We start from the raw sequence: 144179 nt of genomic DNA on the forward strand, positions 1-144179 counted from the left end.
AAAAGTGATTCTTTAATCCCACTTTAATCCTACTCAGAAGTAAGCAGGGCAAGCTTCAGAAGTAAGGAGGGCAAGCCTCAGACACAACTACGACTGAATCACTCAGCAGCTTCTTCCCAAGTTCTTTCCTCCTCTCCTTGGCAGGGGAAAGCTCTTATCTCTAATCAGAGATAAGAGCTTTTCTCTGCTGAATACTTGGAAAAGAAGCTTTTCTTTAGTGATCAGAGCGGGGAAGCTATTCTCTCCAATCAGCTGCTGGGAGAAGAGGCAGAGCCTGTGGGGAAAGCTAGCAGGTAGATGAGGAACCTCACCAGCCATATCTGGCCCAGAATCTGGAAGTTTCCTCTACCTGCATTTGAGCAATGGCTCTGGAAAAAATCAAATGAGAGGCAGCTCATCCTTCTCTCCACTGAGCTTGAAGCTACCGGAGCATTCACCCTGACAGTAGAGCTGCACCTGATCTCCCCAGCTCTCCAGCCATCTGCAGGGTGACCAGAATTTATCTGCACATGGCAGGTAATCAGACCTGTAAATTCCCCAAGACAACATGCCAGTAATTTGTAACTGGATTTTCCCCCATTTCAGTTTAATGAAAGATGTGTAAGAAGGAGTAACATTCCTTTGCTGGAGAAGCAGCCGTCCATCATTAAAGCTGAAACGTAACAGGAAACGATGTGCTCCACCCTCATCCTTGCCAACAACACACAACGCACATGCTCACCCTTTGGTTTTCTGCATTTGCTAATTAGCATCATAATTAGCCAGGACTCCCCAGATGTCCCTCTCCATTGGTTCGTAGGGCTGGCAATCAGAACCCAGCCGAAGCACTAGGCATGGGACCAAGACTCCTGCTGTTCCAAAGATACGCTACCACCGTCACTTGCTCCGTTGGCATCATTGCCATGGAAGGGGTCTTAGGCAGATTTTGGAACTATATATATATAAGAGAGCAAAGCAGCCAGGGACATTCAAGTACTTACCTAGTGGGGGCTGTGGGCTCTGATTTTGGTGGAGCTGTGATTCCATTCTGGGTGTCGGTTAGAGTCAGCCAGAAGTTGAACTGCAAAGGAGCGATCCAACCTGCTGAACCCACAGCACCTTCAGACTTTGATTGGCACTGGTTCTGTCAGCAGATGCCTCACCATGCCTATCCCTGATGGCAGCCTTGACTATTGATTTATTATTACATTTATATGCTGCCTTTTTTATTTCTCTTCCAAGGAACCCAAGACAGTTTACATGGTCCTCCTCTTCTCCGTATTATCTCCACAACAACCCTGCAGAGTAGATTAGACTGAGAGACAGTGACTGGCCGAAAGTCATCCAGTGAGCTTTATGGCTGAGTGGGGACTAGAACCTGGATCTCTCAAGTCCCAATCCAACACTCTAACCACTATACCACACTGCCCTCCATGACTATAGTCTTTGGAACATAGGAAGCTGCCCAATACCAGGTCAAACTATTTGTCTGTCTAGACCAGGCAGTGGGCAACTTGTGGCTGTCCTTATGTTTTGGCCTACAGCTCATAAGATACATCACCATTAGCGATGCTGGCTAGGGTTGATGATTGTTCTAGGCCAAAATATCTGGAGGACCACAAGTTGCCCACTCCTGTCCTACCCTATAGGTTACACCTGAAGACCTTGGCCTAATTTCATGCATGCAGTCTTCTTGTGATCAGTTCATACCTCTGACAAGAGTGATCTGCCCCTTACCTAGGAGCCTGCTGGGCAGGAAGGAAGAGGGAGAGAGAAGGGTGTTGGAGGAAACAGAGACAGAAAGGGGGTGACCTCTTGCTTTTGGTGCTGGCCCCACACACTGCTGGCTTTGGCCCTGCCGACTCTTTTTCTAGGGGATACTTAACCTCAGAGGAATGGAATCCAGCTATAGGTGATAATACTAGAAGAGATATCCAAGCTCTTTTTAAACTGCAATCCCAAAAATATAGCCCAATAACGTGTTTACTAAAACGGTTAGCCCTTGTGAGAACAGGAGTGGCTATCGTTTACTCTGGGATTTAAAACTAATCTGAATAATTAAGGGTGATCATAATACACACACATTTTGGGTGCTTCCAAACAGACCATTCCTGGTGGTCCCAGTCAAAAGCCATTGTACAGTTCATCCATCTTTCCCTCTGGGCAAGACGTAACACAGAAGAAGCCAGTTGGAAAATATGGGAGGGTTGTCATCTGAACCCACCCAAGCCTGTAAAATTCTGTGAATGAGGCAGGGCATTTGCACATTAAAAGCTTTATCTGGAAGTACCTTCTCTCCTCCTCCTCCTCCTCCTCCTCCTCCTCTTACTCTCTTCTTCTTCTTCTTCTTCTTCTTCTTCTTCTTCTTCTTCTTCTGTACAGCACCTAACACAAAAAATGACATAAATACCTGCCAGATTTGTGCAAGCTTCAGTGGCCAAAAATGTACGTGTTGCTGTGGTGCAGCATTGCCTCTAGAGGGACCCAATGCCCAACCCAATTGTGCAAGGACAGGCAGGCAGTGCAATGCATAAAAGACTCAGAAAGTCGGAGCTTTCGGGTTCTTTTTCACATGGCAGGCAACATTTCAAGCTCCTCTGCTGGAAGCAATTAAGCACATTCCGTTTTTGCAAGGAATGTTGTGGGAATAAAATGGGGCGGGGGCAGAAGGTGGATAAAGCATCTGGAGGAGGGTCTTTAAAAAAAAAAGGCAGGATGCAAATGTAATAGTCATATCTGCCTGCACATGTACATCTGACAGCAACCAATGGGAGGGACTTTTAATTTGTGGCACCCCACCTTCGGAATTCTTTCCCTCTCCCCCACAGTATGACAGGCGGAAACACCCTGTTGGTGTTTCAGTACCTGTGGAAGACATATTTAATTGACCAAAGGTTTGCTGGTCTTAGGGTTTGGAATTGCAGGACTTCTTTCTGTCCAAAATATGCATAGCATTGTGCCATAAGTCCACAATCTAAAATTATTTAACTGCACCACTGGCTGTCCACCTGGCCCAAGCCACTCCATGGAGAGTTAGCTTTAAGATTCCATCAGCTCATTCAAAAACTACCTTTAAGCCTCACATACCACACTTTTTGAAGACCACCCCACCCCCAGAAGCATTCCTTCTGGAATCCAGGGTCATCTGAGGAAAACCTTAGATGCTACCTCTGATGCTTTAGCTTCCTGGCCACTGTTTCTTGCTGAGATGGCAGAATGTCCCTTTGATAAGTGAACCACAGTTCATATTTAATGCAATAAAGTATATAAAATGGAGGGCTTGTCCAAGCAATGTTAGCACCAGCTCTGATGGGCGCTAGCACAAGATAGCTGAAATGCTGAGGTGGGACATTCACAATCTGTGCTGCATTGGGAAGACTAAGTGCAAGTCTCCTTTCATAGGCGAGGAACATCATCACAGAGAGAGGCTTTCAGAGCTTAGGGCAAGGGCAGAATCAGACTAATGTATGCTCCGTATTCTTTGCTACCTATCCCTGTTAAAATAGTATGCAGAAAAGCAGAAGGAGGGGTGAGGAGGAGGAAGAAGTAGATAGGAAGAAGGAGGAAGACAAAGAGGACGAAGGAAGAGTAAGAGGGCAACAGAGGAGGAAGACAAAGAAAAGAGGTTAAAGGAAGAGGAAGAGGAGGAAGAACCAGAAGGGGGAGAGGATGAAGGAGGAGGAGGAGGAAAAGGAGGAAGGAGGAAGGAGGAGGAAGAAGACGAAGAAGGAGAAAGAAGGCAAAGGAGAAGGAGGAAGAGGAAGAGGAAGGAAGAAGACAAAGACAGAGGAGGAGGAGGTTGAAGAAAAACAAGGAAGAAGAGGAAGACAAAGACAGAGGAGGAGGAGGTTGAAGAAAAACAAGGAAGAAGAGGAAGAAAAAGAAGGGGAAGAGAATGGAGGAGGAAAAGAATGAAGACAGAGGAGGAAGAGGACAAAGGAGGAGGAGGAGGAGGAGGAGGAGGAGGAGGAGGAGGAAGGAAGGAAGGAAGGAAGGAAGAGGGGGAAGAGGAGGGAAAAGAACCAGGTAACAACCAGGGCATGGTTCCCTTCAGTTCTGCAGTCTCAGAGTAACCGGCAGTTATTGCACAACTTTATTTCTGTTTAAAGATATTGTTTACCTGTATGGCAATTGATGCAAATATCAACTAAAACTCAGAAAAATAAAAGAAGAGGTGTGCTGGATCCCATCAGGTTATTCTTGAAGTTGGGATTTCCCTGCCCGCTCACCCACCCCAACATGCATCATTTACACTTGCTTACATTGAATTGCATCTACCATTTGGAGGCCCAATTCTCCCAGTTTGGAGAGATCCTTTTGGAGCTTTTCACAATCCCATTTGTTTTAACTGCCCTAAATAATTTGGTTGTATTCATTCTATTAAATATCCCTATGTTGTTGTTGTTGTTATAAGATGACTTAAGTCAAATAAGTCAACAATACTGGGCTAGATGGAACCATGGTCTGACTCGGTGTAAGGCAGCATCTTATGTTCCTAACTTTAAACATCTTAAGCCAACTATGTATGTTTCATTGTCCTGTATTGTCCCTTCCCTCACTCACACCCTAGCCATCATCTTTGTGGCTATCTGCCTTTGGCCCTACTCACTACACAGAAGTCCCACTTTCCTTGTGGGGTCCACCACTGAGGCCTGCCTTGCACTTCATTGTGCAAGGGGGTGGGGGGAGTTTTCCCCAGCATTCTAATATATGAAGACCACCTGACAGCTGCCTTTTAAATTTCCCACAATGCCCCAGAGCAACACAACAGCAATGGCATTGTGGGAAATTTAAGTGTTAACTCCTCGTCACCTGCTACTGACCAGGGTATTGTTGCTGCCTGATAAGCATGCCAGGTGTCACCCATGTAGGAGACCCTCTTCCAGAAAGGACTTTTCTCCTGAGGGCCCCTTCAGAACTAAAGTTAGCTCTGCATCCTTTAGAGATGTGAAGGCCTGTGGGAGGGAGCAGAAACAAATGGGGAGACAGAAACATTTTTTTTATATATAAAAACATCCTGCCCCCTGCAAAATGCCATGGATTTGGGAGAAATTGAGAGGGTTCTGCCCCCCCCACACACACACACACATACTTTCATATCAAGAGCCATCGTCTCCTCAGCAGATAGTGCCCCCTCTTGGTATGCCTCTGTTTGCACCTCTTACCTCAAAACAGAGCCTGGAGACCATTTTATTCTCCATGTGCCTTTAAAACATGGCCATGCTAGCTATAGATGATGGGAGTTGTAGTACGCCTGACACATCTGGAAGGTACCAGGTTGGGGAAGGTTGTTTTAGAGGAGCCACTGTTGGTAGTGCATAATTTCTGTTCCATTTTCCATTCCCGTCTTATTCTCCCAAAATGAGTTTTAGAACAAGCGCATTCTTCCAGCAACAAAAATGCTGGTATACTGTATTGTCTTTTTATGTAAAAGCACCCTGAGTACCGGAAGCACAACAGAAATAAATGCATAATATAATATAATATAATATTTATATAAGTCTAGGGTGACCATATGGAAAGGAGGACAGGGCTCCTGTATCTTTAACAGTTCCTCCAGTGAGGGAGGAAGCAGCAGCCAGGCACCTCTCCACCGGGCCTGGGTCCAGCTCCAGCTGAGAGCCCCCTCCCTCCTGCCACCAACTGTCTCTGGAGAGGCCACCAGTGAGGGAGGAAGCAGCAGCCAGGCACCTCTCCACCGGGCCTGGGTCCAGCTCCAGCTGAGAGCCCCCTCCCTCCTGCTACCAAGTGTCTCTGCAGAGGCCACCAGTGAGGGAGGAAGCAGCAGCCAGGCACCTCTCCACCGGGCCTGGGTCCAGCTCCAGCTGAGAGCCCCCTCCCTCCTGCTGTCACCTGTAACTGCTGAACTTTCCAACTAAGATTGTAGTGCCTGAATTTGCTTTCCTTTTTCCCCTCCTCCTCCTCCCTCCCAATCCCCTGTCCTTTTGTGTCATGTCTTTTAGATTGTAAGCCTGTGGGCAGGGACTGTCAAGAAATACCTTTGTAAGCCGCCATGAGAGCCTTTTTTGGCTGAATGGCGGCATAAAAATCCTTAAATAAATAAATAAATAAATAAACAGTTGCATAGAAAAGGGAATTTCAGCAGGTGTCCTTTGTATATATGGAGAACCTGGTGAAATTCCCCCTTCATCACAATAGTTAAAGCTGCAGGAGCTATACTAGAGTGACCAGGTTTAAAAGAGGGCAGGGCACCTGCAGCTTTAACTGTTGTGATAAAGAGGGAATTTCACCAGGTTCCCCATATATACAAATGACACCTACTGAAATTCCCTTTTCAATACAGCTGTTAAAGATACAGGAGCCCTGTCCTCCTTTTCATATGGTCACCCCATGTAAGTCAGTACTAGGTTCTGACCCACAAACCAGAATTAACCGATTTGCACAGGATTAATTAATGACAGCTGTTTGCAGGTTTCACCCACAAGGATGCTTTGCCTACCTGCTAAAACCCCAGCACATGAAGCAGCTAGGATGGCTGTATCAAAATGCCCCATAGACATTTTCCTGACAATATCTGGGCTTCTTCCCAGCTGAGACTGGGCGAAGGGCCCAGCAAGGAAGAGAAGGAGGAGGCTGTACCATCAAGTGAACATCCATCGCCCTCTACTGGGGGAAAAAAATATCCTGCTCTTCAAAGCACCAAATTGCTAAAATTACCCGAAAGATTCTGTTGCCAAGGAAACCACGCGTTCTGCTCTTTATCGTGTTATGAACATTTACTTTGGCAGTGTTACTCCTCTGCGTCTCCGACTCTGGAGCAGAGCTGAAGGATGCAAAAGGGAGGCGGGGGGGGGATATCAGAAGCAGAGGCGCTGAGCAACGGTGTGGCTCACAGGCTCGAAAAAGCCCATGTGCGCGCAAACACGCATCGACACAAATCCATAGGGCATTCCCGAGGATTGAGGGTGGCTTTTCAAAGAGGGCTTTGCACTTGAGTAGAGAGATCTAAGTACAAAATCAGCATTAGCCGTGAAGGAGTTGCGTGCGTTGTTCTCCACTTTGCTTGGCGAAAAAGGACATGCAGGCGGTGTTCACAAGCCTGTGTGGCAGACACGTTTTGCACTTGGGTGTCACACCTAGAAAAAGATACTGTAGAGTTGTGGGGGGGGCGAGGGCAGAAAAGGGCATCTAAAATGATCAAGGAGGTGGAGCAGCCTCCCCCCAACCCCAATGAGAAAAGGTTATAGATTCAATTATACGGCATCTATTCGAACAGGAGACATGTCAAGTCTGGTCCGGGGAGCAGCAATTTGAGGTTAGCCAAGAACAAGGAGCCATGGACAAAACCAGTAGTCAGGCCCAGGGCTGGGCAGAGGGGGTGCCAATGGGGCCGGTTGGCATGGGCCTATGATTTTGAGGGGGCCTACTCCGAGTCCCCCTGGGCAAAGTTGCTTGATTTTTCTGTTGTTGATGAATTTGCCCAAAGAAAAGCATGTAAAGCATTTCTGAATGTGAAGAAGTGATGTCTTATATACATCTTGAATAAAAGTGCTTGCCATTACCTTTTTTATAAATCATTCTGGTTCATATGTATTTAGAACTGATTAAAAAATACTTAATGAGCAGTTTGAAATGGGGCCTACATTTCCCATCTGGCCTGAGCCTATTACCAGCTTTGCCCGGCCCTGGTCAGGCCCAATGCGTAAGTCAGAGCCAAAGGGCAAGGCAAGAGACAGGAGAAGCAAGGAGCAAGCCAGGAATAAGGACCAAAGCTACAGAAAGGCAGCAGAGCTTAGGAAGACTCAACTGGAGCAGGAAGCTTTCTTATACTCCTTCCTGTCCAGGAAGATCCAATGGCCAGACTGGCAGAGTCAGTCCAGCGCTTGAAGATACTTCATTGATTAGTTGTTGCACTTGCAGTTCAGTGGCTCACCACATGAGGGAGTTGCACACAGATCCCAGAAGCTCCTTTCAGGTTCACAAATTTGAGGTGGCCTTGGTAGACCGCCAAAATTTGTGGTAGTCCTTCATCCAGTCCTTCATCCAGTCCTTCCTGAAGGGCGGGCAGGGGCCTTACTGCTGGTGTCAGGCTGAGCTCTGGAGGCATTTAAAAGCAGGGACTTCACAACTATTGACACCTCTCTCTTTCTCTCTCTCTCACACACACACTGATTCACATGGACATTCGGCTGTGTGGTGGTTCCTGGACATTGTTACATTCCAAAGGCCATGGCCATAAGCACAAGTTTTGAGCATGGTCACATTAAACCATATCTAGTGGGGGTGGGGGGTTGTTCCCTATATATCTGTCTCATTTCATTTCTACTCAGTTGACTAATCCACTGCTTTCTAGCAAATCAGACTCTGCCCTGGGGATTCTGGTAGGAGGGCCAAGGAGTCTTACTTTCTGCACTATTGGGGCTGTGGGAGATGTTCCCTTGATCTTCACTGCAATGCCACCCATGTGACAGTCAGAGAAGGTAATGCAGGTTATCAGCTCACCTGGATCAAGTGATCTGAGGAACCAATCAGGGCCTGGCTGGATACATATAGGACATGGAATAACGGGATGAAGTTACAGGAAGCCAGATTCTGGCTGGACATCAGGAAAAAGTTCCTGACTGTGCAGTACGACAATGGAACCAGTTACCTAGAGAGGTTGTAGGCTCTCCCACATTAGAGGCATTCAAGAGGCAGCTGGACAACCATCTGTCAGGGATGCTTTAAGGTGGATTCCTGCATTGAGCAGGGGGTTGGACTCGAAGGCCTAATGGGCCCCTTCCAACTCTACTATTCTATGATTCTATCTGCTACCCTGGGGTTGTTGTTGTGCTATCCCTATCAACATGAAGGACTGATGTCTTGTTGTGTTTTATTATATTGTTGCTATGCTATTTTGTCTTTGTATGCTGCTCTGGAACCCGCTTTTGTGGGTGAAAGGCAGTCTAGGAATTTTAAAAAATAAAACATGACAAAATGGTTCCTCAGGGCCATATCCAATGGTAGTCCCACTTAGATTGGGCCCATTCACTTCAATTGGCGTATTCTGTGTAAGGGAACCATTGGATAATGCCCTCTGCCAGAGGAATTCATCTTTCCAAAAACAACCTCACCCTGCCTCTTCGCCCACCTATTCCTGAACTGGGCTGTTAGACCATGGGGGGATCCGCACGTCGCTCCCGGAGCGCTTCTATGCAATCCCAGTGCACCCCGAAAACAATAGTCTGACTTCCCTGTAAAAGAAACGAGGAAGAGCCATCCATGCCGACAACGACGACGACGACGACGACGAGAGCTCTCCGCCGGTGAGGAGAGCTCGGCAAAAGAAGGAGGGGTGAAGAGCGGAAGAAGCTCTCCACCCCTCCTTCTTTTGCCGAGCTCTCCTCGCCAGGGGAGAGCTCTCCTCGGCGTCAGCGGCGTCGGCATCGGCGGCATGGACGGCTCTTCCTCGTTTCTTTTACAGGGAAGTCAGACTATCGTTTTCGGGGTGCACTGGGATCGCATAGAAGCGCTCTGGGAGCGACGTGCGGATCCCCCCCATGACATTTACCTCCAGCCTTTGGGCTCCTTGTTTGCCCTTTTTGTAATCTGGCCTTTGACATGTCCTTTGACATAAATGTGACTTTTGTCTCATCCTTGACTACATTATGTGCCTCTGATCATGTGAGCTCCAACATGAACACCCTGGGACGCAGCCAGAAAAAAGGATGTGCAATGAGGCTGGCGAAAGCTGACTTTCCCTTGGCAACCCCCTGAAAAGCCTTTCCTGGTGGGGTGGGGTCAGGGACCCTTCTGAATAAGAAGCTAGGGAGAGGCTTTCTGCAGAAGCCTTTTAGTGGGGCTGTGAAACTGCCTTCTGCCAGCACTATTAACGTCCTTTTCTCCAGATCCAACCCATTACGCTTTCTACTAGAAAACGCTTTTCTTACTTCTTTTAAATTTTAAAAAAATGAACTACAAAAAAAATGCAATAACTGGAAAGTTACAGTAACAAACAATTTTCACACGCTAGCAAGATCAAGGGATTGCATTGTTGTCATTTGCCAACATATTTTAACAGGTAATTATCCATTGATGTTTACATTTCTTTTCAAGTAATGTCATCTCTCCAGAAGGGAGAGTGGGCAACCGATGGACTCTGCCCAGAAAATCCATCATTTACATACAATACGAACGGAAACCATGTTTCTAAAAATAAATCTTGTTTAGTATCACCTCTTATTAATCTACTGCAATGTGTCATGTTCTCCGCGAGAGCAATCTGCCAAACCTATGAGAACCAACCATGAACTATATATCTTGTGGCTGTTTTCCTGTTTTTGGCAATTTCCATTCTGCCTGCTGCTACCAATAATTGGATAAGTTCCTCGTGAAAAGTATTACCTCGGGTGTCTTTGAAGATTAAAAAAAAAGTTAAATTATTCTCAATACAAATATTCTTAGGAGTAATGCTTTTGGGGGGGGGTTAACAGTCTTTGCCTTTTAGATAACCTGTAGGACTTTAGGGTGATCATTTCTGAATTCCACCACCCACCCACCCTCCCACCCCAAAAAAGGACAAAAGATTATGCATTACAAAAAAAAGAGGATAAAAGATCACAGCGATGTGTATACAATGCACATGTGATGTGGATAGATCCCCATATAAAAAGGATTATTATAATTAAGATAGAAAAATACAGTACACCTTGCCATAGTGTGGAAGATTATGACCAGGTGATCTGTGTGCCTTGCTCAATTTGCTGCCCAGGTGTGAATTCTTGATGGGCAACAATTGTTATGGTTGTTCATCTTTGAACTGGAATTAGACAGAACGTTCTTTCAAATAGAGGATGCCTTGAACTAGGGAACTGTCTTCTGTGAAAATGGACACATGGCCACCCTAATGGTTTTCTACTAAAGGACAGGGTATAAAGTAACAAATTAGTGGCATAATAGCCACCTAAATGGCAGTCAACCAATCATTAATTAAGGCCTCCACAACCTTGGTAACCCCCCCCCTTGTTTTTGCAGTTCGAGAGAGGTGGCAAAAAGATTATTAAGTGGCTGGTGAGCTACTTCTGCTTGGTGGGCCACTAGGTTGGTCACTTATGCATCACCCAAAAAAGAGGACAAAAGAAGGTGCTGATCTGCATAAAATTGGTATATGCTAATTTATATGTGTATTTATGCAAACTTAGACATCATCACTATCATTTACATAGAAATACAATACAACACATCATAGTGGGGAATGCTGTGAAAAGATGACCTGTGTCCCTGTTCAACCTGTTGTCCAGGTATGATGGGCAAGTTCACGGCTCCTCCTTCTTCTCCCTTATTACACTTCTTTAGTTTTAAACCACACTTGGATTGGACAGCTCTTTAAATAGAGGGCACCTTCAAATAAAGCACTGTCCTCTGTAAAATAGGACACATGGTCATGTCATGGGTCACATGTCCAAGCTTGCATACAGAGGGAGAGATTTATATCAGAGAAGAGTATTTGGGGAAAAGATTAGTTCATCAAGGTAAGTTTCTCCTTCATAGTGGTCCATTATCTACTCTTAACTGGGAGGTAGGGATACTCTATGTGTTAATGGCTATTATGAGACCATCTTTCGCATAAGTAATTGCTGATAAGAGCCAGGCAAAGTTATTAAGAGCTTGGGAGGAGACTGACTGACTGCTGTTTAGAGGAACTGGGTTTAGTCCTGTCCCGTCTCCTAGGAAGTCAACAGGGCCAGCTCCACCATGATTAGGCAGAGTGAGGCCTGGCTGCTTCAGGCAGCTGCATTGGGTGTCATGAAAGAAAAGGAAATTCTTCATTATTTAATTTATTATGGCTGTATTTTTACTCTCAGGGAGGGACACTTATGGAAGTTTCTGCCTCAAGTGTCAAAAAAGCATGGTGAGTTTTGTGTGCCTTCACTTGGAGTGGGGGTGTTTACTGCGCCATCTCTGGCAGCAAAATGTCTTGGACTGGGCTGGCTCTACTGTATTAGCAGATGGTCAAATATGAGCTCGCTGAGAACAGTAATTGGTAGTGTACGGATCTGGCCTATCAGACGAACGTGCGAGAAACCAGAATGAGTCAGAGAGATTCCGGTGGAGGTATTGTCCCAACTTTTCCACAAACAGATGGAGAGCCTTTCCTGAATTTATGTATAGCAACTGTACACTGGCCACTGATAATTGGCACCCCTTAGATTGTGCTGCCTCCAGGCAGTGACTCATATTGACTATATTAGGGGTGGGCACCTGGTGGACCTCCAGAGGTTTGGAGCCTACAACTCTCATCAGCTCTAGCCAGCACAGCCAATGGTGAGGGATAATGGGAGTCCAAAACATCTGGAGAGCCACAAGCATGTGCCCTCTTTTATAGAGGACAGTCCTTTGTCTGAGGGGCTGCCAGAGGACTGTCCTCTATCCTGTAGGCATCTTGTATTTGTCCTTCCCAAGTCCAGTTTAACGATAAAGAATCCTATGAAAGGAGAACAGGGGCCTTGAAGTTGCTTATCACCAGCACCTGGACAGAAGAATGAGTAAGGTCACGCGAGCAGCTTCCACGCTAGTACCGCTTTATAATGATACTGAAGTGCACTGACAACTGTTGGGGCACATTGACACACACCACACCCCATTTTCAAACCACTTTCATATCTTGTTCTATCCTGCTATGGCGAGTTGTACTCTATTTCTGTTTAATTTGCATTTATACATATGAAGTAGCATGTGTACATTTTCTGCACATTGGTGTCCTCTTTATGGGCAATTGACAAGTGATTGCTCTAGCCATACATTGCTCCCCTTCCCCTGGCTTATTTATTTATTTATTATATTTCTATACCGCCCAATAGCCAAAGCTCTATACCCCCCCCCTCTACCCCTTACGCCTGGAACGCTCTTCCAGAACATTTGAGAACTACAAGTTCAATCGCAGCTTTTAAAGCTCAACTAAAAACCTTTCTTTTTCCTAAAGCTTTTAAAACTTGATGTTGTGCAGACTTTATACTGTTAGTTTTACCCTACCCTGTGCCTGCTTACCCTACCCTGTGCCTGTTTGCATTCTCTTCCCCTCCTTATTGTTTTACTATGATTTTATTAGAATGTAAGCCTATGCGGCAGGGTCTTGCTATTTACTGTTTTACTCTGTACAGCACCATGTACATTGATGGTGCTATATAAATAAATAAATAATAATAATAATAATAATAATAATAATAATAATAATAATACCCTGCAAAAAAGCCAAACCAGCCCTGATATCTCCACAACCTTGCCTCTGATACATTTGTAGCCTATGTGTCCTCCCTCCCTCCCTCTCTAGTACGCTTTGGCCTAAATCTGATTTAACTGCTGTTCCCACTGCTCTTCTGTACCAGAGTTTTTTTACTAGAAAAAACGCTAATTGGTTACAGCAGGGATGAGCACATGGTGTGAGATTCACAAGTAGGATCTCTTTTGATGAGGGAAAGGGCAAGACTCAGCACTTGTGAAATGCGGCCCAACCAAACCCACTATCCCAAATCCGCTCTTTTCATGTGGGAAGTGCCTGCCTTGTGTCACATGAACGTTCCTTCATTGCTTGGGAGGAAATGGTTGGGACGACGAAGAGATGAAACGTGCTAATAAGCACAGGCAGTTAAACGCTCGCTTTGTCCTTCCACACAACATGAACTCATTTAGCCAGCTGTCGTGCTGACCTTCACTCTTACAGCAGGGCTTACAGCCATGAAATAATGTTAAATTAAACATCAGATTGAGAGTCTGTGGCAAATCACAAACTAGGAAGGAGAAAACGGCGACCAGTCCAAAGAAGGGATGACATTTCATTAAAAAAGAAAAGATAAAAGAAGATTAGTTAATGAAGCGATTTACATTTTCTCATAAGGAAAATAAAAAGGTATCTTTCTAAAGAAGAAGGACATACTTTGGCCATGGCTAGACCTGCAGATATCCTAAGGATCACCCCGGGATCATCCCTGTGCATCAACATGACACACAGGGGATCCCAGGAGCAGGGAAGGATGATCCCTCCCTTGCCCCGGGATATCGGCATAGCCTTTAATCCTGCTTTTTTATGGTCTTGGGATGATCCTGAGAATGTGGAACATGTGGGTGGGTGTTACGGGTTGTCCCAGCTCCTCGCGAGTAACTGCGAGGAGCCGGGAGCTGGGCATGGGGCACAGAACTCCTCAGGTAGGGTGACCATATGAAAAGGAGGACAGGGCTCCTGTATCTTTAACAGTAGTATTGAAAAGGGAATTTCAGCAGGTGTCATTTGTATATATGGGGAACCTGGTGAAATTTCCTCTTCATCACACAAGTTAAAGCTGCAGGTGCCCTGCCCTCTTTTAAATCTGGTCACTCTAGTATAGCTCCTGCGGCTTTAACTATTGTGATGAAGAGGGAATTTCACCAGGTTCTCCATATATACCTAAGGTTTATCCCAGGATTGTCCCGGGGTCATCCCTGTTCATGTAAACGACACACAGGATATCCCAGGAGCAGGCAGGGATGACCCCGGGATAAACCTTAGGTCTAGCTAAGGCCTCAATTCCCCAGATAGTTTCACATGTTACCACTCCCAATTTAACCCCTGTCAATGGGTTAGTGAATTGGGAAGGGTGGAGGCATTTTGCCACAACAGCCCTAGCCTACCAAAACTGTGGAGGGCAATCAACTTTTAACAAATGAAGACAGACTGAAGGAGAACTAATTAATGTACAGATGAATCACTAGCTGTACTGCACAGAAGAATGAATATATTTCCTTGAGAGATGTGTGAGCTTACCCAAGAGTCAAGCACAGCTTCTGATTCTATGAGTTCTGTGTCAGCTACAGTAACCTATGCCCATATTCACTCTCAGCAAAAGAAAGGCTTTGATCAAAACGTTCAACGCATTTGACATAACAAGGGTCTCTGCAGAATGCCATTAGCCGTGAAAAAGCAAATGAAGGAAGTTTCAGAGGGACTGGAATTAAGAGGCAGATGCTGCTGCTGCCACAGTCTCAGAGGAAATCATGGTTACTCTTAATTAACAACAAAGAATCACAACCACAAGGACAACTTCAAAACGTGATTCAGAAACGCAACACTTTTCTTCATCTGCCAATCCTGAATCGTGAAGCTCATGAACCCAGCCCGGCACAAAACCAAAAGGAACTCTGTCCTTTGGTCATGTTTCTCATTCTAACAATAAGGGCCTACATTTCTAGCCCAAATTTCAACTAATGAAGAAAGCAAACACAGCAGTATTCAGAAACAATGCAAATGGCATCTTGTAGTCAGGAAAGCTTCCTTTGTGAATGCTGGTGAACATGGCTCTTGCAGCCAATTTACAAGGGAAATTCTAATTGCAGTTTTTTAAAAAATAATTTCTAAAAGTGCTCAAGGTTGCTGTTTTCAATACAAAAATGAAGAGGGAAGCCATGGCAATAAATACTAATTTGTAACAATATGGCTAGAGTGACAACCATGCCAAAATTTCGTTTAGTTTTTATTTAGAGCATCACCAGATGGGAGAAATCATGTTTCCCTACCATCATATACTGTTGCTTTGCTCCCTGATTCACTTCTGCATTGGGGATGAGCTCAGATTACACGAGGGAGTGTGCAGAGACCACGTGGCCAAAGCAGAACAGCAGGAACAGTGCCCTTTATAGCAGAACTTTCCTGCACACAGCAGGAAATCCCAACTTTTCACAAAAAGTTGAGTTTTGTGTGGCTTATTTTAGGACACAAAAACAGGGAAATGGAGCAGGAGACGCATGGCATGATCACTAAATACAGCGAATTGGCTTTATTGCACAATTAAGGCAGGATTTGATTCACAATCAAAGCAGATTATAAGGTGGAAAACTTCTGAGTCCTTTGCATACAATTCATAGTGATTGCACAGTACAACACTGGTGTGATAAAGCTTTATGTCTCTCTCTCAAGACCACCAACTGAATGTGAAATATAATTGTTTTATCATTCTTTGATTTGCCCAAAGGCAATAAATTCCAGGACTTTCCACCTTTCTTTAGAGAAGTGTAAGGTGTGCAAAGATATACAGAAGCACACTTAACACACTTAAGACAGCTGTTAAGTGTGTGAGGTGATCAGGAACAGAGAATGCCATCCCGTTTTTCAGCAGAAGTCAGATTTGCATGGTGTTGATTGGCTGGTCTTTGGGCCAATCGTGAAGCCACATCTCTCTCCCCCATGAGCCCAGCAAAAGCACCACTAGCTGCAATCAACAGGGAAGAAACCAGACCTGAGTTCTATCCAATGCTGGTAAATTATATGGAGGGGATTTTTTTTAAAAAAAGTCTCTGGACAGGATATCAAGAAGTTTACAAGAGCAAAACAAATTGCCAGTGGAGTCATAGCTTCAGCACCTTGGAAAGCTCCTTTAGAGTTCTGGCTGGTTCTGACTGAAATCTGGAATGGATTCACAGCCTCACCCAAATTGGAACCGCCAGTCTCCACTGCAAGTTGCCCAAAGAGGACAAACAACCGACAGGGAAATGTTAAGTTGGAGTAAGCTCACGTTCTCAACTCCTCGGAACTACGCAGATGAAACAAGTTGATGAAACAAGTTGTGATTCCTGCCTCTTTTGACTGTTGCCAAGGCTGCCACTTGGGAATTGGCAGCTGGGTTAAAGAATGTCCCACATTCTTTAACCCAGCTCCCTATCTCTGGTGGCAGGACAGTCAAGAACTTCTCCAGGATCACCAGTTCCAGAATCTATAACTTAGAATGCTGCTCTGGCTTCAGATGGCAAAGGTACCACAAGCAGGTGCAAACTTTTAGGGGCCCTTCAGCCTCATGGTATCAGAGCTGCCAAAAGTGCTAGCGCTGTACAACAAAACTGCCTGTTTAGATGCATGGTGCCTCAACCAATATCTTTGTAGTCTTTGAGCGTGGGTTAGTGTGTTGTGTGAACAGCCCCAAGGGAGTCTAATGGTAGAATAAGAAATTGAGCCCAGCTCTCACCTGTCCTAGTCTGACATTCTAACTAGTACACAACATTGGTTCTCTACCATCTACCCACTTCGGATCTTGGTTCCGCCAGCACTGATGAGATGCCCTCAGAGAAGCCTCTGCCTCTCATCCTGCTCATCTTAATTCTCTTTCAGATTAAGGTATGGAAGGATTCCTAATCTTCTCCATATTCAAAATGGGATTGCCTTACTATTAGGGATGTCATTCAGAATAATGTCTGAATTGCCATAAGGATTATGCTACAATAAAAAGCCTGTTCATCTTTAAATCTCCACATGACCATTCATTATTTTGTTGTTTGACAAATTTAGACTACAATCCTACACAAGTCTGTCTGGGAGTAAGCCCCAGTGAATGCTGTGGGACTTACCGTATTTCTTCGATTCTAAGACGCACTTTTTTCCCCATATAAACATCTCTAAAAACGGGGTGCGTCTTAGAATCGCGGGTCATTTATTATTTCTTAGAGTCAAAGCTTTTTTTCCGTTGGTGGTACTGAAATTAGTGTGCGTCTTACAATCGATGGCGTCTTAGAATCGAAGAAATACGGTAACGTATGAGTAAACATGCATAGGATTGCACTGTCACATGGTGACCCTTCTGGAAAAGCTATTGGTCTCTCACCCAGTGGTCAACCCTTGCAAGTGGCCTTCCAATTCTCTACTCAGGGCCGGCCCTACCATGAAGCAGAGTGAGGCAGCTGTAGCAAATTCTTAGCTAGTCAGTTTATTAATATTGTTTTCCTGCTTGAGATGAGGAAAGATGCTTGTGGGATTTTCTGCCTCATGTGCACAAATAATGTGCTTGCCTATGCACCAGGACTTGGGTGGCTGAGGGGCACCAATTCCAGCTCTGCCTCAAGCAGCAAAACAACTTAGGCCAGCCCTGTCTGCAATATTATGTATTTTGTGACAGAGTGGCTTCTAGGAACCATGTCTTCCGATATGTTTAATTTTACTGCTATATGAACTATAGAAGCCTGTGTGGTTTGAATGTGATAGGGTGCTTCTAGAGTCATATTAATTCTAGCTAAAATTTCCTTCCAGGATGAAAGGGCATCTGAATAATCTCAAGAGAAAGTGGGAGAGCTTTGCATGTGGTAATCCACACTTCCAAAACTATCTGGGTTCAAATAGTATTTTGTTTGTTTGTTGAATAAACCATAACTGGACATTCAACATTGAGGGTGTTATGGATGCCAAAGCAGTAGACCTGATTGTATTGTCTGCATACCTTCTCCTTATGTGATCCAGGCTTTTGCAACCTTTTGGAAAATGCTAATTTTTAAGATTTGATTCTTTTTGCTATAAGAGTTTAACAACAGACCCATGCATGAAGAAAATTAACACTTGTCTTGGAAGTGAGAGGAAATTGCTGGATGAGGGACATCACAGCCTGTCATTTTAAGTTTTTCTGCTGCAGAATTGCTTGTTCCCAGGAGAGCAGAAAATACTATTCTCCATGGAGAATTGGGGAGGGGGGAAGGATTGTGAATTGCCCTTGAGAGAGAAAGCAGGCCACCTGGAATAAACGGAATAATTTTGCATGGCATTTCCCCCCTTATTTTCCTACCTTATCTCTCCTCCACCCCACCCCCTCTTTAGTCACCCTCCCCTCCCCAAAAATAAACCCTTTCCTCTCTTTCTATTTTAGATTATGAGCCTTTGGAATAAGCGATATTTGAATAATAGTATTGCTGATGGTGAGCCCTTGAGACGGGAAGGCTGCAAATCTCAGTGATTAAATATTCCATATGGAGCACTTGGATTCAAGATATATATAAACAGAATAATTTGTTCCCTGCTGCAGAAAGATGGGGACCATAGACAAAATATAAAAACCCCACACACCTTTCTATAATTATGGCAAATTAGCACCGATGTCAGTCTCATGAATATAGAACTGTAAACTGAAATAGATGGAGAATCACATTCAGCCCTGCTTCCTCTATATCTATATCTTTCTCATACGCACACACATGTATTCACAGACCTTCAACAATCATAGACACAGATGGAGGCAGCATGGTAAGGGACTAGCAATAGACTTTCCAACTGTTGCTAAGTGCTCTTTTTCCTATCAAGCGCTAGCCCAAACAGCAGCGAGATATACAAATGGCACTTAAAGTCTTTTTCTTAGTTGTGCCATAATATAGTCTTCCTCTAAAGAAGAAGGGGGCCCTCTTCAATATGAAGTTCCCTGCAAATAGTGCTCGAGTTATTTGGGGGGGGATGACTCCTCATGAAATCCACAAGCCTCCCGTGTTCTGATCTCAACACACATTGGGCCCTTTGTCTATCCAGGCAGCTAAATACACATCCAATCCACATTTTTTATGTAATTCAGTCTTCAACTTCATTGATAACGGAACTTGAACAGCAAGAACTTGATCCTCTGCAAGCAAAAGCAAGCAGAGGATCAAATATTTAACTCTGTAGAGGGAGGTTGAATGGACGCTGAAGCAGATTGAAAAGAAAGAAATGGTATGGATGAGGTGAAAATAAAATGCATGGCCAGGCCTTCCAGACTTCTGCTCAGGATGGCATTTGACCAGAGCAGAGGAAGGCTTACTTCTTACTTACTTCTAGTGAGGAATAAACTGGCCTAAAAACAGGTCTAAACATTCTCTCTAGGAACAACCAATCAATGCATGATCAGTGGTGCAGGTAGGGTTGGATGTTGGGACTAAAATCCAGGGCCCTGCAGTCCAGGGTCCCTCAAATGACCACCCAGAGAGCGGCAGGTGATGAAGGCATCAGAAACAAACTCCATTTTAATTATTAAAAAATTAAAAATTAAACTCAGTGAAAACAGTCATAAAACACATACTATTTAAAAAAAAACACAACAATTAAAAAAGAAAAAACAGCACCCAACCCAAGAAGAGACCAGCTTATATGTCAAAGGAATGCTTGAATAAAAAATGTATTTGAGTGCTGGCGGAAGGGTATCAGAGAGGAAGTTACAGAGCCAGCTGCAGTTTCTGAACAATTTTCAAAAGCAATCCTACATATAGCATGTTACGATAATCCATACTGGATGTAACTAAGACATGAGTGATCATAGCCAGACCAGACATCTCTAGGAATGATCACAGTTGACACATTAGCCTCAGCTGTGCAAACACACTTCTGGGCACTGCTGAAAGCTAGGCATCCAGGTTCAATGAATAGTACAAAAGTACACTCAAACTGCAAGCCCCAAGTCTTCAGGGAGTTGTCCACATAATTTGTTAATAGTACAGCGTACTAGCTCCATTATTAACTAATTAAACCACATTAGCTACATGTGCACCTCTTCACAGGGCATAAGCAATACTATCTCAACAATAGACCTAATAAATATTTTACTGTCCTTTGCTGTGTTGTCTTGACTCCAGTCCTGTGAAGGATGTATTTCTCTTCTTGAGATAGTTTGTCTATTGTATATTGTCTAATGCATAGATAATGGCAGCTGCTGGGTGGGCCTTCTAGCAACTGGTAAAAGAACCATGTATGAGACAAACTATAATTAGGAGGAGTGTTGCCCTGCAAGATATTGAAATGGTGAGATGCTGGAGTAGAACATGTAGCACGGTCTGGCCTGTGGGAGCATAGTGCCACTCACCTGGTTGTGTCATTCTCTTAGTGTACTCTACTCTGTTGCTTACATAGACATACAGACTCCTGCTCTGATTGTGGATGTAGCTTAGTGCTACTTTACTGTTGGCGTAAAATTTGACAGCTTCAGGTTGGATGTCCATCCTACTTAATATTAGCTCTGGTATTTCCACTGCTAGCTTTGCACGGCATAGTTCAAGTCTTGGAACTGTATGCTCAAGTTATGGTGCTAGTTTGGCCTTATCAAGGATGAATCCAATGTGATGACTGCCTTCAAAGTCAGTCACTTTCAAGTAGTCTACAGCAGCTATCACCTTTGTTGAAGAACCAGAGAAGATGCAACTGTGATTGAGACTGAAACCTAGGCCACAGCTAGATCTAAGGTTTATCCTGGGATCATCCAGAGTTCGCCCCTGCCTGAGCACTGGATCCCCTGTGTGTCACCTAGATGAACAGGTTTGAAACCTGGACGATCCAGGGATAAACCTTAGGTCTAGCTATGTCCACAGTCAAACTTTCTGAAGAGTTTCTAAGGAATTTTTCTACACTTCACACTGTGAAGAAATGGCTATATATAACTATTGTTGTCCTGTAATGTCTACTTTGTGTGCCCTCTATGAGGCAATAATGTATCTGAGTAGGTTTGGGGCCTTGTGCTTCTTACTTTCAAGTAGTAGTTGCTCAATGACATTGTGAATCAGGTAAATTCAATTCTCATTGGTTGGAAATTCTAGTAAGGTAGAAAAGAGGAGTTGAGAAATTACATTTATGGTATGACAGCTGGCAGTTGAGTTAGTTAATCTATAGTAGTCAGGGAGAGAGAAGGTCTGCTGGTTGGTGTATGGTATTTTTAAAAGACTAGGAGAAAGCTGAGGAGAAAGTGATTACTAGGCTTAAATAGTAAGCTATTCTTTCTCTGTGGGATAACCATATGTGATGGGTGAAGACCAGGAGTAGGGAGCAGGTGACTGTGTTGTACCAGGAAGCTATCCTAAGATCATTTTGCCAGAAGTTACTCAAGCAGGCAGCAAAACCCCAGATAAACTGTCCAAGTAGCCAGTTGAACAACAGGAAGAGCTTTGGTGTCAGATGAAGACTGTGCCCTGTTTGTGTCTGTATTTGGCTGGGATGGAGGTTTGGGGAAATTGGCCTGAGGTAAAAGAAGTCATTTAAGAGGCTTGTAGCAGCAACATGTCTCTGGAGTCCTTAAGAGTTGTCCCTAACCAGTCTTTTGAAAACCCCAAAGTAAATATTAGTAATCCCTTATGTACACAATATCTCTCTAATAAATTACTTGTTTAATAGTTCATCTTGTCTGTAATGTTGATGCCCATCTCATGCTTAACCCTCTTATACCAGATAGTAGGAGGTTTTAAAGTATTCTAACAAAATTGGTGGCAGCAAGAAAGGGTCATCTTGTGGAATCAAGTTATAGTGGCAGAGAATTCCTTAAGCCAGTAGAAATAAGTATTTGCTATAAATAAGAAACCCCGTAGGTGGGATTGCCTGATGAAGGAGCAGTTTCCACATAGGTGGTGGCATTGCTGGGGAGAGGAAATCCCCCATATCCACTCTTGTCTCTTATCAATGAACAATGGAGTCTCCCAATCCTGAATCACTGAAGAAAGCTTTCTTAATAGGAATTTTCCCTGGATGTTAATAGCAGCTGCAAATCTTATTGATTTTTCATGTGGGGTACCTGTAAGCTGGATGGGTACTTCAATGTCCGAATTTAATCCAAGACTGCGTTCAATTGGTAGTGTGCCATTTCCTAAATCTAGGGCTATCAGTGTGTGTGTGTGTGTGTGTGTGTGTGTGTGTGTGTCTGTGTGTGTCTGTGTGTGTGTGTGTGTGTGTGTGTCCCTCTGGAGAGAAGGTTTTCATTACTGTAGGGCTATTGGAGGCTGTTTTGTAGATCCTCAAGTTGGCTGTGGCTGCCATCTTCTATGTCCTCTTGAATAGGTTGATGGCTTCTTTTGCTGTCAGCACTGATTTTTAATGGCTATCTACATAAATGTTTCTTTCTGTGAACTATCACATATCCTGACCATACTCCTTCCCTTCTTGCTGTGCTGTCATACACAATCCATGGGTGACCACTGAGGATGAAGGACTTTTGCCAAAGACATGAACTCACTTCCATTACTCAGCTACTTTCATGTTGAGGTTGTCATCATTGTACCACAGGAATCTCAAGTAGTAGAACATCTTCTGGATGTCTGCAGTAATTGCTGTGTGTTCTTTTTTTTTCTAACAAATAATCTCTCCTGGGATGTCATTATCTGTACGCTGCCCTGAGATCCTAGTGATATAGGGCAGGATGCAAATGTTTTAAATAAATAAATAAATTAGTTAAGTCCAGCCCAATGAGGAGAACATTATTCAAGGGAACTCCTTAAATCAGATGCTTGAGTCAAAGTTCACTCTAATTTGTCCATGTTTCTGTCGGTAATATACACTAACGGTTGAAAGGTACCAGCTTTCTTCACCCTCTCTGTCAGGTGGAGCTTGTTCTGTATATTCATTCTTTGACATAATTTTTATGAAACTCACAAAGTTAGCCTTCACCTCCAGCTTTCTCTCCAAGGTCCAGTGCAAAATGAAGCAAGATGAGGGTTTGTTCCTGACTGTTAGGAAGCTGACGTCTGGGTGTATGGAATGGGAATGGTTCCACGTAGTTTAAATTTATCTCTGAAAAGTTCTTTATCATTTTCAGGAACTCTTTGTCTTCTACTGAAGGAGCAGGCTGGTTATCATCCTTAACTGTCTGTGTTCCCAAGAATGACTCCTTGCTCCTGCTGTGGTTGATATCCCTGCATGGTTGAGCAGTTCCAACTGGGCACTCTCTCAAGCAAACATTTTCTGCCTATCTACTCACAGCTTGTACATGTTTAGAAGCATTGCATTCGTGTTTGGGCAAGGGCCTGCACACATTAAATTGTCTGTCTGCTTGGATTCTGCAGTCTCTTTGTGTGTTCAGCTATCCTGTCATTGTATGCACAAAAGTAATGCCTCTTCCTAAGGACATTGTAATGCAAGCAGTGAAACTATCCATCTAAGATAATTCCTAAGCTTCCTTTAAGGCTAAAAAGTGGGAGGGCGATGGAAGGATGAGAAAAAAGAGTGGGATGTGAATTTTGTAAAGACTGTTAGAGCTGGGCAGGTAGAGGAGCTAAGAGGAGAAAGGCAGTTGGAGGAGATGCTGAGGAGGCCAAGGAGGGAAGAACAGCTGAGGAGGCGGAGTAACAAGAGAAAGCAGCAGAGGGAAGCGGAGCTGCTGAGAAGAAAGATAAGTGATGAAGACAAAGAGGCAGAGGCAGAAAGCGCAAAGTCTAGCAACAGCAGTCCAAGAAACAGTGAAAGTGACTGTAACTGTCATAATAATTGTTAACACTTTATTTGTAATAAAGGGTGGTTTAGTATTAGAGTTATTTGCATTTGGTCTGTACGGGGTATACTTGTTTAATTAATATTGCTTTTGACTGAATATCTTAAAGCTAAGTAAATATTGAGAGAGAGAGAGAGAGAGAGAGAGAGAGAGAGAGAGAGAGAGAGAGAGACTCCTGAGTGATTTCCAATTTGCCCCTCCACATCCTAATAATAGAACCCAGAGTTATTACACAGACTCCGTACAGATTCAGTTGAACATGTGTAGGTTAGCGGTATGGCCTGCTTCCTTCCCATTCACATTCACTGACCACAGTTTTGTTGTGAAAAAGCTGCTCCTTGATCCCATCACTGTGCAGAGGTTGAGGGCAGAGCTTGCCACCATGATCCTAATCTCTCCTTCTACATGTTGATTCTACCCCTATTCAGAATATGACTATAAGGATATTCATATGAACACCCATCAGGTCTGATGTGGGGAGTGGGGTTATACATGGTGGCACGCCCTCCCACAACACACACACACTGTTGATATGCATGCATTTGAAGCAGCCCTGCACATATAACATGCCTTCTTAAGTGGGGGTATTCTGGGTAATCAGGATCCCCTCTGTAGGGAAATACTGTATGTGCATTGGCTGGTACATACTTTAGGCCCCTTCAGACATTGGCCACATGTGAGGCTGGAGAGGGGGGAGCATGGCCACCAGGTTAGGGTGACCAACTGTCAGGATTTCCCCAGATTTGTCCTGGTTTTTGTTCTTTCCATGGTGTCAGGGGGGATTTTCTATAATTTTCAATAATGTCCTGGAATGACACACCTTCCCCTTTAAGGCTGCCATTAGCATGGCAGGAGGGAATGACATGCTTTCTTGAGGCACATCATTCCCCCACCCCGAGCTCCAATTGTGGTCTTAAAGGGGAAAGTGGGTCATTCGTGGACATTATAGGAAAGGCCCCAATTGGAGTGGATGGTGGTGGTGCAGAATGAAATCCTTTCCCCTCCTCCACTCCAATCGGGTTCTTTAAGGTGGCGGGGGAATAACGTACTTTCTGCAGGACTCAGAAAGCTGCTTCCCCACACACACACTAGGTGTCCTCTTTTTTGGTTTCCCAAATATGGTCACCCTACACCAGGTGCAACCCTGATCCCCCTCCTAATGGGATGTTCATACAAATTCCCCTATTATTTTCCCCAAAAGCAAAATAGGCACTATAAGCACTTTTTATCAGCTTAGGTTGATATATCAACTATGCCCTTATCTGGACAGAGATAGCCTAGCTACAGTGATCCATGCTCTGATAACCTCTCGTTTGGATTACTGCAATGCGTTATACGTGGGGCTGCCTTTGAAAACGGTCCAGAAGCTTCAGCTGGTACAAAACAGGGCAGCCCGTTTACTAACAGGGACTGGCCAGCGAGATCACATTACGCCAGTCCTTTTACAACTTCATTGGCTGCCAGTCCAGGTCCGGGCCTGATTCAAAGTGCTGGTATTGACATTTAAAGCCCTAAACGGTTTGGGGCCAGGTTATTTGAAGGAACGCCTCCTCCTATATGTACCTGCCCAGACCTTAAGATCATCTACAGGGGCCCTTCTCCGTGAGCCCCTGCCAAAGGAAATGAGGGAGGTGGCTACTAGGAGGAGGGCTTTCTCCGCTGTGGCACCCCGGTTGTGGAATGAGCTCCCCAGAGAGGTCCGCCTGGTGCCTACACTGTACTCCTTTCGTCGCCAGCTGAAGACCTTTTTATTCTCTCAGTATATTAACACATAATTTTAACTTAAATTCAAATTTCACTGTTCTAACTCTGTATTTTAATTTTATATCAATTTTGCTGTGTGGTTTTATCCTGGTTGTGCTTTTTATACTGTATTTTGTATTTGTGCTTTTAACCTGTTGGTTGTTCTATTATGGTTTTAATTTTTGTGAACCGCCCAGAGAGCTTTGGCTATTGGGTGGTATAAAAATGTAATAAATAAATAAATAGGTGGTGAAAGTTTACTTTTTTATATATACTGGAGCATCCAAGTTCCAAATAGAAACCGGTTAGTCATTTAGATTGAGGCAGCATGACCAGAGAGACATACAAAGAGCAACCTGTACACACACACGTGTGTGAGAGAGAGTATGTGTGCACGTATAATCTAAACAAAAGATTTATGAGACGCCTGTCTTCACAAAAGTAGCACATGTATAGGGTGACCCTATGAAAAGGAGGACAGGGCTCCTGTATCTTTAACAGTTGCATAGAAAAGGGAATTTCAGCAGGTGTCATTTGTCTATATGGAGAACCTGGTGAAATTCCCTCTTCATCACCACAGTTAAAGGTGCAGGAGCTATACTAGAGCGACCCGATTTAAAAGAGGGCAGGGCACCTGCAGCTTTAACTGTTGTGATGAAGAGGAAATTTCACCAGGTTCTCGTTATATACAAATGACACCTACTGACATTTCTTTTTCAATACAACTGTTAAAGACACAGGAGCCCTGTCCTCCTTTTCATATGGTCACCCGACACATGTACAACAACCTAACACTAATCTCATTTCGCCTGTGCTAATGAACTTGCAACGGAGGGCGCTGCGGAGCAGAGCCTGGTGCTGCCACCGCGTCCCGCTACCCCAACACGTGCATTCCTTAGAACGTCTGAAAGGAGCGAGTAGTGTAGCCAGTACTTTCCCAGGGACAGCTACCAGAAAACATGGAATGTGCGCTGCGCCCGCTAAAAGGAGGCAAGCTGTAGGTGTTGGGCCGGGTGCAAGGCTTGAAACCGTAAGGCCTGCAACCGTCGGCTGGGCGGTGTGTGAGGCAGAGGCCGTTTGAAGGGAGATGTGGCAAGGCTGTCACCGGAGCTCGTTGTGAGGGAAACTGTGTGGAGAGAGAGAGAGAGAGAGGCCGCGGATTGATGCAGCCGCCGCCGCCGCGGTTGTAGAAGAGGCTCCTCCTCGTCGTCGGCGCTGCGTGAGGCCGCGGCGCTGCTCCCGCCAAGCGAAGGAAGGAGGGAGGCGCGAAGCGGGGCTCTTTCCCGCTCTTCCTGACAGGCCGGACTCCCCGGCGCGTCCTCAGGCGGCAGGGGGCGGCGCTGGGCCGGGCCGGCTCCTTCCCTCTCCCCCCCTCTCTCTCTCCCCCCCCCCCCCTCTTTCACCACCTCACTGCGCTTCGGAACATGGCGGCGGCAATAACGGTGGCGAGGCAGTGAGGGAGCCTCAGCGCTCGGCGGCCGGCCGCAGGTGAGCGGGGAAGAGAGGCGGGAAGCTCCGGAGGCCGTGGAGGGGGAAAGCCGGCTAGGCCGGCCCCTGTCAGGAGGGGGCGAGAGCCGGGTCCGGCCTGGCGCCGAGGTGGGTGGGGGGCTCCTCCACCTAGCGTAGGCCCAGCCCTCCAGGGGCAGCCGAGCCCATCCGAGCGGAGTGACAGTAGACCGGCCCACACCCCTCCCTCACGGTTGGACCCGCAGAGGCCGAGCCTGTCGTCGTGGGCCGCCTCCGCGGCGAAGTCCCTCGCTTCGCCTGTTTGGGATGATGTCAGATCCACGGAGCTGCTTTGGGTGGGCTTAAAAATGTGGTGGCTGCCCGCCCGCTCGCCCGCCCGCCCCCCTTCGCTTCAATGGGGTGCTGTTGGTGTTACAGGTACTGCCGCTTATTTGTAGCATTAAAAAAATATGTATCTCCTAATATCTTAAGTCTACTCTTCTATTTTCCCTCTCTCCCCCTCCTCCTTCCTCGTTTTGCACAGAGGCCTTCTTTCGAGCATCCTCCCGCCCGTCAGCCAAAATGAATGTATATGGCATTGACTGCCACATGATGTGGCCATGGCTTAGATGCCTTTAACAGGCCTTGTGGGGCTGTTGACAGCTCCTTGGAGGAGGATATAGGTCTGTAGATCTAGCCAGGGCTGATAGCCATGAGAGCTAAATGGAACTAAATGTATACCTCTGAATACCAGGTATGGGAGGGCCTTTGCCTTCATGTCTTGTTGCTGGGCTTCGACAAGCATCTGGCTGGCTACTAGACTAGATGGGTCAGGGCTCTTATGTAAGAAGATATTTAGGCTGCCTTTCTTTTTTAAGTTCTAAAATTCTGAGATTTTTCACAGGCCCTTCCTTTCCTTTTCTCCTTCACCTGGCCCCAAACAATCAGAGAGCTTCAGCTATTGGGAGGTATAAAAATGTAATAAATAAATAAATAAAGGATGATGATGATGTTAATAATAATAATAATAACCTCCCTACAACCTTTTGGCTCTGCCAAAAAGGCTGCAAGAGACTGTCTAATGCACACTTCGGGCTATGTTTTTTTTAAAATAAAACAACCAAAAAACTACTGCCCTTTGGCTAAAAAAAAGTGGTTCCACAACAGTGTACAAAGCTAAGTTAATTGACAATACAATAAAACATCAATCCAAAAAATGAGAGAGATAAAATCGACAAGTCATCAACCAGCTAAAACCCTACTATAGTATTAAAACTAATTAAAATACCTGGGTAAATAAAAACATGTTAACCTTGTGCCTAAAAGAACACAAATGGTGCCACGTATAGATCCCTCAGGAGAGCATTCCAAGTCAGGGAACCACCACAGAAAAAGCTAACACACCTCTCTCATATTTTAATCCAGATTAACTTTATAATGTGTTTTATGTTAGGATTAGGCAGGCATTATCTCTTGCCCACTTTGATTTGCTTTACTACATCCCTGTCCCTTTGTTTGAATTGGTGAAAATGAGTTAGGCTATAGTTTGGGTGGCCTGTAGACATGGGTTAGACTGGATTTTATTAGCAGATGAACAAAAAATTAATAATTGTGTTTTATTATTGATAAAAGAAATCAAGCTGAGATTTTTCATTCTCGCCCTGCACATTTATCTCTTAGTGCCTGGCATCCTGATCCTAAACATACTGTGGGATAGGGATGTATATGTTCTATTTGCATTAATGAGGGTTAATAGTATATAATGCATTTAGCATCAGGATACTTTACAGAACTTAGAAAATAACAACAGTGCATATTTTGAATGAATGCAAAATATAAAACCCAAAACGTTATCCACTCTCTTGTGTATGTATGTATCGTTTAGATGTGCCACTGTATGCATATCATTCTTACAGTTTGGAAAACCTAATCAACAGACCAGTATCTATTACTTTTTGGAATGTATGTGGTTAAATGTTAGAAATTTGATTTTACGCTCAGTACATTTTAATGTAGGTATGTGCTACCCGATAACTATGTGTGTGTGTCATGTTGGTAAACTACAATAGTTCGTTTTGGGGAACAGGTTTAAGTTCAAAGTAAAGTTTCTATCATGTCTAAGTCTCAGTGAAGTAAACTACTTGTTTTTCACTAAAGGATGCATGTGATCTCTTGACTAAAGGATTAAGATCTTAGCTAAACATATATATTCAAGGAGACTAGAAAGGGCTAGCCATCTGATTGAGTGAATGTTACTGAAATGAAGGCCATACAAATGGATAGATAACTAATGCATTGTTTAGTTTAGTGGTTCTGTAAATCAAAAGATGTCTCAGTAATCCCACATTGCATAAGCTAACATTTCAGTTATACATTTCAGTTACAAAGGTATAGTAACCAATGAGCAGTATAGTTAAGATTGTGCCAGATGTTTCTCAAATATGGATAGAAAAACTCTGGGACAAACGTCACATTACACGTGTGTAAACCAAAAGCCACAATTAAAAAAAAAAAAACCTGGGAGAACAAGCTCAGAGGACTGCGATTTTGAATGGAGAAGAGATAACCCTTTCCCTGCTGATCATTTTGTTATTTAAAATCCCCCTGCTTCCTTCTCCCCTCCACCCACTCTTCCTCCTTCCCCAAAGACACTGATATACTTCTTAACAGGGGTAAGTATGCATGGTTTGAAGGCAGTAGCCTTGCTGAAGCTAAGCAGGTCTTGCTGTAGTCAGTGCCATGATGGAAAATTGTTTTGGAACCTTATGTAGGCTGCCTTGAGTTCCATAGGGGAGAAAGGTGAAATAATAATAAATAAAATATGGAACTCTCCACTTCCACTATGAAAGAAGAGAAGAAACCATTGTTCTTTCAGCCTAGTGAATATAGTTCAAGAAGAAATGGTTTTGTGAACCGCCCAGAGAGCTTTGAGTATTGGGCAGTATAGAAATGAAAGAAATTAAATTAAATTTAGGCAAACGTTAGGAAAAGCTTCCTGACTTAAGGGCTGTCCAACAGTAGACCAGTCTGCCCATGGGACTGCTATCCTTGAGGGTTTCAAATAAAAGCTGTGATTTTTTATCTCTGATTAATTTTCCTGAAGAAAACTTGGCCTAATCTACACCTACTGCCATTTCACAATGGAGGAGGGATAATTGTGAGGTTTCCCACTTCCACAATCGTCCCTCATGGGCACACACAAGGGAAGTTTCCCGCAAGTAAAGGAGAGCCGTTGTGGGAGGACATGCGCACCGTGATGGCACTTCTGAAGGTGTATTGGGAGGGTACAGGACACAGATTTTTTTTTTAGTAACTTCTCTGAGATGTGCACAGGCGCAAATAAACAGAAACGCAGGGAGGGATAAGTGCTGTGTCGAGGATGCGCTCTTGCACATCAATATGGTTGTGTTAAAAAAAAATACAGTCGGCACCAAAACACGCCAATAGCCAATCAAAAACTGATGAAAATGGTGGCCGCCCACTCCCGCACAAGTCCAAAACCACTGGACACGTCCCTGACAGTGGGTTGGCTGTTCACCGAGCTGGGAGCTCATGCTGAACAGCAACAACTTTGGGAAGGGGGGCACACCAGCCACAGGCTTCAGAATCGTAGCGAGAGAGCTGGGAAAACCATGGCAAAAGAAGTCTGTGATATTCCTGAATGACTGATCACCGCGGAAGTAGGTGAACGTAATGTGGCACGGTAGGGACAACCTTGATATTATGCCATAATAAACAGCTGGTGTAGATTAGGCCCTTATTTCCTTAAACCAGATATTTAGAAGCTGACTATGCTTACACATGGTGAGATAAAAGTAGCTTTTTATGCCTAGAGGTTTTGCTTTTAAAATATCTGAATTGTTCTAGAATTAAAACTTGGTTTTAAAAAGATATACCAATGCTGAAGCCTGGGTTAAATGAAACTGTTGAAAAAATCTCAGTCTAATATTAGGGTTAATTAAATCCAAGCTTAACTCTGATTCTTTTACTATTAAAAATAAGCCTGCAAACTGGTCTGCTTGCCCACACATACCTAGCTTATACATTTGTAGATTGGAAAAAAAAAAGAACTAACTCTCTTCCAATTTCTGAACGTTTTCTTGCCAAGTCAAGAGTCTTGTTGCAGGCAACCTAGCAAGTCACTGTTTGCAAGCTTGTATGATGAAGTGGAAAAATCAGTTCTTGCTTTCCTTCCAACTGAATGTTTACATACAGAAAGTGGAAGAAAATCCTAGGACATTGTTATCTGATCATAGTGTGGATTGTATACTGAGTGTAACAAAACCTATAGGGTCATTTGGGGGAGAGTGGCACAGATATGAATTAAGGAGAACTACTGTGAAAAATTTGTATGTGCTTACTCCTTTGAAAGCAATAACCTGCAGATTGACCGTTCATACTGGGATGTGCATTTTGATGTGCATCTGATTTATCCTGGGCCTCATTGTACAAGGATTTAGAGCGGAGGTGGGGGACCTCTGCCTATGGGCTGGATTTTGCCCCCACTGCCTCCCAATCTGTCCTGCTGTCCCTTCTGCCCTCCTACTCCCCTATGCTGCAATTAAACTTTTTAAAAGCCTCCACTGGTGCTAGTGGAGGGTTTTTCAAAGCCTAATTGCTACATAGGGGCATTTTGCAGGCTGCTCACTGCTGGGGAGAGAAGGTCTAACCCCTCCCTGAGTCACATGCAACAGTTACGCTTTTTAAAGATCAAATTGCAGGATGGATAGGTGTCCAGGCAAGCATGTCAGGGGCAGAGCCTGTAGCTGGGGAATGGGCAGCTTAGCCCCCTTACATTTTCTCAACGGACAAATAATTAAATAATTAAATAATTTTAACGGACAAATAATTAAAAACCAGTTTACAATTTTGTCTGTAAAAGGCCTACACACCAGATGAACTGCCACCCTACCTTTTTGTTGTCCTCTCCCTCCCCCAACTTTTAGGCTGGCTACAGGGGCCGCAAGCAAGCAGCAGGGTTGCCTCTCCCACCTTGAGCTGTGTCCCTGCCCATTGCTGGCATGCAGCCCTGGAAGTGCTTGTCGAGCCAATGTGTCCCTCAGGTCAAAAAAGGATGCCCACCCCTGATGTAGAGAATGTATGCTTAAGGCAATCAATCTTGCCAACTCTACCCCCTAGTTCCTTAAGCTCCAAAGAAATGGACTCACAAATAAGCAACCCTCAGTTTCCTAGCCAATGAATGGGACCAGAGTATGTTTCTGTTCTGCTCTCTAGTCCCAGGGCACTGGCAATTGGAGCAGAGTGTTCTTTTTAGCAGTTGTGTGTGTTTATGCGTGTGCGATGCTGCTCGTCTGGATAATAAATGTGGCCAGGCTGGACTTCTCCTCACCATAATGCTCTTAAGAGGCAGGGCATGATCCACTGCGTAGTGGCAGAGGCCACAGTTTACTTCCCTTCAACTCTTCCATCCCAAGTTTATTTATGTACGCAGTGAAAGATGATCTCACAAGACCAAAAGTTAGTCATATCTCTTGGCAAGCCATATAGGTGGTACAGCGCTTCTACAGTACAACCGAAAGTAATGATTCCCACCAATATAAGGCTGTGCGTGATTGAGCTAGAAGTAATTTTGAGGGAGCTGCTGAAACTCTAAGATTCTACTTATGAATGTAATCTTTTGAGAGTTCTGTTTCAGCAAACTTTGCCTTCTTATTTTCTCACAACTTCAGAATGTGGATAGAGATAACTTTTTTCTCCCTTTCTGAACTCAAGAATGTGTTGATCACCCAATGAAACTGACTAGCAACTGATTCAGGTCAGGCAAAAGTACTTTTTAAGATAATGCATATCTTATTTCTGGAATATATAACCACAGAAGCTACTGATGATCATTACCATTAATTGCTTTAAAGGAGGATTAGATTGTTTCGTAGAGGCCATGATAGCTATATGGAACCTCCAGTTCCAGAGGCTCTGAATACCAGTTGCTCGGAGGCAAGTGAGAACTATTATGTCCTGCTGTGGGTCTTTGTTAAAGCACTTAGCTAGTCACTCTGTGGAAAAGGAACATTGGACTAGATTAACCAAAGGTCTGATCCTGCAAAACTTTATTTATGTTCGTTTGTTCATGAGTGCTAGAAAGTCAAATATTCTTTGAATGAGTGCTGAGAATCTAGAGTCTCTGTATAATATTGACAGTTCATATCTGTTTTAAGGCCCATTGATTTTATTAGGGGAATTGAGCATGTGCTGAAATTTACTAAGAAGTTCTTAACTGTGGGCGAATTAGATGTGGCATTTGTCATGTGCTTTGCCCTTCAGTAGCTGATTCCCCCCCCCCCTCTTTTTAACAGTTGGGTGCTGGGAGCAGTGGATCATGATAGTGATTTGGGGTAAGGTGGCTTTAACCCTTTGCCTCTGCGGTCCCGAGTAGAATTTCCCCTTCTCATACATGCTATTCACAATGGTAGGAAAAGTTTTTTTTAAAAAAAAAAATCAGCCACATAAACCATGTAACAAATACCATTTCTAGTTTGGCCCCATGTCTTATCATTCAGTGCTTGCCAAATGTCTTGGGCAAGTATGCCATAAACCAAGACATATTTGAGTGTGCCACTGCAGTCCCTTGTGCCTTGGAAATAATTTTGCCTCTAGTCTGCTGAGCCAAGGAGGAGGCACAGCATAACAACAGAGAGGCTGGAGTGTGTGTAGGACTGACATTTATGTCATAGCTAGGCCACAGCCACTTACGTTGCCTATGCCGCTTACAGCATCCATGCTGCAGGTTGCCCACTCTTATCCAGAAAGAGAACCTGAAATAGAAATTAAAATCAGTTGTTAAAATCAACATTGTTTTGATGTCTTCTCTGACCTTTAATCACCTTTTGTCTCTTTCTGTGTGTCATAGGAAGTGGGTGTGGCTTCCTCTTTCCAGATCAGCCGTTTGAGATGCCGATGAAGGCCACATATCTGGTGAGTATATAGTTATGACGACCATTGCTGAGTTCCTTGGTGCTTTGGGAGTGCCTTTTTCCTTACGTTGCTTCCTACTTTGTGACCCACGAACAAAAGCTTTTTGGCTGACCATCTTTCAGGGTTGTGGCCAACACCAAATGGTCTTTCTCTGTAGTGGACCTCAGTTTCTGGACTCTATTACCAAATTCATTGTGACAGTTCCAGAAGGTTGGCTGTTTTTAAACAAGCTGGCAAGATCTTTCTCTTTAGACAAATGTTTGCAGCTAAGGTGTTCTTCTAATGCTGTCACTCTGTTTTTAATCTGCAACTATTATAACATTCTGTTGTTGCTGCTGTAATTTTATTGACACTTCATTTTGCTTGTAACCCACTTTCTGAACTAATGTTGGAAAACGGCTGTAAATTTGCCAAAATAAAATATGGGCTCTTAGGTACTTATAGTTCCCATGATCGGAGAGAAAATTTCTGCCGGTATCACCTTTCAGAGTTCTCTATTGTGTCATTGTTTGATAAGGGATATGAGGGAATGGTTTTCTTCATTTCAGAATGTGACAAAATTTTAAGACCTATTTTAACAACATATTTATAGCAATGCAGCATGCAGTGTATGCAGTGGGGTGTAGCATATAATCTTTGGAACTCATTAGCCTTTAACTCTCCTAATTGCTTCTAAAATGCTACTGAAAATGGTCAGCAAACACAGCACCTGTTAGACATCAACTCAGTTTAGATAACACATTTCTCAGCTGTTGTTTTAGAACTCCACGTTGCAATTTTTATTGAGAAATGTGTTGTCTGATGGGAAAACTCCATGCAGTGGTGGAGGTTTTTTTGGAAAACACTCCATGCATAATATCCACACTATGCAGTGGAGAGTTCCTGCACAACTGTTTGTTGTGTGGAGGGCTCCGTGGAATTTTCTGTTGAGTTGACTTTTCCCACTGGCTACAGAGTTCCTTGGCAAAAGCAGCAATTGCTGCTCTAGGAGAACCGCCAGGATTGGGTGTTTTTTTTTGCCACAATGGCAGATGGGATACCATTGGGAGGACCGGGGGAGGAGAGAGGGTGGAGGAATTATCAATCAAACATAGTGATAGATTTTACTCAACTCCATGGTAGCCCACAGTCACCCAGTGGTGGAGTTAGAACATGTTGTGTGGGGAGTACCCCCTAAAAACTCAACTATTGAGTGGAGTTTTCACACTGTGTTGACTAACGTGTTGTCTGAACTGAGTCATCATCATCATCTAAATTCACACACACCACACTCTGTTTGAGGTTGTCATCTTTCCTCAACAATAGTTGGCTCTTGTCTATTCATCCAAAACGTTGGCTCCTATTCTAGTTTGCTCTTGTGCCTGCAACAGTGCAGCAGTCCAGCAATCCCTACTTGCTGTAGTTTTACTACTATTACCATGCCACTGTGATCGTGCAAGTATGTGTGACTGTTAACTCTTTTCCCATTCAAAAAATACACTAGGCAGCTCTACTGTTGGAACATCTGACACTGTGCCAGAGACTGCATGAGGTTCCCACTCTTTTGTGATAACAGTATCTAGGGAACTGTTCTAATTAATGAATTGCTGGAACTGTTTGCTGCTGTCCTGTTGAGCATATTGAGAGCAGATACAGTGCAGTGTTTCCCCGAATGTGCTGTTGCTGCTTTTAGTGTGTAGAAAGATGTAAATAAATGGTGGGGGTGGACAGAGGGTTAAAGGGGTAGTGTTACAAGTGCACATAGTAATTGCTGGTGTAGGAAGCAAGTTTTTGTAGAACTTATTAAAGCTCATTAGTCCTGTGTCTTGTCCTTGGTCTCACACTTATATTCATTGACACTAATGACAAGGATAAAAGAGATGAGCTCAGAATTTCCTTCTTATTTCTTACACTCGTCGTCTTCTGACAAGGATATGTCTTCCCTTTGTATCTGCCAAGATGTCTCCCTTCTCTGTAGTACCTATCTTCCCTAGTCTTGGCTTCAGCTTCCAGTACACACAGCCAGGAGATTCCCAATAGGCAAAGAACTTATGCTCCCTAGTCACTGCCTCTTGGCATGCATGTTAGCTCAGAGCTTGTCTGGGCTGCCTGCCAGAAGCTCTTTGCCCTGTTCTGCCCTTCCAGTATCCCCTGCTGTTTTGTAGTTTAAAAAGAGGCCAGAAGCCAGAAAGAAGGCTGCATGCGTATGTGTGTAGCTACTCAGAAGAGCTTGCTGGGAAGCAAATATTCCCTGCAGTGATAGGTGTTGTAGGCTATGGGACATGGGACATAGCTAGACCTAAGGTTTATTCCTGGATCGTCCACGGGTCAAACCTGTTCATCTAGGTGACACACAGGGGATCCAGTGCTCAGGCAGGGGCAAACCCTGGATGATCCCAGGATAAACCTTAGGTCTAGCTGTGGCCTTGGTCTCCACATATGCATTCTGGACATCTTCTGAAAGTGCAGAAGAGTGCATTCACACACATGTCTACTCTGGAGTAAGGCCCCTTGAGTCCAATGGGATTTATTCCCAGGTTATGTGGATTGCTTTCTAAGACCACTTTTTCATGGGAGAGGGAATTTGATAGCCAAAAGCTAAAGCTAGGAATAGTGTTTGAGAGGTAACACTTTCCATGATGCACGCGCGCACACACACACACACACACACACTGTGTTTCTCTTGCTGCTGCTTCTTGTCTATCAGGACTTGAAACAATGTACAAACATTTGTCTAACGCCAGGCAAAAGTGAGATGTGTTTAAACACTAGAAGCAGCAAACACTTTCAAGTCATTTTAACTGTTCCTGAGTTGAGGGGGTGGGGAGACTGAATTTTCCAGCCACAATAAATTTTAATTTAATTTAATACAGGGTAACTTTATAATTTGTGTGACTACTCAGTTTCTTTTATGGTTGTTGTTTTTGTAAATTTTCTTCCCCTTCAGAACCTTTGCAGTGGAACACATTTTAAATCTAAGGCTCTGATTCTGTGCACACTTGCTTGGGAATAAATCCTCTTGAAATCAGTGGGACTTTACTTCTAAATAAATAGGCGTAACACCAGCTTATAAATAAATGTCTCTGTCAGTGATAAAGTTGTGGAACATATAAATATTGTATGCAATTCAAACTCTGAATACCTTTTTTATTTATTGCTAGCTTCATTTATTTTTTCACATTCTCATAATCATCAGATCTGTTTGCTCCTTTGTCAGTGACCAAGAGCAAAAACCCACTTGGGACCCAGTATACAAAAGCAGTCGCATATGTTCTTATTAATTTATTCTGTTCACAATCTTAGCTGTACATTTAAAGTTGCTGGGGTATTGTAAACAAGGTTTGATCTTAGTATGAAAAGATTGGAGTTCTTGAAACAAACAGACAGAATTTCATCTGTAGGTTCACTCCTTACTTGTTTCATAGGGCCATCAGTTTATTTTGATTATACATCCTGAAATCTTACTGGAAATCCTGGAAATCACAACTTTGTAGCATTCATAACTTTTGCAGTGAAGTCTACTCTAAGAAATAAGAAGGTGTATTACCATTTCTTTTCTTTTCTGTTTTAAAGAAAATAATGGTTTTTAAATTAATCAAACTATTTTTGAGGCATGAGTTATATAAAAAACAAAAAAGTAGATCTATTTATATCCAACTCTTCTACTAAAGTACTCAGAGGAGGGTATAACATAATCATAAACCATATATAATCAATAAAAATATAATCAACAAACAATTTCTAAAAACCATTTCAAATACAACAAACACAAAACAAAGCCACACATAGCAGTAAAAGAAAGAAAAGTTATACATTAAAACTAGCAACAATCAAACTAGGTTTTATACATTAAAAGCCCATCAAAATGCAAGTGATGAAAGACATGGCGCCTGTTGAATTTTAGTTGGGAACATATTCCTGAGTTCTAGTTCTACACAAAGTCCATTACAATAATCCAGTCTGGTGGTAACTGTAGCATGGATGACTGAAGCCAAATCTGCTTTCCCTCAGTAAGGCTGCAACTGGCATATTAGCCAAAGCTGATAAAAGCCACTGCTAGCAACCTCTGCCATGTGACCATTTAGGAGAAGTGGTGGATCAAGGAATACCTCCAAGCTGCGTACCTGAACCTTAAAGGGCAGTGCAACCCTACCCAGGATACGTTGAACCACCTCACCTAGATCACCAGTGTTCTTTTTCTAATAATACATTTGTCTTGTTTGGATTATGTTTCAGCTTGCTAGACTGCACCCACTCCTGAACTGACTCCAGATGCCAGTTTATCATTTCCACTTCCTCCCTGTGTTCAGATGCTGGGAATGAGAGGTAGTGCTGTGTGTCATCTACATACTGGTGATATTTCAGCCCAAATCTCCAAGTGACCTCACCCGGTGGTTTCATGTACATATTAAAAAGAATGGGAGAATATGGAATCCTGTGATACCCACAGACCAGGTGGTAGAATAGCAGTCTCCAAGCACCACATTCTGAGTCCAACCACTGAAAAGCAGTATCACATATACCCATCCTAGCCAGATGGCCCAGAAGGATACCATGATTGAAAGCTCCAGAGAGATCCAGGAGAACAGCAGGGTAGCATTCCTTCTGCCCATCTTGCAGTGGAGGCCATCAACCATGGCCATTTCCAAAAGCCAGGCATAAAAGCATACTGAAATGGATTCAGATAATCAATTTCATTTATAAAACCCTGGAGTTGAGATGCAAGGATGTGCAGCTGGTACATGGCATTCAGTCTGGAATGAAGGGAACTTACTTTTTGGTGTGGTATTCTTTTTTTTCCCCTCTAGACAACTTCAGATTGGTAAATCTGAGCCAGTTCCAGGGTGACAACTTGTAACAGGCAGTATAATGCGGAAGCCAAGTCCTCAGAAAGGTAAGCTCTAATACTCAGTCCAAGGAATGGCCCCAAGAAACCTTTAAGTGAATTGATTTGTGGATATCGGTAGTTCATTGTGCATGAAAAATGCATAGACGTGTCTTGCTGCAACAGGGCATACTCTCAAAAGATTGCATGCACATATCCTACATCTAGACAACTAGTTCCCTAAGAACTGAGCCATATACAGTTTAAGAAGGAGAATTACACTGAGTTCTTTACAAAAGTGAGAAGCAGAAACAGGTCAAAACAAAATATGCCAAATATTAGTTCTGGAGCAGAGGATGGGGAAGTTCTAATTGAGCTGGGTTGTCTACATGCAAGTCATGTGCATGTACTACTCCTTCCAAGTTTAAGGGATTTCCCTATAAAGACACTACCTTACACAGATTTATTAGTAAGTAGTATCCATTGACCCTCAAGGGACTTTCTTCCATATGCATAGAACTTTACCTATAATAGTAGCTGGTAAGCATGAACTGAAGCTAAGCTCTTGCACTATTTGGAAGAGTACGGGACCCAGGTCTCTCTTGTCAAAATTCTTTATCGATTGGGGGAAAACTGTTGAAAGAGGCAGAGATGAGTGCAAAGATTGTGTTATACCTGTGTGAGCTATATGGGGGATTGAGAGCATCTTTGGGTTTCGGTATGAAATTTTTAGGTGTGCCCTTTGAAATATTTCTTAATTTTAAAAAATGTCTAGGGAAGTGGAAGCTTGGAGAAGTTTAAGTTTCTTGGGGCAGGGGTTTGCCTTCTGCTTACGTTATACTGCACAGAGCCTTGTCCAGTGATGTTGCTATGTTGTTGATGCTGATAATACAGTTACTTTGTGTTGGGCAGCATTTTTTACTTCCATTGCTAGAAACTCCTTACTTCACATGAATAAACTTTCTACCCATATTTTTTAAGGGGAGCCTAGCTTGCTGTTCTGTTAACAGGCAAGGCCAGCTGAAAGGAGTCCTTTTGAGCCTGTGTTGCTGCTCTGACACCATATGTTTATACACCCAGCATGGTGCAAGCCGGTGCTAGGTTGGCAGATGCATCCTTCCCTTTTAATGAGGCATAAAACCAACAACCAGCCTACCTCATGGCACTTTCCTCTAGTGGCTATAATCTTTTCTCCCAGTGCAAGGCAAATTGTGATTGTGTCTGTGGCATATGCATTTAAGGCGTTTTTTCTTTAAAGCTATAGATTGCTTTGTGTTAGTTCCCCACCCCACTCCAATTTTGAGCATTTGAAAAAGTGATTTTCTATATAGAGCAGAGGAGAGATTCCAGAAAAGAAGGGGGGATCTGTTGACACTCTTTATTTACACCTGCCATGCAACATGCGCAAGTTATTGCAAGAACTGTTCGTGTCTGATTTATCTTGCTGCTTTAAATTGCCTTTGCATCTCTGGTTGCTCATCCTACAGGAGTGTTAGCCCGTTTGTAGCACTACTTGTCCTTTAATAAAGTGAAAGTAAATGGAGGAAAACAGAAACCCATGTGAGCGTGCTGAGAGGCAGCTGGAGGGCTTGATAATAAAGATGCTACTTGATTAGTCAACAGTCTGGTGGTCTCAGCTTTGATTCCATCCTTGTGTTCAGCTTCTCATTTTCTTCATGGAATCTGAATCCTCCAGCCGCTGTAGCCATTGTGGTTACGAACATTATACACTATGTCTCAAAACCAACACCTGTGCTTTTAGCTGGGCAGTTTCCTGTCAGTGCAGATGGCTTTCTAGAAAGACATTTAATACGTTTGAAATTTATTTAGTTTATCTGCAGTTGTCATGGGCACACGCTCCTGAGCTGCTTTAGCTTTCCCCCATTTGGCATTTTTTATGTCTATACTACCAAAGGTTTACTCATCTCAAAATTAATAATGGCTGCTAACGTGGCTTCTCCCATCAAGCATCGGCTAATTGGTTGCTATAGATAATGGGCACTCCAACACTATACTATTCTGCAAGGGAATTCTTGAAATATCCCCAGTGTTGTCTTTAGCTTATCTGCTTTGTTGCTCCCCTTTCCAAATACACATAAATTCCACATTGTTTTATGAGGTGATGGATGATGATGATGATGATGATGATGATGATACAGATACAGAAAGTCAGTTCTGGCAAAGAACCACCATCCTTATCTGTCAGCTATTCTAGAGCTACCTTGCCTGTGTCCCACCCACCCACCCAGCTGCTGTATCTTGCAAGCAGGCACAGGGGAAGTGTCTCATAGAATGTAGATACCTTTTCCTTGGCACATCTTTGAATTTAGGGTAAAAAGATAGCTGTGTTGATTTTCATGATTCATGCTGGTCCTTCTGTACTAGCTTTTGTTAGACATGTAGGGATCACTCGGGAGTGAGCTCAGATGACACCGCCCATGTGTCTGAACTGTGAGGATCTGAAGGATGCATTATGCAGTACTCTGTCTCTCTCAGCCCCCAGCCTGAGTGTTTTTACGACACGCTTCTATTTGAGTGAGCAATGCTTGTTCAAAGCTACTTTAGGAGTAGCTTGTTTAGCTTTCTAAGAAGAATAGTAAGTGCACACAAATGGCTCTGTTCAGTTTGCAAGTGAGAAAAACTAGTGGAAACAGAACCAGAGGGAGGGGGATATGAGAGAAGCCCCTCCCCCTCCAAACTTCCCTTCCACATGTTAAGCAGTAAAAGACACATCATTCAAATATTTGTCACCTAACTACTTCAGTTAAAAACAAAAGAATCTTCTTTTTTAAAAAAATATCTATAACCAGGGATCAAGAAAAAGAAATTAACTGAGAAATGCATTTTGGTAATGTCAGAAAAACTGAATGCCTGCTCAAGAGACAATAAACAATAAACATTTTCAAAAGAGGCAATAAGCAAAATTATAATTATTTTTATCACTATAATATAGTTATTGCTGTAACTATAATAATATTATTGCTATAATTATATCATTATATTATTTTCCCCAATCCTTGTTTTAGTGATGGGTGCCTTACAATGCCAGTTGTTGTTGTTGTTATTATTATTATTATTATTATTATTATTATTATTTTAAAATAAAAGAATTTTAATTTATTAACAAACTCCAGTGTAATCTTTCCCCCTGATCTCAAAGGAAAATGAACTGGGGAAGTATAATGGAGTGTTAGAAAACTTGGGACTGACAACTATATACATCTCAATTGCTATACTTTCAGTCCAGCAAGAGCAAACATTGTTAAAGCATGTATGTTTATCTAAATATTTTGACCTGTGTGTATTTCTTAAAGTACTCTTATATCTCCCCACCCCACCCCTTTCATTTGCAAAATGTATACAGCTTGTATTATATCACTATCAGAATCATTTTGTAAATTATTATTTTTTTCTGTAGATGAGGAACCTCTCCCCCTAACCATCAGGGCCACGGTTTGCTCTTGTGTGGTTGACTTTTCTTTTTTAAAAGAAAAGCCAAGGGCCTTTTCCCCTGCTCCAGTCCTTATCTGTTCAGGATTGCAGCAAGGGAAAAGGCTTAAAGCCTTGCTCCCCCATGCCATGGTCGTTATCTGGTTCTGAGGAGCATCTGGTGTCAGCTATTTGTTAAAGCAAAATCAACCATGCAGGGGCAAACCATGTGACAAATGTTACATCTAATTTGGCTCTCAATCACTGCTTAGAGAAAAAGGTGGAGGGAAGTAACTTGATAGTGCTATTTATTGGAGGGGGAACCTGCAGAGTACATTATTTTTTATTATTATTCCGAGGAGCTTTCAAAGATCAGTAATAAGACAGTCCCTGCACTCACTTACAGTCTAAAAAAACACAACACAGAAGGAAAAGGGATTGCGTGGGAAGAGGAACGTTTTGAATGAGCAAAGTTTGTGAATAAGTGAGAAATCAGAAAGCATATCTCATAATAAATTGAATGGTCTCTACAAGAGTCTTCATTGTTTTAACAGAAAAACAAGTTAAAATTACTTTCTCCAATTCAATATTTCCTTACTTTTTTGCATTGGAGAACAGCATTACTAGTATTTCAACCATACATCTTTGTTCCATTTCTCGGGAAGGGTCAATTTCTATAACTCTCCTGGAACTTCGGGAAAGGAGTTGAAGCAACCTGTTTTGCCATTTGGCTCATAAGAAAATGGTTCTGTTTGTGATGCATCAAGATTTTAAAGTGATAGCAAGGTTGTGTTTGCTTGTACTGATGAAATAAAGGCTCACTGGCAGCTTTCTCCCTATGATATATTACTTAAATCTCCTGGGCCCAATCCATTCTCAAAACAGCCTTAATTCCACCTCCCCCATTAACCAGATCCTGGGTAAGGTGCCAGATACAGAGGGCTGCACAGTAGCGTGTGGGGAAACATTGACAGACTGGATGCAGCAAACTGGTATGCTGTTTTCATCAGCTTGCATCCTGACACATCAGGAGGATTGTCAGTGGACTGTTTGGACCATGTCTGGTGGGTATGGGGTGAGATACTTGCTTTTTCTTCCGTTATCCTGAATCTCAGTAATGCAGCTGACAGGGATCTGAGAAATAAGCAGAGACAAAGGAAAATAACAGTTTCTCCCTGACTGGCTTTTGGTTCTCATGAAAAGGGCAGATCTCACTATTTGATGTTGGCTTTTGAAACTCACTGAACCTGTTCAGATGACATGCTAAGCCATGGTGGTTAAGCATTTTGAACTAAACCTTATGGCTTAGCATGCCGTGTGAACCATTCCTAACCATGGTGGTGGCTACATAACCATGGTTTAAACATGCTCACTAACCAGTTCCTGAAAAAGGATTCTTGGCCTAACTATGGCTTAGAGTGTTGTCTGAACAGGCCCACTATTTTAAAATCAATCTCATGATATTTTAATATGAGATTAGATTTACTTCGTTTTTGCTTAATTTATTTTTACCAAGTGAAAGGAACTCTGGCCACAACCAACAACACCTTACTTTGAGGGTTAAAATTGTTTGAGCTTCACCAAGAAATAGTATACAACATGGGGCATATTTGCTTACTTACAAAGGAAAGCTGAAGTAACTTGATTCCTCGTTTATATGTTTGTGGGGTTATTCTCTCTCTCTCTCTTTCTCTCTCTCTCTCTTTCTCTCTCCCTCCCTCCCCCTCTCTCTCTGGTTTTAGCAATAGACTGGAAAGATGGCAAAAAGCACAAGTATGGGCGCCTGTCAGAACCTCCTTCTCAGTACCAAGGTATGAATAGATCCATGTTCCATTCTACTTTTTTGGAAGAGCAGGTAGTATTTCTTCAACTAGCCCTAAAGGAGAGGTAATATGAAGTAGATAAAATAATAGCTTTTAATGGCCCATATGAACGTATGAATTTGCCTTCGGGATTGAGCCAGACCATAAGTACATCTGAGATCTTTTAAATGGAGATGCCAGAGATTCAGTCAAAGCAAGTGTCCTACTACTGAGCTGTGGCTCCTGCCTTGCGATGAACATGACATATGTGACCCAGTCCAGAGAGAAAGGTGTTCTCTTTGGCCACTCCGTAGTTATAGGATTTCTCTGTCCTGGAAAATAGCCAGAGAATTGCATCTACGGAGTTGGAATACAACTAGAACAAAACCAAGTTTTCAGTGAATATCATTAGCAGAATCCCTAATTGGCAAAGGGCCTACCTTAAATGTAAGCTTGTGGCTAACTCTGAAGACTCAGATAAGTCAGGGAGCTTATAATTAATTTGGTTGTTATCATGGCATGACCCTAACTTGTCTGAAGTTCTGTCACTGTGGGACACCTTTCAGTTTATCACCCCAGTGTGTTTCAGCTACCACTGTGCCTCTGTGTGCGTGCTACCTCTGTATGAATGTAATCTTTCTCATTGAGTTATGCTTCAGTGTTATTGTGTTCAAACTCCTGTGGGAGCTTATGATCATTCAATCCCATGCAAGAACATGACATGGGCCTGCAGCTTGTGCAGAATGTGTAACTTATGATGAAGCAAAAGGAGCAGCAGAAATAAGAGCAAGTAACAGGGATAACAACAGCAACAAACTTGATAAAGATACCAGATGGACAGACCTAGAGACCGCTGTGTTAACAAGTTAAAATAGATCCAGTAGTCATGCCAACTACCCTTAGTAGCTTTGCTGATGTGCCATCCTACTGTTATTCTAAAGAATTAGGTTTTTGTTCCTTTATCTCTGTGGGAGTTATAAACAGAGAGGACCGTTAGATTCAGCTGAAAGTCTAGTTATTGTTTTTTGGAATTAATAATATTATTTAAACAGTTCTTCAAATCTAGGTGCTCTACAAAAGTTAAAAATGTGTCCACATTTTGTTTGCAGGCATACAGTCTATTGAGATGAGAAGAATGGGAAGTAGGGGGGCACAAAAGGAAGTGGAAAGAAGAAATGGAGGAAAACCACTAGCTAATCTTGTACAGGCAGCCTTTTCACAGAGTAACTCATTATTACCCATCAGGGACAGTCTTGAATCAGGAAGTAACAAAAGGAAGTTTAGCAAAAGCAAATCTCTTAATGAGTGGTGAAGGAGGCCCTGGGCCTTTTTTTAAGCAACCAGGTAGCAGGTGAGAGAAAGACCTCTGCTGCTTGAGACAACTAGAAAGCCGCTGCCAGAGTAAGGAATACTGGACTAGGTAGACAAATGACCTGACTTGGTTTTAAGCAGCATCCTATCTGTTAGCCTATGAGTATGTGGAGGTAGCTTAAACAATAACAGCATGACACAGCTTCTCCACCTGGAAACCATTACAAGTGGAGCTTTTAAGCAGAAGCTGGACATGCACCTATCAGTGTGAGAAAAGATTTTCATTACCATCAAACGTTCCTGGTGGTGGTATGATGACTCTCCACAGAGCGGAACTTGTTCATCCAGCAAAGCATTTTGTCACATTCATTGCGACACAATGTCTTGGTGATGGCTAGTAGTTTGGATGGAGTTAAAAGGTGACTTCACAAATTCATGGCGCATGAGGCCTACCTGCAGCCGTTAGCTATGGCATCTAAATGGAACCCCCATGTCCAGAGCCAGTATGCCACTGAATGTCAGATGGGGGAGAGCTATTTCCTTCATGCCCCGATTGTGGGATTCCCGAAAGCCTGTTGTTGGCCACTGTGGGAAACAAGATGTTAGACTGGACCTTTGGGGCTTGTCCAGCCTGGTTCTTTTTCTGTTCTTACATTACAGTCGGGCTGTTTCAGGCAGAGCAGCAGAGGGGGAGTTGTAGCAGGTTGTGTGTGTACATACAGCTTCCCTCCTGCTTTAAGTTATTATGAGCCATATGGTGGGTGGCAATGTGAGCGGGTCCTTAGAGAAAAGGCGGAGTATAGAAACTGCAGCTACTGAAAGGAAGTTGGACAATTAGCAAAATATAGTGAAGCTAATTGTTGCATAAAAAAGCATGAAAACAAAATTCTGCTTATTGTCTCGTGGGATAAAAATACGCTTTCTGCATTGTAGAAGGCATGTGTTAATTGTACAATAATGTTCCATGCTTGACATGGGGCAATTTTAAAAGTGCATGGTACTTTGGCTTTTATATTATCTGTTATTTTGACTGCCTGTTTCTGTGACCTTAAAAATTTTGATTTATCAAAATGTGTATTATCTTGTACAAACTTATTGAAAGCCTGAAACTGGTAATACAGGGAGAATGATTAATGAGTCTTCACTTGTGTTGTCTTTGCCTAATAACTAGAAATAGAGGTCTATTGAAATTTTAGATGCAAATACGGTACAGAGCTTGGAGGATGGCCACCCTTTGAGCTTCATTTATTTATTTATTTATTTATTACATTTCTATACTGCCCAATAGCCGGAGCTCTCTGGGCGGTTCACAATCATCCCACATACCTGTTTCCCTCGAATGATCTCCTACAGCGCTAAGCTGTCACCGTTGTTGTTATTATTGCTACCGGGCAGCTAGATCCTTTGCATACCAGGAAATGGGTTTAAGGGGAGAAATGTAAAAAAATCATTAAAAAATCAACAGGTAACCCAATCCGATTCAAATTTGGTATGCTTAAAGCTCTCCTTCATATCTATTACTTTGCCAATTTTGATGTCTTTATCTTTAAAGCTTACGCAGATGTAAGCATTTGTTTAATTGTTCTTCAAATCCTGCTCCTACACCCCAGTGGCCGCTCGGAAAACAGCAAATGATACACTCGAAAACTAGTAGCAAAATATTGCACTTTTTTTGGTTAAGAAGCACAATTAAAGCAGGATGCATCATGCATGGGAGTACTTCACAATAAAAGCAGTTTATAAACTGGAAAACTTCAGAGTCCTTTGCATGCAATTTGCAGTGTTTGCACAGTATAACGCTGGTGTCATAAAGCTCTTTATCTTTCAGTCTTACAGTGTGATCCTAAGTATTGTTTCTCAAGTGTAAGACTTACTGACTAGTGAGACTTAACTTCCTACTAAATATACTTAAGATTGCAAACTTAATATGTAAGGCCCTGTTCAGAAGACACCTTAAACCATGGCTTTAACCACAGTGAATAAGGCTTTTTGCCTTATTCACCATGGTTAAAGCTGTAATTTAAGGTATCTTCTGAACAGGGCCAACGTCTAATTCAGTAACTTGCCTCTGAGTGGCAAAACAGCTTTTTAACTGGTTGTATATGTAGTCTTTCCTAATGGTCCAGCTTCATTTTTGTCCAGAGAGTCAGCTATAAACTGTATGAGTCATGTGCAAGGTCTAATTGACTTCTTAAACTGCGCAGAAAGCCTTAAGAAAAATGTCCAAAGAATGGTGTAGAATAGGCTGACCATATGAAAAGGAGGACAAGGCTACTGTATCTTTAACAGTTGTATAGAAAAGAGAATTTCAGCAGGTGTCATTTGTATGCATGCAGCACCTGCTGAAATTCTCTCTTTATCACAACAGTTAAAACTGCAGGAGCCCTGCCCTCTTGACTAGATACAAAAGAGGGCAGGGCTCCTGCAGCTTTAACTGTTGTGAGGAAGAGGGAATTTCACCAGGTGCTGCATGCATACAAATGACACCTGCTGAAATTCCCTTTTCTATACCATTGTTAAAGGTACAGGAGCCCTGTCCTCCTTTTCATATGGTCACCCTAGTGTAGAAACACATCGTGCAGTTTTACTGGTGGAGCAAACAAAGCAGGTCTGATCCTGGGAGACCACATGGGAATTCATTGCTGTGTGCTCTGGGTGTGGAGCATGGAGGAGGTAAGGTATAAAGTGTTTGCTGCTGGCTCTAGGTTTATTTAAACTTTGTCCACCTCTCTCTATCATTCTGTACTCTAAACCCAAGTAGTTCTTTGCATGCAGGGGGCCTTGTCAGCCCCTCTAGCAGTTTGCTCCACCCACATGGAGTGTTGGTGGCAAGTTTTTCAGTATCCTGGGCAAAGGGAAATCAGCTAAATAGTAGCTAATACAATTAATAGTTCTCTTGTTAAAATTCTGTTGACGATGAATAATTTTCCAGAGTTGCTCTCAAAGCTTCCATTGCAGTCATTTTTCCCTCTCCTTTACACAGGTCACTTTGCCTGGGATAAATACTTGAAAGAGACATGTTCCATCCCAGCTCCTGCCCATTGCTTCAAGCAGGTAATGGGGCATTCCATGTTATAAAAGAGTTGGGGTGAAGGGGGTCTGCTTCTAGTTGGCTCATGGACAAGTGTGGAGTAGACTCCTGTACCTTCCCTTTGTGGGGGAAGAGCAACTGATGCAGGTACCCAGTTGTAAATTATATGAGAGAACAAAGCTGAAAAAACAGGTGCATTCACATGAGCTGTAAGGTTGATGAAATAGCTCAGGAGTCTTAGTTCACAGGTGTGTTTGAATGGAAACCACGTATCTCCCATTCTGAGCTATGTATAAATCTAGACAATTGCATATGCTGACGTATGTTCTATATTTACTTTAGACCTATCATAGGTTGTCTTCCTGAGTTAGGTGATCCCTGGGCATCACCTTTGGCTAGAATGTTAAGATGCTTTCTAGTGAAGTAACTGTCATATAGATGAGGTACATGGCAGTGGATAAGCACAGTAGGTGCAGAAAGACTGAAGCCTTGACAAAATATTTGCATGTGTGAACGTAGCATACCTGTTTGATTTACTGTTGGTAACAAATTGGGATGGTAGGAAGTGGAGGTTTAGTACAGCAAGGCTCCAGGCCAAAATTTAAGAACCTTTGCATGCAAAGTGTCCCAGGTTCAATCTCTGGCATCTCCAGTCAAAATGTATTAGGTAGCAGATAATTTGAATGACCTGCCAGAGAGCCTGAAGAACTGATGCCAGTTAAAGTAGACACTTTTAGGCTAGATGGATAAATAGTTTGGCTTGGATAAGGCAGCTTCCTGTGGCCCCAAGAATGATTGATCAAGAAGACAGGCATGGTGCTGGTACATTGTGTGTGCTGCAGCACAGAGTTGAAGACCAGCAGTAAAGCAAAACAGGATGGCTTGAGTTTATATTTAATACATTATATTAAATTCTGCCTTTTTCCCTTGAAAGGCATTCAGCTATATTTTATTCAAAAGCAAAGGGAAGGGGCATGGCTTTAGTTTTAGTGGGCTTAAGAGAGCATTTCGGAGGAGAGTTATTACGGTGGCTGGATTTTTCTTCACTTGTTCCTTACGCCTGTTTCTTTCTCATTGCCTACTGTGACATCTTGTCTCTGAAGACTCTCTTGGCATTCAGGTGCCAGGAACAATTCAGAGGAAGTTTGGGAGGGGAAGGAAAATTTGTGACTCAGGTGTGACTGAAAGCCTTGTTCTCCTCAGTCATACACCCCACCAACCAATGAATTCAAGATCAGCATGAAGTTAGAAGCCCAGGACCCCAGAAACACCACCTCCACTTGCATTGCTACTGTGGTGGGTCTGACAGGTGCCCGTCTCCGATTGCGCCTGGATGGCAGTGATAATAAGAATGACTTTTGGCGTCTGGTGGATTCTGCAGAAATTCAGCCCATCGGCAATTGTGAAAAGAATGGAGGGATGCTACAGCCTCCTTTGGGTGAGTTGAAGCCCTGTTTGCCTCAGGGATCACAAGTGAGGATTGTTGTTTATCTAATAAAAAAGGGTTAAACACCAGTGATATGATAATGGAATATATTAAACACTGTGGAGAAGGAAGACTTACTTAGAAGTATCTGTCTATCCCAGCTCTTGTTTCTTTGCAGGACATGGGAACAGTGGACCAAACCATAGGTGCATTTTCATTGATGACAATCCTGATTTACACTTCCATTATGAACCCTAACCCAGTTTGCTACAGACCCCTCCTGACTTGACAGGACCCCTTTTTGATAATTTATTTATTTATTTATTTATCATACTTATACCCCGCTCATCAGCCAAAAAAGGCTCTCGGAGCGGCTTACATTTAGGAAAAAAGACAGTCCCTGCCCTCAGGCTTACAATCTAATAAAGACATGACACACAAGGAAAAGGAGTCAAGGAGGGAGGGAGGGAGGAGAGAGAAAGAGAGAGAGAGAGTCCAAGAGGAGCAGGCCCTGATGTTACTTTTGCCTGCTCCTATCCCCTCGGTCCTTCTTCTTCCCCACAGGGCCAAGATGGCAGTTTGCCCTGTGGGGGTGGGGGAAGAGTCCAGCAGGAGCAGGCCCCGATGTTACTTCTGCCTGCTCCTGTCCCCTCGGTCCTTCTTCTTCCCCACAGGGCCAAGGACCTCCTTTTCTCCTCTTCGAGCTCTGATTAATTTTCTTTTGCCTACTGCTGATGATTGAAACAGCAGTAGTGTGGGGAGCTGTACTATGAGAAATAAAAACGTGTCATTGTAACGCACTTATGTTTGAGTTCCAGGATGGCTTGCTTGCTTCAGGGATTGATTTCACTAAAAGTTGGCCCTGTGTAGGTTTAATGAAACCAACCTTTTAAACAGAGACTTTAATTTGACTTGATCTTCATCCTACTGTAGCTGTATTCTGTTGGTTGACTATGGTTTGGTCCATTGTTCTGTGTCCTGCAAAAAAACAAGAGCTGGGACAGATACCGGCTTAAGATGAAGATATTGAGATGATATTAATACGGAGAATATCAACATTGATATTGATATTGAGAAAGATATTCAGATGATTAGACCAGGTCTTCACTACATCAGTGAGCTAACCTTCCTCCAGTTAGTACCACATCCTGAGACAATCACAGAGTTGATCAGAAAATGGAGTTGGATTGTATAGTCCATGCATTCTCTGACAGCATGAGAAGGCCTATCTGTGTTGAGGAGGAAACAGTTTTCCACAACTCCAGTGGTGGTAATGAAGACCTTCTTGCAAACAGATCCCTAAGAGTTATTAGCCCTCATGTTTCTTCTTTTTCTAGGCTGCCACTGCATACTGCTTCATAAGCATCTTAGAGCTTAGATTTGGAGGCTTCCAGGTATCTCATGCCCTGCCACGCTGCTGCCACCAGGGTGGGAGGAGCAATAGAGGCAACTTTCACCTTTCTGTCCTCCTTTTACAGACTTTTCCTCTGGACAGGCCTTTGAACCCATCTACGTGGGGCAGAGCTGGAGAGGCCATAGGATTTCTCATATCCTGGCTTCTTCCCTCCCTGCCCAACAGAACAACACCCCCTTTTCTCTCCTTCTGAGGCCGCATTTGTGACCTTAGGAAGCAGCTGGCACGGTTCTTTCCATGGCGCCTGTGAGGGGATGGGGGAGGGAGATTGAAACATAGAGTCCCCCTCCAGAGGTCATAGCAATTCTGTGACAAATTCTGAACAATTCTGTGTTCCCTTCCACTTTCCCAGGGACCGTAAGATTGCTCCTTGGCTTTGTTCGAGAGGCTGTAAATTTCAGGAGCTAGCCCTAGCTTGCTTCTCCTTTTGTCTGCAGATTATTATTAGCCCTCTTTTCCACCTGTTTGATATCACCCCTTCATCATTTTAACCAGAGCTATTTTGCCACATTTTTTTTCTTTGTCTGTCTTTGTAACCCCCCATTCTTGAAGGAAATTCCCTTCAGTACATGACAAGCATATTGTGCCCTCTTCCCAAGGACACATACCAGAAAACATCCTTTAAAAAATTCAAATGTCTTTCTGAACGGCTTGTAGTGTGGTGCTGCTACAGTATTTATGGCCCCTGTCTCTCTTTGTTTCAGGGTTTCGGCTGAATGCTTCCTCTTGGCCCATGTTTCTCCTGAAGACACTGAATGGAGCAGAAATGGCTCCTGTTCGGATTTTTCATAAGGTACTATAGTGTATGGCCTCCATCATTCCCTATTCTGAAGACCATGATTTGATGTGATAAACGAGTTTGGTTGCTTCTGTGCTTGGTGCTCGATTTGTCTGGAAGGTGCTGGGATTGAGGCTTTCTTCCATTCAGGAAGAATACTTCCTGCTTAACAGGACTCATTTATTAAGAGAGGTGACTATAGATAGTAAAATCCTAAATTTCTGAAAGAGTGAAGTGAATATTTGGATGATGTTCATAATTTTGATGTGTAACTCTCTTGAATGGCACATGTGCTAGCTTTTGGCAGGTGGGTGGGTATGTAGACCAAAGAGGTGAGTTCAGGGCAGAAGCAAAATGGGATTAAATCTACGTTGTTATGGGAAAGACGGGAGGGAGGTAAAAAGCCAAGGCTGGGAATGTTGTTTTGGGGGAGATAATAATTCAGGTTGATGGCAGGGCATGGTAAGGTATGCCGGAGAACCAATGGTTCTCCGGCATACCAGGGGGCTGCCTATATGGCAATGGGTTGCTACTGCAATAAGCAAAACCCCACACTTTTGCTGCATTGGGATGGCAGCAGCTAATCCCAATGCAGCAGTGAAAGCACAGAGTTTCTGGTCGCCAGGCCCACCCTCTGCCCGAGCAGGTGGCCACCAATCAGGGGCTGCCATCCGCCTGGCTATACCTCTGCCACGACTCTGGAGCAAGGACAGATGGCGTATGTGCCATACTCACCTCGCTCCAGAGAAAAAAGTTGGGGTAAGTCCTTGTCTTTTTTGCTACACAGCTTCGCTGGAAAGCCCTGTTATGGTTGCGAGGTGGCTGCTGCATTGTATAATCGACGCAGCGCCATCACACAGCCACTCAAGGGCTTTTGGTGCATATAGACAGCCTCCCTGTTCAGACATAATATTGAACCCTAATTGTTTTTCATTTGGAATATGTATGTGTGTTTTTTACCCTAGTTACTGTAATGCTTATGTCCAGGTAAAACTGGTTAATGCTTGCTGAGCAGAGTGCTACCTTTGCTCCTTCATTGTCATACGTTCTTCCCCCTTTCCAAAACGGCCCCCAGGTAGTGTTCCACACTGTTCCACCTTGCCATCCTTAACCAGTTCAGACAACTTTACGTCAAGGTTAACAAAGTCGGTTGAGTGAACTGGGGTTAGGAACTTCCTGGATTAAGTGTCTGCCTACATCCTAGTTTTTCAAACTAGTTTGAGAGCAGAAAATTGATCTGAGTGCTGGTTTTGGGGTTTAAATTAATCTGGTGCAAGGAATATAAGCCAGAGTTCAACATTTCATCTGAACCTGGCCAGTTGAAGCATTTGGGTTGCTCTGAAGTAGAATTGTAGACTAGCCTACCAATAAGGGTCTTCTGATTTCTTATGCAGGGGTTGCTGAGAAACTGGGGCTAATGAGTCTGCACATGTCAGTTCCAGTCTTACTTCATAACATGTCAACAGAATAGGACTGTCAAATGACGTGTATGCACATATATACATGTGCTAATTGAGCTATAGTTCATGTTATTTCTTTTTCCTGGGTCCTTCTCCTTAGGAGCCACCATCTCCATCCCAGAACTTCTTTAAGATGGGGATGAAACTGGAGGCAGTAGACAGGAAAAACCCACACTTCATCTGCCCAGCCACCATTGGTGAGGTGCGGGGTTCTGAGGTCCTCATCACTTTTGATGGCTGGAGGGGAGCTTTTGATTACTGGTGCCGTTATGATTCTCGTGACATCTTTCCTGTTGGCTGGTGTTCACTGACTGGCGACAACTTGCAGCCCCCTGGAACAAAAGGTAAAAGAGTCCTATCACTTATCCCTGAAAACTGGGGGAAAGTGGCTGTGTAGTGTCAACATTACAATTATTATTATTATTATTATTATTATTATTATTATTATTATTTATTTATATAGCACCATCAATGTACATGGTGCTGTACAGATAACACAGTAAATAGCAAGACCCTGCCGCATAGGCTTACAATCTAATAAGTTGTAGTAAACAATAAAGAGGGAAGGAGAATGCAAACAGGCACAGGGAAGTGTAAACAGGCACCGGGTAGGGAGAAGCTAACAGTATAGAGTCAGAACAAATTCAATATTTGAAGGCTATAGGGAAAAGAAAAGTTTTTAGCTGAGTTTTAAAAGCAGTGATTGAGTTTGTAGTTCTCAAGTGTTCTGGAAGAGCGTTCCAGGCGTAAGGGGCAGCAGAAGAAAAAGGACGAAGCCGAGTAAGGGAAGTGGAGGTCCTTGGGCAGGCGAGAAGCATGGCATCAGAGGAGCGGAGAGCCCGAGTGGGGCAATAGTGTGAGATGAGAGAGGAGAGATAGGCAGGAGCTAGACCGTGAAGAGCTTTGAAGGTCAGCAGGAGAAGTTTATATTGGATTCTGGAGTGAATTGGAAGCCAATGGAGGGTTATTTTCTGTGGCTTAAGTACCCTGTTAAAGTGTGCTAACCTCGGGTGATGAACAAGAGCCATTTTGCTCATCTATCTCTCTTTCAAACTTATTGTAGGTCTGCCTTCTGTTGCCCAAAGGTAGATGTCTTTTAACTTTCCTGGAAATTACTCAGAGCCTGGATGATGTCTTCTACAGACATTTAGCCTACAAAAGCTTGCTTTGAGCAGCGGTTAGTTAGTAGTGTGAAAGGCAGGACTTGGTGAAAAATTACCTAAACCTCTTCCTCCCCTCTACTGCACCATTTCTCTGACACTCTTGGTTTCTGTAAATATCAAGCTAATGGGATCGTTTGAAGTCTGCCCAATAGTCAAGGTTGTGCCAGTTACTACTGCCAACACCAACATATTTTCTTTCCTTCAACTACTAAAGCTTCATCTTACCTTCTCTTCAAACACTGCTGGCTAAGGCTATATCTTCATAACAGCTTCCCATAGTAATGGTTGTGCATTACATCCCTAAACAGAGTGCTGGCAGCAGGTGTTTGTAAATTTTAGTTTGGCTTACCAAGCCATTACTTGTGGTTGCTACAGTCCTTCCCCTCCCTGAGTTCTCTAGCACATGCAGCGAATTTGGGTAAGGAACATGGGTAAAAGTATCTCATATTGTATTGAGCACTGGAGCAGCCAGAAGAACTGCAGATCTCTTGCTCCCATCCTCTTCTGATTCCATTGGCATACGTGCTGAGCTTGGCCGCTTATACTCAGTAGCTTCCCCTGGGTTCTCTGCAATTATTGAGAACTTGAGAGGAAGGGATCTTGGGTGATCTGAGTAGGGTAAAGTGCAATGGCAGAGGACCTGAAGCATTCTTCACTGGTAATCTGGTGACTGGCTAGAGGCGTGTCCAGAAAAGGAAGTAGAGGATTGTGCAGGACTATGCATTACCAGCCCTCTACAGTTCGTTGTTGTACTATGCTCCCTTTGCCAACCCCATTTGGCTTGTGCTTGTCAGTTTTCCAAAACCAGAAATTCGGAGCTTCAACAGGAGCTTCTATTATCTTCCAGGTTGGACCGCCCCTTCAGAAAAAGGTGCTGTACACCTTACATCAGTGAGCTCTAATTAGATTGTGAAAACCTATATGGTATAAATTGAAAACAATGCTCAGCATTGTGAGTGTGTGCTACATTTTCTTTTCCATTTTGCTTTGTGCTCTCATATTCTGAGTGATAGCTCTACTCCCTCACCCCACCTACCATGTCAGTTCCTGGATCGATGGAGCCCTCCTGTATGGCAATGGGCAGGAAATTTCATGTTAGGATTATTTATTTATTTATTTATTTATTTATTGCATTTCTATACCACCCAGTAGCCAAAGCTCTCTACCTCCAATCTGCATATTTCTTCTTCTTAAAGGTTTCGGTATTGCTGTTGGAACTCTTCAACTAATATCCCAGCAACCACAGCGTTGAAAATAGCTAGAAAGAAAGGTGTGCTCATATGTTCTGGAAACATGGACTTATTTTAATTATTTTATTTTTTTAGCCCCATCCTAAGAGCTTGTATGGTCACAAAACCTCTGGAGCATTTTGCCTTTTTAGCACTAGAGGGAGCAGAGCATCCATTTGTATTTCTTCAGCTGAGAGAAGCAACCAACTTCAGATGTGTAATGTTGACAAATAAGAAACTCTGCTTCATCTAGGAGAAAGCTCTGATGTCCAGGGCCAATGTCTAAGTTTCAGTGATCCTATCTGTGTGTCTTCTATGGTAACTGTCAGAATCTCCACGAAGTTCAGAAGGCCAATGGGAAATGGCAGAAAATTCTAGCATTTATTGCTAAATGAACAATGACCAAAGCATTTAGCTAAAGGCCGTATAGTTTCACCTCACCGCTGTTGATACATATCAGCATTTAGCAAGCACTTGATAAATATCCCTAACAAGCCTAATGATATTCAGGTAAATGTCAGAAAAGGCTATCTCAAGAACCATAATTGGTCTTCAAAAAATAAAGATTCATCCTCCTATTCATGTGGCCTGCAGCTAGTTTTGTTGGATGGCTGTTTTCAGAAGGGAAGAGTGGCAGGCCGGTGTCTCAGTTCCCATCCTTTAAAGCAGAGGCTCACAACCTGTTTGTCAGTCTCTATTAGGGTGACCATATGAAAAGGAGGACAGGGCTCCTGTATCTTTAACAGTTGTATTGAAAAGAGAATTTCAGCAGGTGTCATTTCACCTGGTGAAATTCCTCTTCATCGCAACAGTTAAAGCTGCAGGTGCCCTGCCCTCTTTTAAATCTGGTCACTCTAGTACAGCTCCTGCAGCTTTAACTGTTGTGATGAAAAGGTAATTTCACCATATACAAATGACACCTGCTGGAATTCCCTTTTCTATGCAACTGTTAAAGATACAGGAGCCCTGTCCTCCTTTCCATATGGTCACCCTAGTCTCTATGCAACATGGGGGTGTCCCACTCACTTCGACCCAAAGCGGTCTTTTCCAAGCAGCCCACGTGATCAGCTGAATTGCAGGGAAAAGACCACTGCTCTGGCACTGCACAGTGATCCCAATTGGGGTCACCAGAGGGGGAGGGGGAGGAGAGGAGGCTTTAGTCTCCCCCTCCCTCAGTTACCCTGAAGCAGCCGTTTGAGCAGGATTGCTGGGATTGGAGTGAGTGAGATGCGTGTCTGTGTGCATGCATGTGTCTGTATCCGGTCCCCGATGCACCACCCGTCATCACATACAGCCCTTGGGACCAGAAGGGTTATCCACCCCTGTTTTAAAGTGATTTGTGGGCAAATCCCCTTGCCACAGCCACTGGTCCTTCTATATCTTTCCTTCACTTTTAGGTTGGCAATTCGGGCCTCATGTGGTTTCCCACATGGGTCAGGTTTGGCCATTGGCCAGCAGTTTTTGACCCTTCCCCCACCTCCATACTTCCAATTTGTAATACTTCTGACAAAAGGGTTCTATCTACTTAGATTCCTTTTCTTAACGACATCGTTATCTCTACTGATATGCAGCCATCTTCCTGAACATTTTGCGGTTGCACATTTTGTAAATTTTCCAGCTCATGGACAGCTCATTGGACAGTAGTGGTAAAGAGAGGAAGCACGATTCAATACCTGATCATTTAAGTGGCCTAGCACAGTGGCCACTGGCACTATCGAGTCATAGACAGGAAATGGAGGGGAGCGGCCATATGGAAATGAGGATGAAATTACATGAGTAACTGTGGTTGTCAAGTTTCCCGACACTTTCCCATTATCCTCCTAAAATTGTAAAAACAAAAACAAAAAAACATTCACTGATTTTCTGACCATTTACCGTAGCATGAGATCACATCCCCAAACTTTTCTCCTTGGGTTCAACGTGACAGTAACCCCTCCTACAGCTGGGGTGGATCCGCACGTCGGCCCCAGAGCGCATTTATGCGACTCTAGGGCACCCCAGAAACGATAGTCTGTACTTGCCTGTAAAAAGAAACTAGGAAGTGACGGAGCCGCCGCCACCGCCCAGCTCTCCCCGGCCGGCTCCTCGACCGGGACAGAGAGCTCGGCGGAAGAAGGTTGGGTGGACAGCGGAAGAAGCTCTCTACTCCCGCCTTCTTCAAAAAGAGCTCTCCGAGCCGGCCGGGGAGAGCTGGGTGGCAGCGGCGGCTCCGTCTCTTCCTAGTTTCTTTTTACAGGCAAGTACAGACTATCGTTTCTGGGGTGCCCTAGAGTCGCATAAATGCGCTCTGGGGCCGACGTGCGGATCCGCCCCTGGTCCACACTCAGAGAGCTGACATGCCTTGCCTATAGCAGCTGGGTGGCAGGATCACAAGAGTTAACTGTCTTTGGACAGACTGTGAGCCAGAGGCAGTCTTCTGCTTTATCAAGAGATCTGGAATGTAGGGGAGTGGAGTTTCTGCCTTGGCACTGTCCCAGCTGGCAGGGATGCACTGAGTTCCTGCCAAGCAACAAAGACCTAAGAAAGGATGCACCCCCTTCGTTACTGTGCCAAGGGCGATGAACGTTACATTGGGTACAGAAGAGATCATAATTGCAGACGCTTGCCCCAGTTTCCTTTGTTCCCGTTAATGCAGTCAGCCCATTCAAGACGACTTTACTGTGCTCGGCAGGCAGGCAAAAGTTAATCGTTTTTAAGTTACCATGGAGATGTGTTAAGTGGCACCATACATTCTTCTCGTACTTGTCAGCCATTTTTCCAAACAATTGTGAACAGATTAAGGGTCCGGCAAGCTTTACTTCATTTGTCTGTAAGGGAGAGCAGCTTCAGGTAGACATTCAGAGAAGTGGAATCTCTGTCAGAAGACCCATAAGTGTCTGCAGTTCCTCCACTCAGGGTAGTGTGCCTTCAGTCGGACTACTAGGAGATGAATAAGCCAAAGTGACTTTGTAGAAGTCCCTCTAAGGATGTAAAGGTAACAGTTTTTGACATTTTTTAGTTGTTTTCTCATGATCTCTGGTTTCTTTGTTTTACTGAGGTGAAGCAAAATCTTGGGGCATGGCTCTCTTAGGCAGAAGCAGAAGATATAATGTAGGAAGCATGAAGTTGTTGTTTTTTAGTCCTTGTAGTAAAGAGAAGGTATTTAACTTGTAAGGTTTTAGGAATTTGCTTATAGTTGAATATGAGTGGGAATTTTGTGAACAGGCAGATCTCCAAATCTTGTGGACAAGCTATGTTGAGGCAGACTGTTTTGTACTCTCCCCACTAACTGTTCTGGGAGTTAAGTCCTTGAACAATGTGAGAATGACACAGGTGGTGAATTACGTGTGTGTGTCTGTGTCTCTGTGTGTGTTTAAAAGATTTCTATACTGCCCTTCTGTAAGGCTATCAGGGCAGGTTGCAAAACAAGATATAGTATCAAAATTAAAATTAATTAAAATGTTGTTAAAATAATGTTTTAATGCATGTTAAATAATGCATTCAAATGCATATTAAATAAATAAATGTTACATATTAAAGTAATGAATTCAAAAGCCTAGAAGAATAGAAATGTCTTTGCCTGGTACTGAAAGGCTAAAAGTATTGATGCTAGGTGGCCTTCCTTGGAGAGGGAATTCCACAAAGGGGGTGCCATCACTGAGAAGGCACTCTCTGCTCACCATCCACCTTACTTCAGATAACGGGAGCACTTGGAGCAGAATGTCGGAAGATGATCTCAGTGCAAGAGCATGTTGGTTTAAAAACAGATGTTCCTTTAAGTACCTGTGCCCTAAGCCATATTGGGCTTTAAAGTTAAGGACCAGCATTTTGAATCCTATTTGAAAAATGATCCAAAGCCAGTGAAATTCCAACTAGTCTCAGTCAGCTGCCAAGTGGCCCAAATTGGAAGCTAACTACATTTCCAAACATTCTTCAAAGGCAGCCCAGCGTACTACACATTATAGTAATCCATCCTAGATATTTATCAACACATGGAGAACTGTGGTCAAGCCATCTTTGTTCAGGAGAGGCTGCAGCTGATGTATCGGTCTAAGCTGATGAAAGATATGTAGTAGTAAGGCATTGCTATGGGTGATAGTTGTTCAAAATGAAACTAATGAAGCATGATTACTTGTGGGTTTTTTATCCTTAAAGTACCCTACCCAAAGCCTCACAAATGATCCTACCAGGAAAAAAAACCTGTATATCCATTCTTTTTATGACACGACTGCTCAGTAGGTGAACATTCCTTAACGTGGTTCTGTGGATTTCAGACACACATATACCTTGTGATTAATTTCAAAATGTTCTAAGCATTCTTCCTGGAAGCAACTGCTTTAGATGTGACACAGTTGGACTACTACCTTTTGAATGCAAACATACTGGGCCTGTTCAGACAACATGTTAAACCATGGTTGGGCCACTAACCTTTTTGCAGCAAATGGTTAGTGAGCATGTTTAAACTGTGGTTATGTAGCTAACATGGTTAGGAATGGTTCACATGACATGGTAAATCATGGTTTACATGACACACTTAACCATAATATATAGCTCAAAATGCTTAACCACCATGGCGTTAATGTGTCGTCTGAACAGGGTCACTCTTGATTTAGTGGTAAATTACGCAGAAGCATATTTGTTTGGAAAGAAACTGTTAGTTGCTTGGTGAAATACAGGGCTGTATTTGGAGATGAAGAACTCAGGTTTTTATTAGAGCTTTGTGGCTCAAATACAGTCAGATTTGGCATCAGGGAGTGCTTAATGGATAGACTATACAACTCTATTCTCTCCTTAATTGTATGTTTATGATCTAGATAATTTGCTTTAATCAATTCGATTTGGGAGGAGAGTGGGTAGATGTAATATACTATCCCCTTGGAAGAACGCATAACAAGGGCTCCATATTTGGCACATAAGGAACACTACAAGTAAGAAAAAAACTATTAAGGAAAGAGCATCAACCCATCAGAGTGATTCTTGCCTTTTGGAAAGCAGAGAGGCAGCAGGAGGAGCCTGAGTCCATGTGGGGATGGCAAATATTTCTCATTCTGCCCTTCCATGGGAATATACGTTTTTTTTAAAAGGAACTTGACATTATTATTCTTTGCACTGATGTATGCCGAGTCTTAAATAAGAATAATCAGGATTATAGTTTGCACAGGAGCTTCTGCATGGAACTTCCTGACTGTTAGAGCAGTACGGCAATGGGACCAATGACCTAGGGAGGTTGTGGGCTCTCCCACACTAGAGGCCTTCAAGAGGCAGCTGGACAACCATCTGTCAGGGATGCTTTAAGGTGGATTCTTGCATTGAGTTGGACTTGATGGCCTTATAGGCCCCCTCCAACTCTACTTTTCTATGATCCTTTGATTCTCTATATAGAAAGTGGTGTATGAGCAGCTGAAATTGCCCCATGTTTCTCAGATTCTGCCTTAGAGCTGTTTATTATTATTTTTAATGGGCAAATTGCCACAGAAAACAACTTTTAGATAACTTCCAATAGGAGCCGAACTTTACCCTGGCCTTTGAGCCAGGTACAGAGCATTATCATTGCCTTGGAGGTGGCCTGTGATCATCTTAGGGCTTATCTAAATTGCAGTTTATTGCAGCTCAGGTTATGCAGTATTGGCTTGCATGGTATTCATATTTTACTCCTTGGAAGCAAACTCAACATTTATATAGTGATTAGTTATTCAATCCTAGAAGCCAGGAACAAAATAGAGATTTTGGAGCCAAGGTGTGTAAGGCATACCACATACCTCAAATAATAATGCAACTGAGCTCCTTGGTAAGTTTTTGCCACAACAGATTTGCTATTTTTTTAAGGTGCCAACAGACTTTGTTGTGTTTACTGCAAGAGACCAACACAAGCTGCTTTCTACCCACTTACCTGGGTGTAAGCCCCATTAAGCTGAAATATTTAGGATTGCCCTGACAGCTCTCCATCTGAAATTGGTAAATGGCTGTGCATTCCCTTACAGCCTCACAATTGATCAGCCCACTTGCACTTTCGTGTAGTTGAAGGAAAGGAAACCATGAACAAGAGAAAACAAGGCCACATTGGTATAGAATTGTGTGGTTTTTGTGTGTGTCGGGTAGTAAAGGGGGAAGGGACAAGGGAAAGCAGCTTTGATGGCAGAGTATACACACATTCTTTAAAAGAAACAATTTTGTGGGGTGGGAGTTGTTCCTTTTTGTGTTAACTCTTTTGAGTCTTCTAGAAAAGCAATATAAAAGTGTTTTGATAAATAAAATGTTAACTTTCAACTAGATGTGTAAATTTAACTTCAATTGCAACTCAGGTTCTCCTGATACCTATACAGATAGTGAAGCTATCTGCAGGCTAATTCAGCTAACAATTTATAGCACAGAAAAGGGACTATGAGGCTGTTCCCATCACCTAGAGTGCAATTCTATGCATATTTTCTGAGATGAACGTCTCAATAATTCTATTTTATATTTATATGTTTTAATTGTACATGTTTTAATCTTGTAAACCGCCTTGAGTCCCGTACTGGAAAAAAGGCGGGATATAAATAATAATAATAATAATAATAATAATAATAATAATAATAATAATAATAATAATAATTTCCTTGTAAGCATATATAGGATTGCAACCTTAATTAGTTGATTAGAAAGGGTAAGAAAAAGATTCCTGGCTCCTGAGATTTAACCAAGCTTAAATCTTGGGCGGGGCCTGATTCAGAGTGCAAAGACTTGTTCTTTCCTGCCCCAGAAGGCAGGACTAGATCGAATGGTCTTAGGTTACAGAGATTAGATTTGAATTGAATATTAGGAGAAATGTCTTGATGGTTAGAGCAGTTTGACAATGGAAGCAATTACATAGAGTAGTGGTCGGCCCTCCCTTGCTAGAGGTGTTCAAGCAGAGGCTCGACAGCCATCTGTTGGGTGTCCTCTGACTCTGCATGTCTTGCATGGAGCAGGAGGCTAGACCATATGACCTACAAGGCCCCTCTCCAGCACGATGTTTTATCTCCTTCTATATTAGCAGTCTGTCACCGTCACAGTGAAGAATGTGAATTCTGCTTCCGTTTTGAATTTGTCCAGTGAAACATTCCTCTTATACATGTAGGAATTGCCCACCAGGTAGGGCAGTCTATGGAAGAAAGTCATGGCCAAAGATTGTCATTTGGAAAATAGCTTTGGATATGTGGTTGTGACCATCGCTTGTTGAATATGTGGTGAAAGTGTGGCACATGTTCAAGATTCCCTACTTGCTGTGGTTGAATATACAGATGTCCCAGAAGGTGCTTTTGCATGAGGCTGCGGTAGTTCCTGATTGAGTTCTCTCCTTCTCTTTTATGGTAGTGGTGATTCCAAAGAGCCCATTCCCTGTCTCTGATGTGATCTCTGAAAAGAGCAGCATGCACAGTGGCACAAAGTCGATTCTGGAACATCAGCCCGGACAAAGGGGGCGCAAACCTGGTCGTAAGCGAGGCCGGACACCCAAGGCTCTAACCAGCCACCCCCTCCCCACCCCCTCCAAAGCAGTAGAGCCTCTGAAGTTCCCCAAAAAGAGGGGACCAAAGCCTGGCAGTAAGGTAAGTGTTGGTTATTTATGGCTGATGCGAAGGAACATAATTGTCCCCCATTTTTGGCATTTAGTTTGGTTGTAGGATATTATGGGGTTTCTAAAGTTCAACAGAAGGTCAGACGAAGAGAGGGAGGAAAGTTTTTACTCAGGAAACAGAAATGAAAATGAAATTACCCTCCTGATTAGTTGGAGATGGGGAGAGAGAGACAGAGAAATAAGATAAAAGTGAGAGGCAGAATGGTGAGAGAAAAGTGAGAGAGAAGAGAAAGAGAAAGAAAGAAAGAAGACCTACAGGAAAGAAAACTTTATTTCTCTGGCTGCCCGCACCAAATCAGCCTCAAAAAACTCTAGTCCCAGGTACAGTATTTAGTTTAGATAGTGTGGGAGTTGGCTGTTAGACATGGTGTGGATAATCACAACAACAAAAACAACCCCCAAAAAGAAACCAAAAAGTTGCAAATAACAAAGTTTAGGCTTAACTGGAAAAAAAAATATCAATAGGAAAAAAGTTTTAAAAACTGAATAGGTACACACACACACAAATACATATAAGCAAAAGAGCAATAAAACAAGCAGAGATAAACACATCCAGCTAACCTTTCTTGGACAAGGGACCTTGGTTTATCCAGGTCAATTGTCCAAGAAATATCTTACTATCCCAGGTCCAGCTCTCTCAATCATTTTTTCAACTCCAGCAGCTCTGACTCCTTCCATCTGGTGACATTGGAAAATGCCACATGAAGGGAAAGGCAAAAAGAATTGTGAGCACGCCATCTTGCCTGTTTCCCTTCCACTCATGGAACAGGGCATTGCCAGGCTGTGACAGCTGAACTGTGGAGCATGTACCTCCATAATCAAGAGCATTTTGGGCTTAGGTACATTCTAAAATGAAAGCTGTCCTGGCATAGAGCTAATGCTAGAACCAGGCATCAATAATCTAGGGCTGAGATGATGATGCAACAATACAATTATCCAAAGTGTTAACTAGATTTTGATACGAGATTAAGAATGAAAACTGTTCGAGCAAACTGATCTCTTTAAACGGGAGGGACCATAAGTTCAGTGGTAGAGCATCTTCTTCCATAAAGAGGTCCCCATGCTTAATCCCTGGGATATCTACTTAAAAGGATCAAGTAGCAAGTGATGTGAAAGACTGCCTGAGATTCTGAATTGGTGGTGGTGGTTACACTAGCCCAAGGGTACATTAACTCAGGCCCAGGGTCCAAATCTGATCCTCCGGGTTCTTAATTTGGCCCTCTGGGTTTCCCCAGATGTCCACGCCCCCTTCTCTTGGCCTCCCTTTTCTCCAGCCACCAAACATTTGGTTGTTTCCTGGCTTTTGTGTAGTTGTTCCGCATCCTAAAATGTTGAAATCCCTCTTTTAAGACTTAGTTATTGGAAGTAGGATGAGCCTCATGTGGCGCAGAGCGGTAAAGCAGCAGTTTCTGCAGCTGAAACTCTCCCCACGGCCTGAGTTCGATCCCAGCGGAAGCTGGTTTCAGGCAGCCGGCTCGGGTCGACTCAGCCTTCCATCCTCCCGAGGTCGGTAAAATGAGTACCCAGTTAGCTGGGGGAAAGGTAATCATGGCCGGGGAAGGCAACGGCAAACCACCCCGCTATAAGGCCTGCCAAGAAAATGTCAGCGAAAGCTGGCGTCCCCCCAAGAGTCAGTAATGACTCAGTGCTTGCACGAGAGGTTCCTTTCCTTTCCTATTGGAAGTAGTTGCTTTAAGCTACAATATCCTAGTATTTTTGTTATTTTGCCTCTGCCCCTTTTGCCTTTTTGCCCCTCCCACCACTGGGACGCAATCCCTGAGAACCTCTCTGGAATTGAATTTGGGCCTTGGGCTGAAAGAGGTTCCTCACCCCTGAAGTAGAAGATACCACAGGCTAGTCGGACAAATAGTCCAACCTGGTATAAGGCAGCTTCCTGTGTTCCTAAATACAGTCTCAAGGTGACTGGAAGTGCTACTGAGGTCTGAAAGAACCTGATCTAGTTTCATTTCTAAAGGATGTCTTGGCCTGGGCCAGTACCTGGATGGGTGTCTGCCTTTGAACCTCTTGTATGGTGTTTTTGAGCTCCTTGGAGGAATGGCAGGATGTAAATATAACAGACATAACAGGCAGCCTAGAAATATTTCAATTTTTAAAGAAAACCAAACAATATTCAGTCCTTCCAAAATTTCTGTCCAGTTAAATGACTTCATTTATTTATTTATTTATTTACAATATTTATATACTGTTCCCAGTTCAAAATTTTGATGCCCCCCTCAATGCCTGGTATGGCTCAAGTTTCTCTCTTGCCTGATTGTGTTAATTTTTATTACTAATGCACCATTTCTTCCTGACTTTCTTAAGAGGAGGTCCTTGGTGTCCCATCAAACCCATTTATAACAACTTCTTCTTTTTGACCATTAGAATTTTTCTTTCATTAAAGCTTATTAATATCCCTTTTTGCAGAGGAAGCCCCGGACGTTATTAAACCCAGCACCCACCTCCCCTACAACCAGCACTCCTGAACCTGACACTAGTACAGTACCGCAAGATGCAGCTACTATCCCTAGCTCTGCTATGCAGGCCCCTACAGGTAAGGAACTTAGTCCTTCTTCCTGTCTGGATATATGAGGCAATGACAGTCTGATAGAAAAATAAGTCAATCTAAAACAATAATGACAGTCAAAGTTTCTCCTCATGCTTTCCTTCATCTGTCTAATTATACTGTATATAATTGAAATTGAAACAGGAATGTTAAGACCTTTTGAATATAACATCCCAGCATTCATCCTGGTATTATGAAGCAGGGCTTGAGTTGGATTCTTAGGCATGTGACAAGGTGGCCTGCCATGACTGCAGGCTCCAGGGTCAAAAGATGTTAGTTCTCCTTTAAGAATCTTATGATGCATAAAGATATCCATAAATTGAGCCACAAGCTTGCTGTGGAAGCGCATTTTTTGGTGCACGTACAATCTTCTCTCCCGCATTGAGCTCCAGGAAAGTTTGTTCTTCTGGTTTTCAGAAGCTGTATTTGCACAGCATGGACTAACTTGCCCTTGTGTCAATCACAAGATTATCTCCCCTATTTTCTCATATCAGTTTTTACAGTGTAAAAAGCCCCCTTGAAATAGTGCAGAAGAAACTTTTGAGCAGGTAAGCATACAAAGCATCTGAAAACAACAGTAAAAGCCTGGCCTGGCATTAGCATGTGGCAATTGGTGGAGCCTGTGTGCCCCAGTACTGACTGTTAGAGCAGTACAACAATGGAACCAGTTACCTAGGGAGGTTGTGGGCTCTCCCACACTAGAGGCCTTCAAGAGGCAGCTGGACAGCCATCTCTCAGGGATGCTTTAGGGTGGATTCCTGCATTGAGCAGGGGGTTGGACTCGATGGCCTTATAGGCCCCTTCCAACTCTACTATTCTATGATTCTAGTGCTCAGCAGGGCTGATGCCTATCTGCCCAAGTTGATACTGGAGAGTGCTTGATGGTGGCACCATGCTGAGGGCCAACTAAAGCCTGGCACCATCACTACCAAAAACAGCCCTTCTGAAGCATGATGGGGAGGGACTAAGATGCAATCCAGAGCTTGTACGTGTGTTTATTGAGCTCCAAAGGGGAGGGGAGGCAGAGAAAATTCTATACCTTCTCCTGTTTTCAGGTCTGTCTGAGTAGTCTCTCTTGGGAATGGCTTTACATATGCCTTCAACATGCCAAAGTATCAACTTATCCTACGTATGCTGTCCATCTCCCCCTCCCCCTCCCGCCTGCCCCAAAGGCATACAAGTGTAACACACATGGTGGGGCAGCTTTTTGGATATACGGCGATACATATTGCAAGAAATTACTCCTTCCACTTCTGCTTTATGAGTACTGCTGGGTGGGGTGGGGTGGGGGGGACCCATAAAGAAAGAACAGACTTCAACTGAAAGTTCACATGCATTCTGTGATTTTACAGTCACACTTTAAAAAGTATTATTCTCTGATGTCAGTGAGATCAGTCTGCCTGTTAAACGAGTGGGGCACCAACAGATACGTTATGTGATGGTTTTCAGTAGCATAACTAAAGAGGCAGCAAGCCTCAGCCACCACAGATATACAGGTCATTTCCTCAGGTTAATTACTGAAGAATTCTGTCTTGTTTTCCCCCACACCCACAGTGTGTATCTACTTGAATAAGAATGGTGGCACCGGGCCTCACCTGGACAAAAAAAAAGTCCAGCAACTACCCGACCATTTTGGGCCAGCTCGAGCATCCGTAGTCCTGCAGCAAGCAGTCCAGGCTTGCATCGACTGTGCTTACCACCAGAAAACTGTCTTCTCATTCCTAAAGCAAGGCCATGGAGGCGAGGTCATTTCAGGTAAAAGAGCCAGAGCTGTTTGTTTACTTCTCCTGCTCTGTTTTGGGCAGTCTCTTCCAGGGAGACATTTTTACAAGCCAGCGCCCAGTTATGGAGTTCTCATGGCTGTCTCAACATATGAGAAAGAAGGCAGACAATCGCTGTGTGGTTTATATTCCTTAACTCTACAATAGTTAGAATCTTAATGAGGTACAAGCAAGTGTTCGTAGTAACACTGTATTCTTTTGGAGGCCATGGGAATTATTTTTTGGGGCCGTGATCTTGTGCAGCCTCTTTAATGGGAACTACTCCAGTGTTAAGAAGTTAGAACAAATCCTAAGAATCGTGACTATTAGAGATTCTCTACACTTGCGCGAAATACTTGTATACTGAATCTGTGATGGTTTCAGAAAATTAAAGGATCAGATGGATTATGAACCCGTTAGTGATAGCCTCACTATATCCTCGTATATATTTAATTCAGACCTTTGCTCATCTGTTAATGAAGACGTAAAGTATAGAGTGTAGAAGGGGCCAACCACTTATTGACGCTTCCCGCCAGATAGTGTGAATAGAAGACAGTGCCAGCCCAATTCTGGTTCCTACCTGGTCTGTGCAGTTTTAAGAGGCTGCTTCTCCTAAATTGTGTTAAGGGACGCTGAGGCAATCTTCAGTTTTGCTTCTATCTAAGTCCGTCTCAAAGAATGCTCCAGGCAGGTCTATGTGGCCAACTGAAATAAACACACACACACACACACACACACACCTGCTTTAGCCCCATTGCCTGGTTGAGGGGTGGGAGTGGGAATCACGCATGATTCAGGGACTTGCGCGTGTTCCCTCTCCCCTCGGATAATTGTAGTTTGAGAAGGGAGTGATTTCAGTCAGAAAAATGGTGCAGGAGAAAAGGGTTACAACCTTCCTTTCCTAGTGCTACTTCTCTGATCTAGTTCAGGGCTCCTCACAGTTCTTAAATTTAAATTTAAATGTCAGGTGATCCAGTAATAGTTTTCCCATGCCTTGTCTGTTTTATCCCTCATACTTGATTTGATTCAGTTTGCAAATCTAAAATAATCCACTCAAACAAAGACTCACTTCCTTCATATGAGGCGTAGACCAGTTTAATAATAAAGTGGAATTATGCCATTGTATTTACTCATCTAGGCAAGAGCAAAGGGCAGGTTGATTTACAGTAGCTTTGACTCTGCTGAAGGTCACCGTAATTCTCAAAAAGCAAGATTTGACAACATGTTTGTGATATTGCAGTTGTTAGATGTTCTCAAAGATTTTCTGAGGTCCCCATCTCTGCTTGCTATGAACAGAATTCTCCAGATATCGTGCATTATTATTTTTTTACTCTGCAGTTCTTTCAGAATAATGTGTTGGCTGATATTTAGTCTAATGGAAACCAGAATAAAAGTTATGTTTTTCATTAGCTGAACTTCAAGAAGGGTCCACGTGATCTGGCAGTCTAATCTCTGAAAGGCTTTTATATATTTGGCTTTGTCTTCTTTTCCTCCCTCAGCTGTGTTCGACCATGAGCAGCATACTCTGAACTTGCCAGCCGTCAACAGCATCACCTATGTCCTCCGCTTCCTTGAGAAACTCTGCCACAACCTGCGCAGCGACAACCTTTTTGGGAACCAGCCATTCACGCAGCACCATATGCAGCACTCCCGCGAGTACGACCACGACAGGTACCTACCAGGTAGGAGCTGGGGCTGAAAGTTGTTATGGCAATCTCTTCAGATTGGGAAAGTTCTATCAAGCCACATTACAAGCTAATGGGAAAGCGCAGTAGCGCAAATATATCTGTTCCTCAGGCAAACGTTACCCATTTTTGACGAGTTCTGCCTGCAGGCTATTCTTGTGTGCCATTCCTAAACTTGAAATAAAGCTGCATTAAGCCTTTTTTTATTTCCCCTTACAAAGAGCTGGACATGCTTTTAGGGGCTTCCTCTATAAGTACTATACATTTAGATACCTCAGATTCTGTACTCTGAATCTATTTGTGTTGTACCCCGCCTCGATCCAGAGGGAAAGGCAGGTACAAATAAATAAATAGATGATGATGATGATGATGATGTGGATCAAGCATAGTAATACTATGAGAGCTCCGGCTATTGGGCGGTATAGAAACATAGTAATACAGAGAGCTCCGGCTATTGGGCGGTATAGAAACATAGTAATACAGAGAGCTCCGGCTATTGGGCGGTATAGAAACATAGTAATACAGAGAGCTCCGGCTATTGGGCGGTATAGAAACATAGTAATACAGAGAGCTCTGGCTATTGGGCGGTATAGAAACATAGTAATACAGAGAGCTCTGGCTATTGGGCGGTATAGAAACATAGTAATACAGAGAGCTCTGGCTATTGGGCGGTATAGAAACATAGTAATACAGAGAGCTCTGGCTATTGGGCGGTATAAAAACATAGTAATACAGAGAGCTCCGGCTATTGGGCGGTATAGAAACATAGTAATACAGAGAGCTCTGGCTATTGGGCAGTATAGAAACATAGTAATACAGAGAGCTCCGGCTATTGGGCAGTATAGAAACATAGTAATACACAGAGCTCCGGCTATTGGGCAGTATAGAAACATAGTAATACACAGAGCTCCGGCTATTGGGCGGTATAGAAACATAGTAATACAGAGAACTCCGGCTATTGGGCGGTATAGAAACATAGTAATACTATGAGAGCTCCGGCTATTGGGCGGTATAGAAACATAGTAATACTATGAGAGCTCCGGCTATTGGGCGATATAGAAATGTAATAAATAAATAAATAAATACTGTTGTAGCCTTAGGATAGTGAAAAGGCTGTTCTTGGAATGACAGGTTAGAGGACTGTTTAACGGGTGACGGAGAATTTTGGAACCCAACCCACTTGAAACCTTTTACCCTACTTCTGATCTGGAGGGTGGCTCCCACAAAGTAAGGGCTTGCCCTCAAAACCTCTGTGACGGTGCTGAAGATTCTGGGGCACCCACTTGTTTACATGCGATGCCTGTTGCCAGCGCAAATGTCTTTGAAATTGGTTTAGGGGACCAGGTGTGCCCTGTGCACGTTGGGTTGGAGCAGGAGGCAGGTCATAAAATGTTTTAAGACTGGCCCTGTATGTTTACTTTGCATTGGCTTGTTCTTTTGGCAGAGGTCCCATCTTCCCTTCCTTGCACAGCCTGGCTGTTCTGGCCGCTAAGCTTTAATCCACAGCAATAAGAGTTTATTTGTGTTAAGGAGAATGTCCAAAAGAACCTTAATTGTAGTGATTTTACCTGGCACAGCTCAGATAAAGTAGTGTAGAGTGAATAAATCAGATTTACCTCCAATTCTGCTCCCACTTTGTTGTGGTTTTTTGAAATGTGCAGAATACTTAAGAAGGAGAATTGGCTTTTCCAGTGTAAAAGTGAAACCTGGACGTCGTTTCATCGCTTCATCTGGGCACACAACGATGCCTTCAAAACATTACCTAGAAGGATTAGAAATGATGGGTTAGATCCGGATTTAGTTGTACTCAGAGTAGACCCATTGAAATCAATGGGACTTGTTGGCCATGACTAACTTGCACTTTTCTCCCGTTGTGCTGCTGTTCTCTTGGCTTTTGACTCCAGAAACTATTATCCTGTTATTTAGATAGTTCAAGTATAGCAAGAATATTAATCCTCTTCATAACCATTTGGTAAAGAGCATTTTAAGAAAATGTTTTGGAATTAGAGAAGGATCATTTACTATGTGTATAAAATAACATGTATAATGTATACTAAAACTTCTTATTCTAGGTTGCTGCTATTCTAAAAATAGGTATAATGGTGCATTTCACTGCTGAAATACAGTACTTTATTTTTGTACTACCAACTCTGTTCATTACCCATTGGCCTAGCTTCACAGAAATGAAATAGAAACAGACATTATAGGTGAAGACCAACAGTAACTTCAGCCATCAAGTAATGGTGTTTAAGGTGTGAACGCATTCTCAGCTTGCTTAAGCTAACTTTGTATAGGCACATTTTCCCATAGAAATGCCTGCTGTCCAAGCTGTCTGTTCTGTTGTGCTACCAAGTTGCCAGCATGTGTAGGCTATACCTCTGCATGCAGTCAGGTTACATTAGAGAACTTCTGCCCAGAAGAAACTGTCTCCTCCCCCATTAGCTAAGAAGCCATCTATTTTACATTAAAATATATTGTAATAGGATGCCTGTTGGCCCACCCTCATTTTATTGCAGCCTGTAGCGGGCTACTAACTTGGTGATCAAATTTGTCCACTGCTGGATGGATGTGATGTCTGAAGTCCACTTAAAATCACTTCCAGAGACAGCCAGGCTTGCAGAAGTGTTACTCAGTACTGATGGGCAGAAGAACAAGGTGAATTGAATCATATTGTCAGCGTGTTCACTGGACATCTTCCCATTACTGGCCTATAAATTAGGGTGACCATATGAAAAGGAGGACAGGTCTCCTGTATCTTTAACAGTAATGTAGAAAAAGGAATTTCAGCAGATCTCAATTGAAGAGGGTGAAATTCCCTCTTCATCACAACAGTTAGAAGCTGCAGAAGCCCTGCCCTCTTTTGTATCTGGCCACTCTACTATAGCTAGTGTAGCTTTAACTGTTGTGATGAAGAGGGAATTTCACCCTCTTCAATTGACCCTTGCTGAAATTCACTTTTCTACATTACTGTTAAAGATACAGGAGCCCTGTCCTCCTTTTCATATGGTCACCCTACTATAAATAGCTCTGATATTAAATGTTTTTATCCCCTGCTGCAGAGAGAGATTAGTGATCAGGGTCACCAGAAATCTCAAATATAGCTAACTCCTGTGACATGCTTCTCTGTCCAAAGAAAAAGATGCCTGTGGAAAATGCTGACTCTGTGCACAGAGAGCCCCTCTGAAACGTCACATCCAAGTGGCAGCTTCCTGTGTCCCATTTGGAACACTGTAGCATAAAGCCAGGAGCGAGGAAAAATTCTGGGGAAGGATAAATGGATTTGGACTCACTTCAGGAAAGAAACTTGAAGGGTCTGGATTGGCAGCTACCAGCACAAGCTGAACCACTGACTCTGCAGAGTCTGGACTTGTGGGGATAAAAAGTGCTGGAATGCTGCCTGCAGTCTGCTCAGCTTGAGCCATCAGGAAGTGACACATTTGACAAGCTGTGCTGGCCAGTCACCATGGCTCAGAACTACCATGGTCATTCATTTATTACGTGAAAAGGCGGGGATAAAGGTGATTGGATTTCTGAAATTCACAGAAGATTCTAAATAAAGCTGCAGACACCAGCTACTGCAGCAAAGCTTGGAGCATAGACACAGTCCATTCTTCTTCGTGGTCTCTGTACATTACAAATATGGGCTCTGCACTTGCATGAAGCCCCATTCAGGAAACTTCTACAGCTGAGGAATTTTTGACAGGAACCTTCCCCCAACGTCCCAGTGCGCACGTTCCTACCGTAGCCTCGTAGGGAATTTCTCTCGTCATTCACTGTTTGTGCAACAATTGCTGAGGTTTTTTCCTTCTGCTCGCCTTTCTATCCTCTCATTTTTCTTCCTGTTACTACATTTTGGGATTTTCTTTAGTTTTTCTGTGTTCATGATCTCTGCGATCATGAACCGTGAAGGCCCCATTTTGGAAATGTAACTGTTTGTGGCATTAAATTGCTTCCTACCCTCAGGCACTCCTTGTGTCTCCTCTGCCTGGGAGAAAGCCACAAAATGGAGGCCTGCATGCATTGTTAAGCCTTTACAAAACAGGTGAGACTTAATCGCGCCCAACAGGCTGTGGGTTGTTTTGTGGAGGAAAGCCCTTGAAGCGATGAAGCTGTCGATGGACAAGCCTGCTATGCCACATGGGTCAAAGGATGCGCGCACACACACACATATTGGAGCATCAGAGTCTCTTTCCCGCTTGCCTCAGCCGTTGGGAGTTTCAGAGACTGCTTCTTCCCCCACTCGAACCCTGGATTTCAGCTGTACTGCTGATTGGGGGAAAAGTTAGAGGGGCCCCTCCAACATCTAATATAGGGTTGGGGTGGCTCTGTCAGCTGGAGGGCCCCCAATTAATTTCAAAGAAATTCTAAGGGGTCGCATTCCAGTAGTGGGTTGGGGCCAAAGGCAAAACGTGAGAGCAAAAATACCAGCATATTGTAGCTTAAAGTATTTATTGCCTGTAACTAAGCCTTAGGAGAAGCATTTCAAGCTTTTAGAATCAGGAAAAACTGCACAAAAGCCAAGAAACTAAGATCAGTGGTTAAGGGAAAGGGGGTGGGGCCATCTGAGGAATCCTGGAGACCCCAGGAGGGCCGGATTTGGTCCCCAGGCCTGAGGTTCCCCATCCTTGCTCTAATATATCAATGACTACATGGCAACAGACCCTCAATGGTGGGAGGAGGCCTTTTCATTAAGCCAGTCACGTCTTTACAGTAGGACACCGACCTATCACCGATAAGTCAGCTTGCTACTCACCCAGTAAGTGTGATGCAAAGAGACCATGGAGAAAAAATACAGGCTGCTTACCTGTAACTAGTTCTTCTAGTGATCATTGGTGCATTCACACAACCCTCCCACCAAACCCACTTCGGTTTCTTTATCGGTGTTGGTGCTGAAGCTCCACTCAGTCTTGAGACTGCAATGGATTGGATCAAGAACCTGAGGGAATAAGTGGGAGCTCCTAGGGACATGTACAGTGGGATGGTGGAGAAGGATTCCTGCCAAAACCTCCTTGGCTATAGAAGTTTCCCAAATGAGGCTCCGTGCATCCACAGAGCCCATATGTGTGAATGCACAGATGACCACTCAAAGAACTACAGTTAAGCAACATGTTCCCTGGGTTGAGGGTCCCATGTACTGCACAGTCTCTTTCTTTAGAACTTTGTGACGGAAGAGTCTTCATCATGTGAGAGGGGGGAAAATATTGTGCTAACAAAATGATGGGTAATTAACTGTTTCCCGTGAGTTTGAATGCTCTGATTTACAAGGTTTTAATCTCTGTATAAGTGTTGCACCTTAATCAATGTTCAAAGATGCCATAAGCAGAACTCTTAGCAACTAGCAGCACACTCTGAAATATACCAAAACCAGCTTCCCTACGATGAGCTAATATTTTTGAGTACCACTTCAAAAGTACCACTGCGAACAATCAAGGAATAGCCCTGAGTGGTAATGAGAAATCATGCAGAAAAAAACTGATATGATTAAGTTCTTTTGTCATTAGCAGGCTAGGTCTCCATTAAAAGGTTGTTGTGACTACAAATTTAGATGCGTTGTAGAAATGAACTGGTGATCTCAGGCAGGGCTGATTTCCTAAGGAAGACTGATCCTAAGCTCGGCTTGTTCTCTCTTCCTAGACAGGAACATGTCGTTAGACGGCTCTCTACAGGGACCAGGCCGGGGTACAAAGAGATATTCCCAAGATTCCCTTTCTTACAGTGCTCCTCTCTGCCCCAAGTTACCAAAGAATGACCGTCACCCTTTGGAAGGTGAGCACAGCATCTTCTCCCCAGCCTTGCTGTTACCATTCATTACGAAGCAGCATAGGTTGATGAAGTTGTATGAAGACACACAGCAGGTCTAAATCCAGTATTTTGCTTCCAGCCTGGCCATTCATTGTTTAGGGCTTGTCCAGACAGTGCCTTCCTGCCCTTCTGTGGCAACCTCTTGAATGTACATCCAGGATTGCAGGAAGTGTGACAGGGAAGTACCTTCCCTCCACCACGCCTATTCCCTACTGGATAGTAAGGGGTTCATATGGGCTGCACAGCCTGCTTCGTCCCTGTTGTCTGTGTATATTATTATTTATTACATTTATTTACCGCCCCATAGCCGAAGCGCTCTGGGTGGTTTACAGAGATTAAAAACAGTGACCGTTAAAAGCAAATATACAAAATTTAAAACCATAAAAAGCATAAAACAAGCAATATCCATTTATACCAGTGAGAGATAAAGCTACTCTCTACATTTGAATTGCAGGAAACACTCCTGATTTCCAGAATGAAACATCTGGCCAGCTCTTCCTGAATTTTGTTAAAAGTCAAGATGGGAGAGAGGGAAATCTCTTTGCATCCCTTCCAGCATGGATGGCGTGTCCTCAAACATAAAGATTGCCTCCCCTTTTCCATATACATGTTACAGTTATCCAACTATGTGCAGAAAGTCCAAACACATTGCTTGCAATATGATTTCTTTTTGCAGTCCATTCCATTGGCATCCTGCGGAGATCAAACTGGCTTCCTTCTCTAGCACGATGCTATTCTTGTTCCCCACAGCAAGCATGTACAAGTGGGATGCTGTTGGTCTTTCATTTACAATGAGCTTTACAGACTTCCAGTAATAATAGGAGTTGAATGTTCTATTCCCATATGTGAGTTTTTATGGCAACTCGCTTAACTGGCTTTAAAAGAGGCTTAAAGTAATTTCATAGCCTGTCAAATGGCTGTTTGCCTTGGTGTCCTATATGGAACCTCCAAGTTCAGAGGCAACCTTCCTCTGAATACCCAGCTACTGGGGGACACAACAGCATGGGAGAACTCTTGTCTTCATGGCCTGCTGTGTTTTCTTGGAGGCATTTAACTGAAGACTGGGAGATACGGTGATGGGCAAGATAAGTCCTTATACTGATCCAGCAGAACTTTTTTGGTTTTGTTTTCTTCGGGACAGAAGAGTCAGCAATGTATGAGGACAACAAAAATCTTAATGTCCTGTTCTGAGTGGCCCTACATTTTCCAGCATACAAGTAACGTCTCACACACATGGTAGCATACTCTGCAATGACATGACTGGCTTAATGAAAAGGCCTCCTTCCACCACTGAGTGTCTGCTGCCATGTGGTCATGAATATATTAGGGCAGGGCTGGGGAACCTCAGGGCTGGGGACCAAATCTCACCCTCCTGGGGTCTCAATCTGGCCCTCCAGGATTCCTCAGATGGCCCCACCCCCCTTTCCCTTAACCACAGATCTTAGTTTCTTGGCTTTTGTGCAGTTTTTCCTGATTCTAAAAGCTTGAAACGCTTCTCCTAAGGCTTAGTTACAGGCGAGAAATACTTTAAGCTACAATATGCTGGTGATTTTGGTCCTACACTTTTTGCCTTTGGCCCCAGCCCACTACTGGAATGTGACCCCCTTAGAATTTCTTCAAAATTAATTGTGACCCTCCAGCTGAAAGAGGTGCCCCAACCCTATATTAGAGGTTGTTGGGGGGGGCTCTTTCCCCCCTTTCCATCAGCAGTTGAAGCTAGGGCTGCTTCAGTAATGAAAATGCTCATCTTATGCTGCCAGTAAAGTTCCTTCTTCGTTGTTTTTATACTGTTTATGTTTTTGATGGTTTTAAATTTTGTGTACTTCTTAATGTTCACTGTTTTTAACTTTTGAAAACCGCCCAGAGAGCTTCGGCTATGGGGCGGTATATAAATGTAATAAATCAAATCAAACAAGAAAAACAGAAATACAGAGTAGGGGGTTCATATGGGCTGCACTTCTTTGATAACTGGGCATACAGTAAATGCTGTACAAGTACAGAAAGTACTTCCCCCCCCCCTTCTATATTACCTTCTAGGATGAATGCAGGAAACTGACTATGCAAAATCCAGGACTGACACTGATTTCTGTCAGTTGTAGGAACTATTGCAAGATGCCGGTGTACTGAAGCACATTTCAACTCTGTGCTGTTGCTATTAGAAGTATTGACACCGCACACCCAATTCTTGTAGCTAGAAACTTCTGGACAAGCCTTTAAATCCTTAATTCACCTAATGTCTGAGTGTTGCCAGAAGAACAAAGCAGTATATATTATTATCACATGTGATATGAGTACCCCTGCTATTGTCTCTCTATTGGAAACTATATATGGCAGCCTCAAATGTGCTACGATCGGACTATTGGATTAGCTGGTAGCTCTTACAGTCCTGCTGCAGCAGCAGTAGAATCATAGAATCATAGAATAGTAGAGTTGGAAGGGGCCTATAAAGCATCGAGTCCAACCCCCTGCTCAATGCAGGAATCCACCTTAAAGCCTACCTGTCAGATAGCTGTCCAAGACTAGAGACTCTTCTCTTGCCTGAACAACATCCCAGGGTACTAGGCATGCGAGCCCGAATGTTGTGTTTTATGGGCAACCCCCCCCCTCAAACTTGACTTTGGTAGGGGGATTTATTTATTATTTATTATAATACTTTTATCCCACCTTTTACCCCCAAAAAAGGCTCTCAAGGCAGCTTACAAAAATAATTCTTAAAACAGTCCCTGCCCATAGGCTTACAATCTAAAAAAAAATGACACAAAAGGAAAGGAGATTGGGAGGGAGAAGTGGGGGGGAAGCAAATTTAGACACTAGATTCTTAGGATTTGGCCTCTATTCTGATTGATTTAAAGAACCATCACCTTCAGATTCAAGAAGGCGGTTTTCTTGTCTCTCTCAAAAAGCAGTCTTCATTTTTACAGTAGGAAATGGCTTTATGTTTCCACTTCCATTTTCACATATACTGGCATCAAAAGGGGGATGGCAACAGTAGCCAAAGAAAGGAGAGCCTGGATGGGCATTTCTTTAATGGCCAAACAATAGTGAGAAACATGAAATATGAAGCTTAATTAATAGAGGGTTTGGATTGGTGAATACTGTAAAGGAAGCACGCCCCAGCAAAGCTGGCTTCTCCACTGGATTTTGCACAGATTCCCCGGAACAAACGCATACAGCTCCCAGTTTGGAGGGTTAAGCCCAATTTTATTCAGGATAAGGGTAGGGAATACAGGATTAGCATTCAAACTGATCAAACATGCGGATACAGAAAAGAACCCAAACCAAGCAAACTAAAAACTAAGTTGTAGAACCATACTTCACCCAGCCATGAGATCACCCAGCTCAGGACAAAAGCCCCTTTTCAAAAGCATACTCTTTATAGATACTTTTCCCTGCTCCTTCCCCCTCCCTTGCGAAGATCTTTCACACCTTCCCCTCAGATGTTAATTTTCGCTCAAGGCCGGTCAGCCTTGCCCCAAGCGGTTCCAGGATGTACCAGAACGCCCCCATGCAGCTGGCGCTTATCTGTTCCGCTCCTAAAACCATAACAATAAAACATTTTAACATCTTAAAACAGCCATTCCTAGTATGATTTTACCTCTTCCTTACAAATACAACTAATGAGGGAGAAAAGGTAACCCCCAAAGGAACTGGCACTCAGTTGTGAGAAGGGTCCCCTCCTTCTCACTTTGAAGCTGGGCTGTTATTGCTGTTTGGCTCACAACCCTGGTTGTTCGTGTGGAGCACAGTGCTGTAGCTGGCAGCCATACGTAGAATCACAGAATAGTAGAGTTGGAAGAGGCCTACAAGGCCATCGAGTCCAAGCCCCTGCTCAGTGCAGGAAACCACCTTAAAGCATACCTGACAGATGGTTGTCCAGCTGCCTCCTGAATGCCTCTAGTGTGGGAGAGCCCACAACCTCCCTAGGCCACTGGTTCCACTGTCGTACTGCTCTAACAGTCAGGAAGTTTTTCCTGATGTCCAGCCGGAATCTGGCTTCCTGTAACTTGAGCCCATTATTCATAAATACTCATAAATTCCTTGTGTGCCTTCCAGGTGAAACTTTCGTTTTGAGCGACGGCCTGCCAGGCCCCTTGGAGCCTCGTCTGGACCCTCTGGACTCTGCCTTGAATGCTGTCAACACATCCAGTCCCAGCAGGAACTCAAGAGACTACCGACTTCAGGGATACAGGCACCTTCACCAGCCCTCCAGCCTCACTCAGTGCAGTACCTCTGCCTTGCATAGACTTAGCGCTGGGGGTAAGAGAGCTAAAACACCTTCTCCATGAATAACTTCTAGCTACACTTTTGTATTTCTCATATTAATAACAAGGGAACAGGGTGAGACACAGTTGGAGGCATAGTACCTCTTGGGCTGGGGAGTTGCTAATTCCCAGCATTCCCTTTATAACCATTCCATTCTGATTGGCTGCATGGATTTCTAAAGGGACCGTGATGGAATTGATGTCCCAGGCAAGACGGGCTCTGTTGCAGAGTTCATGTTTTTAATATTCACCCAAAAATTATAACAAAGTAGATAAGAGGTAAAATAACATACTGTGTGACAATGAGACACCTCAAACACAACAGGTAAACAATATAACATAATTTACTTGGGTATTTTATGGTTTGTAGCAGATTAAGTACATGTTGGTGCATATAACTACCACATAAGACAAATATGTTGGTTTGTGTGTATTTGCTGCTGTGCTGTCTAGGCTCTGACAGATACCACGGTCCTCGAGACATCTCACGGTTGGGCACCCGGGACCCCTCTGCCTGGACAGTGGAAAACGTCATGCAGTTCGTGAGAGAAGCTGACCCCCAACTGGGACCCCATGCAGACCTCTTCCGAAAACATGTAAATATGACCAGCCCAGGGGTATGAGTCTCTGCCTGGGTAGATCAAGGCCATTCTCCCCTCCTGCTCTAAGTGCCACTGTACAATAGATTGTTCCCACTCTCAGCAACTATGATGGAGTTTTTAACAAAGAATCTTTACTTTTACAAAACTTCCTTTGTGCCAAGTCACTTCCCTCTGGGAGCTTCAGTATCTCGTAGTCTTCACTGCACAGAGGCCCTGTCAGAGGAAGCGAGCCTCCAGTGACCACATGTGGTAGTCAGAACAGGGTAAGTCAGGCTATGTTTGCCTGGCTGTAACTGGCCATCAGATATAGAGCAAAGACCAGCACCAAGAGAAGGCCCACTGTGTATCTTACTGTAAGCAGACATAAATGGCTGGTTTGAAATGGAGGGCACATGAGTTCTACAAAAAGACCATCTTTGGCTTGCATGTTTCATACAGATCGACATCTGTCCTGTAAAAAATGACCGATCTGCCTTATCTCAGAATAAACTCAGCAGAATGCATTGTTGCATAATTAAACTCTTGTGCTTATTTGTATTGAAAAGCGCTTTTCCTCCTTTGCCGCTCTAGCTATTAAGAGCGGTGCTTGGGGTGATAAGGAAAATGTCAGCATTGACATTCCCATGAAATAGCTGGAAAAGATGCACAAATGTTATTGTACATTGAACCATTTCACGCTGCCAGAGGTGGAGTAGTAATGCATGAGAGGAAATTTGCTTGCTGTTGAATGGAGACACTGGGGAAAAGGTGAGATACTGAAGTCGGACCATTCCTGGTGGGACTGGGTTGGCAACTGTGCCCAGTAATGGGAGCCATTAGATATATTTTGCATACCTGAATGCAGCTCTTGTGTTCCCGTTCTCCTCTGTGCAGTCTTTACCAGGCATGTAGCCAGGAGTCTTAATAGCGGGGATCCAGGTAATAATGAACTGCTTGGTTCTATGGGGGGCACTTCCTGGGATTGCACAGAATTGGTCCAGGGATAAATGGACCTACACAGTGTAGATTGAGGGGCGAGAGTTGAGGCAAAACATGTTTCCACAGTGCAAAAAAAGTGCCCCTGAAAGCCCCACATGCAGCCTAGTCAGAGCATCATCTTTGACTATACTTTATTCATGCAAGTACGTACAAGTGAAGCAAATCTGTACAGTTCAGGGAGCCGTTGGGGAAGAATAGTTAGAATACTGACATGGGCTATTGTTGGGGAGTGGAGAAAAAGTATGTGAGATTGACACTGGCTGTCAGATATGATCCAGTGGGGCTGAAGCTAGTTGACAAAAGACCTAGCACTCTGTATAATCTGTCATTCTGCCAAAGCCAAGAAAAAAACATGAAATGTTGTCTTGGGTGACTGATTCCCTGAAAAGCTTCCCTGATAATCTCAGCATTCAGCTCTTTACAACTGTGCCATTACGCTTAAGTGCATGGGTATGGTTGAAGATCTCCAGTAACTTACAAAACTACTTGCCCTGCTCCATGATTAGCAAAAACCAAATTACTACAAACATGCAAATATGCTCAATTTGACCACCGGCCATGCATGCAGAATTTGGACTTTTAGCATAAAGGCTATATAGCCCTGGGTACAGAATAGGTCAGTCATGTGGAGAAAGCTTTGGAAAAAGGATGGACTTTGTATTTAGAGGGTTTCCCCAAATAGCTAGAAAGCCCAGCTGTTTAATCTTGGGGCTTGGTCACATAAATGAGGGGACCGATGACATTAAGTCACATTGCCACAGGGGTTGAAAAGCAGCAACTGGAAGAAGTTCTCTCTTCTATGCAACTAACGTTGAAAAGTTTGCCGCCCCTGCCATAGTGTTATCTCAACCACCTCCTTTAATTTTGGCTCTGGCCCTGTTGAGGCATTGCCAGCAGCGCAAGGCATGGCACAAATGTGGTTCTTTCTGCTTGCGCTTCCAGGAGATTGACGGCAAGGCCTTGCTGTTGTTGCGCAGCGATATGATGATGAAGTACATGGGCTTGAAGCTGGGGCCGGCGCTGAAGCTCACCTACCACATTGACAAGTTAAAACAGGGCAAGTTCTGAAAAAGATCCTTTCTGGCGCAGTTTTGGCTGAAGTGGTGCCCTCAACTCCCTGCGCATGCCCGTAAGGCACGCCTACATTCCTCACCCACCGCATCACAGAGCTACGAGGACACCTTCTTTGCCAGCAAAGAGAAGGTGGTGTGCTGGAGAAAGGCCCTGGGCACTCCCGAACAGTCAAATGAGACTTCCGTAGAGACTTGTTGGCACAAAGGGATGGGATGTTCCCTCTGCTTTCCGCTGGTGGAGTTTGGGAGCGCAGCCCACCCTACAGGGAAGGTGATGCTTCTCCTTGTGTGTATGGAGCTCCGGCTGTTCAGTCCTTTTCCAGATGCGCCACATTCTTCTGCTGCCCTCCTTGAGAACCTTCTTCGTGCAAGGACTCAACCTTGGCAATGCCAAGAGGTGTTCCCTTTTCTGTGCCATACAGAACAGACTGCAAGGAGCCAGCTCTGGCATAAGACAAGCAGTTGCTGCTAACCAGATTGTTCACTCCCTTGGGTACCAGGGTGGGGAGGATACGGCAGAGGGGACACCACCCTGCTGGCCCTGCTGTCTGAGTATGGATCTCTCTCTCTTCACTTGGTGCTGTTATGGCCTCTTCCTCCAGGGAGGTCTCAAGCAAGCGGTTTTCCTGTTTTGCGGGCCTGAGGGCAGAAAGCTCTAATATTTATTTCAAACAGGGAGGGGAGGATACTTGTGATGAGCGCAGCAGTGAATCTGCGTTGCTATCGCCTTCGCCCACCTTTGCAGCTCTCCAAGTGGGCTGGTTGGAGCGGGGAGGGAGGAAAGCCTAAGTTCCCTTACCCAAGTGTCACAGGACACGCAGCTGAACAGTCCAGTCTTTCCTTTTCCTAAGCGTCTGAAATGTTTTTTCTACTTGCTATTGAAATGGCGACTGTTTTAACTTTTTTTCTGGGAAATTAAATGTTTCTTATTCCACAATGGTACCATTTAATTGCCCCTCCAGTTCACACTGTCAGAGCCCTTCAGCTGTAGCTACCTGGCAGGTGAGTGGGATGTCGGATGGATGGGGAACAGGTCTTTGGATGGTTTGTCCTTCCCTAGCTCAAGCGGGGGAAATGAATTGTTTTGTTTGTATGTATTCCGGGAAATGTTTAATGTATTTATTTTTTATGGCACTTGCAGGGGCCCTCATTGTTCCATATAGTGGAGGGCTTTTGCCGCTGCCAGGTAAGAATGGGAAAGGAGAGTCACAAGCTGGTGCCCCCAAAATTCTGCTCCTCTCCAGGTCCTTGACTTAAGCCCCTTTTTTTGCTTTCAAAAAGTAAAAGCATGTCGGTTTTTTGGCTTCCTCCATCTGCTCCAGAATAGCCTTGGCAATTTCCCCTTTCCTTTGGTTTCCAAAGAAGAGAAATGGACCCTGAGCGTCAGTTCTGCTTGGCTACTTGCCTGCCCCACGCTAAAAAAAAACTGGGTACGGGGCAGGGTAAGATGCCCCTCCTTTGTAGGCACTTCCCAGGTCACATACCCCACTGTCCTTCTTGCGGATGGTTCTTCCTCACACCCCAGGTTCTTGTGGAAGAGAAAGCGTTCTTCTAGGACTGGCCTAGAAGAAGAGATTAAAAACAAGCCAAGCTGAAAATGCAAAAAAAAAAAAAAACCACACACACGCACACACAAACCCCTAGCCTCTAAAACAAGCAATGAAAATTCACAGGCAATAAGCCAATTGTGGGAAAGAGTCAGCGCCCACTGCAGTGCAATGGAGTGGTGTGACTCAGCCAACATTGTGATTGTCTGGTGTCGCCCTCTTTGTGTGGGGTTACCTGTCTCTGCTATTACTGCCTGGCTGCAGAATACCATTTCTGTGAGCACTGCCTACTGCAGGTAGCAGGGAGGGCCCTGCCAATATTCTTTTCTGCACTTATTCTGTTGATTTTGTTTATAAATAAAAGGAGGAGAAAAAAAAACATTACAGGGGAACTGTGCTGTGATTCTCTGCTGGTTGGCGCTGAAAATAACTTTAGCCATTGAATGTAAATGTTTATCTAAGAGTTTTGACAGTGATAGATCGGCCCACCACAAATCCCTACAAGAGCCCGAATTCTAGGGGATCTGAGCCAATCAGGAAAATGGGAGGGAACACGACTTGATGACAATGTAGTCTGAGATGGGGAAATGGCTCCCCAGTTCCCCCTTGCAGCCCCTTTTCTCTTATTCCGTACAAGTGAATGCTGGCCCTATCCTTTCAGAACAGGGGAAAGGAAACAACAAGGAAGGGTAGAGAGAGAATGTTTGAGCTAAGCTTGTGTGAAAACAGCAGACCCGATGTATGTAGGACATGGGCCATCCGTGTAAGCGTTCCAAGTCACATTTAAATGCATATACCGTATTTCTTCGATTCTAAGACGCCATCGATTGTAAGACGCACACTAAATTCAGTACCACCAACGGAAAAAAAGCTTTGATTCTAAGAAATAATAAATGACCCGCGATTCTAAGACGCACCCTGTTTTTAGAGATGTTTATATGGGGGGAAAAGCGCGTCTTAGAATCGAAGAAATACGGTATCGCATGCAGTGGCCCATGGCAGCATTGCACCTGCCTGGTGCACCCATTGCTGGCATTATAATACGCACTGACTTATTTGCATGTGAAGTGCCTTTCAAATCTGACCAGGCACACTTGGAATGCTTTCATAGGTAAAGGCTGTTGCCGGTATCCTATATCCATTGAGCTCTAGGGAAGCAAAGCATGTGTGCTCACTTTCTCAGAGCACATTGTGGAAACAACATTACACAGCCCTTCCCCAACCCGGTGTCCTTCTGACATTCTGACTACAACTCCCAGGATTCCTGACCCTTGGATGTGGTGGCTGGAGCTGATGGAAGCTGAAGTTGAAAACATCTGAAGGGCACCAGCTTGGGAAAGGATGGCATAACACATAGCTGAGACACCCTAGAAATAATTTTTATTTAGATAGATTTGGCCAGTCTGGAGATAAACAGCTAAAGTTCCTTGTTCTAAGGAATATGAACAGCAGCTAAACAAGTGGCAGTTTGCTTAGTTTGAAGACGGAGCTCACCCACATAGTTGCCTATGTGACCTTTCGGCATTGGTTTGATTTACATTGCTGAACACCCCTCTTCCCTAGTTCCTTCAATCCAAATATTTGCTTGCTGTGATTCTAATGGCTTCCTACTGTTACCACCTTCAAGAAACCTCGCTGTGGTATTTCCAGCTCAGATTGGAGCCATTGAAGTACATCTTCATTTTACCTTAGCAAATATTCCCTATCCGTGTTCTCAACCGAACACTGGCTAGAACTATAGCAAGGGCATCTATGACCTCACAATTTAAAGCTTTGTTCAAGAGACTTGGAGGCACATGCCAGAGGAGTGACGTAGCTGGAGAGACACCACAGCTTCTGAATGACAACAAACCTGGAGCTGTTTAGTACAGCATGAGCACCAGCTCCTTCCATGGTAACTCGATCTTTGAGGATGCTGGGATCAGGGGAGAGGGCAGGGAGGTTTAAAATTCTAAAGAGGGTTTGCTTTGCCTGGGATGCCAACTAATTGGCTGTGTTGCAAGTTTAATAACTTGAGGGCACATTTGTGCATCCCTACTCACAGCCATATCCTCCAAGGTTTTTTTTTGGCCGTTCAATTAGACAGTGATCCTGGAGCCTCAGCAGCCTAACCTCAAAGCTCCACAACCTTAGCTTGAGCAAACCTTTGCCTCACCCTTCTTCAGACACTTACCTGGACGTAATGGCAGCTCTGTAGGTCGGGTGGGTAGAAGGTAGGTTGCGATCCGCGTAAATCTCAGTGATTTGCAGCAGATTGGCAAGGATTTCTGGTTCCCAACTGTTTAACAATAGCAGCATCCCACCACCCCAAAGTTATACTACTGAAATGTAGAAACTGGAGGTATGGGAAGAGAACCAGGAGTGGATTTTTGTGTCCAAAGACTCTGAGCTTTGTTCAATTCTGACACTCAGAGCTAAAGAATTCTGAGCCCAGGAATTTCTTTTACGTGTATGTCTTTTGCATTAGGCTCCAGATGGTGGATTTCAGGGTCCTACTAAAAATAAAGTAGCTCCTACATGTCTGAAATCTGCCCACCCCTGTTGAAGGTGACACCAAGTTATTCAAGGTAGTGATATCCCAGCCAGAAGAACTGCAGAATTTGCTGATAATTATTTACTGCTGGAAGCCTGAATAGGCTGTGGTCACCCAGGAAAGAGCTGCTAGAAAAGGGGGGGAAGATTATAGTGGATGGCAGTAAAAAATCAAAATGGACTGCTGGGTTATATGTACAGTACCGTAGTTGGATTCAGAAAGGCAATTCAGTTCTTATGACTCATTAACTGATTCTGTATGAGAGGAAGCCACACAGTGGACTCTCACTAAGGCAGCAAGCTTCTGCTGCCAAATCGCAACCCTCAAAATTCATGTTTCTTATGGATTGTTTCACCATAGGCTTTGACCCTACCAAGGCTTTATCAGCCACAGAGCCTGTAGGAACAGCAGTTCCCCTGTTTCTTCTCCATCCCTAGAAGCAAGACAGAAAGGAGTGACCATTCTTCCACTATGCGCTACTAAAGAAAACCATGAGACCAATGTAGAATTAATGAGACAACTTGCTCCTCTGTGTTCCAACCAGCAATATCCCAATGAAGAATAAGATAAGACACCATTCCTGCTTCTGGATTTTTTTCAGACCATCTTTGAGGTCTGAAAATGGAAACAGAAGCAGTTTCAGAGGCCATAGCAGAGTGCGGGCAACCAGCTGGCACTAAGGATCAAGCCCCAGAGGTTGTTTTGACAGAAGCAAAATCAGAGGAGGATGAAGATTGTTCTGGACAGGCACTTTCCTACATACTTTACATTGGGAACCTGAACCCCAAGTATTCCCGTGAAGTTCTCTGCAGCATGCTGAAGGACATCTTTGGGATGGCCGGTGCCACCCTTCAAAGGCACAACATCGAAGTGATCAAGAAACGCAGGCAGGCCTGTGCCTTTGTCCAGATGACGACTGAGGTCAGCCTGGAACATGTTCTGAAACAACTGCTGCTTGCCCCAGAGGTAGAGCAAGACCTATCCAAGGAGCTCGTGAAGAAAGGGAAAAATCTGGTTGTGGGACAAAGCAAGAGGTTTGCATTTGGTACCAAAGATGGCAGAGAGGTAAGGCTGAAGGAATCAGAGAATCCTCCCTTGTGGCAGGAGTTCAAGACAGCAGTGAAAAGTAGGTCACTATTCAATAGGCCTGGAGAGGGCAGTATCTGTGCAATAGTGAGCCAAGAGATGGAAGGAAATGAATAGATCTAATTTATCCACACCACCCCAAAGTGGATAGATTCCTATACATAATGTATCCCCGACAAACATTTGTCCAAATGTACTTACCTGTAAAATCTTCAATGAAATAATATTCAATAGGCTAAAGTGCTGCTCTGACGGGATGGGGGAGGGAGGCCCATTTGTGAGATGCCCCTTACCGCCGCCGAGGACACCATCACTGGCATAAATATCATGCTGGCAGTTTTTTGCTGCCGGTAGGGACTGAAAAAGGGTCTCAGGAGCAGCCTTGGATCTGCAGAATCCAAAGCCCTCTTGTTTCCCTGCCATACACAAAATGAGGGCCTTCACTTATGCCAGCCCTAGGGCAGTCTCAGTTAATTCCCTTCCATTGGAAGCAATGGAGAAGGGGGAAAAAATAACAGGAAAAGAATAAGCCACCTTTCACCTGGGCCACAGAATTCCAGCCGGGCTTTGGGTATGGTGATTGCTACAGCACAGAATTACTCTTCCCCCAATAGAATTTCTCTGCCAGGCAACCTGTTTCATTTCATAATGTCATATTTACATGTGCGCACGCGTGCACACACACACAAGATCCCACCTGAGGCAGACTTACTACTTCCTTTAGCACAATGGAGAGGGCAAACTTATCACCTAGCTCCTAGCATTAGTAGGAGGGGTCTATAGATTCCAAATCCATTGACTGCCTACTGGTTTTAACTGGCATGACTTTCCCTGGAAATGGTTATTTGGCAAGAATTCCTTATCAGAGACACATAGTTGACTGGGAAGAAGGAAGGATTGTTTCAGTTATTAAATATGAACTGTTAAGCAGCTCAGTTGTCCTAATATAGAATTCATCCTTACCACACAGGCCCCAGAACTCACAACCTGCTAGGGAAAGCCTTTTCCATCATCTAGACAAACTCAGATTTAAAACACTATTAAACAAAACTAGCCATCTCCATTCATTACACAGTATCCCTGCAGAGTCCAGATTTTGTTGGTACATGTCCCTGTAGCAAAATATTAAAAGTAATAGCTTTATCATTAAATAATCTACATTAACTACTAGTAATACATTTTAATGCATTTTTTCCTGATATACATTTTTGCAAGCCATTTTGCTAACATAATGCATCTTTGAATGTTTTCCTCCCTAATATATTCATTTTTGTATCCATTTTTTATTTGGAAGACCCCATTGCAAAATGTGGGGAAGTGTGAATTTTGAAAGATAATTGAGTTTCAGTTTATACAATGGTTCAAAAGTGCAAAATTAGTTCAGTGAATGTCTCCCCCATTCCTACTTGTATCTATCTTGTGGTTTCCCATCACTGCTTCAGTCTTTTTTCTTTAAAAAGAAAAGAATAGATGCACAATGTTTTATTGGTGATAAGAGCACTCTGTCTGGAAGCACCACTACATATTTTCCTACCTTAAAATCTTTGCAAGTCCACCTGGGCAAGCTAATTTTACAATGCCAGTCATCAAGCAAATATCAGGGACAATACAGAGATCTCATTTCCCCATACACATACGTATTTATTTATTTAAAGCATTTTTATAGCGCCGCCTCACCATTTCTGGCATCGAGGCACTTTACAATAACATATAAAATAATTCCATTAAAACCCTCAACCCACATTAAGACGATTCCATTAAAACCCTCACCCTCAAACCATTAAAAGCCCTCAACACCAATTTAAACCACCCCCTCCCCAGACTCCTGTGAAAAAAAAACACCTTACAAAGGCGTTTGAAGCAATTGAGAGTGGGAGCCTGTCTAATCTCCAGGGGCACATTATTCCATAACCGGGAGCCAGCCACTGAAAAAGCCCTGGACCCGCACATTCCAATTTGTAGCAGGGAACCGTCAGGGCACCCTGCTCCTGAGAGCGAGTCTGCCAATGGTGAGACTCAGGAGAAAGGCGAGTGCTCAGGTATCCAGGACCCAAGCAATGCAGGGCTTTGTACATGGTCAACAAGACCTTGTAGCACACCCTAGCAGTCACCGGCAGCCAATGGAGCTCTTGAAGCACCAAAGTGATAGAAGACCACTTTGGGAGGCCCTTGACCAACCTGGCTGCTGCATTTTGTACAGCCTGTAGGCGTTGGATTTGCTTCAAGGGAAGCCCTGTATACAACAGGTTGCAATAGTCCAATCTGGAAAGAACCAGGGCCTGGACTGCGGTGGTAAGATCAGCCTCTGACAGAAAGGGGCGAACTTGGCGGAGCACATGTAGTTGATAAAAGCAACTCTGAACCACGGCCCACACCTGTGATGACATAGTTAGGGACTGGTCAAGAATAACACCCAGGTCCCGCGCCTCAGTCACAATCCTTGGTCGGATTCCTGAAATAGGCAGATCTACGAGCTCCTGCCTCAAATCTGCCAGCCGCTGACCTCGGCCAATCACCATCAGCTCAGTCTTCTCCGGGTTAAGCTTTAGTTTACTCCTAGACATCCAGGTACAGATCTCAGCCAGGCACCAAGACAGAGTAGCAATGTAGTTGTCATAGTAAGACTATCCACCCAAAAAGGCCCCCGTCGACATCCTAAGAAAGACATTTTATTCACAGCAGCCTGCTGTTTTTGATATTAGCCCTTGGATTACACACTGTACACTCTTGCATGATTTTACTCTGTCATATCTGCAGAGTGACTCTGCTGGAAGCAGCTCAGAATCTCCTCAGGGAGGGCTACTAGTGCCTGAGAGAAGACGGATGTGGCTACCAAATGAAAGTAAGGCCATCAGAAAATCTCATTACCCTTGGAGACTAGACCAGCCAGTGACTTTCCTAAGTGGAACTCGTTCAGATAGCGCCATCGTCCAGAGAGAGATCACAGGCAAAGAGCGACTGTTCTATGGCGCTTTCATGGGCAGCGAGACCCGGAACGTGGAATTCAAGCGCGGTGGTGGCGAGTATCTGGCAGCAACCCTAAAGCATCACGTGCGGAAGTATGTGTGTGCTTTCCTTAATAGCGAAGGAGGCAGCCTTTTTGTAGGGGTTGAAGATAACGGCTTAGTATGTGGACTCAGGTGTGACCACAAAGATGAAGATAGAGTCCGCCTACTTGTAGATTCTCTTTTGAAAGGCTTCAAGCCGCAAGTTTTCCCAGCAGCCTACACACTGAGTTTCATCCCAGTTATCAAAGCTGAAGACACTGGCATCTTCCTAAAAGTTATCCGGCTAAGTGTTTCTCCTCCAAAACAACACGGGGAACCTCTTCTTTATGAAACAGATCAAGGGGAAGTATACCTCCGGCGAGACGGTAGCATTCAGGGCCCGCTCACTGGCAGTGCCATCCAAGAGTGGTGCCGGCAGGTAATTTTCATGCGGTTTTTGCTTAATATCAGCAGAAAGCAACATGAATTTCCCCTTGTCGCAAGGGATTTAAATTGAGAAGTGCTTTCCAGCATCTTTCATAGGAGCTTGGTTTCCATATACCCAATATACACAATTCTAAAACGTTCCTTTTACATCAAGGTTTTTTGTGCGTGTTCTCAAAAATCAATGTTATTTTAAACAGGTTGGCTTTTGAAAACCAAATTTATGGCTTTGGGTAAATGTAGTTTGAGGGAAAGTTTTACTTTTATTGCTAAAATCCTTTGGGTTGGACCCAACTTTAATCATAGTTAGAGAAGGGATAGTGAAATCAATGGAACAACCATGATTTTAGTAGTATTGAGTTCCATAGGTCTCAGATCTGGATTCAATGACTTTAGAATCCTGGGGAACAGGGCTCTTCAGTCACATTCCATTTCTATAGCCAGAAAATGTTGGGCTTCCTCTGTAGCCCTAGAAGAGCAAGAACTCTCATCATAAGAATATCCAACAACACCAAATTCTTTGCCACTGTCGGCTGTCACTGTGGAAGGCAGGGCCTTGTGTAAACAAAATCCTCTAGACTAGAGAATATCAAAATATTGAGCAGTATCCAATGCTACACTGCTGCTAATATAAAACACGCTAATAGCGCTTGCTGGCGGAAGGGGTTTTCCAGGGAAAGCCGTCACACCAGCAAGCGCTATTGGCACTGCAGTAGAGGGTATTTACACCAGCACAATGTAATTTATGTTTGTTGTAATGTAACATTGGATACTGCCCATGGACTCCGTTGTGTAAAATACTATTGAACGAATTCCTACATTTCTAGCGCCTTAAGTTGATGTGGCTACTAATTAACCAATCTCCATGGTGGAGTACTGAATGTTGTGGCAGCTCTGATAGCAGCCAGATGCAATAAATCAGTATCTGCTGTCCTTCACTCTTGATTACTGTTCTCCTTAATTTTATGATGAGCATCATAAATACCCATTCATGCCCAAGTCAAGCCTTCCACCAATTCCCAGTTCTATCAACCCTTCTAGCAAAAGTGACAGCCAGTGAACAGTTTAGAGGTTAACTTGGCTGTTACTGCTACACAAAGAGGAATGACAGTCCTTTTATAAATCCCCAGAAATGGACAGACGAGATCAAGAAGTTGGAAGCGAAAATAGAGAGATTATTGAAGGAGATGGAAACCCTGCAGCAGAATATACAGCAAAATACCCGATCTTCATGCTGTGCCATCATGTGACAGCTAAGCAGTACTACCACTAGCATTCTGGGACAATTACACCTGTTCAAAGTAAATGTAGCCCAATAAAGAGCCTTGGTCTAACAAGATCTCTTGTGTTGTGCAGGTGATACGGTAGCCTAGCAGTAAAAACTTTGCAGCAATGACTAAGCTGTTTGGGTCCTTCCAGTAAGTTATTTGTAGCAGAGTACTAGGTAAGTTGAATTCTTTGGCATCTGGGACTGTTGCAGGGTATTCTTACATTCATTATTTTTACTTGGACTGAAAACACTGGATTTTACTTCCGAGGTGGTGGAACTGTAAGGGGAAATCCTGTATGTTGGCTTTTTGCATAACAGTACTCATCCAATTCTTTGCTCATCCATGCTTCTCCCTTATTTTCACTGTACAAGTATTACATTAAATTCTTGAGTAGCACCCAGTCAAGCACTACAGGTCGAGCCCTTTAAAACCTGAACTTAGGCACATGATCAAAACTTGTTAGTAACCTTTACAAGCATTTTCAATTCTGGACTTTATTCTAAAACTGAAAGCCAATCCCCTACCATTTGTCACTCATAATTACCTTTGCAAAGTAATTTCATGAACAAATGCTAAGAGCTGGCAACTGGCAGACAATAAGCAGAATCCAGTTACCGGATCAAGGTGAAGACAAGTGGATGAAGTTGTAGTGCACCTATTTCCATCACTACTTTTAAGGTGTCATGCTGTCAACAAATAACTTCTCAAATACATTTATGCTGGATGGTGAATAAGGATTAGGCTACAGGACGAGGGCATACAAAGATGGTGAAGAAACTGGGTGTGCTTCACCTGAAAATGAAGTCATTAAGAGATGACATTAAGGGTTGTCAGCTAGATGGAATAAGTTTGTTTCTGTGGCTCCTGAGACTAATGTTTCAAATTACAAGGAAAAGGGTTCTGACTAAATATTATGAAGAATTTCCTGATGGTGGTGGTATTATTTATTAATGGTCATTTATATCCTTAAGGAACCCAAGGCGGCATACATAACCCTCCTCCTGTCTATTTTATCTTCACAACAACCACCCTGTGAGGTAGGTTGGCCTGAAAGTCTATGACTGGCCCAAAGTCACCCATAAGCTTCCATGGCTGAGTGGGTGGGGACTAGAACCCAGATTTCCTGACTCCCTGTCCAAAACTTTAGCCGCTACACCACACTGGCGCTAGTTATTACACCACACTGGTTCATATCGTTTGATGGTGTGGAACAGACTGCTCAGGAGGGTAGTGGACTCGCCATGAAAAGTTTTAAGCAGGGGCTCCAGTTGGTGAACTTTGCTTTTCTAATAAAAAACAAAGTAGATCCCACAAACCTGATAACTGCCCACTATGCATGCCATACTACCATGTCTGCTTATAAAAACACCAGAGAGAATTGAAGAAGCGAGGTGCCCACTTATCAATCCTACAATTTTTCAAAACAAACAAGGGCTACGTTACAAGTTTGTATGAGCTAAAGAAATGCTCGGGCACTGACAAGACCAGCCTTAGGAAAACTGCAAGTGGAGGCTTACAGAAATTACTTAAAAGTCATGCCACTTAAAGCATCAAAATCAGCCCTCAGACTTCAGAGTCCATCTCAATGATTGCGTCAAGCAGTCCACTAACGTGAGCAGTGTAAGGATGGAGCCACAAGCTCATGCAAGGTCACTCCTTTTCTGTGAACTGGGAAAAAAAACTTTGCCCTGTTCACACAGTTCAACTGTTCCTTTTGTGCAAGTGAGCTGGCAGCTGATTATTATAACCAATAGCCAACTGCTGATCAAAGGATCTGCTGTCTCTAATCTCAGGCATGAAACAGCAAACTAACAAAAATGCAAGGGGAACATCAGCTATTAAAGACATGCAAAACTGAATGGTAGATACTATCCTGATTTACACACATGCAAAATAACTCTCCATGATGGCCCTCTGTGATAAATACATTGCTGACATACATAATTAATTTATACAACAAACCGCAGGGAAGGAGAAGTACAAAGGCGATATCTTAGACCTAGAGTGATGTCACACTCTTAATAAAAGGGAAAGGGGATGAAAAAAATACTCACACAGATTGCTTTCCCCAAGTTTTAATTAACTTAAGTGTCTGCATGTATGATATATTTTATAGCAACGCATGGTTTCTTTCAACTTGCTGGAAACATAGCTAACAGCCTGCACTGGCAAAAGGGGATATTACAAATATTTGTTTTATAAATCTCCCACCTTTGCAGAAGACTTCCATCATTTCCATGCCATCATTTCCCTCCTCTACAGGCTGGAGTAAATATATTGCTGAACACGCACACACACCCCTGCCAATTGTAGAAATCGGCTCATGACATCGCATATGCCTACATGTTACCAACAGAAAGTGGGAAGGGGAGTGTGGCGACCACATTAGGTGGGTCTCCCTTATAAAAATAAGAACCTCAGACCTTCTATTGTCCAAGGCAAATCTCTCTATGAGAGTTTCAAAAGGCAGCTTCTGAAAAGTCACTTTCTTGTACACATAACCCCCTTGATGCAAGGAGTTTTATCAGTCCAGGAAGCAGGAGTACAGAAAACCACACCCCTCCCTTGAGCTTCTGAAACGGGGAAATTTATGTACATGGCTTAGATCCAAGTTTGGTTGTACCTAGAACAGACCTACTGAAATTAATGGGACTTAATTCAGTCACAACTATCTCAAGTCCCATGGATTTCAATGGGTCTACTCTAGGTACGACTAAATCTAGATCCAATCTTCATATTTTAATTACATCATTTTGGTATGACCAGACTTGATTAGGATCATATATCGTAAAGTTTTATGAGCAGGAAAATGGTGCTCCTGGAACAAAAATTCAGCTTTGTGCACCAAATTCATCATTTATTTTAAAATATTTGTAAGGATTAAATAATCCTGCCCTGTGCAGTGTCCTATCCTACAATTCATTAAGAGGATGAATAACATAATTTAAACCTCCCACAATGGAACAACAGAAAACCTGATATTCTCCTTGGCAACACTCATAATCATTTACAATGGTGCATCAAGCCTCATAAGAAATCCAGAATCTGTCCTAGTCCTTGCTCAGCTTCTGAAGTTCTTGTTTGTAAACTCACAACTGCACATGGGTAGCAGGCACCAGTGTCAGCTTCTCAAAGCAAAACATTAAGAAAGTAAGTTTAAAAGAACAAAATAAAATGAAAGTGACAAAATTCCTCAAAATACAACTATGATAACATGATTAAAGAGACTCCAGCAGTCCAACTATTGTGTCCAATGCAGGATCTTCTGATCATGAGGAATACCTGAGGTGGGGTAGGGGAGAGACACAAAACAGATTTATAAAATTTATCCATCCCCTTTTTAATGCATTTAATGCATTTATATCCAACCTTTCTTCCAATATATGCCGTTCTCTCCTCCCCCACCCCACCCCACCTTTTGTCTTAACAACCTTGTGGGGCAGGCCTAGGCTGAGAGATAGGCCTTACTAACCTTACTCAGCGAGCTTCATAGCTAAGTAGGGAGTTGAACCCAATCCAGTTCTACTCTGACACTCTAACCACACCACCAGCCTGGCTCTCCCTTTTTCCTTTCTGCAAAACTACCCAAGGCAGCATGCACCATTACTGAGATTTGTATTAAAAGGATTCAAACAGTACAGCTGAAGTTAAACCACAAGAAAATCACAACCCCTCCCCAATCTAGAAGGAGTCTAAGGACCTGACTAGGCAGTTCTTTTCTAGGATAAGAATCCAAATAAGGAGACCACAAAGTGAGGTCCAAATTCACGACTGGGAAAGAGGGCAGAAAGAGTCCCAGAACATAAAAACAATCTAAAGTCCCAGACCATGAAAAGCAGACATACCAGCTATTACTCATGATTCACTGCAGTAAATTTCAGTTCTGTGATCTCAGAGTCCGGTGAACTACTTCCACTCCTGTCACTGTATGTATCCCTGTGAAGTTCAGACCATTAGAACAATAAAGGGTTTCTATCATATATGCTTAAACTCTGCTTCTGGGCTGGTTGCAATGCAAAGGAAAGTTAATCTAAATTACCTGGCTATTGAGGCTACTGTACGTATGGCGTTCATACTACAGCCTACAACAAACAACTTAATGGAGGTCTTAATGTCTCCAAAACAGCCTAGCTGGCTGCATTTCATAGGGTGCTTTGCAAAACTGGTTCCAGACTAGAGGAGGACCCTGGCCTTTGGTGGGGTCCCTTGGATTGCTTTCCAGAATTCAAAGGGTGGCTGGGAGCTGCCAATTGAATTTCCCCCAATGCCCCTGATCTAATTTCACTGCAAGACACTGGAGGAAATAAAAATGACTGCTCTAAGACCAAGCTGCCTGACATGGGACAAGCAGCAGTACTGGTGAGCCCAGCTGGGCCACTGGACATTGCCAACTGCCTTAGGATGCCAGGTACTGGCACCAAGCCTGCTTCTCAGCCTTTAAGGATCCTCATTCCTGCATCCCACTTGCGGCACATATTTTCCATAAAACAGACTAATCCGTCAGGAGGATTTAGCATGAAGACCTTGCCATCCTTTCAAGCCCCCTGTACCGAGGTATTCAGAGTTTGTGCAGACTTTTATCTAGGGGCAACTTCCAAATGTTACACAGAACCAATAAGAATAAAGGATAGCATGAGCAAGATACAAAAGGAGAAACCATACCTTTCCCTACTGGTGAGATGTAGAACTCACACACAAAAATATAGGGGAGATGGGTGAATTTCCCCTTTTGTGCATTGCACAGAAAGCACAACTCTTGTGTACATCGTCTTGGACCTTCTATATATATATAACTTTATTGCATATTAGCCACCTGGGCCATTCGCAAACAGGTAAAACAATAACATACCCACCGCGAGCTTGCCACAAGCCAGCGGAAGTGCTACAAATAAGAGTAACTAGGATAACAATCGTCCAGGTTATATTTACAACGTTAACCAACATATAATATTGGATATTAAAATTAATCGTTTGAGACAATCAGTGGTTCGCGGGCCTCCATCGCCCGGTGTACAAATTTCGCAGTCCTAAAAGATATATAATAGTCTGTACCAGCCAAAAGAGTAGACCTTCTGTGTAACATTAAAGCTGGCAGTGTTCTTTTCATAGCGACTGAACTTCCATTTGTTGTGAGAGGGAGCTTAGAACTTTTACAAAGAATTCATCAGCAACTAGAGCTGGGAGACTATATAGTCTGAATATGGCATTTGACAATTTTTTTCTTCCAGGCAACCCATGATTTTTGCAAAGGAAACATTCCTGGTCTGTGAGAATTCCATGAGCCTTTGACAGGCAATACTATAGATGGAACAGACTGGGGGTGGAAAGAGATAAAGAGATTGCTCAGTGGTGGCATTGTTTTCTAAAGAAATGAAGGGATAGCAGGGAACCAACCTTCATTTAGCCATGAAAAAGAGCACTTAGAACATTGATACCTAAAATTTGGTGTCAGCAATACACTCCAACACTGACTGTATCTTGATGCCAGTACAAAAAAGAAACCAATTTATCTATCTTAGCAGGAAGATTAAGCCAGAGCCTATCAGCCCAGGCTAAAACACAAAGGGTTACATTTTCATTTTACAAAGGGACTAGTAATGTTGTAGTCCAGGCTGAAGGAAACAGGACACTAAACAGCCTAATGGCCGTTGTGCCTAACAAAATAGGAGACAGTCTCCAGTTAATGCACCACACTGAACACAAGGCACTCAGACAGACAGACACATAGTAAGCCAGGGCACTCAGCCAAACGTACCTGGGGGAGAGTCTGCAACCTTTCTGTAGATAATGTGTGAGCCTCCCTGCAGAAGCCAGAAGGAGGCCAAAATAAGGGGGAGACGGCTTTATAGGTCTGGACAGGAACTCTGGATGATACTGAACACCAACAAAAAATGGATGCTCTAAGAGAGAAGGTAATGCATGCTTTATTGGGTTATTTTATATGGAGCGAAAATATTCTATTTTAAAAAAATCATATAATCAGTCTCCTACTATGAGGTTATTCTAAAAACCCTAGACTTCCAAATTCTATTACTGCCTCTTCTGCTGAATGTTGTGCTATTTTTTTTTCCACCCAAGGAATAAAGAGCTACCAGTCCCATGATTCATTAATCCTATAGATGTCCACGAGACTTTCCCCCCAATAACAGTATCACTCCTCCAACTACTAATTTAAGTGCTCACCTTCCAGCTCAACCACCTCCATTCGTTCTCCTTCAACATCCTGGCCCACGAATTTCATACCCTTTTCTTCAAACGCATTTTTCAATTCTGGATTTACCTATGAAATGGAAGTAGTGTCATGTGATTTCATGACAAATAAATCAACGGGAGAAAAATAAAGCTCACTTCCTGCCAGTTGTCTTACCTCAAATCTGTGCCTGTGCCTCTCTTCCAAATAGTCACCATCTCCATAAAGTTTTCCTATCCATGGAAAAAATATGGTCATTTGCTTATTACAAACTGGTTCACACATTAACACCACACCTTCCCCATCATGCCCTGTCTCTCCAAGGACAGAGCTGATTAAAGCTCTGATATGATACATTTTCTTTAAAGGAAATTCTATCAGAATGAAATTTCACTACTTATCAGTCTCACAGTGAAGAACACAAGACAATAGCCTTCTTCCACTACTGCTTCCCAGCCACTGGTATTCAGTGGCATACTATCTCTGGTCCTGGAGGTTCCACTTAACTGTCATGGTCAACTGCTCTCGTCCATTAATTTGTCTAATTCCCTTTTAAAATAATTAAAGCTAGTATCGATCACCACATTTTGCAGCCATGAATTCCGTAATTTAATTGTAGCAGCATTATTTTTTTCGTCCCAAATCTACTACCGGTTTAGATTAGAATACCCCAAGTTCTAGTACAAGAAGGGAGAAAAAGCGTACATGCCTGAAAATAGGGAGTGGAGATTTGGTTTAACACAGAACTTTTCAGTACTTTATAAGATCATGCATTTGTACCATCACAGTTGTAGCAAAGCCGGTCAATACCCAAAGGGAAGGAGGGACTGAGAGAAAAAGACAGGGCTAAAAAAAGCCATACTCATGACTGAGTTCTTGGTTTGGAAGACTGTTCTCCTCTTGCCAAGTCTCATGGTCCCACCCATTTGACCAGGATTATGTTCCGGCATGTCTATTACCTAAGGGAGACAATTCAAATGCACACTGTGATTGAAAATGTATTAAAGGGCAAACATGCATCCACCAGTGTGGAGAAAAAACCCAAAAAATGGTGAACAGCAGAAGAAAGAAAGAATCACAGATCATTACTATTGTGACCCAGGTGTAGATTCCAGGGATAGAGGTCTTGCTCCCCTCCATGTGTATAGCGAGACTGGGGAGAGGTATCACCTAATCCAGCCCTGTACCTTTGACTTCAATATTATGAAGTAATATAGAGATATGCACCGTAGCCATGATGCTCTGTCCTGCTCTTTGACATTAAGCAACCATTCATCTGTTTGTTGTTGTATTCCATGAGGCATGAAAGAGGATGTTTCACAGAGAGCTTCAGCTATTGGGTTGTACAGAAATGTACAGAAATAAATAAATAAGTCCATTCCCGCCATAATGCTGTTTCAATCCAATTAGGCCATTTCGTATTTTGGTTTCTTTATCAAATAATATTATCTTGAATGTATTTGGTGTTCATGGATTGAAACCGTAGTGGGTTCAGAAATCACATCATACTTACCACTGGATGTGTAGTCTTGGGGTCAAATTCTGTAGAGTTAGCATCTGTGGATTACAGACTTCGATCAAATATGACTTGCAGTGCAATCGCCAGTTTTTAAAAGAATCTGTATTTCCTCAATCCAAAAGTGGGAGACACCCTTTCCCAACAATTACACACAGTAGTATAAGTACCATATTTCTTCAATTGTAAGACGCCATTGATTATAAGATGCACACTAATTTCAGTACCACCAACAGGAAAAAAAAACCAACCTAAGACACACCCGCGATTCTAAGACGCACCCCGTTTTTAGAGATGTTTATATGGGGGAAAAAGTGTGTCTTAGAATCGAAGAAATAGGGTAGTACCAGATTCACAAAAGCATGACCAGTACAACCCAACTCAAAATCAAGAGCACGCCAACATATATTCTTTAGCTGTTCATTACATTATTTCTTAATCTTGTGCCTATAGGATTCCTTATATGCAGGACAGGCTACGTTAATGGAATAACCAAGAGACTGAACTGTGAACTGTAAACCCATAGTTCAAGTTTTGTCTCCGTCATGACCTCGCCAAGTGACTTTAAGCAAACCATTTTCTCTCAGCCTCAAACCACTGTCACCACACAATATGGATCTAATATCAACCCGTTTTACACCCTTGCTGTCATGATTACTGAAACAGAGCAATTCAGATCTATCATACTACATAGATGCTTTTATATAATATTGTTAGGTACCCTTCAAGGCAATGGTGAAAATACTGGAAATACTGCCTTTTATTGCAAGACTTATGTCTCCTTCCCACCAAGATAACTGGCTTGCAGGACATGTAATGGTTTAGATAAGATATGCTCATTACTTTGAAAACAGTTACAAAGACAGAGGGAAGAAAAATAGGTGTAGTTCTCCTTTAAGGCAGTCCTAAGAAGTCATTTGTTTATGCCAATCCACAGCAAACACAAGGTTATCAATAGCATTCTTAAATCCATCCCCAAAGCATTTTTTCTATTGCTTTTACCTTGCCAACCAAGGATGTTACGGGCAAACTCAACAACTGCTAACTGCATTCCCAAGCAGACTCCTGGAGAAAACAGCAGGGAAATCATATTAGGGCAGCACAGCACTATCTCCAAATCCTCAACAGTACTTCCACAACAGCCATTATTTGAATCTGAGTCTACATAAGCACAAAGACAGGAAAGATAGCTACAATGATGGGGGACATTGATGTTGATATCTGTCTCTTTTTCCTCAGCAAGTTCAAAGTGATGAAGAAAGCAGATATTGCTCAGTGTAAGCCAGAAAATCTCTCTTTCATCCACTTGAAGTCATACACATGAAGGTCCTGACAAATTCATAGCAGTAGGTTCAGAAATTAGCTACAGGGCTTCTTGTGCACCAGGTATTAAGAGTGGGATTAGGGCTTTATGGTTAAAGCATCCATCTAATGTGTACACCAAGGTTCTGCTTTGTCTATTAACAAGTCAGTGCTGAAGCAAATAGGCTCACCTAAGAAGGGTTTTTTCTGTTTTCTTGCCCAAGAAATAGCTTGTATTTTCCCTTCTGTCCCTCGAATGCCAAATCCTCCTGGAACCAGGACTCCACTATATAAAAAGGGGGAAATCCATTTGGTGAAATCTGAAAGTTCGCTTCATTTTCCACATTATATTCTAGCCCTCTAACTACACCGAATCCTTCTATTTTAGTGCCAAATTATGCTAGCTCATATTTATGAGCCCAGCTACAGGTACTTAACTATACTTCATAGAAGACAGAACTAGATGTTCAGTGAAGACTTAGGGCCTTGCTAGACCTGCCGGGATAAGCCGGCAGGGAGGCGGGGCAACGTCGCACTGACGTTAGCGCGCGCCGCCCGGGCTTCCAGACGTGGGACGCGCAGGGACATCGGGATCCCTGCAGCGTCCGCCATTTTTTAAAAAAGTTTAAAGGGGCCACGTGCGGCCCGAAGACTCCGGAGAAGGTAAGCAGTTTTTTTTAGTTAACCCCCCCATCCGCTCCTGATCCCTTCCTGATCTTTCTCTCCCTCCGTGTCCCATGTGTCGTCTCTCCTTCTCCCTCCATGTGTGTGTGTATCCTGTGTCGTCTTCCCTCCGTGTGTGTGTGTTCTGTGTCGTCTCTCCTCCTTCTCCATCCGTGTGTGTGTGTGTGTGTCCTGTGTCATCTCTCCTCCTTCTCCCTCCGTGTGTGTGTGTCCTGTGTCATCTCTCCTCCTTCTCCCTCCGTGTGTGTGTGTCCTGTGTCATCTCTCCTCCTTCTCCCTCCCGGGATCTCCCCCGGCCGATGGGCACAGCGCTCAGCGCTGTGGCCAGTCCGCAGCTTTTTGCGGCTACTCGCGAGTAAGCGAGTAGCCGCAAAAAGCCACGGAAATAGCTAGACGTTCCGCAGCCCCGGCCTCAGGCCGGGGCTGGGGAAAAGGCGCGCCATAAGCGACTTCGCTTATGGCGCGTTAGAGGAGGCTTCAGTGCGTCATGTGGAAGCACAGCAGGGAAAACGGCTCTCAAGGCGCGCTAAGGCCTCGTCTAGCAACGCCCATAGGCTCTCAGTTCTTTGTCAAACAGTTGCAAAAGAACAGGGGAAAGGCACAACTGAAGCAGGGAAGTGTGTGAGTATATGAAATATATGCACGCGCGCGCAGACACACTTCAATCTATCACTTTCTTGTTCCCCCAGATGCAGCAAACACACTATTCGGGAACCCCAGTTGGTAGGGGCAGGATCTCTGGTGAAGTGTGTAACATCCTCCTGCCTACAACACCTTGCTTTTAAATTGTGTTCTCCACCACCTCTTTGCTATTCAGCAGACATGTGGGTTTCCAGCTAATGGCCTCCACCAAACATGTAGTTCTGATATACACAGTTGTTTTATGTGAACAGTCATTCTGAAGCCAGACATCAGAGCATTCCTCATATAAAATAGGACTGGGTTACCTATGATGGCTGCAAGGCTCCTTATCTCCAAAAAGCATTATTCAGAATAATTTAAGTGCTCTGTAGCATCAGTTTATGGCAAAAAGCAGAGATGCTAGAAGTGCCAGCCAAGTACATCTTCACAACTAAGTTGATTCTGTAACAGAATTGTGTGACCATTACCAACTGGTATTCACTGGCATATTGGCTCTGAACATGGAGGTTCTATTTACTTTCATGACAAATAGCCATTGATAGAACTTTCAAATGCTATTAATATACCCAACCTTTTACTCATTAGCAGCATACTCGCTTATGCACTTCATCCAGTCACTGAGTAACAGGATGTGGGGAATATTGTCTTCTTGGATAATAAGATAAAAAAGGTAAGACTGATGGTACAATTGTGTATAAACAGGCCAGGCCTGACTTGAATGCAGTGCCAACCAGGAAAAAAAAATAACAGAAGCCTACAATACCATGACACATCTTCCCCCAGAGGAAAGCAAGGTTATGAATGTCTTACTCAGCACTGCAGAGTTTCTGCCAGGCTTCATGGTATCGAACAGGCTCTTCTTGTAGAGTAGATGGTTCCAAGTCAGCAGAATCAATGTACTAGGAAGAAATTCAATAAAATATATGCATGTTTGAGACTTTTATAGCCTGGACTAGCAATTTGTGGGAACATTTATTTTTACTCACTGCTGACTTTATCATTGTATAACAAGACTAAAGATTGTCAGGAGGGTTTTCAGTCTTATTTCTCATTGTTTTCCAAAATTAGATATGACACATCTGTTCTGGTTATAAATGTTGAGAACTTTGGTGCTTTGTACCCAACAAAAATACTTCTGTGGGAAGTTGACTGTAACAGGTGCTATTCTAATGGGCATGTTATTGTTCTGCTAACAAATATTATCTATTTGGAATGAACTGGCAAAGATTCCATCAACTGCACAGGGCTGAAATGCCAAGTGTTAATCTTGCAATCATATATGCATTTTAATTATTTTGCTATGTTAAAAAACGTCCAGGACCCAAACCATAAATCTAGTTCTATTATCCTTAATTTTTTAAAAAAATAATAGATTGCCTTTCCTCAAAATGCCCCACCCCCAAACTGCATATGGTACATGTCAAATGTTGTATTACAGCACTGGGTTTAAAGCATTACAGCACTGGGTTCAAAGCACTTTGTTCTCTGATGTATATTTCTACTGTGCCTTATATATCAGAAACCACATTTAGACTATCACAACAGAATTCAAACAGCTTCCATCTGGAGCTCTGCCATTGTCACTACAGCCACCATTATAAGCAAACCAGCAATAAATCAGAAGAGGCAATTGGGTGCATTGCTGCCATAACCTGTTACAAGCATGCCTCATTAAATCCAGAAAACACATTAGGAATCTACATAATATTTGAAGAGAGGGCTTTCTTTAGGGTAGTTCAGCTTGGGACAAAACAACAGTAAAACTACTGCTTGGGACCTATGACAAACTGTATTGATTTTTCAAATGAAAAGGATCTATCCTCAAAATGATCACGATGGAATCTTCAAACGCTTTCCTAGTGAAAGCACTCTCAGTTCTGGCAGATATTTTAGCTATTTTAACATCTGATGTGGGTCCCACATACGACATTGATGAACTAGTGAGAGGCTCCTCTTAAGAATATCATCAAATAAGAATGGTAGGAATTGGGCAAAATCTTCCCCTACATTAAACTGCGACAAGAATGGTGAAGTGCTTGAGTGTATTAAGATGAAGCCCCTATTGTAATTCTTCGAAGAAAAGCCTTCTTTATGTTGCTTACTAAAGAATTCACCCCCTTCCAATAAAGAATTCATCCCCTTCCTTTGCTAGGATAGGCTTTCTAATGGTTTAATAAAAAAGATTTGTTAAGCTAGGACGGTCTCCACCAGAATACCCCAGACATTCTTGAAGTGCAGAGATGGAGCTAGACTGGGTCTGCGTGTAGACAAGGACTACATAACTGAAGAATGAGTAGAGCAAAAACAATAACCTTTTTGAGTCATTATTATTATTATATTTATTTGTATCCCGGCTTTTGCCCAATGCTGGGCCTCATTTGAATAACCCAACTGTTTGTGAAGGAAGACATCTGCATTTACAAAAAAAAAAGTTAAGAATCTTCCCTTAGGTGCAGAATGTCTATAAAAACCTGCATTCTGTTTGCTATGGAGCCCCAAGAATGGAAGTTTTCAGGGGGCAGGCTGACTGTTCTCTGCATGACTTCTCTGTTTCAAACTATAGGGGTTTCAGACTCAAGGTCTGAAATACTGTTTATGGGGTGGAAGGAATCTACACTACACCAAGCAATGACTTTTCTATCCTCTCTTTTGGGGAATTTAAGAAATTGCTTTTAGTGGAAACGAAAGACACTATCTCTTTTAGGGCCATCTTCTCAATAAATTTACCCCCATGGAAAGATACAGTAACCAGCTAGGGATTCAATATAGCATCAACATCCCAAAGATTCTACCACAAATTGTGTCTAATGACCATGCTGGTAGCATCATGCTAGTCTCCAATGCTGCTTGAATGTGAGTCGAAGTGGTCTGTTTTTGCTGAATATAATTGATTTTTGAGCTCTACTCACTCTTCTCTTGTGTAGTTCTTGGCTGCAAGAAGTATTAGCACTTTAGCAGCTGCAGCACTCTCAAAATAGGAAGAGACATCCTATTTATTGCTACTTTTAGCTTTAAACATGTATCCAGCAAAGACAGATATTTTGCTGAAGTCAGTGGAAAAACATACTTTTATCTCAAGCTTGTGATTGATTGCCAGGGCAGAATGTTCCAAAGCTTTAATGACAGAGGCATAGGAATCTGAAAACTTTGTGTATTTCCCAACAAGAGCGATAGAGCAGGTCTCCAACAAACGATCATATCTGTGTAAAAAAAACAAAAGAGCAATATAGGGTACCAGTTTAGAGCCCAGACATACATACAAGTCAGATAAAGAAAGAGTAATCTGATTCAGCATGACCACTCCCAGAACTGATCTACACATTCAGAGAATGAGGTGGTAAACTCCCAAGGTCATAGAATGGATTTTATCACTTCAGAATACAGGAGGCAGTGATGTGGTGTTTTTTAAAATGCTCCTGTACATTAAACTTTCTCTCCAAATGGAATCCTAGCACAACAGCATAACAGCCTGGACCATAACCTATTTTCTATGCTATTCTAGATGAAGATGATTTTAAATATGAGGGAGCATTCAAAAAGTTATTCCTCCATCTACAGCCTGAACTGGTGCAGTGCAGTCCGCCATCTTATTCTGCTGCATATGAAGACTAGGTCTCAGTACTTATAGGACTTCTATATAAAGCCTTTATATCTTTAAATTAAGTGCTTAAAGTGCCATCCTATACTGCATGCCTACTTAGAAGTCTGTCCCAATTTGTTCAATAGGGTTTATTTCCAGATAAGTCCATATAGAATTGCAATCTTAATTCAGGCAGGAAATAATTAAAAGTAATCAAATATTTATTTCCTAACACTACAGGTTATTCAAACAACCTGAGTAACACAAGTCCATGTTGCTATGTCATGTTTCAGTTTCAATATTATTTTAATAGTTTTCTACGTAAATAGACAAACAGGGTGATGCTTGTGTAGGTGTCAAAACGTCTTCAGGCTTGTGCTTAAGCTTCATGTCCTACCCATACCCATCTCTATGGTATGCTAACAGCTTTGCATGATCCCACATGTAGCAACAGCAGCTAAGCCCCTGTACTGCTAATTTGCCTGTGGCAAACACACTGCCCCAACAGTAATTGGCTTGGGGCCAGGCTATCAGAAGGAACGCCTCCTCCCATATGTACCTGCCCGGACCCTAAGGTCATCCTCAGGGGTCCTTCTCTGTGAGCCCCTGCCAAAGGAAGTGAGGCAGGCGGCTACCAGGAGGAGGGCCTTCTCTGCTGTGGCACCCCAGCTGTGGAATGAGTTCCCTAAGGAAGTTCGCTTGGCACCTACATTATATGCCTTTAGACGCCAGGTGAAGACCTTTTTATTCTCCCAGCATTTTAACAATCTATAAATACATTTTAACTTGGTGTTTTAAATTTGTAATTCTGCATTGCTGCTGTTTTTATCTGGTTGAGCTTTTATATTGTATTTTATATTATGGTTTTATACTGTTGTTTTATACTTTGAATGGTTTTAATTTTTGTGAACCGCCCAGAGAGCTCCAGCTATTGGGCAGTATAGAAATGCAATAAATAAATAATAATAAATAAATAATCCCAAACATCATTTCTGCCTTAGTGACCCATGAGATAAGGCATTATGCAGCATTTAAAACCAAGTTTTTTGCAGGACAACGGGCAGGTTCACATATAAGGAAGGAGTACATAAGCCGAAGAAATGGTCATGACAGACAAATCATGTGTGAAATGACCCATCATCTTCTCTCTCTCTCTCAAAAAACTGCAGCAGATTCCATGTTAACAATCGGTATACTAACCCACATTGTCTTAATACAGGAACCAGGTTAACACAAAAAACTGCCAAATTCTAACTTACCTGTAAAAATATTTCTCTACAGTTCTTTAATGGGTGAATAGCTAGAAACAAAATGTATTATTGTCAATACAAGATGGGAGCCTGGGAGGGCTAAAGAAACAAGCCCTCCTTGCAACCGCTCCTCTGCTAACATGGCAAGTCAGAACAGCACGATTACTTTCTATGAGAGAGCCCACCTGTCAGCCATCTCCTTCCACTTCATGAGCATCCTCCTAGGCTGCTTTTCAATGGGAAGATTAAGCCTGTGTCGAAAGTAATCAACCACCCCTTGTTCCTCTAGCAACAGAGGTACCCGATAGATGGAAGAGACATCATGAACACAAATGACCTGTTTAATAAAAACAGAGAAAGAATACTATAGTCTCACTGCCATGTTTCTGATGGGGATAACAATGTGTGGATACGACTCCTAAAAGATCAAAACTTTGCATTTGCAACACACGGTATTTTGTTACATGTCCATAATATGCATTGTATAAAATGTTGTGATCTGACACAAAAGTGTCATGTCCAGCACAGCTTGTGCTGCGCCTTGATGAAAATAATCTGTCAAACAGAGAATCTCCATTCTCTATTTGGCTATAACATGTATATTTAAAATAAGAAACAAGTCAAACCAACTGGTAGCACATCTCAGTGCCTTTATTCCAATTAATCCTTAAGGAGAGCGAGAGCAACTTGCTTATTTTTTTAGGGTAATACCAAAAATTTCACAGGCTGGAGATTTACAACTAGCAAAAATTAGTTGCCTATAATGGTGACACAGATACCCCCTGCCTCAGATCTCAGGATGCAGGTCCACAAACAGGTGAAGGGACAGACCCCTGCCTCAGCAGCAGCATTTTGCATGCCCCGACAGTTGAGATATTCCAATGAAACAACAATCCACTTACAGGAATTACTTCATTTGTACAACTTTCATGAACTCAACAGTTGCTAAACTACAGCTTAGTGTCATGTTATACTAATTATTATTATTATTATTATTATTATTATTATTATTATTATTATATTTATTTGTATCCCGCCTTTTCCCCAATGCTGGGCCTCAAGGCGGCTTTACAAAGTTTAAAATATACATGGGGGGGGGGGGGAACAAAACCATAAACAATTAAAAAATACACAACAAAATTATAAGACATTAACATAGATGGAGGGCTGGATTATTCTCCAAAGGCCTGCTTGAACAAAAAAAGTTTTAGCCTGCTTCCAAAAGCCCATCAAGGAGGGAGCCAGCCTAGCTTCCCCGGGAAGAGAGTTCCAGAGCACCGGAGCAGCCACCGAGAAGGCCCTCTCCCATGTTCCCACTAAGCGCGCCTGTGAAGAAGGTGGGACTGAAAGAAGGGCTTCTCCAGAAGATCTCAAAGCACGGGCAGGCTCAGAAGGGAGAATACGTTCTTTCAAATAACCTGGACCCGAACCATATAGAGCTTTATAGGTCATAACCAGCACTTTGAATTGTGCTCGGAAACAGACTGGAAGCCAGTGGAGCTGTTTTAACAGGGGAATAATAAAACTTAGTGTTCTTATTCTAAAATCTAATTTCAAATGTGAAAAATCTGAAAGAAATCTTGTTGGAAACCAATTGGGTCTTACTGGCAACCAATTCCAGGTCTTATTAACAACTAATAGAACGTCGCCAAGTAATAGCATATAAACTGGTCTTCTCAGTAGTGACACCCATCCCATGGAACACCCTCCCAGAAAGTGCATCAACACAAGTATAGACACATATTTGTTTAACCAGGCTTTCCCTGACTTGTAATGGAATATGGCACTGCTCTGTTTTATTTTAATGTATTTGTTATTTTTCTTGTTCTTTCGCTGTGTATATTGGTTTTATATTGTGTGCGTAAAACCGCTTAAGAGATTTTAGGAGATTACGTGGAATAAAAGTAATGTAAATAAATAAATCTGGTAAAGTTCATGTATAACTCTAGACCCAATGAAAAAACATCAGGTACAGCAGTGTAAGCTGAAAATCAAATAACAATGTTCTTTAATCTTGCCACCGAGATGTGTTAGACATGCTCACTATTTTCATAATTCAGAGATTCTATATATGTAGACCAAATCTGTTACCTAAAATGTAACCATGGAGAAAGAAAACAGATGCACCAAATATAACAAAACAAAGTATTTGAAACAAATTTTACCTGTTCTGGTTCTACATGACAAAACATGGAAATCTTCTCTTTTACTGAAGTATCTAGAGGTGTGGAGCATCTGCACACAATCTAGTTTTAAAAGAACGAACACAAGCAACAGTGAAACAATGCAACAAGTTTTAATCTAACTTTTAACAGCATTTTGTCCATTAGCCAAATTATATATTAACTTATTAAACTTATACTATACATTTTTAGCTTCTGCAAGTAGACTCTTGTGCATCTTTCTTGGCTATTTGCTTTATGATACTATATGTATGGTCATAGATCTTTCCCTCTCAAGCCCTAAAATGTCTAAAGAGTGTATGCAATTTCTATACATCATAGAAAAACTTACCAGGTCTGGTGAGAGACCAAGACCACGGAGTTCACGAACACTGTTCTGGGTAGGTTTTGTCTTCTGTTCTCCTGTAGAACTTGGCTAGTAGACAAATGTCAAGAAATATATGCAGTATGTCAAATAAAAAATATCATGCATCATAAAAACTGTCTATGACCATCATACAAGTCTTAATAATATCTCCAAAGGAGAGTGAGGCAGGTGGCTACCAGGAAGAGGGCCTTCTCAGCTGTGGCACCCCAGCTGTGGACTGAGCTCCCTAAGGAGGTTCGCTTGGCACCTACATTATATGCTTTTAGACGCCAGGTGAAGACCTTTTGATTCTCCCAGCATTTTAACAGTCTAGAAATAAATTTTAACTTGGTGTTTTAAATTTGCAATTTTGCATTGCTGCTGTTTTTATCTGGTTGAGCTTTTATATTGTATTTTATATTATGGTTTTATATTATGGTTTTATACTGTTGTTTTATACTTTGAATGGTTTTAATTTTTGTGAACCGCCCAGAGAGCTCCAGCTATTGGGCGGTACAGAAATGTAATAAATAAATAAATAACAAAGCTTCACTTAAGAGGGAAACATCAAGCAATAATATATAAGTGAGAAAGCATCATTTTTTATGGACCAAGAACACTATTACAGGTCTGATTTTGTCTGAAATTCTTAACAAGACACAGCATCACATGAAGTTTTAATAAAAAACTCATCTAATTAATAATTAATATATCAGTTGTTTTCATGAACATATTACTTCTATTTGGAAGTGAAATCCACAAAATGTGGGATTTCTCTTGGATAGGCATTAGGCTCTGGTAAATTTAACAGTTAAAACCAAGTGGTATCAGTATCATGGTCATTCACTAATATACATAACTGCACTACTCTAGGAGCTATTGGTATCTTCCTAATTAATTTGGTAATCAACAGTATGATAACTACTGTACAAGGAATTGACACAAAATGAAATGCCTGGTCTATCTGCCTAGCTTTGGTCATTTGGTTATTATAACAATGCAATCCTATGTATGATTACTTGGAAGTAAACATCCCACTGAGTTCAATAGGGCTTACTTCCAAGCAAGTGGGAATGCAACTGCAGCCCAAGTGTTGTAATGAGTGTTATCAAGGGAGGTAGCCAGCCATATTTGATAGGACAAAGCTGGAATCCTATACATACTAAGAGTACGTTGCACTGAACATAGAGGGATATCCAATTGGTGCTCCTTCACTGACAGAAAGCATCTGCCTGCAGAATAGGAAGGGGGAAATTTTCAGAGATTCTGCCTTCACCCATGCTCCCTCTCCCAAAATATGCTCAAGGGTTAGGGGACCCTTTGGGGGAAATTGCAAAATTTTGCCCCCTCCCTATTCCACTGACAGTTGCCTTCTGTAGTGGAAGGACACCAATTGGATACCAGCCATAGGTCTTGCTTCCAAGTAATAATGTAAATATTTAGGTACAGCCTGGTAGAATTACTACTCTAGTGAAAGTCTATTCAGCTTAAGACACACATCACCTACTGTTTGCGTTTTATAACATATTATCACTTAAATTACTACATTTTACTTTATCATTTCTGCCTTTACATCTATTTTCCATATTGTATTTGGTAAGTATTACTGTTCACAATGCTAAATCTTAAGGCTACGTTGTGCCACTTCCAAGGACACAGTGCTAATTATCTCAGTAAGAACTAGGTAGTTTTCTTAAAAGGTCACAATTTATAATGATTTACTTTCTAGATTTGTTTTCCACTCTACCCCAAATGCTCAGAGAACCTTACAGTGTATTCTTACATAACAAAGCATTGGTCAGAAACAGCAAACATAACCATCCACTGAATGTTTTTTATGGCCTTACCTGGGGTACCAGACTAACATGAATATTACAAAAGTTTTCTCGTTTGACCTTGAATTGAAATTGGCGGAATGCCTCAATGAAGGGCATGCTTTCAATATCTCCTACTGTTCCTCCAAGCTAAAAGACAGATGTTTAGAATTAAGCACAGTACTCAGTTCTTAGACCACACAATCTATGTCAAAGACACTCTGTAGAACTGTCAACACTTCAGCTTAGAATACAGCATATAATAAGATGCTGGATGAAGTCATAGGGTGGAATCCAGACTAAGGGTGCAATCCTACACATGTTTAGACAGAAATCAGTCCTATAACTTGCAGCATATAACTTGCTGGCAATTGTAGGACTTATTTCTGTATAAACATGTATAGGATTGCACCCTAAGTTAGGCCTTAGCTAGACCGGGCAAAACCCCGGGGCAAACCCCGGGATCATCCCTGTGCATCCACATGATGCACAGGGCATCCCAGGATCAGGGAGGGATTATCCCTCCCTTGCCCCAGGATCTTGCCCTCCCCTTTGGGCCCACTTTATCTGCAGTCCCGGGCTGAGCCCGAGACCACAGAACGTATGGCCCATTGCCACGGTTTGACCCGGCTCCATGCGATTCCTCACGCAGAGCTGGGAGCTGTGCCCATTGAGGGTAGGGGGGGGGGGGGGAACGGGAAAACTACTTAATTTTTTTTAAAAAAAACTTACCTTTGGCACACGAGTGTTCGTTTATGTTTTTTTTAAAAAATGGAGGGCGCGACACCTCTCCTTCTGAGGTCGTCGCACCTCACGTGTAAACGGAGGAGGGATCTCGCGTTAATCACAATGCGAGATCTTCCCTCCTCCGTCGCGGACTATGAGGTAGGTCTAGGTAAGACCTTAGTTACAATTAAGTCCCAATGTTTAAGTTCCCACCAAGTTCAACTAACTTCATGTGGATCCAGCACATTGTACTTTCAGTTTCTTTTTAACCAGCTAAATAAGGTCAATCCAAAACATTTAGGTTCCTAATATTTCACACTTCCAATTCTAGCCAGCCATTTTTTTAAAAAGGGAAGAAATCCTCTATGTATTAAAATGCAAGCAAATAGCCCAGGAAATTAGGTGGATAATAAAATCCAATCCCTGACAGGTTTCTACTTGAATTCAGGTAACACATCCCCAGGTGATCAAAGGTGCTCGCTGACACCATCTCAAGCATCCCGATCAGAACTCTAAAGAGAATTATTGCATCAAACTCTTTATTTTCTAAAATGATATTTAACTCTTATAACACACACAGGAGAAAATAGATACCAACCTCAATCACACAGACTTGAGGTTCTATGCCATCATCATCAACAGGGATTAGTGCTTGCCTCATTACCCACTCCTGGATAGCATCTGTAATGTGGGGCACAACTACAAAAAGAAAAGGGAAGAACAAATTTGTCTATTTCCCAAACTTTAACACATAGAACATTTATCTTCCAGTTCACTTGCTGTTTCATTGGCTCCATATCCCAAAAACAGAACTTTGTGTATCTCAACACAGTCCTCCATACCAATAGATATTTGTTGCAACTTTTACGTAACATGTCTTAGGACTGAAGTCCCAACCACCAGCAAGCTGCTCATGAACGAAAAGCCAGAATTCTGTGCAATTCCGGCTTACTGTTACTTGTGAACATGGGCATGCTATGTTCAACTGCTGTAACGGTTATTTTAAATTTTTATTTGTGCATTTTTAAAATTATGAATGCCATTGTGGGAGGTGAACATTACTGGCTCAAAATATAAAATACATTTGCCAAATGCAACTTATAAAAACAGCAATCTATAAATTAAGCACACAAAGAACTGCTCATTATCTTTGTGGATGAAATAACACGATGGCCATCAAAATACCAGGAACACTGATATAGCAACCATTCCCAATAATTAAAGCAGGACAGATCAGTTTCCAATGTTTTACCTTGAACAGTTTTCCCTAGGTAGTCTCCTTTCCTTTCTTTGTTGATGACATACTGATAGATCTTCCCTGTCGTCAGATTATTGTCTTTTGTCAGTCGGATATCAAGAAAGCGTTCATAGTTACCCAGATCCAAATCTACTTCCCCTCCATCATCCAACACGAACACCTCACCTAAAACAAAATGACACACGGATCAGACTTGCTTAAAAGAGTAACTACCTTCTTCCCACCTCATCTACTGAAAATATCTCCTGACATTACACCTAGCCCATATGATAAAACCACACAGATGTTCCTTGGTGTCTATCTCAGGATTTTCAAATCCCCTTTGCCAATCATACACACAAGCCTGACATTCTCACATTCTACTCTATTATTCTATAATAGTTACTTTTCTAGTCAGTTTATTTCTCTATTTATTTTGAAGACTTATATACCCACCCATGTTCTTCCTAGCAGTTGTCAATATTGCTGCTAATAAACCATTATTTCATATTGTACCAAAAATGCTGTCACCAACCCATTATCAGTGGGACTAGTGATTTCAAACCCTCACTACAATGAGACAGTCTGAGTCCAATCATATACTTTTACTCCACACCACCCCCAGAACAAACATTTCCTCAGTACTATTCCATTCTTAAAAGTTGTGTTTGCTTCTGAGTGCCAAACCACATGTGAAGTTATTTATATAATTCTGCCCTTAAGTGCAGGGGTATTTTTATTTTAGAAATTGGCAGTATTGGTGTGGGGAGTGTCAATCCAGATCAGCCTGGCCTTGAAGGTAGGGGGTCTTTAACTGCTCTCTTCTCACTGTTGTGGTTCCAAGCTGTACCTACAATTTGCATTGCAAAAAAGGTTCCATTAAAACAAATGGGACCATTTTAGATAATGCAAATTGCTGGCATGGGGGACAAAGGGGGTTAAAGCCCCCTACCCTTTACATTAGCGCTCATCCAGATTGGGCCTTCCACACTAACAATTTCTAAAAAAAAAAAAAAAACTGCACTTAAGGGCAGAGTCACATGACTAACATCATGAGTATTTTGACCCTTGTATTACACAAAAAGAATTTTTCACCCCATCTTACCATGCTCATAAGGAGAGAAGGTGCCTGCATCAATGTTAATGTATGGATCAATTTTAATTGAAGTGACATGTAATCCACATGATTTGAGAATTGTCCCAACGCTGCTGGCAATGATCCCTTTCCCAATCCCAGAGATAACTCCGCCTGTTACCAGTATGTACTTCATTTGTTTTAATATCTGGAAAAGGAAAAGGTTAATTTGAAAACACAGTAAAACATCTCTGCCTCAATAGTGGGATGACTTTTTAATCCAAATACTGCAACTGTGTTTAGAATTAAAGGGAAAATGTTTTAAATATTTACAGAATAAATACAACACCTCCTACACAAATCTATCGACGGCACACGAAAAGTCTTTTTCAGTCACAAGTTTCCACTAACCTATTCCTATGAACTCTGTCAAATTCAAATTCAAATACAGGCCATTCTATTTTAGACTTGATTTTCTTATTTGGTTGTTGCTGTGTTAATTCAGCGTCCACACTACAAATTTAATTTACACATTTACTCATAGCCCCTTAGTCCTCATCCCCTCCTGAAACTAAAGCCTTAGGAAGCAATTCTAAATACACTTATCAGGGACTAAGTCCTATCAAACTCAATAGGACTTCTTAGTAAATATGTTTAGAATTGTGCTGTAAGAGGGATGGACAGCTTGTGGCACTCCAGATGTTGTTGGACAGCAACTCCTACGAGCTTTTACCACTGGCCCTTTGGTAATTTCATAAACAGAGACCCTGTCATGAGGAACTGGGAAATCAACTGGAACGCAGATCAAGCCTGCCAAACTACACTACTCCATGTAGAAATTTAGTACATTATATCTAGAAAGGGTGATCTGCCCTTTTTTTTTGGGGGGGGGGGGGAGTCTCTCGTGCCACTTTAAAGGCCAACAGATTAATTGTGGCATATGCCACAACAGAAAAACAATGTGACAAAGCATGTTGGACTAGGATTCAAGAGATCTGAGTTCTTAGATGATCTTAGATCAGACTTAATGACCTTGGGTCAGACAGTACCATTTTTTTAGCCTAAACTACTGAACAGGGTCACTGTGAGGATAAAATGGGAAGAAATGAACCATGTACATTATTCTGACTTCATCGAAGCTAAATATATATACTACAGCTAGATATAGATGTAGTTATACATTATATATTTTAACATATAATATATGTTATATATTTTAACAATGGATACTGTTGTTTTTATATTTTTGATGGTTTTAAATTTTGTATACTTTTTAATGTTCACTGTTTTTCACTTTTGTAAACTGCCCAGAGAGCTTCAGCTATGGGGCGGTATATAAATTTAATAAATAAGTAAATAAATATTTGACATATATTTAGACATTACTTAAAAATAAATCAGCTGACAGACTAGAGCCTACTTGGATTTAATGACTTTTACAACAATAAATATATTCATTTGTTACAGCAAACACAGGGAGGGGAAAAGGTTTTCCATAGTATCTTAAAGTCTCAGGAATAAAAACGTTCTGAGAAACATTGTCCTGAAGAACTGAAAGATTTGGCTATGCATGGCATGCCCGCTGCATTGATGCCCTCCGGACACAGCATCTCATCAAGTGCAATTGTTTTTGACCTAAAGAAATATTCCTTCTGTGAGAACCATGTAGATAAGATAAGAGAAATTATGCAAGAAGTGTAGGAGGTTTGGGGATGGGGAAAGAAGAGAGCAAAGACAGCCAAAAAGCTCAAGTACATTTAGAACTAGAGAAGGGAGAAGAGATGAATTTCATGTAAGTTCTGAGAAATCACGAGCAATACAGGAACTGGGGATATGGCTGGAACGCATGTCTTGCTACCCCAACCTTCCCCCACCTGATGTCCTCTCTCTCTCAGCATTCCTGTGACAGCGGTAGGAGTTGAAGTCTGGAGGTGTGGGGAAGGCTGTGCTTATCCCATTAGAGTATCTCTCCAGGCGCAACATCCTATTGAGGATCAGAAACATTCCTTGGGGGAGGGGGGGATATATACCACCTTTCCTGCAAGGATCCCTGAACATCCTACATGGTTCTTTCCTTCTCCCCCCTGCCCCCACCCCCACCCCATGCCCATTTTATCTTCCCATTCTATGAAAGTGGTCAAGCTGAGAAAGAGTCAAGCTCATTCAGTGAGACCTTCATTGCTGAGTAGGGATTGAATCTGCATTTTTCCAACCACAATCCAATACACACTATTGCCACAACACATTGACCAGAGACAGTGGATTGGATCCACTCAGCAGCTATAATTAGAATAGAGACATTGATATCAGTGGGACTTGAGCTAGTTCATGACTTAACACAAGCTAACAAATTTAATCTGGCATAAGCTTTCTTGAAATATACACCATTTATCAGCTGTATGATTCCTGTTAATAGAGTGATTGTCACCATCACTACTTTCAGCATTTAATTTCTTTCTGACCTCACAGTTCACAATTCTCCCACCCCCACCCCCGCTACATACTGCATGTAAACCTAAAAGTCTCCATAATACTCTCAACATCTGCTGAAGTCCACAAAAGTTTAAGCCAGAATAAATGTGCTCATCTTTAAGGCTCCACAGGACTCTTGGTTGCTTTTGCTGCAATAGTCTAACACGGCTCCCCCTCCTTCTGGTAATTATTTATGTCCCATTGATTTCAACAGGTCTTCTGTAAGTATGACTAAGCCTGGATCCAACCCCATCATGATCAGCAGCGACCGCCGACATCAAACGTGGCGCACTGTGTAGGGTAACCATATGAAAAGGAGGACAGGGCTCCTGTATCTTTAACAGTTGTACTGAAAAGGAAATTTCCTCTTCATCACAACAGTTAAAGCTGCAGGTGCCCTGCCCTCTTTTAAATCCGGTCACTCTAGTATAGCTCCTGCAGCTTTTACTGTGGTGATGAAGAGGGAATTTCACCAGGTTCTCCATATATACAAATGTTTGTCTGTCTCTTCCGCCAAGACGCTTGTTCATGCACTGGTTATTTCACGGTTGGACTACTGCAACCTTCTTCTCTCTGGCCTTCCTTCTTCTCACATCAGTCCATTGGTTTCTGTTCACCACTCTGCCGCAAAGATCATCTTCTTGGCTCGCCGCTCTGACCATGTTACTCCACTTCTGAAATCTCTTCATTGGCTTCCAATTCACTTCAGAATCCAATATAAACTTCTCCTGTTAACCTTCAAAGCTTTTCACGGTCTAGCTCCTTCCTATCTCTCCTCTCTCATCTCACACTATTGCCCCGCTCGTGCTCTTCGCTCCTCTGATGCCATGTTTCTCGCCTGCCCAAGGGCCTCTACTTCCCTTGCTCGGCTCCGTCCATTTTCTTCTGCTGCCCCTTACGCCTGGAACGCTCTTCCAGAACATTTGAGAACTACAAGTTCAATCGCAGCTTTTAAAGCTCAACTAAAAACTTTTCTTTTTCCTAAAGCTTTTAAAACTTGATGTTGTGCAGACTTTATACTGTTAGTTTTACCCTACCCTGTGCCTGTTTGCCTTCTCTTCCCCTCCTTATTGTTTTACTATGATTTTATTAGATTGTAAGCCTATGCGGCAGAGTCTTGCTATTTACTGTTTTACTCTGTACAGCACCATGTACATTGATGGTGCTATATAAATAAATAATAATAATAATAAAATGACACCTGCTGAAATTCCCTTTTCTATGCAATTGTTAAAGATACAGGAGCCCTGTCCTCCTTTTCCTATGGTCACCCTAGTGTGGTACCCTAAGAACAGCTGACAGAGAAAGAGGCGTATGTCAGCCTTCCACAACCAAGTGCCTTCCAGATGTGTGGGGCTACGACACCCATCATTCCCATGCTGGCTGGGAACGATGCCCATGCTGGCCAGAAACGATGGGAGGTGTAGTCCAACACATTTGCAGGGCACCAGGTTGGGGAAGGCTGACAGTAAGTGGTGGTGTGAGGCGGGGATGGGCAGAAGGAGGGAAGGACCACGCTCTGAGGGCCGTGGGGAGAACGGAGGCGACCCCTTCCCCTTCCCCATCCCCCTCAGCCCAGGCTGCGAATTAGCCCCGGTCGTCGTGGTCGTCCGCCTCCCTCAGCCCCTCGCCTCCCACCGCCGAAGCGCTTGGGCCACCTCAGCCCTCGACGCCCTCCCCTCCGGCCAGGCCCAGAACCGCCGCCCCCCCCCCACGGTCCCCCACTTTTCCCTCATACGAACCTTCCCGTCGGAGGGGGCCTCTCCGCTGCGCACGCGCTCTCGGAGCCAAGAGAAGGCGAAAAGGGCCAGCCTCGTCTGTGGGGAGAACTTCGCAGGCCGGAGAGAGCCGAGAAGAGCTGTCAGCGCGTGAAGCCGGCGCGCGCTGCGAGAACGCATGGGACGGCGGAGGGAGGGAGGGAGGGAGGGAAGGGGAGGAGCCAGAGGCGGCCGCGGCAAGCGAGGGGGGAAATGGATCCGGTGAAGTACGCCTGCGCGGAGCTTGGTTCGCCCGCCTTCTCTCTGAGGACGTTTCCTGATAGGCTGAGGTTTAGAAGGGGCGGGGCGGAGTGGACTGGGATAAATGAATGGATGTGACTGGCCAATACTGAGAGGATGCTATGAGCAGTGGAGGGTGGTGGCTCCGAATTTCGTGGGGCTGTAAATCCGTTCTGGGTTGTAGACAGAACTAGCCAGACCTCTAAAGGAGCTATGCGAGGTGCTGAATCCTATCCCCAAACCGGGTCCAGCATATTGGGTAGCTCCTTGAAATTTCTGGCTGGTTCTGTCTGCAACCCAGAACGGATTCACAGCCCCATCAAAATCGGAGCCACCAGCCTCCAACTGTCTATGAAGAGCGTTATATGAGCATGGGATATTGCCTTGCTTCTACTGAGTCGAGGCAAACATGTTTTGAATAATCTATTTTTGCAACTTTAAGAATTCGTTCCCGTAAGTAGTTGTTGTTGTTGTTGTTATTTGTATCCCGCCTTTTGCCCAATGCTGGGCCTCAAGGCGGCCTTACAAAGTTTAAAACATACATGGGGGGACGGGACATAAACATTTAAAATACACAACAATATTATAAGACATTAACATAGATGGAGGGACAGATTATTCTCCAAAGGCCTGCTGGAACAAAAAAGTTTTTGCCTGCTTCCAAAAGCCCATCAAGGAGGGAGCCAGCCTAGCTTCACCGGGAAGAGAATTCCAAAGCACTGGAGCAGCCACCGAGAAGGCCCTCTCCCATGTTCCCACCAAGCGTGCCCGTGAAGATGGTGGGACTGAAAGAAAGGCTTCTCCAGAAGATCTCAAAGCACCCGTGTCTTCTAGATTGTAAACCCAAGGAATGTCTTATGAACATAAGAAGAGCCCTTTTGGATCAGACAATGGGTCCATCTAGTCCAGCATTCTGTTCACACAGAGGCCAACCAGCTGTGAACGGGAAACCCATAAGCAGGACATGAGTTCAACAGCACCCTCCTGCCCATGTTCCCTAGGAATTGCTGAATATAAGGCATACTGCTATCAAGACTAGTAGCCATTGATAGCTTTGTCCTCCAGAAATTTGCCTAACCCTCTTTTAAAGCCATACAAATTGGTAGCTGTCACTACATCTTGTGGAAATGAGTTCCATTCAGTGGGCCACCACACTGAAGGCTCTTCTCTGGGTGGACTCCAGTCGGGTCATGCAGAACCACCAGGAGCATGCACTTTGATGACTTCAGTGACTGGGCAGGTTGATAAGGGAGGAGGCGCTCTCCCAGGTAGCCTGGAGATGGCAAGTATTGAACCTCCTTTTTTCTGGGGGATGCATTTTCCTCTTTCCCCACCCCACCCTAGCACCCATGTAGTCCCCCTCCTCACTCCCCACCACAACCCAAAATCATCTTTGTCATCCAGCTTGAAAAACTCACCCTTTATCTTCCTCTGTCTAAATTCAAAACCACCTCTTTTTTTCTCCTGAGATCAAAGTCCAGACCTGTTTTTTAGTTCCCACCCAGGCAGGTGAATGTGACATTCCTAGCTGGCTTATTCCACCACCACCACCACCCCAACCCAAACACAAAGAACACTTTGATGGCTTACACATTAGCATTCACTGTGAGTGGGCAAGCGGTGCCTAAACAAAAGCAAGGCTTCGAACCGCAGGACGGCCAGGTGGATAACAATCCAAGCAGGGCTGGCCCAGGACTTTTGCTGTCTGAGGCAGAGCTGCAAACCGTTCCCCCTACCCACCCAAGTCAGGTGCATAGCATCCAATGCCAGCCACGTTACTTTGGTCCATGAGGCAGAAAATCCCTAGGTGTGAAAAAAAATTCAACTACAATTAAATAACAATTTCCTACACTTTTCTGACACCCAAAACCTGCTGCCTGAGGCAGCTGCCTCACTTTGCCTAATGGTAGGGCCGGCTAAAACACAAGTGTTTCAGAAGTGAAGCATGTGGCGTGAATGACAGAGAGCTGCAAAAATTAGCAGAGGCAGAATCCGTGTTACAGCTTTGGTTTTTACTGAAGGCAGCATTCCCCAGCTTGGTGCTTCCAAATGGGAAGGACTACCGCTCCCATCATTCCTGGCTAGGGATTGTGAGAGCTGTAGTCTAACACATCTGGAGGGTCACCAAGTTGGAAGAAGGTGATCTAAGGAAAGCCCAGAGCAAGCAAGCAGACCTATGTCAAAGCTGCCCAGGAGTAAAGTCTTCTATTATCATCAGGAGCATCAGCCAGCCATTAACCAACTACGTTGAGTAATCATTAGGGTGTTTAGACATTTTAAAAAGGTGAGTGGAGTCCATAAAAATAAATGGAAAAAATGAACAAAATGGGGTCCACTAGATTCAATTTTAGGGTAGCCATGTGTTCTCTATTTGAAGTGTTGTCAAGCCCCAAACCTGTTTAAAGATAAAGAACCTTACAAAAGGAGAACAAGGCCCTTGATGTTATCCATCAACACTGAGCACACCTGGACAGCAGACTGAGCAGCAGGCATGCAGGTCACCTGGTCACCTTCTTCGCAACAGTGGTGAGATGTACTGTACTTCTGTTTCAATTATCACCGTTATTTCCAAATTGGCATCTATACATATTAGTTGGCACGTGCAAATGTTATGCCCATCTGAGTCCTCTTTTGTCCTTGTTTGTGTGTCTGATGCATTTCCACTTTTTTGTTACTTTTTTTTGGTGATGTATAAATGGTCACCTTATTCGATCTTCATTCATTCCAAAATGCATGCTCAGGTATGTTTTAAGGGACTCCCATTTGTACCATTTGGATGTGCAGGGGGCAGGGGAGTGGAGTTCCTGTCTCCGGCAGCAGCAGCAGCAGCAGCAGTGGGAAAGCTGATTTTGAGGGGCATTCCTGGCAATGAGCATATTTTTTCCCAGAATTCCATGGACATTTTGCCATCCTCAATCATTTTAGCAAAAAGAAGAAAAAAGTGGCTGATGCCATTCCTCCCGTCCCTGCCACCCGCACTGTCCAATACAGTAAGCCTATATACAGTACACCAGTTACTGGGGAACATGGGCAGGAGGGTGCTGTTTGCCCCGTGTCCTGCTTATGGGTCCCTCGTTGACAGCTGGTTGGCCACTGTATGAACAGAGTGCTGGACTAGATAGACCCATGGTCTGATCCAGCAAGGCTCTTCTTATATTCTTAATGCCTCCAAATCCAGCAAAATCTGGGACATGGTGTAAGGTGTGTGGAATGAAAGCCAGAGGAGTGGACAAAAGTAGTTCTGCTGTCACCATCAACAAAGGCAGGGGCGGGGGGAGTGAGAAGAAAGACGACCAACCAACCAAGATGAATGTGAGTATCAAAGCAAGTGTAATCTTCATGAATAGATAATGGAGCAAATGTGATTTGTATGAATGAATAGCAAAACAAATGCAATTTTAAATAATGAAAATATATGGCCTTATGAACAAAATTGCACACCCTCTAGAAACTGCATATTCCAATTTGATTTCAAAGCCGAAATGGGATATGGATGGATGGATGGATGGTGACGATTTGCTTTATTATTAAGATTTATACCCTGTTCTTCAATTAGATTATCAGGGGTGCTTACTATAAAAAATTATAAAAGTACAATAAAATAACAAGTACATAAAACAAAAAGGAGTTTTTTATGAAGAAGCAACAAGTGGGGGAGGAAGCAGCAGCCAGGCACCATCGTGCCTGGCTCCATCGTGCCTGGGTCCAGCTCCAGCTGAGAGTCCCCTTCCTCCTGTTACCAACTGTCACTGCTGAACTTTGCAACTAAGAATCTAGTGCCTGAATTTGCTTTTCTTTCTTTTTTCCCTCCTCCCTCCCAATCCCCTTTCCTTTTGTGTCATTTTTTTTAGATTGTAAGCCTGTGGGCAGGGACTGTCTTGAGAAATATTTTCGTAAGCCGCCTTGAGAGACTTTTTGGCTAAAGGGCGGGATAAAAATGCTTAAATAAATAAATAAATAAATAAAAGCAGCATTGAAATAATATATTTATTATTAATTATTAATTTTATTTTGTAGATTTATATTATTATTTATAATAATAATAATAATAATCTGTAATATACAAGGCAGAACGCAAAAAAAGGAATCAAAGTCTAAAATGCCTTCGGATGGCTGGTTTGGCCCTGTTAAGACATCAAAGTAAGCACCATGTGACGCCTACAGGACAGACCATTCCAAAGTCAGGGGGCCACCACTGAAAAAGGCCCTTGCACTGGTAACCACCCGGTGTACCTGAGAGATGGGCTCCTGATGATGGGCTCAGCAATATGGTTGCATTATCGATGTGTCTTTGGCACTTTTCAGAGTAACAGCGTGAAGAGAGATCCCACTGCATTCTAAACTTCTACACAAGGGAGGCTACAGAGTGAGTGAGGGAGAAGGAAGCAAAGCTAAACAGGGAAAGAATGTGCATTTAATTCAACCCATTTATATGTCCTTTCGCCACAAAGCTATACACATTCCATGAGACTTAATGAGAGGTAGGATAGCAGCTTTAGTGAACTATGCATATGAAAAATCCTGCAGTCTTACCGGAGATTTTGTCCTCCACAGTCTTTCCACCTTCACAACACGCTCCTTTACATGCGACCACATGATTTTGAATTGAAAACTTCCCTTCTCGGAAAGCCTCCATTTTGTTTATTTAGGCAGCGCCATCTAGTGGCAGAATTATAGCACAATGCCAGCTGTACACACTAGGGAGATTCTACGATATTCCAGTGATAACTGTAAATACCACATTATCTCTGATCTGTTTAAAAGCGAGATTAATGGGGGATAGAGCAGGAGACATCCTGGACATTGACAACGTCATGTAATGGACCTGCAAATTTCCATGAGTGGCCAATCACAAGCGTGCAATTAATCGCTCATTAAAGAAGTTCTTTCTTTCAGTGGGGGATGAATGGGTTCTGCAAAAGCTTCGTTGAAAAGCTGAGCTGTGAGAATGGATTTGAAGGAGACAAGGCAACCCTCACTCCTGTTACATGTACAGAACCTGACCAGATTGGTGGCTGATTCTAACTTCAGCACCAGTGACAGGACAAGCATCTGGATAGCCTAGGCAGCACATGGCAGGCCATGAAACACACCCAGTGCTCCCTAGTAGCTGCCACCTGAGGCTGATGGCTCACTGTTCCTAATGGTAGGACTGACCCTGAACTACAACACAGAAATGGTGGTGCAAGGATATCAGTTATTCTAATAGGAACATACGGCCTCTTTGTCTTGTATATAAAGGCACAAGCCTGCATTAGTGGCTCCGACCACTAGATGTCAATATTAAACCAGACAACATCAGTGACACCTGAAGGAAACAACTAAACAAAGAGGTCTTCCTCCAGCGATCAAATGCTATCAAATGCATACTCTACAGCTACAAGGATTAGCGGTTTAAAAACAACTATATGCAAATGACCACATTTTCTTTTGTAATCTTCTAGGGCAGTGGAGTATGCAGCCTGACGCCCTCCAAATAGCTTGGACTACAACTCCATCAACCCCAGACAGCATGGTCAATGAATGGAGATGATGGGATTTGTAGTTCAAAATGTCTGGAGGGCACCAGGTTGCTGACCTCTGTTTTGGGTCTCTGGAAGGAAAACTCCGACCAGGAACTCTTCTCTCTTAAGCTTTCACATGGTGTGGATTGACAGCAACCAGTCACACTATATTTGTGTGTGGCAATGACCACTGGCTTAGAGGGCTTTAAAATATGGCAAATTCATGGAGGAGTGGTCTCTCAGGGGCTATTGGCCACGATTGGGTAGGATCAGGGGCAGCATGATGCTGACTAGCAGTGTCGTTGATGGGTGGTATGGCTTATGTTTCTCAAACAAGCCACCTTCAGAACCCATGGTTTGTTGTTGGGTTGTTCAGGGTGGTTAAAAAGCTGCACTGCATGGTTAATGAACAACCCTGCAGAAAGCATGCTACATTCAGGCAACACGATAACCCACCCTGTGGAAAACGCACTGCGTTCAGACAACATGATAACCCGCAGTTCAGCAACAAACCACACTGGATGGGTTGGTGTGTTGTGTGAAGCCCCACTAAGTCTCAGTTCTACACTTTAACCACACTACACTGGTTCTCCCACAGTTCTGTGCATACTCTCTGTCTCTCTGCATTTTTACACCGGGTTGCCTAGCCCTGTTCTAACCCACTTGTCAGGATCAGAATTCTTGGGCCATAGCTAGACCTAAGGCTTATCCCTGGATCGTCCAGGGGTCAAACCTGTTCATCTAGGTGACACACAGGGGATCCAGTGCTCAGGCAGGGGTGAACCCTGGATGATCCCAGGATAAACCTTTGGTCTAGCTGTGGCCTTGGTTTGCTACTGCTGCATCCCAGGTCACTGCTCTTACCATTATTTCTGAAGCTGGCTGGTTGGGCAGGTCAGATCGCATTTGCTTACAAAGTGCACCTACAACTTAATTGCACACGAAGAACCTAAGAACCAGACCAAAGAGTTAACTCGTCCAGCATTGCATCCTCACACTGTCCAACCCCATGTGTTTGGAAAGTGCACAAGGAGGATATGAGCAAAATGACAACCACCCACACATGTTTTCCAGCAACTGATTTATAGAGGCATGCTGAGACTCCACTTCTTAGCACTGGTCCCTGATTATATATAGTAACCATAAGAAAAGGAGGACAGGGCTCCTGTATCTTTAACAGTTGTATAGAAAAGGGGATTTCAGCGGGTGTCATTTGTATATATGGGGAACCTGGTGAAATTCCCTCTTTATCACATCACTTAAAGCTGCAGGAGCCCCTGACCTCTTTTGTATCTGGTCACCCTAGTATAGCTTCTGCAGCTTTAACTGCTGTGATGAAGAGGGGATTTCACCAGGTGCTGCATGCATACAAATGACACCTGCTAAAATTTCCTTTTCTGTGCAACTGTTAAAGATACAGGAGCCCGGTCCTCCTTTTCATAGGGTCACCCTAATATATTTTTAAAACGTAGCAGTTGTTGTAATGCGTTCAAAAAACAATAGATAAATATCTTCTTTCTGCAACAAAGCAAAACCCAGAGCTCATCATAAAGCCAAATTGGTTGCAGCTGCAGCAGCTAGCGCAGGAAAGGAAAAGTGTGCGTGTGCGTGTGCATGTGTGATGTGTGTTGCGGGGGGGGGGGGGCGGAGAGACACACTTTTCAGCCGTTCCACTTTGTAAGCGAACGGCAAGCTTTCTCCCACGCGGCATGACGCGGCAGCTCCATAGGAAGCACGCTTGTAGAGCAATCGATGGGGGTTACTATGGATTTTAGTGGGATCTGACTCCGTTAATTGGCAAAAAGATGCCATCAGTCCCGGCAGCTTGTATCAATAGGTAGAACTAAGTGAGACACACAGGAAGTTAGATGGAAGAGGAAGTCAAGGACACAGACTTTGATTGAAGGAATACTCGCCCAGTCAGGAGGTGACACAACAGTCAGTGACTCAGCACTCTCAGGAGTCAGTCAGGGCTGGAGAGAAGTTAGAAGCTATGTTTGTTTGAGGCAATAAAAGTTTTATTATTTTTATATAATACTGCATTCCTCATTTGCAACAAACCTATCTTTGAAACACAGCTGAATGATTCTGTTCCAGCAAACCAAAGCAGCGTGGTGCTTAACTCCAGCCTGACCAGCTCTTTTATCCTGCCTTCCATTTCCCGACACATCACAAAAACAGAGCCAGCTGGGGGCAGTGATGCCTCAGCAGAATCTTTTGCCACTCTAGAAGGACTGCTGAGATTCAGGCCTTTGGGATTGTCCTCCCATTAGCCAATCAGAAAACGGCCCCGGTCTTGGCATGACGTCAAGAACAAAGCGTGCATTCACACTAGTGCTTGCTCACTCAGAAGGAGGGGGGCAAATGGAGGTGGCCCATGAAAAGCAATCATTTGCCCATGTGCTGCTTTGTCGGTCCCTGGTCGACAGCTGGCTGGCCACCATATGAACAGGGTGCTGGACTAGATGGACCCTTGGTCTGATCCAGCAAGGCTCTTCTTATGTTCTTATTCAGCCAGGGGAAGCCAGCGTTCAAAAGGGCTTGAGCTGCCAACTGCAGTTCTAAGAGTACCAGAGGGAGCCGATACTAAAAGGAGAGGATCGTGCAGGTGGTTCTGAGATTCACAGTCATGATTGATGCCCTGAGGGGTAGGAGATTCAGGATACAACCAAAAGAAAGGGGCTTCTTCCCATGCTGCATTGGTTGATGTATGGAATACACTGCCTCCAGCATCAGATGTACATCAGTAAGCCTATATACACCAGTTGCTGGGGGACATGGGTGGAAAGATACTGTTGAATCTTTGTCTTGTTTGTGGGTTCCTGGTCGACAGCTGTGTGAACAGAATGCTGGACATGATGGCCCCTAGGTCTGATCTAGCAGGGCTCTGCTTATGTTCTTATGATGGTTGGCATCATAAGAGCCAAAGCAGAGATTACTTTAAATCCATATCTAGCAACTTTGCTTTCTTCTGCAACTTTAGCCTATGCACAGAGGGCCTCATATGGATCAAGACCCAAGCATGGGGTAGGAAGGGGCTTTTAAGATCAAGATTGGGCCTCTTGCATCTACTCTACCATATAAATAACACTAGATAAGAATTTAAAGTTATGCCTGTTTTGGTCCGTAGATGGTGACATTGACCAGGACCTTGAACCTTTGTCTTCTGAGGATTCTTGTCTTCAGAAGAAGAGAATCCAAAATTAGTAGTTCAGGGAGAGGAACTCAGCTATGGAAAGATGTCATGAAGCTTCTTCCTTCCCGGTACCCTGTTCTCCAGAAAGGTCTCAGGAGGCAGGTGCCCTACATCCAGAGGAGGTCATATTACAAGGATCAGTTCTACCGTTAGGCAGAGTGAAGCAGTTGCCTCAGGCAGTAGATGCTGGGAGGCAGCAGTAAGGTTTTGGAGGAGAGAGCTGTGAGCCACACAGCCTGTCCTGCATCCCCTAGGGTTGCCTGCTGCCTTCAGGTGTGGTGGGGATGTTGTCCCACTGCTGGTGTTGAAGAAAGATTAAACTGCCAGTCCAGTTAGCTTTTCTACATGGAATGTGAGGGGGCGCCATCTTGTCCTTTGCCTCAGGCGGAAAAATATCTTGAGCTGGCCCTGCATGTTACTGTCTCCAGTCTCTGGGGAGATAGACCATGAGGAAAGTAGCATGCCACAGCTACTCCCACATGGTCACTGCCAAAGACTGCTAAAACAGGGCAGGACTCTTTAAGAGACTGTGGGCTTTTCAACACTAGGCTTTTATCGTGCACTCATCATTCCTCACTCACAGTTGCTTATGAACTTTTCTACACAAGGTGTTGATAGTGTGCTTGTCATTCCTTATTCATGGTTCTTTATGGGTTGGATGATGTCATGCTCCCCCAGTTTGTTTTCTTTTTTAAAGAGTACTCCCCAGGATTTATTTATTTTTAAGATTTGGGAAAATGGAGTATTATTTCTGAAAGTGAAAGAAAATGCATTTTCCTATTTGTGTAATTGCAATATTTTGCTCTAGCACAGCGGCCCCTAGAGGTTATGTAGTGGAAAAGCAGGAAAGGAAAAGCTCTTTGTGCAGAGCTCAGATCAGAGTTCTGCAGTGAAACCAAAAGTAGATACAGCATGTTAACAGTCTTGCTTTAGACAACATTGTGACCCACCAATGTTGCTTTAGACAGCATTGTGACCCACCAGTTTCACTTCGGTCCTTTAAGAGCACTTTCAATGGGTTTTTGGAGCAGGGGAAACACAGCATTCCCCCCCCCCATCCCAAAACAAGACAAAAATTCCCTCTAGTGCAATTGCATTATTCCAGTGTACCACAGTGCCACCTAGAGTTTATGTAGCAGAGAGTACAGAAACTCAGAAAAGGAAAAGTTCTTTGTGTAGAGATTGTAAATTTGGTCCTTTTAACCTCAGAACCTACACCAAATTGGGTCCGAAACACCCCAGTGGGTAACCAGTGATTATCCAGAGAAACATCCCAGCTGACAAGCATCACCACAGACATGCTTGCAATTAAGAATCTATTTATTGTAAAAATTGTGAAGTTAAACAAATGGCATGGTTGTTATATGTATACAATCTCTCTCTCTGAGGTTACAAGTAAAAAGAGAATGAAATGTAAATACAAGATTAAGCACAAGAATTGCAATTGCCAAAACAGGTATTACAAATTTAGCTAATAAGATAACGGCTTGAGCTTCTAGCATTGTTATGAATCCTTCTTATCTGCTTCTGTTTACTATTTGCGGTCTGTTTACTATTTGCGGTCTATTTGCCTTCTCTGCTGTGGCACCCCAGCTGTGGAATGAGCTCCCTAAGGAGGTTCGCTTGGCACCTACATTATATGCTTTTAGATGCCAGGTGAAGACCTTTTTATTCTCCCAACATTTTAACAATCTATAAATACATTTTAACATGGTGCTTTAAATTTGTAATTTTGCATTGCTGCTGTTTTTATCTGGTTGAGCTTTTTTATTGTATTTTATATGATGGTTTTATACTGTTGTTTTATATTATGAATGGTTTTAATTTTTGTGAACCGCCCAGAGAGCTCCGGCTATTGGGCGGTATAGAAATGTAATAAATAAATAAATAAATAAAGCTAAACTAAAAACACTTTCGACTATACTAAAACATAGTAGTTAACCCTCCCTACTCTTCTTTTGAATCTAAAAGCTATGCTGAAGTTCCTCTGGGCATGTGAAGAGTAAAAGCAGAAGTCAGAGAACTTCTAAGACTTGGAAATAATTTCAAGTTCCAGTTTCAGAAAATAACTCCAAGTCTCAGAGTCTAAACTTTCAGGAAAATACTCAAAGTCCCAAAGTCTAAAAATGTAAAGACATTCATAATTACCCAACTCTGTCACTCCAAACGTCCGAGGTGAAGTTGAAGAGAAAATAAAAAATTCTGTCTTACAGCTTTGCTACCTGTGCTTTTATACACTTGTTCTGGCCCAAAGGTGGGGGTCAATGAGTGATGAGACCACCATCTCCCAATCACAATTGGCATGAATAAGTGATTAGACCACCCATTCACCAATCAGAAGTTAGGTGTCTGCCCCTTTCCCAATATCTCACGTGATATACTCATGGGGTCTAGAAAACATGGCTGCCATATGGGCGTATTGTCTTGATTGGCGTATAGGACATCTTCTTTGAGCTCGTGTTCTTCTTCGGACATATTTGGTCATATCCGCCCAAACGCCTCCTCTCAAGTGTCACGTTTGTTCTGTATTATGGCTTTCCATGCCCAACTTCGAGTGAGGACATTTTCTTAACAGCAGGTACCCACCACAAGATTTCAAAACAATTTTCCCTCCTAGTGGACATCTGAGCATGCTCAGCTCTCTGCCAGCACTTTGGCCTTGAACGTACTCTCAGAAGCCGCTTGTAAACATCCATTGTGGGGTGTGTGTTTTTCCATCTTCAAAGACAATCCTGCACATCTTAGCTAAAGTCTTAGTTAATGGTATAACATCAATGAGCATAAAATAAAACTTCAAGATCTTCATGTCCTTGGCTCAGGGGTCTGGACTATACTTCTGGGGTTATTTCAGATATGAGTCTGGGGTCTTTTTAGGGGGTCTTCTTGTAAATCTCCCCAAAACCCTCACTCAAGCCACCCTATTCCAGATCGTCCATATTTCACTTGAAGTAGCCTTCGTCCTGCAGCATAATTTAACCCTTTTAACACCAGATTAACAAAGATGTGCTCTCAATTCTGAAAGAAAAGCGAAAGTAAATACAGCTGATCAACATTCTCATCTAGAAAAGCTCAAGGCCTCCTGGAGGCATCGGGTTGGCCACCATGAGAAGCAAGATACTGGATGAGGTGGATCCAGCAGGGCCGCTCTTACATCACAGGTTATGATCCTCTTTCAACCCGAGGATTGGATTCCACTTTGGAGAAGCTCAGTGTGCCTGGCGTTTGCCACCACTTAAATTTTTAAGTCAAGCAAATTTTACGACCTCAGAACTTATCCAATGGAAACCAAGACCAGTATTATTATTATTATTATTATTTATTTATTTATTTATTTATTTATATAGCACCATCAGTGTACATGGTGCTGTACAGAGTAAAACAGTAAATAGCAAGACCCTGCCGCATAGGCTTACAATCTAATAAAATCATAGTAAAACAATAAGGAGGGGAAGAGAATGCAAACAGGTACAGGGTAGGGTAAGCAGGCACAGGGTAGGGTAAAACTAACAGTAGAAAGTAACAGTAGAAGTCTGCACAACATCAAGTTTTAAAAGCTTTAGGAAAAAGAAAAGTTTTTAGTTGAGCTTTAAAAGCTGCGGTTGAACTTGTAGTTCTCAAATGTTCTGGAAGAGCGTTCCAGGCGTAAGGGGTAGCAGAAGAGAATGGACGAAGCCGAGCAAGGGAAGTAGAGGCCCTTGGGCAGGCGAGAAACATGGCATCAGAGGAGCGAAGAGCACGAGCGGGGCAATAGTGTGAGATGAGAGAGGAGAGATAGGAAGGAGCTAGACCGTGAAAAGCTTTGAAGGTTAACAGGAGAAGTTTATATTGGATTCTGTAGTGAATTGGAAGCCAATGAAGAGATTTCAGAAGCGGAGTAACATGGTCGGAGCGGCGAGCCAAGAAGATGATCTTTGCGGCAGAGTGGTGAACAGAAACCAACGGACTGATGTGAGAAGAAGGAAGGCCAGAGAGAAGAAGGTTGCAGTAGTCCAACCGTGAAACTTCTTACCCTTTGGGGATGCAGGAAGCATGCCATGGTATCTTTCCCAAGCTTACCCAGTTTGTGCAGACAAGCACACAGTACATACATGGCCATCCAAAATAAGACTCCTGCTGTTGTGCTTGTGCAAAGATGTTACTGAAAAGTGAATTATGCCCAAGTGGATCGCCACATGGAGTGAAGCCATTCGATACCATGAATGCAAATGGCTACTTCCAGGGGTCTTGATCAAATTAACCAGCAAGTCAAATGAGCCCGTGATTGAATTAGCTGGAAGGCAAAGTATTTCTCATGTATGTGACAGAGGTGGCTAATCCAATCCTTTTAAGACCTCCCAAATGTCCCCCTGAGAAGCATTTGTGCTTCTAGCAAGAAAGTGTGAATTATAAAGGATGTGTGTGTGTCCCCCACTTCCTTCTTTGCAATTCCAGATGGAGAAAAAATATCAATTTATTGGATCTCTTTCATTTTAACTTTACAAAAGTATTCACTGGGAAGGGGCATTTCGGTTGAATGCACACAGTTCGTGGGTTGCAGATAGGAGGTTTCTTTCATTTTCTTTTCATGGCAGGCAATTCATATGACCATTTTGCCCGAGTTTAGGGATGCGTGCTGTTTTTTAAAAAAAAGATTGCAGAATTAAAGAGCTGACTGATGAGCTACATCAGAGGTGACCCCAGAGGAAAAGTGGGGTCAAGAACCCCATCCCAGGGAAGAAGCCCATACCTGCCCCCCTTACAGGTGACCCGTGAGAATGCTTGAAGAAAAGGCACTTTTCATATATGAATTATCCCTTAATCGTCAACTGGAAATTAAAATAAGGCTGCCATCTCTGACTTGGTGGCTGAAATAAAGTTAGAGAGGGCAATTTGTGCCCCATACAAGAGCCAGACATTTCATGCCAGGATAAAACCTTGGGCTTTATCTTGGGCCTTGGGCCTTCTGTATAAGGGAGAAGTGTAGTGCTACAGTTGACTACATCAATTCAAGAGAGATTGTGGTACCGTTCCATTCTTTCCCGACACACACACACACACACAGCCATGGTTTGAGAGAAGATGGAAGAACATGGAGGGAAACTCAGGAGGACAACAATTTGATGATGATGTCATGAAGATGCCCCACAAAAGGGTTGTGAATCATGAAGAGTGGCAATGCCTCACTAGATTCCTAAAGTGGATTACATCCGAAGTGCAGGAAAGGGCAACTAAAATGATCCAGGGGCTGGAACATCTCCCCTGCGAGGGAAGGTTACAACAGCTGAGACTGTTTAGCTTGCTGGGGTGGGGGGCGATGAAGCTAAGAGGAGACAAAAGCATGCATGATGTGGAGAAGGAGGATAGGGAGACATTTTTCTCCCTCTCTCGAAATACTAGAATCCGGGCTCATCCCATAAAGACGATTGGTGGGAGGTTCAAGACAGATCAAAGGAAGAACTTTTTGACACAGCGCATAGTTAAACTATGGAATTCTCTACCATAAGATGTAGCGATGGCCACCAATAGTAGGGTGACCGTATGAAAAGGAGGACAGGGCTCCTGCGTCTTTAACAGTACTGTAGAAAGGGAATTTCAGCAGATGTCATTTGTATGTGGGCAGCACCTGGTGAAATTCCCTCTTCATCACAACAGTTAAAGCTGCAGGAGCCCTGTCCTCTTGACAAGATACAGAAGAGGTCAGGGCTCCTGCAGCTTTAACTGTTGTGATGAAGAGGGAATTTCACCAGGTGCTGCATGCATACAAATGACACCTGCTGAAATTCCCTTTTCTATACAACTTATTTATTCATTTATTTATTACATTTTTATACCGCGCAATAGCCGAAGCTCTCTGGGCGGTTCACAAAAATTAACGATACAGGAGCCCCATCCTCCTTTCCATATGGTCACCCTAACCAATAGAGATGGCCTTAAAAGGGGGTTAGATAAATTCCTGGGGGAGAAGGAAAGTCCTGATAGCTTAGTCCTGATAGCTATGTGCTACCTCCAGTAGCAGAAGCAGTAAACCTAGTTGCTGGGGAACATGGGCAGGAGGGTGCCATTGAACTCATGTCCTGCTTGTGGGTTTCCCATGGGCAGGTGGCTGGCCATTGTGTGAACAGAGTGCTGGACTAGATGGACCCTTGTTCTGATCCAGCATGACTCTTATGTTCTTAAGGCTTAGGTGACTCTTCTTGACATATCTTTCACTTCACACTTCAGAGAGTCTTCCAGTCCTGCTGCTTAGGGACCAAATAAAATCACAAGTAGCTGGCAACTAGTTTTGAACAACTTCCTTTTGCTGAAGAGATTATTATTATCCTCATTGTCAGCGTCTTTTCTCTCTCTCTCTCTCTCTCTCTCTCTCTCTCTCTCTTTCTTCTGCTTTGCTAGCCCTCCCCCAGTGCAGTGCAGCTGCTTTGGCCATTGTTAATTCTTTCTGCAAAAATAAAAAAGCACTGTTCTCTTGAAGATGACAATGCAGAGAAATGACTGCAGAGATATTGGCTCAAATTAACATTTGTAAAGGGGATGCAAGACAAAAGCAAAGCTGGTGATGAGGAAGAAAATGACATGGAAATCACACCATCCTCATTATTGAGCTATAATATGGGATTGAGGCAGAGAGTGTCCTCCAGTTTCAGAAGAAAAGAGCGAGCAGACACTGGGCTGTCATCCATGATTTGCCCTGGAATAATTTTGCCCACATTGAACAGAAAAAGCGGAATGGCACAAAGCCTCATTCTTAAGAGGGAGACGAATCTCTCGTTGGGAATGGCATTTTCCCAGTGGCTAGATCATCTTAGACCCTGGACTTGCTTTCTTTCCTTCTTTCAATTGATGCCCTACAGCCAAAGCTCTCAGGGTGACAAACAATAAAAACAAATAACAAGCAAACTAATGGTCAAACACATGGAAAGGTATTTTTTTTAAAAAAAGATTTAAAAGCAGCAATGATGTTTAAAATAATTTTCGAAGAGAAAAATATCCCAGCAGTTAGAAAAATACGCTAAAGGGCAATTTAAAAATGCAGCATTAAATATATCGTTAAAAATAAAATAAGCAACAGTTAAGTCTTTTGAAAGCCCTAGGAGAGTTGGGGAGGGGGGGGAGCTCTTTGCCTGATGTTGAAAAGGCCATTTCTTTTCTCCCCCACCACCTATCCACTTCTATTCCATGCTTTACAGCTGTCGCTACATTCCTGTTATGTTAAAACACACAGAACAAAAAGACTCTTTACCACATAGCCACCCTACCAAAATCTGCTGCCTGGGGCAGCTGGCTCCATCTGCCTCAAGGTAGAGCCAGGAAGGCATCAGAAGGCAGGAACAGCAGGATTCAGCGAACCTGGGCTGAGGGTCCGCTCAGCTCCATCTCTTGCGAGCTGGCAGGAAATTAGCAGGAAATAGAACAGAGTCAGCCAGGCTCCATTCCCATTTGACAAGGCTTGCATTGACCCAATTAGTCTCTCAAACAACAAATGGGGCAAAATAGCTCAACGTCTCTGGCTCCTTAAACAAATTTGTTCCTTCTCCGTTTGATGCAAGGGCCCCCGGGACATGATTCCAGGCAGGTGGCCCTCTCCTTCCTCTTCTCTCCGATTCGGGGTGGGTGAGTGGAGACACGCCATCTTCTGACCTCATTAGCTTCCCCCCTTTGGGTTGCCGTTCCCTGTATGCCCCAAACCACTGTGCTAATTATGACACAAAACTGTCTACAGGAATTTGTTCTGAGGGTGTTCGTTATCCTGCCACCGAGTTTGAATAAGCATTGGTGGGGAAAAGTTGGGGTCGGGGGGGAGACGATACAACAGATATTGGAAGGCGATGGGACACAGTGGGATTTGCAAACAGCTGACCATCAAATCCTCAGCACACCACAAAAGTGAACCAAACGGGAAGGTCTAATTATGATTTATATGGCACTTACAGTGCAAAAACTTCTACTTGATTTATGCAGGCTGAACAAGGTTATTTAACACTATGCCCCTTATATCAGAGCAACTTCAAATTGCAAGTGCAATGGCATAAGCTCCAGAGTAAAGGTGGTGATTTGGGACTGGATTAGCCTGCCTACTATTTACAGGTTTTACTTTGCTTTCCTTGGTTCTTGCTGTGGATTTCATTTTATATTTTTAAGTTGAGGGTCTTAGACACATGTTACACATAAAAATATAAACAGGAAAAAAGAAAGGAGAGATAGCTTGTAATTGAAGTGTCTCCACTCTCTCCTGCAGGAATAGAAACTAACACTGGGGCAATTCAGAGAAGCTATTCAAGGGGCAATTCAGTACTAATCACCAACCTGCTCTCATCAGGAAGCAATAAAACCTGCAAACAGGAAGTGTTTAATCAATGACACAGGAGTCATTAAAAAGCCTGGCCATAGAATAGCAGAGTTGGAAGGGGCCTACAAGGCCATCGAGTCCAACCCCCTGCTCAATGCAGGAATCCACCCTAAAGCATCCCTGACAGATGGTTGTCCTGCCTCTTGAATGCCTCTAGTGTGGGAGAGCCCACAACCTCCCTAGGTAACTGATTCCATTGTCGTACTGCTCTGTCAGGAAGTTTTTCCTGATGTCCAGCTGGAATCTGGCTTCCTTTAACTTGAGCCCGTTATTCCGTGTCCTGCATTCTGGGAGGATCGAGAAGAGATCCTGGCCCTCCTCTGTGTGACAACCTTTTAAGTATTTGAAGAGTGCTATCATGTCTCCCCTCAGTCTTCTCTTCTCCAGGCTAAACATGCCTAGTTCTTTCAGCCTCTCTTCATAGGACTTTGTTTCCAGACCCCCGATCATCCTGGTCGCCCTCCTCTGAACACGCTCCAGCTTGTCTGCGTCCTTCTTGAATTGTGGAGCCCAGAACTGGACGCAATACTCCAAAAGCAATACTCCAAAATACTCCAAAAGCCCCAAAAGTCCTTTTCCACACTAGACAGGTTGATTTTGCAAGGGCACTTTATTACCAAAAAGAGAGAGCTCCAAATTAGTTTTGAAAAGAATGCAGTGAGATAACATGCAAGAGGCTGGATATAAGGTCCTGTTGCACATAAGATGGTTTAAATAAAATTTGGTTTGTTGCCCTACTCAGGATTTATTTTTCAGTCCCTCCTCCTTCCCCTGCTCCCTCTATTTATCCCAGGTGCCTTTGCAACACTGTCATGTAAAGAGGCTAGTGGTGTTTTTTAAACTACTCTTGCTGCTGTCTCTGTAGCAAGTTTAGACAAATTCCTGGAGGAGAAGACTATCAATGGCTACTAGTCCTGATGGCTATATGCTACCTCCAGTATCAGAGCTAGTATGCTTATGTATACCATTTCCTGGGGAACTTATAATAACCTAGCTTCAGTTGTCCATATCTGGTAACCTCCAAATTAGATTACTGCAATGCCCTCTACATGGGGCAGCCTTTGAAGACGGTTCGGAAGCTGCAGCTTGTGCAAAATGCAATGGCCAGATTGATAATTAGAACAAGGAGGTTCGAACATATAACACCAATTCTGGCCCGCTTGCATTGGCTGCCTATATGTTTCCGAGCCCAATTCAAGGTGCTGGTTTTAACCTATAAAGTTCTACATGGCTTGGGACCACAATACCTGATGGAACGCCTCTCCCGACATGAACCTACCCGTACACTGCGCTCAACATCTAAGGTCCTCCTCCGAGTGCCTACTCCGAGGGACGCTCAGAGGATGGCAACAAGAGAGAGGGCCTTTTCGGTGGTGGCCCCCCGACTGTGGAATGATCTCCCCGATGTGGCTCGCCTGGAGCCAACACTGTTATCCTTTAGGCGCCAGGTCAAGACTTTTCTCTTCTCCCAGGCATTTAACACCATTTAAGAACGCTAAGTTTGTTTTTTAACGGACCCCAGAACTGTTGTTTTTAAATGGATACTGTTGTTTTTATTTTATTTTATTTATTTTTATTTTATTTCTATTTTTAAATAGAAATATGACACATCTCTCGACAGTGGTGTGATTTGTGTGGCTGTTTCATTAACCTTCTATCCAGGTGTTGCTAATTATGGACGGGTAACTTCAAGGCCCCTTCGTTGCTCTCTCTTCTTTTGATTCTAGATCTATTTTCTTCTTCTTCTTCTTCTTCTTCTTCTTCTTCTTTTAAAAAAACTATTTATTTGTTCTTTTGTTATTACAGAGGAAACTCCCAGTAGGAAAACATTTAACTTTACATTGATTCATAAATACAAATAATAACAAAGAAGAGTTATAAACATAATCCAACTCATATTGGTTAAATTGGCCCTAACAGTAAATAAGGTTGAACTGAATCCTGAACTTTATCTTTCCAATATAAAATAAAGAGACTCCCTTTTCCTAATATATAGATAGGATAGATAGATAGATAGATAGATAGATAGATAGATAGATAGATCATCCCTCTCTGACTCTAATCATATTAGTTAATTTCATCATTGAAACTATATCATAAACCTTCATACACACCAATCATCAATTATTGGAGGATTAACTCTTTTCCACCTGTGACTTGTGGCCGTACGGGCAGCCATTGGTAATGGTTCTATATCTTTGAACTGGACTTGGACTGGGCAGCCCTTTCAATTGAGAACACCTTCAAGTCAAGGGCTGTCCTATGATACAGAGCCAGCCCTACCATTGGTCAAAGTGAGGCGGTTGCCTCCGGCAGCAAATACTGAGAGGCGGCAGCTGGATGTTGGAGGAGAGAAATGTGTGCCATCTGGCCTTCTCTATGCCCCTAAGCCAGTCTGCTCCCTTCAGGTGTAGTGTCCCAACATCAGTGTTGAAGAAAGATGTTCAGTCTTGAAGAAAGCCTTTTGTACATGGAATGGAAGGAAGGCGCCATTTTGGTCTTTGCCTTAGATGGAAAAATGACTTGAACCGGCCCTGCTCTGACAGCCTTTCGAGGACTGTCTTCTTGAAAGTAAGATACATGGCCATCCTAAGATGGGAGGAGAGAAAGCTGAAAGGTTGGAGTCCCTTTGGGAAGGGGTCTTTTGTGTCCCGCCTCACCAGGAGAGGAAGTTGCCTCAAAGGGAGTCATTACTTATTTAGAAATGCCAGCTCTATTTCAGGGTACGTCACAGGACAGACACAGTAGGGAGTCCTAGTGATAGACTCCTATGTGCCCAAGCATGTGTGTGTTTATCTTTTCTACTCACTCACTCCTTCCTATATATCCAGGGCTGCTGAGATAGCTCTGGCAGTCACCCCTCTGAAGACAGCTTTATCTCTCCAGCTGGAAAGACACAGCACTAACAATGATCTATATTATTTTGGCAAACTTTTGATAGAGCATCCCGGGAGTCTAACAAAGGGAGTCAATCGCTCTGCTCCATGAGGAAAAGCCCCTGCCAGCCAACAATATGCTGCTAACAAAGCCACCCGGTGCTTAATAATCATTAGCTGCCATGCATGAAGAGAATCAGACAAATGCAGAGAGACCTCTGTACCCAGAGAGGATGCCAAAAGCATCCCGTCTTCTGTACGGACATATGGCAGGCCACTTACAGCACCATCCTATTCATTTCTTCTGAGAAGTCAGTCCCAGTGAGAGTGAGTGGGTTAAGGGTATGTAGGTTTGTAGCCTCTGTCCCATAGACTCTTTAAGACAGGAACCCTCCAGATTTTGCTCAACTGCAAGTCCCATCACCCTTAGCTAGATTTCCAGCAGAGCCAATGCTGAGGAATGATGTGAGGTACAACTCAACAACATCTGGAGGGCCACACATTCCCTGCCCAGTGAACTCCAACATCAGTGGGATGATGAATCCATTCCAGGTGTCAGTCAGAACTCTAAAGGAGCTATCCAATAAAAGTATTACACACACAAAAATAAGTCTCATGTAGAAAAGCTCAAAGTCACAATTTAAAAACAAACAACGGAAAAACAAAGAAGTCTTCTCTTGGATCTAAAGTCACACTTAGGCCGTTGCTAGACCACAGGTTAGCGGGTTCCAGGGGCCCGTGCTCGAGCTGCCCTGGCACCGCGCTAACAGGAACCGCTTGTAGCGAGGTTCTTCCCATGGTCCCGGCCTCAGGTCGGGCTAAGGCTGGGACCACGGGCGTGTGGACCGTTCTGCCACTTTTTCCGGCTCCTGCACTTACGCGTGAGTAGCTGGGAAAAGCGGCGGACGGGCTGCAGCGCTCCCGCCCCCCTTCCCCCGATTCCCCCCCACGACCTCCCCTGGCCTCCGATCCCTCCCTGTCCCCACGTGCATGTCTCGCCACCCCCCCTTGTCCCCACCTGCTGTGTCCTCTGCCACCGCCGCCACCGCCGATGTCCCCAGCCGCCCTGTCCCGCTGCCGCCACTGTCCCCAGCCAGCTTTTCCTGTTGTCACCATGTCCGGCCTGCAGGACATGGCGATCCCTGTCGCCATGTCTGGCCTGTGATGCCTGCAGTGGCGGCACCGGGACAGGGCGGCTGGGGACATCAGTGGCAGCAGGACACAGCAAGTAGGGACGGGGGGGGGGATCGGAGGCCAGGGGAAGTCGTGGGGGGATCGGGGGAAGGGGGCAGGGATCCCTATTTTTTTTTAAAAAAAAAACCTTACCTTGGCCGTTAGTGCGCTCCTGCTCACACAGCCGCTTTAAGGCAGGGGGGAAATGGCTTTAAGGCAGTGGGGTCTACTCTAAGCATAACAAAGGGCTCATCTACACCAAGCAGGATATTCCACTATGAAAGCAGTATATAAAAGACAGGAGCCACACTACTGCTTTATAGCAGTATTGAAGTGCACTGACAACTGTTGAGGCCCATTGATACATACCATATACTGCTTCCATACCACTTTCATAGTGTTATATCCTGCTTGGTGTAGATGTGTCATGGGCCCCAACAGTTGTCAGTGCACTTCAGTACCACTGTAAAGTAGTAGTGTAGATCCTTCAGCGCACTTCAATACCACTATAACGCAGTATCGTGGCTCCTGCCTTTTATATACTGCTTTCATACTGCTTTCATAGTGGAATATCCTGCTTGGTGTAGATGAGCCCAAAGTCTGAATCCAACCCCATAAATTTGTCCTATCCCCTTTTAAAGTCATCTGAGCTTTAAAAGCCATCTTCTCATCTTGTCACAGCGGGTTCCAAAAGAATTATGTGTTGCGTGCAGGAGTGCTTTCTTGCTTTCTGTTTTCTGTCCTGCATTTACCAACATTTCATTAGATTAGCCCAGTTCTCCTCTAATGAGAGTGGAGAAAAATATCTCTAATCGCTTTCTCTATGCCATGCATCATTTTGTAAACTTCTGCAAAGGTTTGCCAAATGGGTTATATTAAAAACACACCAATGCCTGTGATTAAAACATGGGTTCAGGAACTATTTGGAAGCTGACACTGTTGGATTTTGAATAGGCAAATGATCCTACCAAGTGCCTTTTGGAAGTCGAATTCATAGCCCGGGAGCCGTGGGGTTTTCAAGGGACATTTGCATAATCTGGTTTGTATACCATCTCCTAAGCATATTTTCATAATCAAATAAGAACTTCTGTGATAAGCCTGGTCATTTTCAGTTGCTTCTCATGTAAGTGATACCCATAACATCCTGATGGGCGTATCTCAAATGTTTTCCTTGGGATTTACTAAAATCAGTCATTGAAATGACATACATCTCCTCCCCACCCATCCCAAGCAATTGGACAATAGGTTAGTCTTCCCCAACTTGATGCCCTTCAGATGTGCCAGACTACAACTCCCATTATCCCCATTGACCATGCTGGGGGGGGGGGTTGATGAGAGTGGTAGTCCAACATTGGTGGAAGGCATCAAGTTGGGGGACGCTTGACTAGGTTCTTGTAAAGGTTAAGTAGAAGGCCAGTTTGGGGTGGAAGTGATAGGCAAGAAGCATTCCATTCCCATTGAGAAAAAATGCACAGTGATTTCAGAATTCTATTACCTCTTTCCTGCTTCATTCTGTTGTGACTGTGTTATTGGCCTTACTTGGGTGAACCTTAATAAACTCCCCAAATCCACTGGATTCTGAAACACATTCTCTACTGCTGGGGTCTTCAACTTTCTTTAGCCCAAGGGCTGAATTCAATTTCAGAGAAGCTTGGGGACCACCTTCCAGTGGTGGGCAGAGGCTGAAGGCAAAATGGCAGTGCGGCCAAAGTCAAAGGGGGTGGGGCCAAAATACCCGCCAATAATTAAGCTGATGGGGAGGCATTTAAAATGGGGGAAACAACCTGCCAGGAAACCATCAAACCATCTTTGGTCTAGGACCATGGTCTTCAACTGTCCCAGACCTGAGACCCACCTCAGACTCCCAACATGCAACATGAGCCCCAGTTTCACAGTTTCACAATTGCCCCCCATCATCGTCATCATCATCATCATCATCATCATCATCATCATCATCATCTAATATTTATTTCTTACTCACCTCTATCAAGAGGCGGGTAACATTAAAAACAATATAATACATAAAACTGGTTAAAAGAGCATATAAAACCAATACAACATGGTGGCAACAGATTTGCCACAACTCATCTGAACTGATCTCACGAACCACTTTTGGGTCGCCACCCACCGCCGCCGATGTCCCCAGCCGCCCTGTCCCGCTGCTGCCACTGCCACCACTGTCCCCAGCCGGCTTTTCCTGTTGTCGCCATGTCCAACTGGCTGTTGAATTTTAGGGACAGTATCTGAAAGCAGCAAGCTAGCCTAGGGGACATAAGGAAGGCCATATGGCACATACACAGCTTTCTTGGTACCCTGTTCCTCAGCATTGGGTTCCTGAGGCAGTGACCTCACTCTGCCTAATAGTAGGACCGTCCTCACCACCTCATAACTGGCTTTTGCTCTCCGGCTGGAGGCTGTTGATTGTCTGAGGCTGTAACTCCTTCCTTTGTTCCCAGTCAGTAGAGATAAGCATGGCTTGAACAAGAAGAAATGGCGGCATTTGACCTGACCTTGGAAACCATCAACCCTATTACGAGGGTACCTACAGCTCATTGCAAAGCAACTCAAGAAAAAAAAATATGAAGGCTATCCACCCATGGCGGGTCATGTGGTGCCCTGAGCTATCATTCAGCGGGCATGCATACACTTGTCTGTATGAAAGACACTTAGGCATCCGTGCTCTGACAGCCTTCCAATCCTGTACAGAGAGATGTCAGTCATTTTCTCTTCCACACAACACCTCAACAAGCACCTGGGCCTCATTAGCAAACCACAGCCATTTCAAACTGTGTGTCTAGTCGTGTCACTTTTCAAGCCGTTTCCTACTGATAGTCAAGCAATGAGATGGCACATAATCAAGCAATGAGGAGTCACTGTGCATGAATTTATTTCTCATTCTTTCTCGCAGCAAACTCAGGCGTTTGCATCCTGACAGGATTGCAGGCAACGCAGGGCTACGGAGAAATGAGAGGGAGATATCAACATTTTGTCTGTTGATTTGCTTGCTTGCTTTTATTTGACTTCTGTCCCACCTTCCTACCCAAAAATGGCACTCACGGAGACTAAGGCCGTTGCTAGACCAGGGGTCAGCACGGTGCGAGGCCCATGCTCGTCCCTGTGTGTCCAGATGACACACAGGGGATCCCGACCTCAGCCAGGGCTCAAGCCGCCCTGGCACCGCGCTAACAGAAACCGCTTGTAGCGTGGTTCTTCCCGCGGTCCCGGCCTCAGGTCGGGCTGAGGCCGGGACCGCGGGCGTGTGGACCGTTCCACCGCTTTTCCCGGCTACTGCACTTACGCGCGAGTAGCCGGGAAAAGCGGCGGACGGGCTGCAGCGCTCCCCCCTTCCCCCAATTCCCCCCCACGACCTCCCCTGGCCTCCAATACCTCCCTGTCCCCACCTGCTGTGTCCTGCTGCCGCAGCCGATGTCCCCAGCCGCCCTGTCCCACTGCTGCCGCAATGTAGAACAATGTAAAAGGGCCCCTGGCCATGCTGACTGGGGATGATGGGAGCTGTAGTCTAGTATATCTGGAGGGCTTTGGGTTGGGAGAAGCCTGTAGGACATGGCGATCCCCGTCGCCATGTCCGGACCGTGATGCCTGCTGAGCAGGTATCACCACCCGGACATGGCGACAACAGGAAAAGCCGGCTGGGGACATCGGCGGCGGCGGCGGTGGCAAGACACAGCAGGTGGGGACAAGGAGGGATCGGAGGCCAGGGGAAGTTGTGGGGGGGGAATCGGGGGCAGGGGGGCAGGGGTCCCTATTTTTTTTTAAAAAAAACCCTACCTTTTCCAGTGGTGCGCTCCTGCGCATGCAGCCCCTTTAAGGAAAAAATGGCGGATGCGACGGGGCTTCTCTCGGCCCCGTCGCGTCTTACGTGTGGACAGGGCCTACAGGCAGCGCTACTTCTAGTGCGGCCTGGCCCCTCCTCCCACACGGATTATCAGGTAGGTCTAGCAAGGCCCTAATAATAAAAATCCAACTTGAAAACAAAAATCGTAATTAAAGCATAATGTCACCAAAAAAAAAAAAAATTAAGAACGATGAAA

The 144179-nt window shown here is 43.5% G+C and overlaps 3 protein-coding genes across 9 annotated transcripts; 2 read left to right on the plus strand and 1 right to left on the minus strand.

Moving 5' to 3' along the window:
- Positions 1-27070: 27070 nt before the first annotated feature.
- On the plus strand, positions 27071-83107 carry SCMH1 (Scm polycomb group protein homolog 1). Of its 7 annotated transcripts, none has more exons than XM_063140691.1 (17): positions 27071-27134; positions 33961-34025; positions 38813-38898; positions 43172-43322; positions 44001-44069; positions 48355-48425; positions 49606-49840; positions 51947-52035; positions 53581-53824; positions 63184-63416; positions 65870-65996; positions 67563-67763; positions 69268-69450; positions 75088-75219; positions 79309-79512; positions 79971-80113; positions 82040-83107. In XM_063140691.1, exons 4-17 carry the CDS (start codon positions 43238-43240, stop codon positions 82163-82165), a joined length of 2142 nt encoding a protein of 713 aa, XP_062996761.1. In that variant the 5' UTR covers positions 27071-27134; positions 33961-34025; positions 38813-38898; positions 43172-43237; the 3' UTR covers positions 82166-83107. The 7 variants fall into 7 exon arrangements, with proteins under 7 accessions (XP_062996761.1, XP_062996765.1, XP_062996763.1 ...); XM_063140692.1 differs by lacking the exon at positions 27071-27134 and adding an exon at positions 27502-27530; XM_063140695.1 differs by lacking the exon at positions 75088-75219.
- Positions 83108-86199: 3092 nt separating this feature from the next.
- On the plus strand, positions 86200-92085 carry SLFNL1 (schlafen like 1). The gene is made up of 3 exons (XM_063139906.1): positions 86200-87315; positions 90094-90762; positions 91898-92085. Exons 1-3 carry the CDS (start codon positions 86872-86874, stop codon positions 92015-92017), a joined length of 1233 nt encoding a protein of 410 aa, XP_062995976.1. The 5' UTR covers positions 86200-86871; the 3' UTR covers positions 92018-92085.
- A 2020-nt stretch (positions 92086-94105) lies between these two features.
- On the minus strand, positions 94106-118948 carry CTPS1 (CTP synthase 1). Its single transcript, XM_063139952.1, has 19 exons — positions 118798-118948; positions 114614-114791; positions 113524-113694; positions 112870-112970; positions 111579-111695; positions 109717-109800; positions 109368-109448; positions 107388-107539; positions 105440-105572; positions 103183-103271; positions 101238-101332; positions 100747-100809; positions 99742-99785; positions 99091-99187; positions 98406-98461; positions 98222-98318; positions 97794-97938; positions 95884-95974; positions 94106-95320 (listed from the first exon to the last, which is right to left on the minus strand). The coding sequence occupies exons 2-18, from the start codon at positions 114777-114779 to the stop codon at positions 95890-95892; spliced, it is 1776 nt and encodes a 591-aa protein (XP_062996022.1). The 5' UTR covers positions 114780-114791; positions 118798-118948; the 3' UTR covers positions 94106-95320; positions 95884-95889.
- Between the last annotated feature and the right edge of the window lie 25231 nt (positions 118949-144179).

Source organism: Elgaria multicarinata, chromosome 13 (assembly GCF_023053635.1).
Source record: "Elgaria multicarinata webbii isolate HBS135686 ecotype San Diego chromosome 13, rElgMul1.1.pri, whole genome shotgun sequence".
Classification (NCBI taxonomy): domain Eukaryota; kingdom Metazoa; phylum Chordata; class Lepidosauria; order Squamata; family Anguidae; genus Elgaria; species Elgaria multicarinata.

Bases quoted from the DNA above. Each gene is read 5' to 3' on its own strand.
- SCMH1 (XM_063140691.1), top strand. From the start codon at position 43,238: ATGCAGCAAACTGGTATGCTGTTTTCATCAGCTTGCATCCTGACACAT. The intron at 48,426-49,605 runs GTAATGGGGCAT...TGTTCTCCTCAG, and splicing joins CTGCCCATTGCTTCAAGCAG to TCATACACCCCACCAACCAA. The intron at 80,114-82,039 runs GTAAATATGACC...TTGCGCTTCCAG, and splicing joins CAGACCTCTTCCGAAAACAT to GAGATTGACGGCAAGGCCTT.
- SLFNL1 (XM_063139906.1), top strand. From the start codon at position 86,872: ATGGAAACAGAAGCAGTTTCAGAGGCCATAGCAGAGTGCGGGCAACCA. The intron at 87,316-90,093 runs GTAAGGCTGAAG...TCATATCTGCAG, and splicing joins GTACCAAAGATGGCAGAGAG to AGTGACTCTGCTGGAAGCAG. The intron at 90,763-91,897 runs GTAATTTTCATG...ATAAATCCCCAG, and splicing joins TCCAAGAGTGGTGCCGGCAG to AAATGGACAGACGAGATCAA.
- CTPS1 (XM_063139952.1), bottom strand. From the start codon at position 114,779: ATGAAGTACATACTGGTAACAGGCGGAGTTATCTCTGGGATTGGGAAA. The intron at 113,695-114,613 runs GTAAGATGGGGT...ATTTTGTTTTAG, and splicing joins CTTCTCTCCTTATGAGCATG to GTGAGGTGTTCGTGTTGGAT. The intron at 111,696-112,869 runs GTTGGTATCTAT...TCTGTCTTTTAG, and splicing joins CTCAAGTCTGTGTGATTGAG to CTTGGAGGAACAGTAGGAGA.